Source organism: Cynocephalus volans, chromosome 12, assembly GCF_027409185.1.
Source record: "Cynocephalus volans isolate mCynVol1 chromosome 12, mCynVol1.pri, whole genome shotgun sequence".
Taxonomy (NCBI): domain Eukaryota; kingdom Metazoa; phylum Chordata; class Mammalia; order Dermoptera; family Cynocephalidae; genus Cynocephalus; species Cynocephalus volans.
Genome location: NC_084471.1, coordinates 66,985,606 through 67,123,978, shown reverse-complemented (window position 1 = coordinate 67,123,978; position 138,373 = coordinate 66,985,606). Strand labels below are relative to the sequence as shown.

General features: G+C 48.0%; 8 protein-coding genes and 1 non-coding gene across 24 annotated transcripts in view; 4 read left to right on the top strand and 5 right to left on the bottom strand.

Moving 5' to 3' along the window:
• Positions 1-2,817, top strand: part of TNS2 (tensin 2) — a 16,825-nt gene extending 14,008 nt beyond the window's left edge. For 6 of the 7 annotated variants that reach the window (XM_063115598.1, XM_063115601.1, XM_063115600.1 and 3 more), the window contains 8 exons: positions 24-149; positions 548-640; positions 774-851; positions 1,007-1,084; positions 1,533-1,701; positions 1,794-1,862; positions 1,986-2,015; positions 2,166-2,817. In XM_063115598.1, coding sequence (XP_062971668.1) covers positions 24-149; positions 548-640; positions 774-851; positions 1,007-1,084; positions 1,533-1,701; positions 1,794-1,862; positions 1,986-2,015; positions 2,166-2,304 — 782 coding nt within the window. In that variant the 3' untranslated portion in view covers positions 2,305-2,817. The remainder of the gene's footprint in view (positions 1-23; positions 150-547; positions 641-773; positions 852-1,006; positions 1,085-1,532; positions 1,702-1,793; positions 1,863-1,985; positions 2,016-2,165) is intronic. The other variant, XM_063115602.1, reaches the window with a different exon arrangement.
• Positions 2,818-3,013: 196 nt separating this feature from the next.
• SPRYD3 (SPRY domain containing 3) lies at positions 3,014-17,794 on the bottom strand. The gene is made up of 11 exons (XM_063075306.1): positions 17,706-17,794; positions 16,173-16,319; positions 15,058-15,133; positions 14,438-14,562; positions 13,980-14,115; positions 12,503-12,688; positions 6,279-6,428; positions 5,770-5,827; positions 5,020-5,139; positions 4,761-4,933; positions 3,014-4,412 (listed from the first exon to the last, which is right to left on the bottom strand). The coding sequence occupies exons 1-11, from the start codon at positions 17,726-17,728 to the stop codon at positions 4,278-4,280; spliced, it is 1,329 nt and encodes a 442-aa protein (XP_062931376.1). The 5' UTR covers positions 17,729-17,794; the 3' UTR covers positions 3,014-4,277.
• A 15,009-nt stretch (positions 17,795-32,803) lies between these two features.
• IGFBP6 (insulin like growth factor binding protein 6) lies at positions 32,804-37,045 on the top strand. Its single transcript, XM_063075966.1, has 4 exons — positions 32,804-33,349; positions 35,667-35,806; positions 35,984-36,103; positions 36,716-37,045. The coding sequence occupies exons 1-4, from the start codon at positions 33,022-33,024 to the stop codon at positions 36,836-36,838; spliced, it is 711 nt and encodes a 236-aa protein (XP_062932036.1). The 5' UTR covers positions 32,804-33,021; the 3' UTR covers positions 36,839-37,045.
• Positions 37,046-38,250: 1,205 nt separating this feature from the next.
• On the top strand, positions 38,251-48,771 carry SOAT2 (sterol O-acyltransferase 2). The gene is given in 19 exon segments (XM_063115676.1): positions 38,251-38,356; positions 38,811-38,866; positions 39,369-39,505; positions 40,262-40,321; positions 40,641-40,688; positions 40,690-40,746; positions 42,299-42,506; positions 42,509-42,576; positions 43,030-43,100; positions 44,600-44,684; positions 45,189-45,234; positions 45,448-45,502; positions 45,505-45,576; positions 46,526-46,620; positions 47,024-47,100; positions 47,102-47,120; positions 47,636-47,771; positions 48,270-48,415; positions 48,619-48,771. Coding segments are annotated over 19 exon segments (1,695 nt in total).
• An 18,431-nt stretch (positions 48,772-67,202) lies between these two features.
• Positions 67,203-89,024, bottom strand: CSAD (cysteine sulfinic acid decarboxylase). Of its 5 annotated transcripts, none has more exons than XM_063075036.1 (15): positions 88,957-89,024; positions 75,479-75,615; positions 75,046-75,172; positions 74,872-74,962; positions 74,407-74,513; positions 73,890-74,005; positions 73,303-73,382; positions 72,931-72,985; positions 70,461-70,577; positions 70,320-70,384; positions 69,944-70,025; positions 69,322-69,521; positions 69,099-69,150; positions 68,868-68,957; positions 67,203-67,844 (listed from the first exon to the last, which is right to left on the bottom strand). In XM_063075036.1, exons 2-15 carry the CDS (start codon positions 75,602-75,604, stop codon positions 67,671-67,673), a joined length of 1,482 nt encoding a protein of 493 aa, XP_062931106.1. In that variant the 5' UTR covers positions 75,605-75,615; positions 88,957-89,024; the 3' UTR covers positions 67,203-67,670. The 5 variants fall into 5 exon arrangements, with proteins under 5 accessions (XP_062931106.1, XP_062931104.1, XP_062931105.1 ...); XM_063075034.1 differs by lacking the exon at positions 88,957-89,024 and adding an exon at positions 87,593-88,191; XM_063075035.1 differs by lacking the exon at positions 88,957-89,024 and adding an exon at positions 88,034-88,191.
• Positions 72,119-72,332, bottom strand: LOC134361442 (small nucleolar RNA U3). Its single transcript, XR_010021448.1, has one exon. It is a non-coding gene; the product is annotated as a small nucleolar RNA U3 (small nucleolar RNA).
• ZNF740 (zinc finger protein 740) lies at positions 88,508-101,968 on the top strand. Of its 4 annotated transcripts, none has more exons than XM_063075043.1 (8): positions 88,508-88,580; positions 89,407-89,718; positions 92,063-92,212; positions 92,552-92,641; positions 93,085-93,208; positions 93,575-93,693; positions 98,790-98,888; positions 101,926-101,968. In XM_063075043.1, the coding sequence occupies exons 2-7, from the start codon at positions 89,710-89,712 to the stop codon at positions 98,847-98,849; spliced, it is 552 nt and encodes a 183-aa protein (XP_062931113.1). In that variant the 5' UTR covers positions 88,508-88,580; positions 89,407-89,709; the 3' UTR covers positions 98,850-98,888; positions 101,926-101,968. The 4 variants fall into 4 exon arrangements, with proteins under 4 accessions (XP_062931113.1, XP_062931112.1, XP_062931109.1 ...); XM_063075042.1 differs by lacking the exon at positions 101,926-101,968 and adding an exon at positions 100,591-100,666; XM_063075039.1 differs by lacking the exons at positions 98,790-98,888; positions 101,926-101,968 and adding an exon at positions 94,690-96,677.
• On the bottom strand, positions 99,121-107,396 carry ITGB7 (integrin subunit beta 7). 3 transcript variants are annotated; one of them, XM_063075030.1, is made up of 14 exons: positions 107,196-107,396; positions 105,245-105,446; positions 104,988-105,158; positions 104,024-104,265; positions 103,479-103,637; positions 103,055-103,150; positions 102,808-102,897; positions 101,647-101,793; positions 101,172-101,365; positions 100,604-100,827; positions 100,233-100,452; positions 99,878-100,086; positions 99,405-99,565; positions 99,121-99,201 (listed from the first exon to the last, which is right to left on the bottom strand). In XM_063075030.1, exons 1-14 carry the CDS (start codon positions 107,394-107,396, stop codon positions 99,121-99,123), a joined length of 2,397 nt encoding a protein of 798 aa, XP_062931100.1. The 3 variants fall into 3 exon arrangements, with proteins under 3 accessions (XP_062931100.1, XP_062931102.1, XP_062931103.1); XM_063075032.1 differs by lacking the exon at positions 103,055-103,150; XM_063075033.1 differs by lacking the exons at positions 100,233-100,452; positions 100,604-100,827.
• Positions 107,397-114,391: 6,995 nt separating this feature from the next.
• On the bottom strand, positions 114,392-134,980 carry RARG (retinoic acid receptor gamma). Its single transcript, XM_063074930.1, has 9 exons — positions 134,870-134,980; positions 130,417-130,742; positions 119,215-119,363; positions 118,838-118,979; positions 118,002-118,162; positions 117,631-117,807; positions 117,061-117,265; positions 116,442-116,600; positions 114,392-115,637 (listed from the first exon to the last, which is right to left on the bottom strand). Exons 2-9 carry the CDS (start codon positions 130,598-130,600, stop codon positions 115,438-115,440), a joined length of 1,377 nt encoding a protein of 458 aa, XP_062931000.1. The 5' UTR covers positions 130,601-130,742; positions 134,870-134,980; the 3' UTR covers positions 114,392-115,437.
• Positions 134,981-138,373: the final 3,393 nt, after the last annotated feature.

Below are 138,373 nucleotides of genomic sequence, written 5' to 3'. Positions count from 1 at the left end.
CTGCCCTACTCCCCACCCTGCAGCCATCGCCCTGCTGAAGGACAAGGACCCTGGGGCCTTCCTCATCAGGGACAGTCATTCATTCCAAGGAGCTTATGGGCTGGCCCTCAAGGTGGCTACGCCCCCACCCAGCGCCCAGCCCTGGAAAGGTACAGAATGCCCCGGGGCCAGCCCATGGCTCACTTGGGAGAGTGTGGTACTGATAACGCCAAGGCCACAGGTTCCGATCCTCATATAGGGATGGCCGGTTGGCTCACTGGGTGAGTGTGGTGCTGACAACACCAAGTCAAGGGTTAAGATCCCCTTACTGGTCATCTTTAAAAAAAAAAAAAAAAAAAAAGGTACAGAATGCCCAAACCTGAGAGAGGGGAGAGTGTACAGTGTGGGGGAGGTACTAGAGGCAAGAAAATGGGCAGGGCATACCGCTCCACTGTGTGAGAAGCAGGAAAAGACCTCTGCTGCTAAGCAAAGAACCCCATCAGGGAAGAAGCTGGAGAATCTGGAATCTGATAAAGCCTTATTCTCTCCTATCCTCCCCTTTTCTCAGGGGACCCCTTGGAACAGCTGGTCCGCCATTTCCTCATTGAGACTGGGCCCAAAGGGGTGAAGATCAAAGGCTGTCCCAGTGAGCCCTACTTTGGTGAGCAGCAGGAGCCTGGGGAAGGCCACATGTGGTTGGTTTGGGGAGAGGCCCAGGGATCTCAGGAGCATGGGAGGGAAAGCTGGGAGTATCTGTGGGCACCTCAGGACTTTCCTCACCTCTTCCCACACAGGCAGCCTGTCCGCCCTGGTCTCCCAACACTCCATCTCCCCCATCTCCCTGCCCTGCTGTCTGCGCATTCCCAGTAAAGGTGGGTGTCTGGCAATCTGCCCTTCCCACCCCTGCAGCCAAAGGCAAAATCCAGAGGCCCTGGCTTCCAGCCTTTCCTTGGGACGGCAGAGGGAGTTCAGCTCCTAGGGAATGCTTCTCTCTTCTGACCTTCCCGTTGGCCCTCATTTCCCTCAGATCCACTGGAAGAGACCCCAGAGACTCCAGTGCCCACCAACATGAGTACAGCGGCAGACCTCCTGCGTCAGGGAGCCGGTAGAGTCCTCTCCCTTTCCTCCCTCTCCCTGGGCATCAAGGAGGGGCACTGAAATACAGGGCATGGGGCATTGAAAAGGCCTTGAGGTGGGTGGGCCCTGGCAGGTACATTTAACCCATGAAGGCAGGGGAGCCCCATATTTGTAAGGGGTAAGGAAGGGGGTCTCAGTCTAGGTTCTCAAAGTCTTATGAACATGAGAATCGTTGGGGGGCAGGGGAGAACCTCGTTAGAATGCAGATTCTCAGGCCTCTATCTGGCATTTCTAACTCTAGATCTGGCGGAGTTGTGGAATCTACATTTCTAACAAGTCACCTGAGTGATTCTAATGTATTTTGACAGCACTAGCTGGGAAAAGTACAAGAGCAGGAGGGGTAGGGGACTAGGGGTTGATAGATCTGGAGCTAGCAGAGCCAGCACTCCCTCTGCAACCCACTTCCCACCCTGTAGCCTGCAGTGTGCTCTACCTGACCTCTCTGGAGACTGAGTCACTGACGGGCCCTCAAGCTGTGGCCCGGGCCAGCTCTGCAGCTCTGAGCTACAGCCCCCACCCGACACCTGCCATTGTCCATTTCAAGGTCTCAGCCCAGGGCATTACACTGACAGACAACCAAAGGAAGTAAGTCTGTGTGCCCAGCCCCTGTGGAACCCACACTCCAGGCTTCTGGGGGCCCCAATTTCTGAGTGTGACCTTCTCCCTCCCCCTTGCAGGCTCTTCTTTCGCCGCCATTATCCGGTGAACAGCATCACCTTCTCCAGCACTGATCCTCAGGACCGGAGGTGACCCTCCCTCCAAACCCTTTCCCCCCACAGCCCCGTGGTCCCACCAGGCCCTAGCCCCAGCTCCTCCTTCAGTAGCTGTTCCCTGAGGTGCACTCCTTCACAGTTCTTCTTCTTCTGCAGATGGACCAACCCAGATGGGACCACCTCCAAGTAAGCTTCCCCAACCAGTCCAATCTCTTCCCTCTGAGTATCAGGTCACCTCCATCCTCCCCTCCCCTAGCATTGAGTCAGCCCACCCAGGCCAATACATTCCCTTGTGGAAGGGAAGCTAAGGCCCCTCCCCTGGCTTTGTCCCCCTAGGATCTTTGGTTTCGTGGCCAAGAAGCCAGGAAGCCCCTGGGAGAACGTGTGTCACCTCTTTGCGGAGCTTGACCCAGATCAGCCTGCAGGCGCCATTGTCACTTTCATCACCAAAGTTCTACTGGGCCAGAGAAAATGAAGGAAGGCCACAAGCTCAGAGCCCACATCAACACTGCGCCCCTCCCAGCACCCACAGCCCTCACTTCCCCTGGCCTGGACCCAGGAGACCCAGGAGACCCAGGAGCCAGCACCCTTCCTTAGGAATGGGGAGTGAGCATCAGCCTGGGACACTGCTCTCCTTCCCTGCCCCCAGCCTGCTAAGCTAAGTGGACGGGCGTATGAGATGACCTTGCACGTGAGCAGATGGCAGAGATGGGCATGTGAGGGGTGAGGAGGCATCAGCAGTTGAGCTCTAAAGGAGATCGGGACAACCCCACCTGCAGGAGAACATCAGCCCTTGAGGGGAATCGGGCCCTGCCAGCTCCACCCAGCTACAGGCCCCAGCATGGCAAGGAGAGGGGAGAGGTGTGGGAGCAAGTCACTGCCTCCTCTACCTCCCTCTCTGAGCAGAGATCAGAGTGGGATCACATGAATAGGGGAAAAAAAGAGAGTCTATTTTTGTCTAATAATAAAGAATTTCTATAAACTTCAATCAGAGCTGGAATTATGCCTTATTCACAGGAAGGTCAAAGCCTCACATCTCCCAGGGGCATCCTAGGCCCCAGCCACAGCCAAGTCCATGGAAAATATAAAATCCACAACCCACTGGGCCACATCTCAGTGGGCTAGCTGCCCTTGGCTTCCCCTACCCTCCAGCCCAGGATACTGGAAAGAATTCCTGTTCTGGCTGGACTGATAAATACAGAAACTCCGTCTTTATTGGCTGTATAAACATCTCTGGTCTGTACATACATTTCATACATCATAGCGCAGAGCCTGAAAGAAGGGCCAAGGCGGGGGCCCCAGCAGCACAACAGCTCACCCACTTTCCCCACAGCCCTACCCACTCTGTGCAAACCAAAGCCAACAGCTCCTGCTCCCTCTTCCTGCCAGGAGAAGTCACTGTTATGAGGAGGGGTTCAGGGGTCAAGGGGGTAGAAGGAGATATGAGGGCTCAGTGGGGAGGATATAGGTAAATGTTACAATCAAACACTGAAGCAAAACAGGCAACTGGCACAAGCAGCAAGCTGGGGCACAGGGCAGGGTGCGGGCAGGTAAAGGGGAGTAAGGGGCCAAGCTGCCCCTCTGGGCTCACTCGGTTAAGGCCCTGGGGTCTTGCCCTTGCCACGGTAGAAGAGACATGCCCCAGAGCCTAAGCTCCATCCCAGAGAACTAGAGACAAGGGTGCCAGGCAGAAGGAGGAAGAGAGGAGCAGAGGCGCCAGTCTCCCACCATCTCATAGCCCCTCTCTCTTAAACATGTAACGGGCACCCATCTGTGTGTATGTACAGTGGGAAGAGGAGCAGCCAGAGACTCAGGTTCTCTGTGGGACTATGGTGCCTAAGCCAGTAAGGGTGAGAAAGCCAGCTCTCAGGGGAAAGAATGGAGACTCTAGAGGGGTCATCTTGGGGCAGCAGCCAGTGAAAGGAAAGAGATGATCCAAGATAGGCCCCCTAGTCCGACCAGGGGGATGACAGCAGCAATTGGTTCACACAATGAGGGCAAGTTACAAAAAAGAGAAGCATTCAAGGAGAAATACTACAGTAAGTAGGGGAAGGGGCTTTTTCTATTTTGCCCTCTGCAAAGCATTATGCCTTAGCAGCTGAGAGAGGGTTCTTGCTCCTCTCCACATACACTGGGCCAGTGAGGGAAAGGGGGATCCAGTAGCCCACTGACCAAAGCAGGTGCAACCAAACCACATATTAACACCGCTGTGGGCCTGTTCCTGTCCAACCAGGGACTCAGGTCCAGGGACTGGTAAAAGGGGCAGCACCAGGTCAAAAATGTGGGCACAGAAGAGCTTGACAGGAGCCTGAGCTTGTAGGAGGCATAGTGACTATGCACCCCCTAGGGCCTGTTGGGTAAGCAAATTCTCAGGGAAGTCAGAAACTGGATACCTGGTCCTGAAAAGGGTGAGGAGAGGAAGAAGGGGCAGGTCTGAAGGAGAAGCCCCTAGCCACTCAAAGGATGCAGATCTACTTTGACTTTCTCCCCACAGCTCAGCATTCCAATGGTAGGGAAGAAGCCTCCAGAAGGTACAACAGCATCCTTCTTCCCAATGATCTTGCCATTTCGGGTGAAGAAAACCTGAGGGTGGAGGTGGAGAGAAGAATGGAGCAGGCAGGCTCTGGCCTCTTCTAGGAGGATGCTGGAGTTACGCTAGCCTGAACCCCAATCACTCCCACTCCCGGCATGCACTTGGAGAAGACACCAAGGGTGACACAGGAAGCAACCACAAGAGGGCAACCTGAGGCTGGGAAACAGCTTTCCAACCCCAGTCTCCCCATCTCAGCAGCTCCTGTACTCCAACACCCCCAAGGGCGGTGCCAGGCCTTCCCCTCTTTCCAACATTGGCTCAGAGTTCTGTTCCCCAGTAACACTGGGCTCTTGCCGTGGCCCAAGAACCCTAGTCCAACCCTAAAGTCCCCCACTCACCACCACCTTCTTGCCCTCATGCTCCTGCTCTATCTCTTCCCCATCTTCTTCCTCTTCTTCTTCCTCCTCTTCCTCTTCCCCCTCCTGGTGCAGGTACATGACATTCCGGACGTTCCGGACGGCCCGGGCAGTCGGGGACAGGATCACTGTGTCAGAACTGTCATCACTGTCTCCTAGGAGACCAGGAAACCTGAGCTCCTGTGGTTCTCCCCCACCCCCTGCCCTGGGCAGCCTGGCTGGCCACCCCCACCCCACTCACCCTCACTGTCCAGAATGTAGTCCCGAGGGAACATGATTCCACAGCCCATAATGTCCCCTTTGTAACAGCGTGGCCCAAAGGGATCCCCCACACCACTGCCATGGAAGATCTTCCCATCATCTGTTGGAGGGAGGGGAGAGGACACACTTGAAGTAGGAGGGGCTGACACTACACCCCCCAGAGCAGCCCCTGCTCAAAGCTGAACACTTCTTTACCCCCTTGCTGGCTCAGAGGAAGGGAGGGGACAAGATGAAACATAGATGGAGAGACAGATATGGGAATGGGGCACCCTCAGCTTGAGGAGCTAAAGGGGAAACCCACTCAGGGTGCTGGCTGGGAGAGAGGAGAAGGGTCCCTAGGGGAGAAGTGAGCATTAAGAAGAGGGGAGGGCAGCATAGGACCAGGAACTCAAGGTCCTCTTCTAAAGAAAGCCCCAAAGGAAACCAAGCAGACCAAAAAAAGGAAATGAAGAATCTGCAGGATCTGCAGGAAGAACACAGAGGGAGCCAACTCAGAGGCCTGAAAGGTCCAGTTTGGGCCCAGATCTCCCACCCCTGTTCTGCACCCCTGGCTTTCGAGGCTAGGTGGAAAAGCATAGATGAGGAGTAAGCACAAGTGGCTTGGGAAGGGAAAATCAGATGTAGCAGGGAAAGGAGAGAGGCCATTTGTGAGGAGACCAGGAAAATGGATGTCCCTATGCCTTTACATTCCCCCACAATCCCACCTTCCCCAGGACAGCCCTCTATTCACCTGCATGATAAGCCACAGAGCCTCTGCTCCAGCCAGGGTGCCTGTTCTTGGGATAATCCTGCACCGAGAAGAAAAAAGAAAATCTATGGTACACACATAAAAATGTGAACAGAAGAGAGTGGCGCCTGAATCTTCAATCTTTTGGAACAGGCTACAACCCAGATAGCTGCCCACCTGCCCCACAGCCTCTCACATCCAGCAGGCACTGGGGTTGCAGGGGAACCAGGGAAGGTGAGAAAGGTGCTCAGCTCCAGAGCCAGAGGCCACCCCGCCCCCAGCCCCAGGCCTCAGTGTGTGTGGTACAGTCATGCACTCTCAGGTCCTTGGTCACACAGGGTCTGTACTCTTACACAGCAGACACATACATCCACGTTCTATTTCAGCTTAAGATTCTTGCTCCACAGCCTACCCACTCCCTGCCCCCAGTCCCCAAGAGCTTCCTGGCCCCATCCCAACAGCCCCCCAGCTGATCAGCTTCACAGGCAAAAACACCCACCACTCATGCTCACCTTCCGAGCCAGCCCCAAGGCAATGTAGCATTTCTCTCCAGGGTCCACAATCTCCACCTCGAAGTAGTGGCTGCGGGTGCTGAGTGGGTGCCGGGCCTGCGCCAGCCCCACATCCACAATGCTCTTGCCCTTCCCCAAGTACTCCAGCAGCTGTGGGGGAAGAGCCAGGTGGGAGTCAGGGGCATACAGGCACCCACCTGGAAACCTGGTTCCAAATCAGACCAGTTTCCTGAGTCTGACAAAAAACCCCTGACTGGAAGGGAAAGGATCCTAGAGGCACAATGTGGCCTCCAAGTTCTGGGCAGGTATGGAGGAACAGGGATGGGGCAGGGTAGTGAAGGGGACAGCATGAGCAAGAAGAGCCCCATGCTGAAAGCCTCCCCACCCTCCTGCTGATGCAAAGACCCTCCCCCTGCTTTCCAGGAGCCAGGGGAGAGCAGCACAGCCCCCAGAGGGCCCTCGGTTAGGTCATCACCTCCCTGAATAACCCTGCTGGGAAAGGTCTGCCCCAGGGGCCCTGAATACAAGGAAAAGGAGAAGTAAAGACTAAGCTGAAAGGAAACTTATGACTCTCTCAGGGGACCTAATGGCGACAGAAAGGTGCAGAAGTTAGGTGCCAACCCCAGATGTTTGAAAGAAGGGGACAAGTTTAGAAGCCAATTCTGTCTGAGATGGGACTGACATAACTTCTCAAGGTCTTTGTTTTACTTAGCTTTGAACAGAGCTGTTCATAGCTGGATCAGGGAGATGCTGAGGGGAGCACAGGAACCCAAAAGGACCAGCTCTACGCCTTCATTTAACATGAGGGAGAGGAGAGATCAAAATGAAGACAGAAGGCAGGCTTTCCTGTTCCCGGCCCCTCGTTGCTCTTTCAAGCTGGAGTAGGGGTGGGGAGGTAGGAGGACAGAGGAGATGACTGATGGCTTCTCAGGGCTCTTCAGTCCCACAACGGTCCTGCCTGGGCATGATGGGGCAGCAACCCCCAATCTGGGAGGATTTATTTATCAGCTGTCATGGTAACAGTGGGGCTATGACTCAACCCCATCCCCTGTTTCCACTACCCTCAGCATCACCTGGGATTCCTTAATGCCATTGACTAGCCCAACTCCCCCTCAACTTTCTTCTGCCTTTCCACCCCTGCAGCCCTGAAAAAAGCATGCTCCCTGGGGACCTCCTCCACTTATCCCTGGCAAGCCTTCAGATGCTGGCCTCTCACCCCCATAAAGCTTCCTGCCCGAACAGGAAAGGATTGATGCTCGCCTGCACCAGCATGGAAGCCTGTGTGAGTCTCCAGCAGAGGCTGGTCCTACATCCTTACCACTTCCTTCAGAGAGTAGGAATAGAGGGACCAAGTGCCCTTCTCAGCCCTGGATCCCCAGAGCCCTGCCACCTCAAGTCCACCCTGCCCACCTCTCCAAAGAGAACTGGGGGCGGATCAGGGGGAAAGCCCAAGGTGCACAAGAGACCACCTAAATCCACACCCAGGCCCACACTGAATTCGGTTCACCATCCTCTGTGTGTTCTCTGCTCAGCCTGGGTTCCTCCTCTGCATCTCTCCCGAGAAAGCAGGAAAAGGTGTGGCTAGATACACATTAACTAGTTTATACTCCACCCAGTCAGAGCAGCCCCCAGCCCACTCTCTCCACCCAGCACTGCAGAACTGGGTGGGGGACCCCACAGCTGCCCTTGACCCACTCTATCCAACGGGCCTCAGTGTAGGAAACACAGTGTTCTCTAGTTCCAGAGCCAAAATACAGCTGATCCAGATCCTGATCCTTGGGAAAAACCTGCCCAAGCATTCCCTCTGCCTCAGCCCTGAGGAAGGCAGCTGCTGCAGTTCTAAGATTAGGGTGGGGATGCTTCCTTAAGCTAAAAGGTCAGGAGGATGAACTGCACTAACATGGGACTCTCAAACCCACTTCCCTCCTGCCTCCCACAGAACATTCAGACAGACTGCTGACATTCAGGATGACTAGGCCCCTGCACAATGTGCCCTCTTCAAGAGAGGACCCACCAACCTCTCAGGTGGGAGCCATCCGAAATCATGTGATCTACTCTCCTGCTCCTGGGCAAAGTCCTCCAAGCCCACTAGAACCTTCTCAGAGCACTCAGAGGAGCAGAAGTTGAGGGAAAGTTTGGCCTCCCTGACAGACCCTTTCTTTAGTACATTCCTCCCCCTCCTTGGACTACAGTGGTTAGGAACCTAGAGGAGACAGGACGTTTAGCCCCTGGGGTCTGTATTGCTAAGATCTTGATGCTGATCCCACAATCTATGCCTCAGATGCCTCTCAGTTTGAAAGAGAACCTAACAGACCCAGATTCAAATCCTTGCTCCTGTTACTTAGTAGCCACTAACGTTGAGTGAGTTACATTCACCTCTTTACACCTCAGTTTCTTCAACAGTGAAATACGGATAACACTACTTGCATCTCCAAATGTGTGAGAAGACTGAATGAGTGTCAAGTGCTTTGCATAGAGCCTGACACTCAGCAGGTAATCAATACACATTTCCACCTCTCCTGAAATCAGGAAAAAGGGGTTGTACTACAACTGTCAATCACAAAGAAGGAATGCCCTTTCATCTCAGCCCTTGCCTCCAACTAGAATGGCCCCTTAGGCTAATCAGGATAGATGACCACTGTCCAGATTATGCTACCCCAAGTGTTTTCCTCCTGAAGCAATCCAATCCACAGGGATATTCCTCTACATCTTTAGTGGGGGTACAGGGAGCCATTTCCTTGGGGTTCTCAAGCCCCTCTGCTCCCTGCCAACATATACACACCACCAAAGCCCTGAAAGGCCAAACATGTGGACTCAATGCCCCAGAGCAGAAACTGCAGAGGCCTCCTGCACCCCACACCCTCCCTCGTACCAGTAGCGCCTTCCCAGTCTCTTCACCCCTGCTCATATCCACCCTCCTCCCCTTGCCAACAGAGACCCTAATCCCTCTTGACAGGAGCAAGGGAAGGCTCAGTGCCCTGAGGCCCCAGAAGCAGCTGCAACAGGAACCAAGAACATGCTCCCCACCAGCCAGCTCAGGCCCCAACATGGTCTCCTTCTGGGTTGGGTCTGGGGAGGACCCCTGGGAAGGTGGGGCCTCATTCACCACCCTTTGTGTACCAAAACTGTTGTCTGTTGCTATGGAGTTGTCAGAGGAGCTATGAATGGGGAACAAAGACAGAATGAGTCTAACCCCCCAGATGTACCCTCTGTCCCCCACCCTCTACACATGACCTCACCTTGCAAGGCCTGGGCCAGGTATGAGGTGAGGGGCAACACTCCCATCCCTGAGCAAATAGCAGCAATTCTTCAGCACCCTCAGAGCTCTGGGGAGGGGCTTTCTTTAGGAGGGGAAACTGAGGCCACAGGAAGCAGGGGAAGAATTCCACTCAAGAAAGAGCCACATCTGATACTCAGATCAAACAAGCACAACTAAATATTAATAATTACTGAAGATAGGGAGAGAACATATGGGTGTTCACTGTATTACTCTTTTCAACTTTTTCTGTATGTTTGGAATTTTTCAAAATGAAATGTTGGAGAAAGAAAGAAAAGAGCCAGGAATTGAATTTGCTCTTCTTTATAGGAAAAACCAGTCAGAAGAGAGAAGAAAGGATTACTGAGACCCCAAAACTGAGAGAAAGGGCCAGGAGTAAAATTCCAAGGCAGCCAAGTAAATACACCTAGAAGGGCTTTGGCTAAAGAAACTAGACAGGGGAATCCCAGGGAAGCGGGAATTTAAGTCTAGGAAGTCCGGATTCATCTCACGAGGAAGGGAGTGGGAAGAGGAGAGGAATGGGCACAGGAGAGCAGCTTGGGTAGAGGTAACAGCACATATTACAGTGGAAAAGGCAGTGGACAGGGGCCAAAGAATGAATAGCCTAGTTCTGCTAATTTGCTGCTTGACATTGAAATAAGTCTCTTCACTTTTCTCCTGGACTGTTTTTCAACAGCAAAACAAGAGGAAACTTAGGAATGTGTGGGCACATTTTGGACTGTCATAATGCCAAGGAGAGGGGGCTACTAGCATCTTGTGTTTGGGAGCCGAGAATGTTAAATGGCCTGCACATCAAAGAACTGTGTGGCTCACTTGGGAGAGTGCAGTGCTGATAACACCAAGGCTATGGGTTCAGATCCTATATAGGGATGGCCGGTTCACTCACTGGCTGAGCGTGGTGCTGACAACACCAAGCCAAGGGTTAAGATCCCTTTACTGGTCTTTTAAAAAAATTAAAATAAAAAAAATAAAAAAATAAAAATAAATAAATTAAAAAAAAAAAAAACTGGCCTAACTAAAATGCCAACAGTCTCCCCACCGAGAAAGCCTGCACTAGGTAACATCAAAGCATCTCCCACACCTGTATGGTTCTAAAGGACACTCTATTGAGAACATCACCCAGGACAGGAGAAACAAGCTTCAACAACAGCTGGGGTCTGGGGTCCCAGGAAAGGACTCCCAACAGGGGGGGACATAAAAAAACAGAAAGAGCAAAGAGGAAAAACAGCTATGCTACACATCTTCAGAAAGATGAAGCATGGACATGGCCCAAATGACCTCTCCCAGGCTCCTGTAGGCTGACACAGCTCTGATCACCCAGTCAGAAATACCGCGGTGGTAAGAAGGGATGGGAGGTGGGAAGCCAGGAGACAACGTGGCAATGGAAGGCCCAAGGGGATGGAAGAAACTAGGCAAGTCACCTTCAGTTGAAAGATGGAATAGTTGGCAAGACCAGAAGGTGGCACATGTCCCTCAAAAGACTCATGCCCAAGTCTGCTCTGAGCAGCAAGTGAGTAGTGCTCCCACCCTGCCAGCTGTCCCAAGGTGCGGTGAAAGTCTGAGAGAAGAGCCAAACTCACAGCTTACATCTAAGAGAGAAAAAATTCTCAAGTGAGTGGCCTGAGGGTGCTAGGGGGAGGGTGGGGAGGAGGGAAACTATTTATAAATGTCTACAAGATTCTGCATCAATTAGAAAGGATTGCCTGGGAGGAGCTGGGAGCAGAGTGAGGACAGGTCCAGGCAGGGAAAGGATGCCAGGAAAACACTCTTGAGGAGAGGTCAGGGATGAGAGCTGGAACATCGCCCTGGCTCAGTCCCAAGTTCCACTCTGTAGATGCTGTCAAAATGATGGTAAAACGGAAAAGAAAGAGGCGAGAGTGAAGGAGTGGGCATCTGAGGCCTGCTGGCTCGCAACACTGCGACCTTGGATCCCAGTTCCAGAAGGTGGTGCAGAGTGGCAGAGACAGCAGGAGGGCACACTTTCTGCCCTTTGCTCAGAGTTCCATTTACCTTGATCTCCACAAGGGGGGCCTTGCTCATAATCCACTCCCACCCCCCACTGCTTCTGTTTTGCTCTCAAAGGCTGAGTTGAAAACAGCCCGGGTTGGGGTGAGAAGGCTAGAGGGTGGAGAAAAAGGCCAGGCCAGGAGAAAGGGGCAGCAGAGGGACAATTCTAAGTAGGAGGCCTGAGCAGCCCAGTAGAAGTCAGGGCCAGACCCTTGACTCAGCATCCATTCCGTTCAGTCCCAACACAGCACAGGGCATGGAAGATAGACAGAAAGAATTTCCCTCTTGAGGTCCATGCAGTTCCCAAGAAAGCTTCAAATCCAGGGAGAGACTAAAGCAAGTATGAGGAGAAGATGTATAAAGCAAGCTCTGGAGGTTCAAGGATTCTCACTGAATCTTCATCTGTTTCCGTTCTTATCTTCTATAAGATGGAGGCGAAAACAGAAAAGATTGACCTTTAAGCTTACTCAAAAAAGATCTCAAAGACCCTTCCCCTACACGTGTGGCACTGTGACCACAACTGCCCCACAGAACTGTGGATGGAAAGCCTGGGCCAGCTGAGCTGGATCAAGCCAAAAGGGGGTTCCAGGAATTCTGCCTCCAAATCAGCCCCCAGACCCTCACAGGCAGGTGTGCAGGGCAGCAGAGGGCACCAGAGCTGAAGGAACCAAGGCAAAGGAGAACTTCTGCTCCTTCCAAGGGCCAAACAACTACCTGAGTTCTCAAATGAAGAGGAAAAGAAGACAAGAGAATCAGTGCTAAGGAGAACACAGATATGGACTCAAAGAATCATGTCAAGGACCCAGATTATCCTGCCAAAACCCCCATTTCCCAAAACTCCACAAAAGCCACTGTCCTCACTCACCATTCTAAGCAATCCACAAGCATTCTGCCCAGCGCTCTCCACCCCGCCCCCACCATGCCAATACCCCTTACTTACAGTCCCACAAACTCGGACATCATGCAGCCGACCCCATTCATCCTCATAGCTGTCCACCATCATGACGCTGTCGTCCTCATGCCCCAGCTCAGCGTTGAGGTGTAGTCGTACCTCCTCACCCAGTGAGTGCATGCCCACTGCTGGAAACAGCCCATCCGGGGACATGGGCATGATGGTGGAGCCCACCTGCAGCGGAGGAAAGGAGTGGCTGCTGCCCATCTCACTTTTCCATAGCTCATCTAATTCTCACCAGGGTACTTTTAAGATGATGCAAGCAATAAATATCACACACACTGACAGATAAGAACAGAGTGCTATGGATTGATTGAATTGTATCCCCCACAGTTCATATATTATAAGCCTAATTCCCACTGTAACTGTTGAGGGTGGGAAATCCTATTATGGTAATTGAAAGGTGGACCCTTGAGGAAATGATTAGATTGTAGGACCATGCCTAGTGAATAGATTAATAATGGTGGTCAGGGACGTGGTTCTGAGGGCTTTAAAAGGAGAGCACATAAGAGTCTCTCATTCTTTTCCGTCATTTTCTGCCATGTGAAACCCCCGCATTGCTGTAAAGCCACCACCAAAGACTCTCACCAGATGTATTTCCCAGACTTTGGACTTCCCAGCCTCTGAAACTTAAGCAATAAATTTCATTTTCTACAAAGTACCGAGTTCCAGGTATTTTGTTATAAGCAAGAGAAACGAACTAATACACAGAGGCACAGAAAAGGTTAACAATTTGCTAAGTACTACTGGCTGAGCAAGGTATCCACAGAACTAAAAGGCAAACACAAGTCTCTTGACTTGCTGCCAAATACTCTTGGTGTGTGTGTGTGTGTGTACGTGTGTGTGTGTGTTTGTGTGTGTACTGGAGCAGGAAAGTGCTGAGGCACAGATGCTAAGTAGGACCTCTCAGCCAAGGCCTGAGAGAGCAATTTTCCCAGGGTGGGAGATGGAGTTGGGCAGAAGGAAGAGAGCTGGGTGCCTCTCTCTTCTACTTGCTCTCGTCCCATCCCTTCACCACTACTAGTCTCTTTCTGAAGGGGAAAGAGGAAGAATAGAAACAAGGAAAATACAACACAAAAAGGACATAGCCCCAAAAGCGTTCAAGTCAAAAACCAAAGAGGACTTCCAGCTTATGACGAAGACCATAATCTTCCCTCTTTTTGAATGCTCGAAACCTTCCCCCAAATCACCTAATTCTGTTCCCCATAATTTCTGCTCATCCTCTGTTGCACCAATCTGCCCCTCTACACCTATCATCTGGGTAATGTCCCAGCTTCCCCTGGGCAGGGAAAGTGTCTTCTATATGCAGGAGACTTCAGAAGACTCTGAAGCTGAACTGAAGGATATGAGAATTGAGGACATGGGCCCCTGGGCAAGCTCCAGCCAGCAGATTCTTCCTAATCACTCCCACAAATCCTTAGGCAGCTTCAAGCCACTTAAATCCCACCTGGAATTTCCCACTTACCCGCTTCCCATTTTTGGTGAAGAAAATCTGAGCAGTCTGAACATCGAAGGACACAGGCTCAATGCCACAGCCAATCCGGTCCCCGGAGTTGCACTTTGACCCAAACTGGCGGCCTTTGGCTCGGCCATTGTATAGCCTGTGGACAGAGTAGCATGGACACTGGACCCAAGCCTAGCCTCCAAACTTCTCCCCAGCACTGACAGCTGCAGCTGCATCTTGCTTCTACTAGTCACTCTGTGATGGTACCCACCTACATCCTGGCATGAGCACCACCCTCCTCTCTATCTGAAAACCTCTATGAGTAGCAGTCAGGCCACCTCCCTGTCCTGACTAGCAAAGTCTATGAGAACATCCCAAGATAGGTGAAGAAATGGGAAAAACCACCCTGAGTTAGTCTTTTATATCTGAGATTCCCAAATCCATAGGAAAGGGATCAGGTTCCAAAGGAGGCAACTCACTTGCCATCATCAGCATGGTAGGCTACAGAGTCGGGCAACCAACCAGGCTGGTGATCCAAGCTGTAGTACTGAGGGACCAGCCCTACAGCAATGGTGCCCCGGACTCCACTGTCCACAATAGACACCTGGAAGAAAGAGAACAGGGCACAGTCAGCAGGGATGAAAACGGGATGAATTACTGGGAGTGGGCGAAAGGCGAGTTAGAGATCAAAGGAGGCTGAGGCTCTAAGAGTCAAAAGATATCGGAATCAGAGAAAAAGGACACTCAGAGGGAGAACTGGGGACACTGGGGGCTTACTTTACCATGATTACTTAGAAAATTATTTCCAAGCTTTGGAAAAAGATAGGAGATGGAATAGATGCTGCATTGGTTTAGGGGGTAGGAAAGGACATGGGTCAAAGTCTACTTGGTGAAGGGCAAGAGAGCAGAAGGGGCAGGGTGACAGGACCCCAGGGTACCTCTCTCTCAGATCAGGGGCTAATCAATCCTGCACCCTTTTCCCAGCCAACAGGACAGCCATAATGGAAAATTAAATGGACCAGGTCATGAATGTAGTAAAGGAGCTCCTTGGAGCTTAATGATCTCACCCCCTGCTCTACCCACCCACTGCCCCGATCACCTCAAAATAATTGCTGTCCTTGGTCAGGGGTCGAGAAGCCACGTAGCAGCCTACTTCACCAGAGTTTCCATGGTAACTGAAGAAGGAATGGGGGGTCCATTAGCAGCCTAGCCCAGGAATTGGGGGGAGGGCCTCAGCACTCCCAATCCCCACCCTGCAAGGGCCAGCACAGAGGAGAATCCATCAGGCCACACTTCAGGACATCTGCACAGACACCACAGCAAGATACTTAAGGTCACCCCACCCCTCCTGCTGCCTCCAGCCAGGGTCCAACCCACACTAGACCAATGCAAGCCTGGTTTCTTCATTTCCAGGGGGAAAAGAATGTAGAGTCTCCCTTAGTTGCTTATTAGGGGTCTCACAATCCTGTCTAACCTCAATCCCTCATGCTGCGGCTTCGGCCCTTTTCCTCTGTCCTCAGTGAAGCTGGAGAATGGCTGGTCTCTACTCAATGTACAAAAGCCCTTCATAGACTGGAAAACAGTTATTCAGTCCCCATTCCTCAGCTTTCTTGCCTCCAGGCTAAATAACACTACTTTCTTCCCCTTTCAGTGACAACTTTGTGAGAGAATTAGGCTTGGAAAGAATCAGGGATGGCACTCAAGCCAGAAAAGAGAGAGAAAACAAACATGCACAAACCAAAAGGTTGGAAAGATATGGGAAGTGATGGGCAAGAAGCACTACAGAACTGTCCTTCCTAAAACAGGAAATCCACTGCCTTTGAAATGGTCACTCTTTGCCAAACCTAATTCCTGAAACATAGGCAGAAGATCCAGACACCCCATAGGCCCTCTGGAGTCTTCTCAACAAACCACTTGGGGAACTCCTGAGATCCCAGCAGCCTCCTATATCTGATATAATCACTTCCAATGCCCAACCCGCACAGACCCATGCTGGACCCCTTTCTTGCTGGACCAGGACAGAGCCACCCAGTGACAGAAGCAGAAGGGAGTGCAAGATGAAGCAGTACACACTGCTCCACTCAGACAGGCCTCTGGGTCAAGAGCTTCTCCCTCCCAGTGTAGGTAGACAGTCCCCTTCCTCTTAAAAAGCCTCTTTTCATCTCTAAGATCAGGAACAGAAAGGAAAATGTGGAAGCACTTTCCTAAACTTACCTCAAAGTATCTCCATCTACAAGGATGTGTTTGAACCTCTCCTGATATCGGAAAGCCCGGACCTCCCGAATTTCCCGGATCCGTCGACGCCAATTCAGAAACCGGTAGTGCAGGTTGAGGTCATCCATCTTGTTCATGAGAACAAACCTGCCAAGGGGAGATGGGGATTGAGGAGGAAGCAGGACCTTGAGCAAAGCACCTCAGCCTGCTCCACCCAGAATGTGGAGGTCACTGGAGTTGAAGCCAGATGCCCAGATTAACCTCAACAATCCCCAGCTTCACCCTGTCATTCAACAAACATTTACTGAGCTCCTACTATGGGCACTGTTCTAGGTGCTAGGAATATGGCTGTGAACAAAATGGATGGGGTTCCTGGTTTCATAGGGATTCCATTGTAGTGCTGGCAGGGGGTATGACAGACAACAAATAGAAGTGACAATTTCATACAGTGGAGAAAAAAAGTGTGATGTGATGAAGGGGGTGGGGGAAGAGAGTAGACAGAAAAGGTCTCTCTGAGGAAGTGACATTTGAGTTGAAAAGAAGCCAAGCATGTGGCAAATCCAAGAAAGGGCATTCCAGGAAGAAGGGGCAGCTACAGCACTTTTTTCCAAAGCTTGAAAATAATTTTCTAAGTAATCATGGTAAAGTAGGCCCCCAGTGTCCCCAGTTCTCCCGCTGAGTGTCCTGTCTTTTTCTCTGATTCCGATATCTTTTATCTCTTAGAGCCTCAGCCCCCTTTGATCTCTAACTCCCCTTTCTCCCACTCCCAGCAATTCATCCCATTTTCATCCATCCCAGCAGTTCAGATAAAAGATGGCATCCATGAAGACGGTAGCAGTGAAGATGGAGAGGAGTGGGATGATCCAGATATTTAAACAACCAGCAGTGCCAACATATGAATGAATGAATAAATTTTTCCTGGGAGCCAAAAGTGAGAAAAAGGTGAAGTACTCTTCTCTTCCCAATCCCCAAATCCTGGGACAGGGGTTCCACCAAGGCCTGAGAGTGCCTTGCACACAGTAGGTGCTCAGTTAAGTCTTGGCTGGGATAAATTCAATCCCAATGAGAATATTAAGGCTCTCCTGCAGTAGCTAAACCCACCACGTGGCCCAGAGGAGCAGGCACCTGTGGGGCAGCCCTAGGACTCCCCTCTCAGGCACTCAGCCAGGGCTTGACCCCGGGTAGATGCTGGTGCCCCAGACCTAAAAGCATGTGGTTGCCCAGAACCCCACAACCTTAGCACTGGCAAGTGGCAGCCGCACTGGGCTCTGCTTCCACTCTGGGGCACAGCCTGGTCGCTCAGGCAAGACCCGGGGGCAAGGGAGCACTAGCCGGTCAGTGTGACTACGCCCATTCTCCTCAGGCCCCAGACCGAGCCGAGGGTGCGCCGAGGGAAGAAGCCCAATGACCAGAGCGCAAGGCCCCGCCCCTGGCCTCGGAGCCCCCGCCCAGGACCCCCGCCTCCAGCCTCGGGCTCCTCGAGCTCCGGGGAGACCCGAGGCCTCCGGGACCCCGCCCCCGATCCCCGCCTACCGGGGCCGCCGCGTCCTCCTCATCCATAGGCCTCTCAGCTCCGCACACGAGCTCTTCGGCCTTCGCCACCACACACATCCGGGACCCCGCCCTTCCTACGCTCCCCGAGGCTCGGCCCCTCACCCACCTCGGCCAATCTGAAGCGATCTACGACGACGGGCACCTGAGGCAGCCAATCGGAGGATGCAGGCAGGATGTGGGGCGCGGCCCGGTACACCGGGTACCTAGCGCTGGGTTGGATCTGGTAAACCCAGGCGCCCGGAGGGTGGAAGGAGGCGACGTGGCGGCTAGGACGCCGCGCTGAGTGCCCAGGGCGCCCGAGAGGCGGTCACGGGGCGGCTCTTGCTTGGCGCGGGGCGGGCGACGAAGGTCGGCGCGCTCGTACAAACTGCGAGTATTTCTTGAGCGCTTCTTCTGGGCCAGACGTGATGCTGAAAGCTTTACAGAAATGCCCTTTTAATCCACCCAACAACCTTATGAAATAAATATTATCACCTTTTTACAGACGAGGAGCCGGCGGCTGTCCTCCATAGCCCGGGCTCTTAACTGTTACCATATGCTTTATGCTTTCCCAAGCTCCATTTCATGTCACCGTTAGTTCATTCTGGGAAGGGCGTTCCATTCCAGGAGGAGAGAACTTCGACTGCAAAAAGCACAGTGGCATGCTGTTCAAGAACAGAGGGATTTGGTAAGACTAAAGGAAAGAACGTAAAGGGAGGAAGGACACTAACACTTATTGAACACCTGCTGAAGGATGTTTATTGCTCTTCTGGGGAGTTTGGAGGCCTGGATGAGGACTCCCCCTAGTTCCTCCCATCACCGAATCTCTCTGTTCCAGACAGATTTTCTCCTCCTCTGTAGCACCTCATTTATAATACTTATTACAGCCTTGCTTTTATTATTAAAATCATTTGTGTATCTGTCTCTGCTAGACTGTTATGTCCGTCAGACCTGGGGACCTATCCTATTCTTATAATAAATAGGTACTGTAAAGTGTTGAATGAAAGGGAAGCCATCATCTAGAATCCTATACACAGTGGCCATTTGGCATAATGGAAATGGGTGATGGAAATAAGTACAGACAGGAAATAGAGAAACCTAGATTAGAGCTCCAATTCTGTGTGACTAAAAGGTCAAGGTCTTGGTGTCCTCATTCATAAACAAGAATTATTGGTGCATGCGTTCTTCTAGCTCCCTTCCAGCCCTGGGATTACACAGTTCTGCATAGCTACCCTCCCCAACTCATCTCCATTTCCTTCAGATTCCTTCATTGCTTCTCTTCTACTCCTCTTCCTGAGTTATGAAAATACCTCAAGCCTCAGCTCAGCTCTTCCCAAAGACAGTCGGAGAGGGACTGGTCAGTGTGGCTCTCGGAGTCGTGATTATCCCACACCCTGTCTGTTTCCAGAAACTAGGTACATGGGTAGGATCTGAGATGGAGAGAGATGGCATAAGGTATTTCCAAAGTATTATTGATGGTTGGTGATTCTACTCAGGATTTTCTCATCTTCGAGTTCCAGGTATGAGGCTGGCCCTTTTGGTGGATGCTCCATCCATTGGCATTCTCAGGACGTACCTGGTAATTTGTTCTTGGCATCTACAGGTATTTGATTAAACAGCTTTACTGAGGCTTTATTATTCATTTACTCATTTATTCATTCATTCATTCATTCATTTTTGTTTTGTTTTGGTAGCTGGCCAGTATTCAAACCAGGGTGGGATCTGAACCCTTGACCATGGTGTTATCAACACCATGCTCTAACCAACTGAGCTAACTAGCCAGCCCAAGGCATAATTAACATACAAGAAACCATACATATTTAAGGAGTACACGTTGATAAATTATGAATACGCTCATGAAAATAGCACCACAATCAAGATAGTGACCTTATCATCCCTCCCAGAAGTTTCTTCATGCCCATTTGTAATACCTCACTCCAATCTTCCCATCTCCAGGAAACTTCTAATCTGCTTTTTGTCACTAGCCTAGTTTTTGCATTTTCTAGAATGTTATATAAGTGGAATCTTATAGTAAATGCTCTCTTTGGGTGTGTGTAGGGGTCTTGCTTCTTTTATTCAGCCTAATTATCTTGAGATTTATCCATGTTGTTGCTTGTATCAATAGTTATTCCTTTGTATTGCTGAATAGTATGCCATTGTTTGGATATATCACAATGTGTTTGTCCATTCACCTGCTGATGGACATTTGGTTGTTTCCAGTTTTTGGCTATTGTAAATAAAGTTACTGTGAATATTCATTCATGTACAAGTCTTTGTATGGACATATATTTTATTTTCTATTGGGCAAATATCCAGGAGTGAATATCTGGGTCACATGGTAAATGTATGGTGCTGTGGATTGTTTGAATTGTGCCCCTTAAAGTCCATATATTAGAAATTTAATTCCCACTGTGACTGTTGAGGGTAGGAAATTCTATTATGGTAATTGAAAGGTGGGGGGCCTTGAAGAGGTGATTAATTTGATGGTTTAATGGTGGTCAGGGGCGTGGTTCTGAGAGCTTTAAAAGGAGAAGCATGAAGAACTATCTCTTTCTGCTCCACCATTTTCTGCCATGGAAGACCCCCCTACACTGCTGTAAAGCCACCACCAAAGAAGACCCTCCCCAGATATATTCCCTAGACTTTGGACTTCCCAGCCTCTGAAACTGTAAGCAATAAATTTTGCTTTTTTATATATTACCCAGTTCCACGTGTTTTGTTATAAGCAACAGAAATGGACTAATACATATGGTTAACTTTTTGAGAAACTGCCAAACTTTTACAAAGTGGTTGTATCATTTTATTTATTTATTTATATATATATATATTTTTTTTTTTTTTTTTTTTTTAAGATGACTGGTAAGGGGATCTTAACCCTTGGCTTGGTGTTGTCAGCACCACACTCTCCGAAGTGAGTGAGCTAACTGGCCATCCCTATATAGGGATCCAAACCCGTGACCTTGGTGTTATCAGCACCACACTCTCCCAAATGAGCCACGGGCCAGCCCTAATTGTATCATTTTACATTCCTATCAGCAGTGTATGAGTGTTCCAGTTGTTCCACATCTTTGTCAACACTTGGTATGGTCATTCTTTTTCATTTTAGCTATTCTCATAGGTATGTACCACTGTGTGTAAGGGTTCCAATTTCTCCACATACTCACCATACTTGTTACTGTCTTTATCGTAGCCATCTAGTGGGTATGAAGCAGTATCTCTTTGTGGTTTTGATTTGTATATCCCTAATGACTAATGATGTTGAGCATTTTTTTCACAGGCTTATTTGTCATCCATGTATCTTCTTTGGTGAAGTGTCTGTTCAAATCATTTCCCATTTTAAAAAATTGAGTTGTTTCTTATTGCATTTTGAAAGTTCTTTTATATAATCTGGACTCAAATTCTTCATCAGTTATGTGATTTACAAGTATTTTCCTCCAGTCTGTGGCTTGTCTTCTAATGCTCTTAACAGTGTCACACAATGAGTAGAAGTTCTTAATTGTGAAGTTGTACAATTTATCAAGTTTTTATTTTATGGACCATGCTTTGGTGTTCTATTTAAGAAATCTTTACCTAACCTGAAGTCACCAATATGTTCTCCTATATTTTCTTCTAAAAGTTGTATGTTTTAGGTTTTCATTTAAGTCTATAATTCATTTTTTAAATGTTTTATTTTGAAACAATTTTGGACTTGCAAAAATAGTACACGGAATTCCATATGCCTTTCACCTGGTTTTCTCTTGTGTCAACATCTTATGTAACCGTAGTGCAATCATTGAAGCCAGGATATTAACATTGCTACAATACTGCTGGTGCAATAAGTAATCTACAGACCTTATTCATTCTTTTCTTTTCTTTTTTTTTAGCCAAAGCAACCAAGAAGCTACAGACCTTATTCAAATGTTGCCAGTTGTTCAACTAATGTCCTTATTCTTGTATAGGATCCAATCCAGGATCCCATATTACATTTATTTGTCATGTCTGTTTAGTCTCACCAACCAAAGACAGCTATTCAGTTTTTCTTGAAGCATATAAGCCAATTATTTCACATAATTTTCCTCAATTTCATTTTGTCTGATGTTTACTCATTGTTAAATTAAGGTTATGCATTAGTAATTTTTTTGAAATCTATGATTGATTTTTAGTTAATTTTTATATATGGTGTGAATGTGGATCAAAGCTCATTTTTTTGTATGTGGATATCCAATTATTCCAGCAGTATTTATTGAAAAGACTATCCTTTCTCTACTGAATTGCCTTTGCACCTTGTACTAGTTCATTTCTGTTGCTTATAACAAAATACTTGGAACTGGGTATTTTATAAAGAAAATGAAATTTATTGCTTACAGTTTCTGAGACTGGGAAGTCCAAAGTCCAAGGAACACATCTGGTGGTGGCAACAGTGACCAAGGGGGTCTCACATTGCAAGATGGTGGAAGCAGAGAGAGGCCAATCTCCTCATTCACTCTTCTTTTAAAACCTTCAGAACCAGGCCCCTGACCACCATTTTTAATCCACTCACTACAGTAGGGTCCTACAATCTAATCATCTCTTCAAGGCCTCACCTTTCAATTACCATAATAGGATTTCTCACCCTCAATAGTTACAGTGAGGATTAAGTTTGGGGGCAATATTCAACCTAAGGCACACCTTCATCAAAAATCAATGGAGGGGTTTGCTGGTTACAGCACAGTGTTATAACACCAGGGTCAAGGGTTCAGATCACTGGACCAGCCAACCACCCCCCCCAAAAAAAACCAATTGATCAATTTTTTTTTTAATTTAAAAAGAAAAGGGGGAAAAATCAATTAACCATATATGTGTGGATCTACTTCTGGACTGTATTCCATTCCAATGATCTGTTTTTCTATCTGTATGTTTTTATTACTGTAGCTTTATAGTTAAGCCTTGAAATCAGGTAGTGTAAGTCTTCCAACTTTATTCTTCTTTTTAAATGTTGGTTTGGGCTATTCCATGTTGTTTCCATTTCCATATAAGAAAATCAGCTTGCCAATTTCTACCAAAAAGCCCTCTGGAATTATAATTGGTATTACATTAACTATATTAATCAATTTGGGGAGAATTGACATTTTAACAATATGGAATCTTTGATCCATGAATATAGTATATCTCTGTTTAGCTAGGTCTTCCTGCAGCAATATTTTGTGGTTTTCAGTGTGCAGATCTTCTGTCAGGTTTATCCCTATTTCATATTTTTAATACAGTGTAAACGTTATTTTTAAATTTCAATTTTCAATTGTTCATTGCTAGTATATAGAAATACAATTGACTTCTGTATATTGATTTTATATATACTCGATTTTAATGTGTGAGATCTAATTGCTGTCTCCCTAAACTTACTTTAATTGTTTAATATTAAATTCTAAGCTCTCCAGCCAAAATTTTAGGAAGGAAAATAAATATTTACCATAACTGATACTTTGTTCACAGCCCAGTATACTTTCTTCAACAGCTGGACCAGAGACAGCTCTGGGAGGGCATAGCTGACCTGCCCAAAAGGGTAGGAACCCAATCCTCAAATACCCTTGATTGTCTTTGGAAAAAGCTTAGACTTAGGCTTGGGGTAGTCTCATAGCTCAAAAAAAGGAAGAAGAGAATGTCTATTCTTTTCACGTCTTGCCAGGGTCTTTTGTCTGTGACTTTATTAATTATTTTCTAACATTTTTCCTTTTTCAGCCTGTGCTGTTTATCATAATAATATTTTCTTGTGTTTATTCCCTACCCTACTCCCAACATAAAGCAACCCTTCCTTCTATTTGCCTTAAAGCAGCTTCTCTCTAGCTCTAGAAATTGCATATGGTTTGATATGGTTTGAGTATTTAGACAATTGAGCAAACAAGTCTATATTTAACTTATCCAAACTGTTAATATTTTTCTACATCATAAAGTTTTGTGTTGCAGTGAAAAAAGCATTGAACTTGGAATCTAGTGGATTCCACTGTCTAGCTTTGTGGACTTTGGCAAGATATTTAACCTCTCTGGATATGTCTTCTGATCTGCAGAGTAGACATGATAATGAAGCATTATGAGAATTATGCAAAAAATAAACAAGCATTCAGTGAACTTGTGTCGAATCTGAGTATCTCTGCCTCCTCTTCAGATTGGAGAGGCTTCATCTGATTGGTTAGCTCTCACAGGCCGGTATCACACCCTGCTGAAACATTGCCATTCTCTGGATTTTTTACAGTCTGGTGAGGCCTTCCAAAGCACAGTGTTCCAGCTGTGGACCCAACAGTTTTGAACCAGGGTAGGATCATTAATTCAACAAATACTGAGTACTTTAGTGTGTGCCCAAAACTGAGCTAGACCTTCATTCATTCATCACAAAAAGAAATCATTGAGTGCCCACCATGTACATCACATGAATTATTCCTAACACTCACAACAATCCTGTAAAGTAGGTATTGCTACTTTCTTTTTTTTTTTTTTTTTTTTTTTTTTTTTTTTTTTTTTTTTTTTTTCGCGGTGACCGGCGCTCAGCCAGGGAGTGCACTGATCATCCTTATATAGGATCTGAACCCACGGCGGCGGGAGCGTCGCCGCGCTGCTAGCGCAGCACGTTACCGAGTGCGCCACGGGCTCAGCCCGCTACTTTCATTTTATAGAGTGGAAAAGGAGGATGTGGTCCTTTTCCTAAAAGAGTTCAGAAGCCAATTAAAAGCAAACAAGACATAATATATGAAAAGCTGGTCAGTTGCTCAGCTGGTAGAGCATGGTGTTGATAACACCAGGTTCAAGGGTTCAGATACCCTACCATCCAGCCACTGGAAAAAAAGAAGAGAGAGAGAGAAGCTGCTAGAAATACAAGACAAACTTTAAGAGATGTTAAGAGAGGACACATGATGAACAGCCACATGATTGTTAAAGACGTGTTAATCCCTCTGCCTGGAAGCCCTCCCGTTAATTTCCTCCCTTGCAAACTCCTACTCTTCCAAGAATCAACCAAAGAATTACCTCCTCTGTGAAGACTTCTGAGATTCTTCCAGGCATATTTAAGTTCTCTTTCTTCTGTGTTCACCTGGCCCCTGGTCCCTCTTTATATAGTGTCATTGTTGATTTACCTGTTTTCCCCATAGACTGTGAGCTTCTTGGGATCAGGATAATAAGAATTAAAGAATACATGGTTAGAGAAGAAGAGGAAGGTTAAGGGTGTGAACATGAGTGAAAGTGTGGAGGTGTGAATTCAAAGAGCACATTTGGTCAAGAGGGGATGGTTCTTGTAAGTTGATAATAGGGGTTGTAGGACCAGTGGCTTTAAAACCAAGGATTTGGGGCTGGCCGGTTAGCTTAGTTGGTTGGAGCTTGGTGCTGTAACAGCAAGGTACAGGGTTTGATCCCTGAAAAATAAATAAATAAATAAAACCAAGGATTTGGACTTGACACTGGAGTTAATGGGGAGCCATTGAAGGTTTCTGAGCAGAGAAGTTATATGCTCTATTTTCATTTCAGAAAGAACAGTCTGGGTACAGAGGGGATAGTGTCTGAAAACTGTGCAGTCCATGGGAGTCTATCAGCACGGTCTAGGTGAAAGATAAGAACGGAAAGCATCAGGATGGCCTTAGAAATGAAAAAACGTTAAGGCCAGATGGGGGAGCCATCAGGAGGGACTGACCAATGGGAATAGATAATTTCATGAGGAAAGAAGAAAGTGAGGATGATTGAGAGACTGGGAGAATGATGATACTACTGAAAAAATCAGGAAAACTGAAGAATGGTTTGTTGGAGGAGATGATGAGAATGGTTTTAAATGTGTTGAGTTTGAAATAATATCAGGCAGAAAGTTCTATTAGAACCTTAGGGAATGTCTTTCTTCTGTTTATTCCCCACGTTCTTCCTTCTGATGCCTAATATTTTATTTTATTTTATTTTATTTTTGTGATGCCTAATATTCTTATAGCCCTGCTGGCCATGGCAACACATTAAGGCCCCAGAATTTAACTATTGATGCCCTGTGAAATGGTCCTTCTCCCAGTCGAAGTGATCATGTATTTGTTTTTGTTTTTTGCAGCTGGCCAGTACAGAGATCTGAACCTTTGACATTGGTGTTACAACACCAGGCTCTAACTAGCTAAGCTAACCAGCCAGCCCTAAGTGATCATGTTTAAAAGCCCTTGAAAGTGACATCCCAGGACCAGCCTGTGGTTCACTCAGGAGAGTGCGGTGCCGATAACACCAAGGCCACGGGTTCAGATCCCTATATAGAATGGCTGGTTAACTCACTTCGGAGAGCGTGGTGCTGACAACACCAAGTCAAGGGTTAAGATCCCCTTACCGGTCATCTTTAAAAAAAAAAGAAAGAAAGAAAATGACATCCCACAGCCCATGAAGAGTCCTTTTCTTTTTTTTTTTCTTCTTCTTCTTCTTCCCTTTTTTTTTTTTTTTTTTTGGTAGCTGGCTGGTACGGGCTTCTAGAGATGGATTTGCCCAGCAGATGCTTCTAAGCAAAGATCTCCAGAAACACTCCCAAAGATAATTAGGAGGCTGGTGAAGTAGAGAAGATGACAGTGAGAAAGGAGACAGGGTCATAGAGGGTTCAAGTCAGAACAGGGTTCAAATCCCTGCTCTGTCACTTATCTCTTTGAAGACTCAGTGCTCTCCTATGGGAAGGATAATGGGAACAGTCATAGCACCACTTATAAACTTACTGTGAAGATTAAATGTAAAGTGGTTAGCACAGTTCTTGGCATATAAGACGAATTTGATAATGTAAGCTATTATTATCATCATCCCCCTATTAGACTGTCATCTTGACAGTAGGGGCCATGTCTTATTTATTTCTAAATCCTCAGCTTAGGGCATGGGGCATACAAATTTTTTTTTTCTAGAAACTGAGGTCAAACCATTACCATGGGGGAGTTTATTTGTTTGTTTGGTTGGTTGGTTTTTGGTTTGGGGGCTTTTTTTGGTGACTGGCCAATACGGGAATCCAGTACTACGATTTTTTTTTTTTAAGTAAGCTCTTTATTTTAGAATAATTTTAGATTCACAGCAAGGTTGCAAAGATAATACATAGGGTCCCCAAATACCCCTCACCCAGTTTTTCCCATTACTAACCTTTTATATATCCATAGGACATTTGCCAAAACTAAGAAATCAACTTTGGTGCATTTCTATTAACTGAACTCCAGTGATGCCATGTTATCATGTACCTCTTGATAGGATGAGTTGAAAGCACTTCACTTCTATGGATTTCTTTCCAAAAATCCATAACACCGATCTAATCATGAGAAAAACATTACGCAAGTCCAGATTGGAAGACATTCTCCAGGATACCTGGCCAGTCATCCTCAAAACTGTCAAGGTTATTAAAAACAAAGAAAGACTGAGAAATGATCTCAGACTGGCGGAGACTGGGGAGAGATGACAACTAAAGCAGTGTGGTACCCTGGACTGGATCCCAGAAAAGAAAGAGGACATGGAAAAATGACCATATACAATTAAATCTTAGGAAGATGCAAGGAAGTATTCTACCCAGAGTCTCAGAGAGAGCATGGTCATACTGACACCTAGATATAGGACTTCTAGCCTCCAGAACTAAGAAATAATAAATTTCTGCTATTCTAAGCCACTCAGTTTATACTACTTTGTTACGGCAGCCCTAGCAAACTAATACAGTCAATATGCACTCGTGTATATTTATTGTACACCATGGGTTATAATCCAATACTATGGTTTTTTTAGTAGTATTCCCAATTTGTTTATTGAAACACAATTGATTGCACATATCTGTGAGGTACAACGTTGCATATCTATACCTATGTATAATATGTGATGCTCAAATTGGGATCAACATTACACAATGTAATCATTTTTTGTGGCCCTTTACCAATTTCTTGCTAACCCCCCCTCCTTGTCCCCCTTTCCCACCTCTGGTGGCCTCAGTTCTGTTCTCTCCTTTTGAAAGTTCAGTGAAATATTGTGATTGTTCTTTCTTTCTTTCTTTCTTTCTTTCTCTCTCTCTCTCTCTCTCTCTCTCTCTCTCTTTCTTTCTTTCATAACCAGTAAGGGGATCCTAACCCTTGACTTGGTGTTGTCAGCACCACACTCTCCCAAGCGACCTAACCGGCCATCCCTATATGGGGATCTGAACCCGTGGCCGTGGTTTATCAGCACCACACTCTCCCAAGTGAGCCACGGGCTGGCCCTTTTCTTTCTTTCTTTCTTTTTCTTTCTTTATTTCTTTTGTTTTCATTTATGAGTGAGGACATGCGGTATTTCTCTTTTTTGTGCCTGGCTTATTTCACTTAACATAATTTTCTCTGAGCTCATCCATGTTGCTGCTAATGGCAGAATTTCATTTTTTGTGGCAGAGTAGTATTCTGTTGTGTACATATACCACATTATCCTTACCCATTTATTTGTCTGTATTTAGGTTGGTTCCAACTCTTGGCTATTGTAAATAGAGCTGCAACAAATATGAGAATGCAGGTATCCCTTTGACATGATGATTTCCATTCCTTTTGGTATATACCCAGGAGTAGGATTGCTGGATTGTGTGATAGTTCTATCTGTAGCTGTTTGAGGAAACTCCATACCATTTTCCATAATGGCTGCACTAATTTTCAGTGCCACCAACAGTGTAGGAGGGTCCTTAAGTTGCTCAAATTGTTTCAGCTTTGGCCATTGGGAGCTCTTTCAGGTTGGTTCCTTTGTCCCTTTGATATACCCCCATCCTTTAGTTTTTTGAGTACTTTCTTACTTTCTAGTACTGCAAAATGCTCTAGCTTATCTTGCATTTTCCCTTCCCCAGCCCCAGAATCAGCCATTTCTCCAATGAATGAAAAAAGGTTCTTCTTTTTATTGGAAAATGGTATTTAGAAACCAAGATCTGGGTGCTAGGCATGCTCACTGCTTTGGAAGTGTCATTGCTTCTAGGCATGCTCAGCAAACAAAGTTAGGTAATATATGTGTGTATACTAAACCATATCTATACATGTATCTATAATTGTTTCTGTATCTACCCATCTGTGTATATATTAAACTAAATAGGAGTTCACACTGATGTCTCTGAGTCTAACCCCAGTACCACAGAGTTCCTTCTAGCCTTTCCCTTTTGCTCATCTGTAACTTCTCTCTAACAATGAGAAACTTGCCCCCCAACATCCACTCCTTATGTGCTCTACCCCAATATATATGTAAAACAGTTTCAAAACTATAACTCATACCCCAGTAAGAAACAAATTTACCAGAGTACAGTGTTTATACAGAATACATCATTCCTTTTATCTTTAGCCTTTAACAATTTCCAGCCAAAACACTGTTTTACAAAGTTACTTAGGTCAGCTTCCCCCATCCTCTTTCCTTGGTGTGTTTCTGTCATAAACATGTAGTATAGTTAGGTTAATTTGTCACAGTCTATGTTGTATATCCCAGATTACCCTAACATCCTGGCTGTGTTTTTTTAAGTGTTTATTAAGTGTGTGTTAGATGGATAGATATTACTGAGCTCCCCAGGAGCACAATTCTTCCCTAGGCATGTCCATATCTCCCAGTTACATCCACATAAATAGGTGCTCTATGAATCTATTGAATGATTGAACATACTTTTATTCACTTAATTACAAAAAAGCAAGTCCCAGATCCCTGGTTGCTGCTTTTTATTCACTAACGATTCCCAACTCCCAACTATCTGGCTGACTCCAGCCCAGTCTAGAAAAATCTTCTGTTCCCTTCCCAGCTCTTTCTTCTCTTACATCATTGGGACACTGGGAACCTTGGCAGAACTTATACACATATATGCTATCCTGCTCTCCCTGCCCCTTTACCTTCATATCTTTTACAAAAAGATGTGTTTTCCTGCTTGGGATGCCCTTCACCCTCCGCTCTCTTCAGCTCTACCCCTCTCTTCTCCCAAACGCTATTTTAAAGCCCTGTTCTCTGGGAAGCCCTCTTTGATTTATCATAGGTTTCCCTCTCTTATTGAGCCCTGACCATACTCTGGGCCTCTCAGACTCTTTGGCCTTTACTCTGAGAAGAAGAAAAGAGAGAGGAGGAGCTGAAGGGGGTGGGAGGGCCAAGAGACCGCCAGGGTAGGCTGGCTAGCGCAGAAGCCTGGCAGCAATGGTGGGTCTCCAGAGTGTTACAGTGCCCTTTCACCTCTCAACCTCTCCCCCAGGACTGCCTTTGCTCCAACAAGAAACACCAATATTTACTCGTGTCAATTCTAAACTGCTTACAGGGGTGGAAGCTAGGGGCCCAGAGATAAAGAAGGTATGGAGCCTCTGTTCTCAAAAGGTTCACAATCTAACTGGAAAAATAAGACTCAAGGAAAGAGAAACAAAAACATAAAATAGCAATATAATAATGTGGATGAATTCAGAAGAAGTCAAGACCTCAGCTGGCCAAGTAGGTGAGAAAGAGGTGCTAGAATTTGGCTTGTGATGAGGGGAGGGAGGGGAGGATATAGACCTTGTGAGCTGAATGCTTGGAGTCCACGGAGAGATACTACCTCTGAGCACCAATTCTGGCTCACCTCCACTTCCCCTCACCTCAGCTCAGGCCCCAAGATGGGAAACTACCAGGGGGTTCTGGAGAAGGTGATTCAACCAGCTGGCTGAATCTGAGTGTGTTTACAGGGCCATTGCCTGCAGGGCAGTGAATGCCAGATGGGATCACAGGGCCTATAGTTGGGAGAGGACATGGAGGACCCCCGAAAGGCCTTTGAGAAGGTCAGGATCGTGCTTCAGAGGACCAGTTTGGAGGGTGTGTAAGGACAGGTGGCAGAAAACAAGATTGGAGACCAGCTGAGTTCACAGTAGTTCCCATCAGGCCCATACCAGACTCAGGCCATGTCATGATGTGGTCATTAATCTTCCTCTCTGGGTCTTTCTGTCTGTGGATGGTGCTACCACTTTTCTCCTCAGACAAAGCTGAAAATGGTCCAGGCAGGCCTCTTCCTTTACCTCTTGTTCTCCAAAGGAAGTCAGCACCTGGGGTTGTCATGGATTTGGAGGGAAGGGCTGGGCGTGAGAGATGCAGAGCACAAAGGATCAGGAGAACAGAGTGTAATGTGCAAGACAAGGAGAAAGTCCTGGTAGAGTATATTTACGGAAAAGCCTAAGTAATACCCCAAGCTGTTTAGCCTTTTCTCAGCCCTGGCAGAAGCTTCTCAGCAAACTCCTCTCAGGCAGAGGCCAGACAGAATCCCAGGGTTTGCACCCTGGCACACACTCCAGCCTCAGTGACCTCCATGTGCTTCAGATCCCCAGCATCGGTGGTGAGACAGAAGGCATGTCAAGCAGAGTTCAAGAGTCTCAGTCTGCAAGGAGACTCATTAGACCCCCAGCACTGATGGGCATACAACTCTGGACCTCCACGATGCAGGGACAGAGGAGCAGGGAAGTGCAGTGCTGGGGCGGGGGGAGGGGGTACCGGATTGTGCAATCCAGCTTAGACTGCAGGGGGGAACCTTGTGGGGCAGATGGAGTAGCAAGCAGGGGGAGTCTGTAGGGGTGGTAGTGGTGATGAGGGAGGGGGACTGGGAAGGACTGAGGTGGGAGTGGTGGGTGTTAGAAGTTAGGAGAGTGTTGGGCTTTCTCAGCAAGATAACCTACAAAGGAGGAACACAAACACCTCTAAAAAGCCACACTGGGATCCTGCAAAGAGCATGGTCATCTCTTCCCCCTTCCCAACTTCTCATAGGCTTTTCCATCTTATTAGGGAGAAAGAGGCCAGAACCAGGTGCAGGGCAAAATAGTGATAAGGGTTTGGGGGACAGGAACCAATCTCCCCACCCTGGATCAGAGCTTGTGGCCAGAGATCGCAGAGCTGTGGTGGAGGAGAGCTGCCCCCACAAACCCCCTCTTCCCTGCCTGTCCAATCTGCATCAGTTCTCCTACCTCAGGGCCTGGGTAACAGTGCTGAGAGTGAGGTTCATTTTACTTAGTATTTACCTAAAAGTTCAAGAAGCCCTTCCTGATATTTTTGCTTTGGGGCCCAGAATTTAAACTTAGTCACTGCCCAGAGCCCTTGTTTTAGGAAAGAATGAGATGGCCGTTGTTGCATAACCCAGAGCGGGGTGGGTGTGTGTTGCGAAGGAAACAGTCCCTCTTCCTCCCTCTTGTGAGAGGCCGAGGCCAGGCTAGGAGTGCTGGGGATGGGCGGGGCACTGCCTGGGGAAGGGTGGGTTGGGAGCAGCTGAGGTAGACCAGCAGAGCCAAGGCAGGCAAATGGGCAGACAGAAACACCCAGATCAGTCCCGCTACAACCCCCTCCACCCCCTCAGGGAACAGCACAGCCTGATGAATTTAGAAACACCAATGGATGATTAGGGTGGAGGGGGACAGATTCTGGGAAAGGAGAGGAATGAAGGGCAGGCTGACCTGAAGGACAGGGGTGGGGTGGGGTGGAGTCTGTTCTCTGGCCACAGTCTCCAAGAGCATCCAGAATATGGGTTCCTCTAACTGTGTCGTTCCCCCCCCCCCCCTCCGGCCCCAGTTTCAGCTGGCCAATTCCACCCTTTCCTGGCCCCCCGGGTGTTCAGCCCACTCAGCCTTGAGCACTCAGCCCCTCTCCAATCCTTCCAGACTCCACATGTCCCCGCCCTAATGCCAAGGTTTCCCACAGTTCATTCAAGGTGTATTCCTCCCTACCCTTCCCCCCATTTCACTCCCTGCTCCCCACAACCCTTTCTATCGTCTTACCCCAGTTAGGCCACAGTCACATCTCAAGGATGCTTTCTCTTCCCCTTCCCCAGTTTCACCCTTCTCCTCTCTCTTGGTCTACTTCTCTCATCAGCAAGTTTCCCCCAAGACGCCCTTATCTTTTCTCTCTCCTCACGTTTGCCCACATCCCTCTGGTGACCCTCACATACCGTCCCTTCCCAATTCACTGTTAGCCCCCATCTTCTCAATCCCCAGCGGAGTCCCTGCATGCCCTTCCTCTTCCTACACGCAAACACTAACTGCATTTCAGGTTTGCTCCTTCATCCCACTCCCGACCTCCCCTTTGCCCACCCCTCCCCACTCTCAGTCTCTCCAGCCAGCTGTACAGCTCCCAAATTCCGGGCGAGATTCCCGGGAACAAAGCAAGAAAAATCAGAGCAATTTGGGAAGTAAATAGAAACTGGGAAAGGGGGAGACAGGGAAGAATGAGGAGGAGGACCCAGGTGGAGGGGGAGCCTTTCCAGTTCCACCCGGTTTAGGGAATGCCCCTGCCTTCTCCCCCACCTACCCCCCTTCACCTGGCTCTTAAAGGGCCCGGCCCCCGACCGGCGGCTACTTAAGGCGCAGGGGCGGCGGCGGGCAGCAGCTGCGCTACGACTGCTCTGGGAGGAGTGGACGGGGCAAAAATCCTGACCATGACCCCCCAAAGGCTGCTGCCGCCACTGCTGCTGCTAACTCTGCTGCTCGCTGCCCGCCCAGGAGGCGCCTTGGCGCGGTGCCCAGGCTGCGGGCAGGGGGTGCAGGCGGGTTGTCCAGGGGGCTGCGTGGAGGAGGATGGGGGGCCGCCGGCGGAGGGCTGTGCAGAAGCTGGGAGCTGTCTCAGGACAGAGGGGCAGCACTGCGGGGTCTACACCCCTAACTGCGCCCCAGGATTGCAGTGCCAACCACCCGAGGACGACGAGGCCCCTTTGCGGGCGCTGCTGTTGGGTCGGGGCCGCTGCCGCCGGGCCCGCGCGCCCTCGGGTGAGTCTGCGCCCCGCCCCTGCCCCGCCCACGTGAGACCCGCATCTCTCCAGGCAGGGACCTGCAGAGATGGGCCCGGGCAGCCCTGCAAGCCTCCGGGTCCTGGTCATTGACGCTTCCTCCCCCCGGACCTTGGGGAGCACATTTGGGAGGGGGGACGGGGCAAGTGCAGGGAGCAGCTAGGGGTGGGGTGTGGCTGGGGCCCTGGGGATAAAGCGGGGAGGTGCTTGAGCTCTCAGTCTTCTCTTTTGCTCCCTTTATTTTCTCTTCAGGGAAAAAGGTGAGGACGGGGTTGGGGGTGGGGTGGAGGATTTTAGGACCATCCCGTGTGCCCCAGTAGGCCCAGCTCCTTCAACCCTAGTCAACCCAAACTGGAGAAAGGATCCAAATGTTATTCCCAGCTTCCACATAGGGAAGGAGGGAAAGAATCCAAGACTCCCAAATTCTGCACACGCTGAGAAATGTCTTTCTCCCCTTTATACCAGTGTTCCAAGCACCTGAACATAGAGACTAGAACAGAAGATGCCCCAAAGCCAGAGTTTTACCAGACTGGACCAGGGACTGAGAGCAGGCCCTAAGGGGCCTGGGGGAGGGAGAAAGAGGTGGGAAAAGAGGGAAACTGCCAAATCAGGGTTATGATTTAAACCCTCCTTAGAACCCTCTACCCGCCCTACCCCACCCTACTCCTGGGAGGAGAATAGAAGACTTAGTCACTGGGTGGGTGGGACAAAAGTGAATCAGCACCCGAAAAATGGGGGACAACAGGGAGATGAGGGCAGGAAATGCAAATTGCCCCCACCCCAGAGGCATCTGAGCTCCTGGTTTCTTTCATGGAAAAGGATGGGAAATCAACTTGGAGTTTCTTTCAGTCCCAAATGCCTGAGTCTAGGCTTCTAAGGGTCCTCCTGGAAGGGGTGGGCTGAATGGGTCAGAGAAAGCAGTTTGGAGCATGATCATGGTTGGGTGCTAAATGGAGGGAATGAGGGACAAGGTCAGAGGAGGGTGAGATACACTGAGGAAGAAGGATTGCAGAGAAAATGGCTCTGGGGTTGCTAGTAGTGGGCAGATGGGAGCTTGTCTTTGGGCATAGGGAAGGAGAGATGATCCCTGGGACAAATTCTAAGCAGTGCATATTCCCCTCCCTGCTGTTTCCTAGCCCTGACCTATTTCCTCACCCCTTTCCAGTCCTGAGCTCTTCCCAGCTCCCCCCACCCCTCGCCCCCGGAAACTTTATCCAGAGCCAGGAGCAACTTGCAGTTGGAAAATCCTCATCCCCTGCACCTTTGCAACCTGCCCTTAGCCTGTCCCAGTTAAGGGTTGAATCCATATGCTCCTGGGAGCACTGGGGTTGAGCTGGGCTGAGCCACAGGGGACCAGGAGGGAGAGGTCCCCACTGCAGTGCTCCAAAAGTAACCACATCTCAGGCCTGGGAGGGGTGGGCTGAGTCACAGCAAGGTCACAGCAGGGACACACATTCCACTTGGGTCCCTGTTGACCTCCTCCTACATCCGTTTCTCTTCTACCCCATCTCCCTGGCTTGGTGCACCCCCTGCTGGCTTCTGGTGGAACAGCCAGGTCTTTTCTCCCAAAGCCCAAATCCTCACCCTAACCAATAGTGCTTTGTATTTGTTCTCGATTTTTGCTTTCCAAAATGCTTCTCCCATACTGGCTAGCCACCAAAAAAAAAAGCTTCTCCCTTATAAGCCTTAGAATTACTCTGGGGAGGGCCGGCCCGTGGCTCACTCGGGAGAGTGTGGTGCTGATAACACCAAGGCCCCGGGTCCGGATCCCATATAGGGATGGCCGGTTAGCTCAATGGCTGAGCGTAGTGCTTACAACACCAAGTCAAGGGTTAAGATCCCCTTACCAGTCATCTTTAAAAAAAAAAAAAAGAATTACTCTGGGGAATATTGTCAGGAAAATTAATATAACTATATTTCAGAGAAAGAAACCAAGGTATCGGTGGAGCTAGTTTCTTTTTTTCTTTTTTTTTTTTTTTTAAAAAGATGACCAGTAAGGGGATCTCAACCCTTGGCTTGGTGCTGTCAGCACCATGCTCAGCCAGTGAGCTAACTGGCCATCCCTATATAGGATCCGAACCCATGGCCTTGGTGTTATCAGCACCACACTCTCCCGAGTGAGCCACGGGCTGGCCCGGTGGAGCTAGTTTCTAACCCCCCTTACTTTTTCTCCTGATCCGTAAGTCCTTTCTTCTGCCAACTTCAGCAGGGTGGGCAAGGCTCTTCTCCACATGGCTCTGGTCTTTGGCGTCTGGGCTGATTTCTGACCTCTTCTCCCATTCTTCCTGTGGTTGTAGAGGAGAATCCTAAGGAGAGTAAGCCCCAAGCAGGGACCACCCGCCCACAGGACGCCAACCGCAGAGACCAACAGAGAAATCCAGGGACCTCTACCGCTCCCGCCCGGACCAACTCTGGGGGTGTCCAAGACACCGAGATGGTAAGTTTGGGGCAGGTAGGGAGCAGGAGGGGTGGGGAGCCCTGGAGACTTCCATCTGAGACTGCTCCCTTGGGCCTGGAGAAATCCCCAACGTCGGTCCTGGGCTGGTGGGGCCAGCGGGCTATGCAGTGGAGCTTGATTGGAGCAGTTCTGAGCTGCCCGCTCTCCCTCCCCCAGGGCCCATGTCGCAGACACTTGGACTCAGTGCTGCAGCAACTCCAGACTGAGATCTACCGTGGGGCTCACACTCTCTACGTGCCTAATTGTGACCATCGAGGCTTCTATCGGAAGCGGCAGGTGAGACTACTCTCCTCCCCTTGCTCCAGTGCAAGGTTTCAACCAGATAGTCCGGGGAGGCAGGTATAGAGGGAGGCCTTACGAAGTTGCACAAATCAGGGGGCTGGCTGGTTAGCTCAGCTGGTTAGACCACAGCCTTATAACACCAAAATCAAGGGTTCAGTTCCCTGTACCAGCCAGCCTCCAAAAAAAAAAAAAAAAATTGCATAAATTAGACTTCAGGACCCACACGGACATAAAGAATAACCATTAGAGTAGAGGACTTAGAGTACCTAAGGGATGGCCTAACTCAGTGGCCCTCAAACTTGAGGCATCAGGACACCTGATTCAGAGGTCTGGGGTGGGGCCTGAGAATTTGCATTTCTAACATGTTCCCTAGTGATGCTGGTGCTGTTGGTTTGGAAACCACGCTTTGAAAACTCTGTCTAGCCTAGAAGAATGGGCACAATTTAGTGGGTGAAGAGAGAGAACCAAGGGAAGGGAGCCCAGTGGGCCTCACTGTCCTGAGGGAACCTTCAGATACTTCTGCATACTCAGACTCAGGAGTCCCTTCCCATTTCTCCTGCTGGAAGCCTAGAGCCTCGCCCCTGATCTGTGTGCCTTTTTCCCCAGTGCCGCTCCTCCCAGGGGCAGCGCCGAGGTCCCTGCTGGTGTGTGGATCGAATGGGCCAGCCCCTGTTGGGCTCTCCAGATGGTGTTGGAAGCTCCCCCTGCCCCGCCGGGAGTAGTGGCTAAAGCTTTCGGGACCTGCAGGGCCACTGGCAGGAGCATGGAGCTATCATCTTGAGTTATATTTTGAGTGATGAGTAACTTGGGGCTCTGAACCCCATGATCCACCTTGAGGCCCTGCCCCATTGTCTCTCTCACCCCTGAGTCCTTATACATCTAGTTGGAAAGATTGCTGGTGTTGGCTTGGGGCGTTAATAAAACTGTGTCGGGGTGTCTGGCCTATGTCTCTGTGTCCACCTCTCACATTTCTGGAGCCCCTGGCCTCCTCTTTACCCCCATTGCAGCCCACACATAGCACTTCTTTCCTGTGGACTACCTTTAGTCCATCTCACTGCACTTGGAATGCAGAAGACCGCCATTGGCAGAGGCTTCAAGAGTTGGGGGAAGTGGCAGAAGGGGAGACACTGAGATCATGGCTTCAATCTGAGGTTGCGAACTTATTTCTAACACTGATCTTTGGACACAAGGGGAGGGGAAGGATTAATAGTTAATCCCCAGCAGGAACCCAACAAAGAGAAACTCTCACAGCACTTATCCTTCTGTTACTTCCCACTAAAAAAGGGAAGGAAATTATTATTTATTGAGCTTATTCCAGGGGCAAGGCTTTGGACCGTGTGATTTTACCTGGACTAGCTCATTTTGTGGTTACAATAATCTTATAAGGTAGGGATTTTTTACCCTTGTTTTTCAGTGGAGGAAACTGTGGCTTAAAAATGTTGGGTTATTTGCCTCAAATTATAGCCACTAAATGACAGAAGGAGATTCACATCTGGTTCTTCCACTTGTGACAGTACCTGGCATTCCTTGGGTGCTGAATAAGTGTCTGTTTAGCCTCCTTTCTGCCTACATGCTAACTCAAACAGGTAGTGTTCAGGGGCCCTGGCACCGAGCATTTCCCAGAGGGGCCACAGCACTATGAGTGTCACAGAAGCCAACCCCATCCAAATAATACTGCATGTACATATTCACACCCCTTACCTGAAGGTCTAAGGGAGCTGAAGGCACTGATACAGGAAGATGTTTCTGACTCCTCCCTGACCTTCAGCCTGCTGGGAGAGAGACTGGAAGGCGAGCCATGCTAGGTGATAAGCCTCAGAGAGGCAAAGTTCACCTCTCCATGATGTGCACAACCTCCATTCCGGAGGCAGGGATGGCACACTTGGAGCTGGGCATCCGAGCGGTGGTTGGGGTATTGGGCAGATGTGGCCATTCCTGGGAAACAGCAGAACAGAGCCCGTATCTGAGAAGTGCTGCCCTCCTGACAGCCTATTGCACTTCAGAGGCCCCCTCCTCCTGAAAGGACTTTAGTCTTTGGAGCTGTCAGCCGAGCTTAGTGAGACAGGAGCTCGGCAGGCAGGCTGTGAAGGAAAGGAGGGAACACAGGCAACAGCCGCTGCTGTCCACTCAAGACTGCCATCATGGAGCGAAGCGGGGCTCATTTGCAGAGGAGAGAAAGGCTGGGAGCGGAGCAGGAGTAGCCCTCTGGAGCAGGTGAGCCACCCTGTGGGAGTGCAGAAAGCTCAGGTGGGGCTGGAATAGAGAAGCATTATTGAGAGGAGGCTCCTACTGTCTAACTTCAATTCTTCCTGCTGTCCTGGGAGGCCAAGGAATGCAGAGCCTGGCCTCTGCCCCAAACCGCACAGCTGGGAGGTGGAGGAAAAAAGGGGTATTCCGAGCTGTGGCCATGCCTTATCTTTCTGACCCTTTAACCCCAGAAGGTGAATGGAGCAGCTTCCTGTTCCCTGGATAGCCTGTTTCCAGAAACGTCATCAAGCTCCCTGCTTGCCAATGCTCTCCTCATCCCCTGAAAAAATAGCTTCCCCTTCTAGTTGCCTCACCCATGATACTAGATATCGAGTTGTTGGGGAGTGGGAGGCTGCTGAGCATTCAGGAAGCATTTCCTGGCCAGAGGATGCCTGGGGGGGGCGGTAGTCTGCACCTAACTCCTAACTCCTCCCACTTTGATCCCTCCCCCTAGGAAACACTGAGATGCACAGAGCTCCAGACTTGGTGCAATAGACCCGACAAATGGAGGTGAGGGATGTCAGAGGTCAGGGGTCAAGATGGTCAGGTCCTGGGGTGGCAGGAGGCAGGGGTGAGGACTGGCGTGGTGATAAAGATTATTTTCTCTTGAGTTCGAAGATCAGGTTAGAATTAAGGGCTAAGATGGAGGGGTTTGAAACACAGGTCCTCAGGGAAGGGACCAAAAGTCAGCCAGTGAACGGGATCTTCCTGTTAGTGGAGCTAGAGGTGGCGGGTAAGACTGAGGATCAGAGGTGATGTGGCTGGAATGCAGACCCAGGGAGTGGAAGTGCTGCTCCTACTCTCATTCCTTGATCTTCACTGCTGTCCTGGGAAGCCAGAAGGAGATCAATTCTGGGGCAATCTGCGGACAGGAACCATGGCTTGTTTATCTTTCTATCCCTAGCTTAGCACTGTGCCTGGGATAGAGAGCAGCTCAGGAAATGTTTGGTGAATGGAAAGACGGCTAACTGAACAGAAGGACAGTGGGGACTGCCCTGGCTTTGTCCTGTAGGCTGTGAAGACACAAATGCTGGAGCAAGCACACGGACAGCTGCTGGATCTGCTGGATGGGGCCATGTGGAAGGCTGCACAATCCCATCTGCCACAAGGCGGATCTTTGCCCTCCACTCCCCCAGATTCCTTGAGCAAGTGAGTCTGAGGACCCAGGAAGCTGGGGAATGGCTACAGTGGGCCCCTCCATCGTAAAGATCATGAGTCATAAACATTATCTCATGTGCCCTTTCCCAGCCTTGGCGTGACCCTGATTTCAGCCTTCCCTTATCATCTTGTCTTCCTGACCCTGGCCTCCACCATTTGGGCCTTGCTCTGTTCTGGCCCCATCCTTTCTCCTGGTCCTGCCCTGTAACCCTGGTCCTGACCTTCCCCTACTACTGCCCTTGGCTCCCAAGTATTGGCCTTCTGCATGGCCTGCCCTCTGCCCTCTGCCTTCTTCTTTTGGGGCCTGTATTAGTCAGTTTCCTGTTGTTCATAACAGAGTACCTGAAACTGGGTAATTTACAAGAAAATGAGATTTATTTCTAACAGTTTTTGAGTGTGGGAAGTCCTAGGTCCAGAGGGCACATCTGGTGAGGGCCTTCTTCCTGGTGGGAACTCTCTATAGATTCCCATGGCAATGCAGACAATCATAAGGCAGAAATGGCAAGAGCATTTTCATGTGCTCTCCTTCTACAGCCACCAGTCCACACTCATGATAAACCACTAATTAATTAACCCATTAGTGGATTAACCCACTTATGAGGGCAGGGCCCTCATGATCCAGTCATCTCCTAGAGGCCCCCCCTTTCAACACTGCCACATTGGGGATCAATCTCCCACACGAGCTTTGGAGAGAACAAGCATTCAGACCATATCAGAGCTTGACCCTGAACCACTGTCTCAATTCAGGACCTGGGAGCCATCTCTGGGGAAACCGAAAGTATTCATTATCCGCAAATCCCTGCTTGAGTAAGTCATGGTTGAAGAAAGGGCATGGGAAGAAAAGAAAGGCCTTTGGCTAGGGATCCAGGACACCTCATTCCTCATTCGCAGGCTTTGGGTGGTTTGCAGGGGAACTAGGAGAGGGTTTCTAAAGTTCAGTTTCCCCTATTTGCCATGGGTGTGGTTGCAGAAGAAAGACACCAGGATGAGAAGTCCTGGCAACATCCCAGCCCTTAACTGGAAGTTCTGGGTCACTAGGTGCATACCTTCATGTGTCCAGTGCCTAATATAATCCACATGACTTGAAGACTCTCCCACACTGACCTTTGGACCCCTGTCCCTCCAGTGAGCTGATGGAGGTACAGCACTTCCGCACCATCTACCACATGTTCGTCATCAGTCTGTGTCTTCATTATCAGCACCCTGGCCATCGACTTCATTGATGAGGGCAAGTAGGCCCCCGCCCAACTGGGATAGGCACACTGATCAGATCAGACCCCCTGGGTTCCCAGTGTCCCACCTGCCGCTGGCCCCAAGGGCACAATTCCCCCTTTGATTATCAGACATACATTAACGTTGCTTCCAATAACCTTCCCACCTAAAACACACTCTTGGACTCCTTCCTTCCCCAGCCTTGGATGGCCCTTGGTCTGTCTTCCCAGGGCCAGCCACTTGGGGGACACCATGCCCTGAGGCAGATGTACGTGTATGCACACACATCCACACACACTCCTCTCCAAGTCAGTTATATTCATTTCGAGCAACCTCCACTGAGCACCTACTCAGTACCAGCCCTGGGAGCCAGAGAGGTAAGGGGAAGACCACATCCCTATGAGGCACTCCCAATCTTGTGGGGAAATAGACATGCACACAAGACAAGTGCCTTGGTGAGTCCTTCTTTCCCACAGAGCACCCACCCCCCCCACCCCACCCCACCACACCCCACCCCCATGATGAGCTTCAGAGGGCTGTGTACCCTTTGGGGGTCTGTATTTTCACGTCCCCCTGCCTCACCCAAAGGCAGGCTTAGGAAGCAGTAAAAGGAAGAGGAAGGACCAAGGATCTGCAGGTTCAGCAATAGCACTTCCTTTTGGTAAAATTTTTGTTAATTATACAAGTATTATAAGGATAAAATCTCAGCAAAAAGTTCAAATTCACTTTTTACTGTAAAGTGACAAGTCCTTCTTAACCATCTCCCTCAATCCTAGACTGCTCCTGGAGGTAACCATTTTTAACAGTTTTGAGTTTCCTTCCAGAGTCTTTTCCATGCATTCATATCCACATGTATGAAAGAGATGCATGTTGTGGGGATTTTACTGTACCTATTATTTTGCAATTGTTCTTACTCCCCAACAATCGATTTTAGGTATCTTTCCGTGTCAGTCCATTGATATTAATGACTGTAAAAACTACCAGGTTTTGTTCATTTAGTCCTTTATTAATAGACATTCAGGTTGTTTCCAATTTCTCGCCTTTACAAACCACACACTCTTAACCTATGCAAACAAAACACCAAACTACCTGCATTCTATTAGCCGAGGTTTACAACTACAGACTCTCCAAAAGCACAAAACTAATAAAAATCAAAATTAAACTCTAAATACCTCATATCCTTTTTTGCGGGGAGCGGGTGCGGTTCGGGGGATCTGAGCTCATGACCTTGGTATTATTACAAGGTTGTGCTCTAACCAGCCAGCCCTAAATGCCTCGTATCCTAACACTTGTGGTATAGAGTACTGAGCCCGTCTGCAACACCATACAATTCTCGGAGGGCTCTAAAGGTCTCTTAGAATCAAATCCACTCCATGATTGAGTCTTCTCGGCAACGTCCTGTGCTGGAAGACCTGGGCAGCAGAGGCGCCATCTGGAACATCCTCAGGGATGGGGAGCTCCCAAGCATATCAAGATACCGCAATTTACCTTCCAAGAGCTCTGACTGAAGAGGAAGGGGACAGGAATGGTCTATACTTCGGTCTACCTTGTCTCTCCCTCCCCCACTCCAAGGCTGGTGCTGGAGTTTGACCTACTGATCTTCAGCTTCGGACAGTTGCCCTTGGCGCTGGTGACGTGAGTCCCCAAGTTCCCTTCCACTCTGCTGGCGCCCTACCAGGCCCTGCGGCTGTGGGCGAGGCCCCGGGCCGGGGGCGCCTGGACGCTGGGGGCCGGCCTGGGCTGCGCACTGCTGGCCGCCCACGGCGCGGTGCTCTGCGCCCCCTCCGGGTCTACGTGGCCCTGGAGCATGAGCTCCCGCCGGCCCCCCGCTGAGTCCTAGTCTTTGAGCAGGCGAGGGGCGAACCCTGCTGCCTGCCCGACGGGCGGGGGCGGTAGGGACATCTCCGCAGAGGGCGGGCCCCGTGAGGGAGGGCTCTGGACACAGTATTTATTGATAGGGGCGGAGCTAGTTGCTGGGGGCGGAGTCCGTTACGAGGGATTTGAGGGAACCAGCAGGTGCGTAGGAAAAGTAAACCAAAGGGGCTGCTACGCAAACATAATCTGACTCCGCAGAGTCTCAGAGGGTTGGCAGGAGGAAGGCTCCGCCCTGGCCTCTCGCCCTTTACCCTTTATCCCAGCAGCCGTCTGTATTGGGCTATAAGGCAATTCGACAAAAAGAAAAGTGTGGATTACCAGACAGGTCTTACAATCTGCCTGCCTTTCTGCGGTAAAGGAGAGCACAGACAGATTAAGTGATTGTTCAAAGTCTCACGGCAACTTAACCTCCCTTCCACTCCACCACGGGTCAGGCTCCTGATGAAAAGCTTCTCCTTCCTGAGAGAGGCTGTGCCTGGGACCCTTCGTGCCAGAGGAGGTGCGCCTTCAACTGGTCCTGTTGTAAATTCAGTCCTCTTGGCTAGTTAAATGAAGCCAGCAGTTGCAGGATTCTCATAAAGGCCCTGCCTTCTAGAGTGGAAAAAACACACTGTTTCTGGCATCAGATGTGTGGCGATTTCACCCTACTCCAACAAGCAAGCAAGCAATTCTGCAGCACCAGCTGGGTGTCCTCCAATTTAATTCTTACAAAAGCTACCTGGAGATAGTGTCAGATCCCACAGGTTGAGGACTCAGTCCCCGAGACTGCCCCCCCTTCAGATGCCAATCACAAGCCCCAGGTTGTTTTACCTGTGCTTCTGACCAACCAGGTATAAATCTGGGTTCCCATGACCCCCTCCTTAGGTTCGATTAATTTGCTAGAGCAGCTCACAGAACTCGGGGAAACACTGACTTATGTCTGCCAGTTTATTACAAAGGATATTACAAAGGATACAGATGATGAGATACGTAGGGTGAGGTATGGGGATGGATGCAGAGCTTCCACGCCCTCCCTGGTCACACCACCCTCCAGGAACCTCCACGTGTTCAGCAGTCCAGAAGATCTCGAAACCCTGTCCTTTTGGGTTTTTATGGGAGCTTCATACGTAGGCATGATTGAAGCATGGACAACCGTGTAGAGATGTGACTGGACAAAAAGGGTATGACCTAATGCTAACAGACTGGGTGGGGAAACCCAACAAGGCCTGTGTGTTCAGATTCTTCTTGGCCTCTCTGTGCAGCATTCCTTCCTCCCAAGCATGAGGCAGGACCCTCTCAGGAACGGGAGTCTTATCACCTACAATTCTTTCCTTTTTTTGGCAGCTGGCCAGTATCGAGATCTGAACTCTTGACCTTGGTGTTATAACACCGAGTGAGCTAACTGGACAGCTCAGAGAATTTCTTTACGGCCAGCTCCAAAACAGAAAGGCAGGGGAAGATTAGAATCCCACATTGGGGAGCCAGAAACCATGGACAAATCCAATGTGTGTGTATATGTAAATATACACTTCCTAAGCCCATCTTGCCCACTGGGCATAGCTCTGGCCTCTGTGGGCCATCATCATTAAGCATTCTTAGGTCCCGCCTCTGAGAGATGGCACCTCTGTTACCCAGGACTTCTGGCACTTTCCATGGGTGATGACCCAGAGTCATTATATTAGGAACCTTATATTAGGAAGTCAGGTTAGAAGGGAAAGGAGAATATGTCCTGGAACTTATGAGTGCCAAATGAAGCTCTAGTCACAGTGGGTCCTGCACTGGAAAACTGGGTGCCTGGAATGAAAGCAGAAAAGAGGTGTTAAAGAGCAGGTTCAGCTCCTGTCCAATTTACCTCCCCAACCCTGCTTTTAGACCTTGTATCCAGCCCATCACCTGCTCCCTCTACCTCTGTCCTATCCATCTCTCCACTCACCAATCCAACCCCCTGCCCCAGAAGCCCACTCACCTCTGCTCTCTGCCTCTCCCCGTCACTGACCCACCCCTCTCATTGCTCCCCAGGTGAGTGGATCCTGGCCCCCAGTTTCTCCAGCTACCTCTACTTCTTCTTCTGCCCCACACTCATCTACAGGGAGACTTACCTTAGGTAAGACCCTGCCCCCCCTGCCCCAAATGCCCAGGGACCTTGCCCTTCTGCTCTCTTTTCCTTGAGGTCCTTGTCTCACCCCAGGTTCCGGCCACTTTCTCAGGAAGCATCCCATAATAAAGATGGAAAATAAGTGGCAAGTAAACTACCCCTTCTCCTTGCCCAGCCCATGATGACACTAGGGTGACCAACTGTCCTGGTTTTCGATTATGAGGCTGACGTGCTGCCTACTGTGCTAAGGAGGCAGGTCTGTCCTGGTTTTAGCACCAAACATCCTACATATCCCATGAAACTCCAGATTGTTGGTCACCTTGGTTGATACCCAAGCTAAAAACCCGCTTGCCGTCTCTGTTACGGAAAATCAAAAGTGTTCTAGACCCCTACCTCCCCAGATATTCTTCCCAGGTCTGAGCAATTGAGGGAGCTGCAGAGCGAGGGCCCCCAAACCTGAGCAGGGAGCAACATAAAAGGATGAGAATCATATTATCCCCACTGCTGCTGCAGGACACCCGACACCAGGTGGAATTATGTGGCCAAGAACTTTGCCCAGGTCAGCAGATGGGGTAGAAGTGTGGACCACCTGAGACTCATGTTGGCTTTGGGGGCATTCCTGGGAGTGAGGTGGAGGAAGCCTGGGGAGGAGGTTAGAGAGTGCTGCTAAGGGAAGAAAAGGCAGATGCTGGGCCAGAGCAATAATTCCAGAGTGAGGAGGCAGCTGCCAGTGCCCCTTCTCAAAGTTGTGTGTCTCCCACTTCCTCTCCAGGCCCTGGGCTGTGTGCTCTGCACCTGCTTCACCCTGGGTCACCTCTGTGTTCCTGTTTGGCCAAGATGAGCCGGGAGCCCTTTAACACTCGTGCCTTAGTGCTCTCTATCCTGCATGCCATGTTGCCAGGTAAGTTCACCAAGGTGGGGCTGAAGAAGGCTGCACCCTGGGGAAGGCTTATCAGGGAAGGCCTTGCTATTCACCTCCCATTGATTTCAACACCTTCACCCTCTGAATCTCCCCTCGCATCTGTCCCCTCCTATCAGTGCTTGTTGCTATGGTCTCATTTTAGATTGCCATCTGCTCCGCCTCTCCACATCAACCCCCTAACCTCTCTCTGTACCATCCAAATCTTTCCTTTCATCTGCCCCTGTCACTGCTGCCCAGGTGAACTTTCCTACTATAAATTAATCACTCCCTTCCCTACTTCGAAAACTCCAGGGATTCCCCATTGCTGGCACTGCCGGATAAGATTTGAACCCTTGCTCTGGCATTCAAGGCCCCTTCCCGTGCAGCCCTGGCCTATCTTCTTACCCACCACAAGCCTAGTTGTCTCCTGAAGGATATGTAATTCATGCCTCTGGACCTTTGCTCATGTTGGCCCCTCAGCTTGGAATGCCCTTTCCCCATTTTCCAGCTATGGAATCCAGATCCTTCTTGGAGGCTCCTGGCTGAGATGCCCCCTCCTCTGGGAAGCCTTCCTTTTTTAGCCATCAATTACCATGACCCACCTATGGCTCTGCATTCTCAAGCACGTTGATGGCCACTATGCTTAGCTCCCATTACATTTAACCTTGATATGTGGTTGTCTCTCTCTCTCTGTCTGTGGAACTCCCGATGGCTAGAGGCTTTGAGATTCATTTCTGTATCACCAACATCTGGCACAGAGTAGATGCCAAGTAAATGTTCATGAGCAAATGGATAAATAGTTGAATGCACAGATTTGTGAATTATAAATAAATGATTGCTAAGAGGTAGGGCTCTGGTTGCTGGGCAGGGGCTCCACAGAGCCCAGACCAGGGCTGCCTGGAGGGTTCAGGTGGGACAGCCTGACCCAGCCCTTTGTCAACCCCACCAGTCATCTTCATGCTGCTTCTCATCTTTGCCTTCCTCCACTGCTGGCTCAATGCCTTCGTGAAGATGCTGCACTTTGGAGAGAGGATATTCTACCTGGTGGGGCTTGGACCTGGGCCAGTTGGGAGCTGGAGGCAAGGAGGGTTAGAGAGGGATCTCAGGAAGATGGTGGCTATGTTGGGTGTCACCTCAGCTATGCTGTTGACCTCCCACAATGAGAAATGCGGTTGTAATGCCACCCCTCTACCTCCTGGCCATCTAGGGCTAAATGCTTTGCTGTGGATGGTACCACAGAATCTTATTCTGAGGGGGAAGTAGGAGAGGAAGAACCCCAGGTCCTGAAGAGGGAGCTGGGAGAGTGCCTACTGTCTCTATTCTGCCAGAAGCCAGCCCTTCTGGGAGAACATTGGGGCAGAGATGCGGGCAAAGGGAGCAGCAGGGAGAAGCTGGAGCCTGGGGTGCCCCCCTCCTCTCCCCGACACTGACCCCACTCTTTCCCCAGGACTGGTGGAACTCAAGATCCTTCTCCAACTACTACCGGACTTGGAACGCGGTGGTCCATGACTGGCTGTACAGCTATGTATCAGGATGCGCTGTGGGTACGGGCTCTACAGACCCTTTGGCTCCCACAGTTCACAGAGGCTCTTCAGGACATCCTCTCCCTCCCTCCCTCTGCGCTTCCCACCTTCTCCAGACCTAAGGGCCCTTTTGGTTTCATCTGTCCCCATTCTACCCAAACCAGTGGGTGGAGAGTCCTTACGATCTAACTTTCTTCCTTCTCTGTCCTTAATTCCACCCCTCTCCACAGGGAATTTCTCCCCTCCTTAGCCTCGTAAGTAACAGGTATATAGCAATTTTCAGTTACCAAGGGTTTTCACATCATTTAACCAGCACAGTAACCCTGAGAAGTATTATTATATCCCCATTTTAAAATTGCACATAAGGCCCAATGGGCTAATAAAATGCTCTTAAATAAGACCAGTGTCAGCCCTTCTGACCCCAGATCCCATATTCTTTCTGTTGCATCACACTCCCTCCTGGCTTCCTGAAGGAGGGGCTCTTCGTGTAGGAGCTCAGGGAGATTGACTTCCCACTCCGTACCTCGCCCTGCCAGCTCTTTGGTGGCCAGGCCTGAGGGGCAGCCATGCCGGCTGTGTTCCTGGTCTCTGCAGTGGCCTATGAGTACATCTTTTGCTTTGTCCTGGGCTCCTTCTACCCCATCATGCTGATGCTCTTCCTTGTCACTGGATGTAAGCCTGGTCTCTGTGCCACTGTAAGGGAGACATCCAGAGAGAGGAGGCTCGGGTCATGTTCTTGGAGATCCCAGACTGATGAGGGAGGCCACAAACCCAGGATCTAAGGGAGGATGCTAGACCTGAGAGGTGGGGTAGGGAGGGACTTCAGAGCAGAGAGGGAGGCAGCTTTGGGGTATCCTGGGGGATGTGGGAGAAGGTTTCTGGTTGAAGAAGAGCATTTGAGTAGGGCAATCACAGAGGGAGACAAGGGAGAAAACTGGGATGAGGTTGGGAGGTTCAGTAGGAGATCCAGGATACTGAAGTGTAAACCAAGGAATCCTGGTTTTACAAAAGCCAAATGAGACCTCCACAAGTTTCTGCAGCAAAGTTCAAGACCTCCCCAATGGGGCCTTCCTATTCCATCTCTTCCCAGTAACTTGGGATGGGAGGGCAGCCAGAGAGACAGGCACAGGTTTTCTGGAGCTAGGGTGCCAACATTTCCTTCTGCACCAGGGCTGCTGACCTTCATGATGCATGACTGGCACACAGGCCCAGCATGGAATGTGCTGATGTAGACCTTGCTCTTTCTGGGCCAGGGCATCCAGGTCAGCCTCTACTTCCAGAAGTGGTATGTGCAGAGGCACTGCCCCCTACCCCAGGTAAGAAATCACAGCCCTCACCCAGCTCCCCGTCCAGGAGGACACACCTCCCCTTCCCAACAGTCAGCCCCTATTATTCCCCAATTTGATAGCCATGGTTAAGGGCTGGGGTCTGGCTTTGGGGTGATGAGCTCCCATGTCTTGGATGCACAGGGTGGATAACCAGGAGTGAAATCATTCATATTTACCCTTCTCTGGTACAGACAACCTTCTGGGAGCTGGTGACACCTCAATCCTGGTCCTGCCATACCTTGAGGTCCAGACACCCTCACTGCCCAGATGACACCACCAAGTTCTTTGCTGCCTGCAAAGCCTGGGCCCAGGGCTCCTCTCTGCACTCCCAAACCTGGCTTTGAGTCAAGGGAGCCTGCATGCAAGACCTCACCAGGGAATTGCAGGCATTGAGGACTGCGGACCTGTGTGTAGCTGTGCACAGCTCAGTATGGCAATGACTCTTGAGCCCCATCCCTATGGATTGAGTGCAGGATACCCTCCCATCCCATGGCTGTGCAGACTTGGGAAGACTTGAAGGGCCTTACATGTTTGGTGAATGTGGGGAGACTTAGGAGAACTGGGGCCACCAAGGTTTGAAAAAGGTTTGGTTCTTGACTTTGGACTCCTCCCAATACAATAAACTCTTTGTCTTCCCTTATATTTGTTCATTTGTTTATTCATTCATTCAGCATTTGTTGAAGCCCCCCTTTGTGACAGGCACTATTGAGGAGGTGTGTCTGCAGAAGCAAGAGAATGGGAGGGGCTGAGAATCTTGGGTGACATCCTGCCTTACCTTCTCTGTGCTTCTCCCCGTCCCTAAAACCTGACCTTCACCCCTCCTCTACCTCCTCTCCTTCTCCAGCTCACACTTCCACACACTCTAATCCTCTGCTCCTGGCAACCCTCTAGCACATTTTGAGAGAGCACATAGCAGGCCTCCTTGCCTTTAGCAGACCCAGAAGAGGAACCTCCTGTGCAGACCTGAGGCAAATCTTAATTTAGTGAGCCTCAGTTTCCACAGCTATGAAGTAGATATTAAAATGAGGAGTGTCCTGACCATATAGGGACAGAAGGTCAAAATATTTGTATTCAGAACAGTTCCAGAAGCCAGACTGTGTTGTCTGTCCTCTCTACACAGATTCCCTGCCTAACATTGTTCTGGGGAGACATCTGGGTGAGGAAAGGCGAAGAACATTAGCCCCAGGGGGACTGAGGACCAAAAAAATCAGGGTCCCTAAGAGAGAGATGGGGCACTGTTTTGTTTTGTTTTGTTTTTTAACATTTCAATAGTATATATAAGACATCTTTTCATATCAATAAATATAGATCTATTTCATCTTTTGTGTGTGTGTGTGTGTGGCTGGCCGGTAAGGGGATCCTAACCCTTGGACTTGGTGTTACCAGCACCGTGCTCTTACCAACTGAGCTAAATGGCCAGCCCTATTTCACCATTTTTAATGACTGCATGATCATATGTCACATTTACATACTATAATTTATTTAATTACATGTATTTTAATCATTTCCAATTTTTTTTCTTATAAACAGTCCTATGATGAACATCCTCATGTGTATATACATCTTTGTGCACTTTTCCAAAGGGAATTTTCTAGAAGCAGAATTACTGGAACATTGGGTAAGCTTACTTCAAATGTACACACTGTCAAACTTCCCTCTACAAAGCTTATATGAATTTATAGTGTATGATGTTGCCCATTTCCCCACCCCTTTATTGACAATGGGTTTTGTCAACTTTTTAATTTTTGCCAATCTGATAAGCAGAAAATTATGTCAATTGTTTTTATTTTGTATTATGATCATTACTACGTGTACTGACCATTTTTATTTAATATTTTACTTATTTATTTTGTTTATTTTGACTGGATAACCAAGCTTTTTAAAAACTTATTTTCTTTTTTTTTGGTATAGACACACAGGAAACAATATTTTATTTTTTAATTAAGCTGTATATTTTGAGATAATTATAGATTCACATGTAGTTGTAAGTAATACACAGAGATCCCATGGACCCTTTACCTCGTTCCCCCAGTGGTAACATCTTGCAAAACTATACACAATTGTGTACAATATCACAGCCAGGATATTGACAATGCATTCAATACACAGAACATTTCCATCTTAACAGGATCCTTCATGTTGCCTTTTTATAGCCACCCCCACTTCCCTCCCACCCCACCTCGTCCTTAACCCCAGGTAACCACTAATCTGTTCTCCATTTCTATAATCTTGTCATTTCCCTAGCTTTATTTTTAAACAGAATCATATTGAAAAAAATGTAGCCATAAGTTCTTTTGTAAAAATTTTTATTAAATCATAATTCAATATGATTATACATATTTTTGGAGTTCAACGTTGACATATTTTGATCAAATCAATATTACTAGCGGGCCGGCCTGTGGCTCACTCGGGAGAGTGTGGTGCTGAAAACACCAAGGCCACGGGTTTGGATCCCATATAGGGATGGCCGGTTAGCTCACTGGGAGAGTTTGGTGCTGACAACACCATGTCAAGGGTTAAGATCCCCTTACTGGTCATCTTTAAAAAAAAAAAAATCAATATTACTAGCATATATATTGTTACAAATCATACTTATTCTTTATGCCCCTTGTCAAATCTCTCCCTATCCCCCCTCCATCCCCTCTCCCACCACTGATAACCCTAGATTTCTTCTCTCCCTCTGAAATAGTAATGGTTACTCTGTTGATATGTTGCCTAGATGATCTGTCCAATGCTGAGAGGTGTGTTCAGGTCCCCCAATATTATCATAGAGCAGATGCTTCTTCTGTCACTCTGGAATGGGCTTTGTGGAGAGCAACATCCTCTTCTTTATCTCTGTTGGTGACTCTCCTCGTATCGACGCACTCCTGTAGCTGGCAGACCATCTATGTGATGGTTGTGGCATCCAGCCGCTTTTGTGGCAGCTGTGGTTATTGTGGTGGTTGTGATGGGCCACCCACATGGAGATGATGCTTTTGGCATGCTCCTGAAGCGCTGGTGGTGTGCCTGGTTGGGGGGTGGGTGTCCAGTCCCCAGCTCGAAGCCTCAGGTACCTGGGCAGGCCGAAGCATGGGCAGTGTACCTGGGCCAGTACTAATTTTTTGTCCTTTGTGTACTTCTAAAATGCGGGGATGTCTTGTGGGGACCAGTACTCGAGCTGTGTGGTTTAGCTAAATTGCTGCTTTGCTGCTGATTCCCTAGGGAAGGCTTTTTGTGCAGTTCAGGTTTTAATGGTTGACCTTATAGGTACTTCCGGCTCTCCAGAGACCTGGTGCACCTGGGTTGTGTAGAAACTCTAATCTGGGCCTGAGTCTTTTCATCGAACTATACCCCATGTAATTCTATATTCCTGACCAGTTTCCTCTGAGTGTTTCTTCGCTGATATGGGTGCCAGTCAGCTGTCCTTGCTGTGCCCCAGTGTTCTTCCAGTGGGCCCATCTCCCCCACCACCCATGCTGCAAACTCTTCCCATGGGACTGGCCCTGCGCCTGTCCCTTGAGATGACTCACCGGCCTCTGAGTGGTTTCTTTTTTTCAGTTGTTGTGGCTCTTCACTCCTATGTGGGTCCACAGGAACCCTATTAGTGGTCTTGCTGCCCTGGGGGCCACCAAGGCCCTCTTCTTCCCTGCTGCCTCCAAGAGACTTCATCCAAAGGGCACAGCTGTGGCTTTTGCCAGATCCTGCTTTGTGCACACACCAGCTCCAGCCTTAAAACGGCTGCAGCACAAAATGGTCAGAGTGGTTCTTTCTTTCTCTCATCGTGGCTTCTCCCGCCTTCATGAACTCTGGACGTCTCTCCTTCTCTTCCCCTGAGCTCTAGAGGCCCCAGGTTGACCATTATTACTTTTTTATAGTTGTAAATTGGTTGACTTGTGGAAGAGAGTGACACTGGAGACTGTCTATCTGCCATCTTGACCAGAAGCCCATAAGTTCTTTATGTCATCAAATAAACAATGTGTTCAAATCTCCAGTCGTCTTATTTTTTTTTAGTTTGCTCATTTGAGTCAGGATCCAAATAAGCTCTGTACCTTGAAATTGGTTAAATTTCTTTTAATCTGTGGATTCCTACTCTATCTCTTATTTCAGTTTTTAAAAAATTTTTTTAACTTTTTTTAATGTACAATAAAATTTACAAATCTTGTTTGGTTCAATAAATTTTGTATGTATCCATTTAATCATCACCCAAAACATGATGTAGAACATTACCACACCCCCAGAAAATTCCCTCATGCCCCATTGTAGTCAACTGCCCAATCAGAGATAACCACTTCCTGATTTCTACCCTCATATATTAGCTTTACCTGTTCTACAACTTCATACATATAGAACTCTACAGTATGTACACCTTTATGAATGGCTTGTCTCATTCAATATAACATTTTGAAGATTAATTCATGTTTTGCATGAATCAATTGTTTGTACCTTCTTATTGCTCAGTATTATTACATTTATGAATATATCACCATTTGTTTATCCATTCACCTATTGATGGACATTTGAGTTGTTTCTAGTTTGCTGTTATTATGAATAAGGCTGCTGTGAAGACTCAGGTGGGCACTTCATTCTGAATTTTTTTTTTTTTTTTTTTTTTTTTTGGTGGCTGGCTGGTAGGGGATCCAAACCATTGACCTTGGAGGATATATTGCAAGACCCCCAGTGGATGCCTGAAACCACAGATAAACTAAATCCTACATATGCTATGTTTTTTTCCTATTCATGGATACCTGTGATAAAGTTTAATTTGTAAGTCAGGTACAGTAAGATTAACAGCACTAATAATAAAATAAAACAATTATAACATTTTGAGGGTACTTCAAAAAGTTCATGGAAAGATTTGTATTATCTTTTAATTCTATTTTTCCTTGAATTTTTTGAAGTACCCTCGTATACTATAATAAAATTCATGTGAATGTGGTCTCTCTCAAAATATCTTATTGTAGCGTATTCACCCTTCTTGTGATGATGTGAAATGATAAAATACCTACACAATGAGATGAAGTGACGTGAACGACATAAGCACTGTGACGTAGCATTAGGCTACTATTGACTTGCTGATGACACTTTAGGAGGATTATCCGCTTCGGGTGATCCTGGATCATCGAGTCATGATGATGTCATTGGTTGGATGTCAGGAGCAGACGATGTTGGCGACTAATGGATGGGCAGTGTAAATACACTAGACAAAAGAATGATTCACATCCTGGATGGGATGGAGCTGGACAGCATGAGATTTCATCACGCTACTCAGAATGGCATGCAATTTAAAACTTATGAATTGTTTATATCTGTAATTTTCCATTTAATATTTTTGGACTGTGGTTGACCTCGGGTAAATAAAATTGTGGAAAGCAAAACTGTGGATAAGTGGGCAACTACTGTAATCTGTTGTTGGGTGCAGTGGTCTATAAATATCATTTAGGTTGTTTGATAGAATTGTTCAATCTTCTATGTCCTTACCGATTTTCTGTCTACTTGTTCTATCAATTGTTGAGAGAAGGGTGAGGAAATAATTGTGGATTTCTCTTTTTCTTGGGGGCGGGTGCTTTTTTGGGAGGCTTTTTGGCCACAAGTCTTAATACATTTAAAAAGACTAAGATCACAGAAAATATGTTCTCTGACCACAATAACAGAAGGAAATTTAGAAAATTCACAAATGTGTGGAAATTAAACAACACTCTCCTAAATAAACAATGGGTAAAAAGAAAAATCGTAGGGAAAATGGAGAGTACTTTGAGATAAAGATCAAAGCACAACATATCAAAATTTAAAGGATACAGGGCTCTTGCAGTGCTTAGAGGAAATCTTATACATGTTAACATCTATATTAAAAATAAGAAATATCTCAATCTGTAATGTAAACTTCTACCTTAAGAAAATAGAAAAAGAAGTGCAAACTAAACCAAAAGCAAATATAAATAGGAAATAACAAGGATTACAACAGAAATATATGAAATAGGGAATTAAAAAACAATAGAGAACAACAAAACCAAAAGTTAATTCTTTAAAAAGGTCAACAAAATTTGCAAACCTTTATCTAGACTGACCAAGAAAAAGAGAGAAGACCAAAATTACTAAAATCAGAAATAAAGCAGGGGCATTATTACATTGTCATTATGGTTTTCTGTGGTAGTAAGATTTAGTTTCTTTCTTATTTGCACTTTTGTTCCACCAGTGGGTTTTGTTCTTTCTTGTGTGTTTTTGGTGGTGATTATCATTTTTTGGATTCCAGATGCAGGACTTCCTTGAGGATTTCTTGTAGGGCTGATTGTGTGGTTAACGAACTCCCCATGGCTTTTGTTTGTCTGGAAAATACACTATTTTTCACTCACTTCTGAAGGATAGTCTTACTGAGTATAGTATTCCTGGCTGGCAGTTTTTTTCCTTTTAGCATTTTGAATAAATCATCCCATTTTCTTCTGGCTTGTAGAGTTTCTTTTGAGAAGTCTGCTGTTAGTCTGGTAGGGGCTCCTTTATAGTTGACACTTTTCTCTTGCTTCTTTTAAGATTCTCTCCTTGTCTTTGAGCTTTGCCAGTTTGACTATAATGTGTCTTAGAGAGGATCTTTTTGGGTCGAATCTGTTTGGGGATCTCTGAGCCTGCTGGATCTGAAGGTCCGTGTCTCTACCTATACCTGGGAAGTTTTCTGCTATTATTTCATTGAATAGATTTTCCATATCTTTTCCTTTCTCCTCCCTTTCTGGAAAACCCATGATTCAAATGTGTGTGTGATTAAGGTTGCCTGCTCTTGTAGATTTTTTCATTTTTTTAAAAAAAAAGCTTTTTCTGGGCCGGCCTGTGGCTCACTCGGGAGAGTGTGGTGCTGATAACACCAAGGCCACGGGTTCGGATCCCATATAGGGATGGCCGGTTTGCTCACTGGCTGAGCGTGGTGCTGACAACACCGAGTCAAGGGTTAAGATCCCCTTACCGGTCATCTTTAAAAAAAAAAAAAAAAAAAAAGCTTTTTCTTTTTTTTTTTATCTGCCTGGGTTATTTCAAAAAGACTATCTTCAAGATCAGAAATTCTTTCTCCTGCTTGTTCTAGCCTGCTGCTTAAGCTATCTGTTGTGTTTTTTTATTTGATCGAGTGAAACAGTTCCATGAGTTCTGCTACATTCTTTTTTAAGGTATTAATCTCTTTGTAATTTCCTCCCTCACATCCTGGATTTTTTTTCCCATTTCATTATGTTGTCTGAGTCTTCTTGTATCTCAGTGAGTTTCCTTAAGATTGTTGCTGGGAATTCCTTTTCAGTCATTTCAAGGGTTTCCAGCTCTACAGGGTGTAGTATTTGAGACTTACTGTATTCTTTTGGTTGTGTCATATTTTCTTAGATTGTTCTATTTCTGGTATCTCTACATTGATGTCTGGTCATCTGATAGAGCAGTTGCTTCTGTTACTCTGGATTGGGCTTTGAGGAGAGAGACGTCCTCTTCCTTCTCCAGTCTCTGCTGGTGATTATCCTTGTGTCAATGCAGTTGAATGTCTGGAGGGCCACCTGTATGGTTGCTGTGGATACTGCTGTGGTATCAAGCTGATTTTGTGGCAGCCGTGGCTTTGGCAGTGGCTGCAGTGGTCCACCTGCACAGAAGTCGTGTTTTCGGCATGCTCCTTGCCTGCTTCTGGGCAGAGGGAGCTGCGCTCAGCTTCTGCCTAGGACCCTGGGTGTGCTCTCTTGCCTGCTTCCAGGTGGAAGGGGCTGCCCGCAACTAGGACTCCAGGCATTCTCTCTTCAATTGTGGATTTCTCTATTTAGTTTTGGTTCCATATATTTTTGAGGCTCTGTTCTTAGATACATAAATATTTAGGATTATTATTTCTTCTTGATGAATTGACCTCTTTATCATTTGAGACAACTGGCTTTATGCTTTATAAGATACTTCACTTTGAAATCTACTTCATTTGATATTAATATAGCTATTCCACCTTTCTTTTGATTAATGTTAACATACTATATCTTTTTCCATTATTTTATTTCTAAACTATTTGTATCTTTATATTTAAAATGGGTTTCTTGTAAGGAGAATATGGTTGAATCTCATTTTTTTAAAAATCTCATCTGATATCTGCCTTTTGAGATGTTTAGACCATTTATATTTATATGATTATTGATATGGTTTAAATCTACCATCTTTCCAATGTTTTCCTTTTGTCCTATATGTTCTTTTTTTCCCTCTTTTTCATGCCTTCTTCTAAATTAATTATAAGTCCACGAGTGGAATGAATAGTACATTAGATTTCATTTCTCATATCTTTATACATTCCATGTTTTTACTGTTTTGATCAAGTTGCTATTCATTCCACTCCCCCTACTCCATTTATTTATTTATTTGTTTGTTTGTTTGTTTGTTTGTTTGTTTATAGGCAGCTGGCCAGACCTTGGTGTTACAAGGCAGTGCTCTAACCACCTGAGCTAACTGGCCAGCCTCTAGTATGATGTTAAATAGAAGTAATGAGTGTGCACATCCTTGCCTTCTTCCTGATCGTAGTTATATATATATGTATATGTATATACACACACACACACACACACAAACACACACATATAGTTACATATATATTTGTGTTAGTCCATCTCTGCTGCTTATAACAAAATACCTGAACCTGGGTAATTTATAAAGAAATAAAACTTATTCCTTACAGTTTCAGAGGCTGGAAAGTCCAAAATCCAGGGAACACATTTGGTGAGGGAATTGCTGGTGGGCAGTGACTCTTCACAACAATGCAGGGTGTCACATGGCAAGTGGCTTGAGCAAGAGAGAGCTAACCTGCTCACTCACTCTCCTTATAAAGACATCACAACGACTTAAAGTATACAAGTTAACAGTTTTAGTATGTTCACAGATTTGCGCAACCATCACCACAGTTATTTTAGTATGTTTACATCACTGCCCCCCCAAATCGCACATCTATTAGTACTCACTCCCCATGTCCCCCAAAGCCCTAGGCTTGGGCAACCACTAATCTCTTTTCTCTTTATATATTTGCCTATTCTGGATATTTCATATAAATGGAATCATACCATATGTGGTCTTCTGAAATGGGCTTCTCCTTCATAATGTTTTTAAGATTCAACCATGCTGTAGCATATACAATACTTCATTCCTTTTATTGCCAAATTATATTCCATCGTATGGATATAGCACATTGTTTATCCATTCATTAGTGATAGGTTTTGGTTGTTTTGGGTTGTTTCCACTTTTTGGCAATTACGAAAAATGCTGCTGAACATTTGTGTACAAGTTTATGTTTGAACATATGTTTTTCATTTCTCTTTGTTATATAACTGAAAGTGAGATTACTGGGTCACATGATAATTCCTTATTTAATCTTTTGAGGAACTGCCAGACTGTTTTCTAAAGTGTCTTCAACCATTTACAGTCTCACCAGAAGTATACGATGGTTCCCATTTCCCCACATTCTCACTAACACTTGTTATTCTCTTTTTGATTATGGCCATCTTGGTGGGTGTGAAGTGGTGTCTCATTGTGGTCTTGGTTTCTATTTTCCTGATGACTAACGATGGTGAGCATCTTGTCATGCGCTTATTGCCAATTGTATATTTTCTTTAGAAAAATGTATATTCAGTTCCTTTGTCCATTATTAAGTTGGACTATTTGTCTTTATGTTATTGAGCTGTAAGAGTTCTTCATATATTTTAAACATAAATTCCTTATCAGATATATGATTTGCAAGTATCTTCTTCCATTCTATAGATTTTCACTTTCTTAATGGTGTCCTTTGAAGCACAAAAGTTTTTCATTTTGATGAAATCCAATTTATCTGTTTTTTCTTTGGTTGCTTGTGCTTTTGGTGTCATGTGTAATTTAACCCAAGCTCACAAAGATTTACTCCTATATTTTTTTCTAAGCGTTTCATAGTTTTAGCTCTTACATTTAGATCTATGATCCATTATGCATTAATTTGGGGGTATAATGTGAAAAAGGCATTCAAGTTCATTCTTTTGCATGTGGATATCCAGTTGTCCCAGCACCGTTTGTTAAAAAACGCTATTCTTTCTCCAATGAATTGTATTGGTGTCCTTGTTGAAAACCAATTGACTGAATGTGAGGATTTATTTCTGGATCCTCATTTCTATTCCAATAATTTATATGTCTACCCTGTAGACCACATTGTCTTGATTACTGTAGCTGTGTAGTAAGTTTTGAAATCAGAATGTGTGAGTCCTCCAACTTTATTCTTTTTCAAGATGGTTTTGGCTATTTTAGTTCTCTTGAATTTCCATATAAATTTAGGATCCAGCTTGTCCGTTTCTGTAAAGAAACCACCTGGGATTTTGATAGGGATTGTTCTTAGTCTGTAGATCTATGAACATGGAATGTCTTCCAATCACGTAGGTCTTTCATTTCTTTCTACAATGTTTAAATTAATGAAATATACAATAGAAAAACACTAGAGAAAAGTCAACAAAATAAATAGTTGTTCTTTGAAGAGATCAACAAAGCTAGACCAAGAAAAAACCGGAGAAGACTCAAATTACTAAATTCAGGAATGAAAGGGGAAATATTATTCATGACCTTACAACAATAAAAAAGATTTTAAGGGAATACCACAAATGACCATGCCAACAAATTAGATACATTGAATGAAATAGACAAATTCCTAGAAAAACACAAACTACTGAAACTGACTCAAGAAGAAATAGAAAAAAAAAAATATATATATATATATATATAATTTGAAAAAAGAGAGAGACTAGATTAGTAATTACTTGGGAAATGCCAAGGGTTTAGAGGTTACCTCCCTGAAGCCAGGGACAAAGGCCGGGCCTTTCCTTGGGCAAGGCCAAATTCTTCACACCTTCTATTTTTAGTCATCTGAATGTTTTCTTATCACAAATGGATATTGGATTATATCAAATGTCTTTTCTGCATCTATTGAGATGATAATATGGTTTTATTTTTTAGTCTGTTAATATGTTGAATTGCATTGATTAATTTTCTTAAATTAATCCAACCTTGAATTCCTAGGGTAAACCCCACTTAATCATGATGTATAATATTTTTCTATATTGTGACATTTAATTTGCTACACTTGTTTTTAGAATTTTCGCATCTATGTTACGATGAATATTAGTCCGAAGTTTTCTTTTCTTGTAAAGTTTTTACCTGTTTTCATATCATATTCATATTTGGTACCATATTCTGGGCAATAAAACAAGTCTCAATACATTTAAAAGTCTCAATACATTTACAGGTATGTTTTCCAACCAAAATGGTTTAAATTAGAAATCAGTAACAGAAAGATATCTGGACAACTCCCAAATATATGTAATCAGAAGAACACACTTCTAAATAACCCATGAATCAAAGAAATTACAAGGGAAACAGAAAGTATTTTGAAACAAATGAAAATAAAGACACAACATAACAAAAATTACGGGATGAAGCTGAAGTAGTATTTAGACAAATTTATAGCACTGAACACCCATATTAGAAAAGAGAAATCTAAAACCAACATCCTCAGCTTTCACCCTAAGAAGCTAGAAAAGGAAAAGCGAATTATATCCAAAGTAAGCAGAAGAAAGAAAATATTAAAGATCCAAGCAGAAATCAATTAAGTAGGAAACAATAAAGAAACTAATTGAAACCAAAGCTGATTCTTTGAGAAGATCAATTGCAATTTTATTAGGGTTCTCCAGAGAAACAGAACCAATTGTATATATGTAGATATATAAGAGGAGATTTATTATGGGAATTGGCTCACACAATTACAGAGGCTGTGAATACCCACGATATGCCATCTGCAAGCTGGAGAATCAGGAAAACCTGTGGTGTAATTCGGTCAGAGTCTACGGCACGCGTGAAAATCAGGGCAGCCAAATCAGGTGTAACTCTCAGCCTGAGACCAAAGGCCTGAGAACTGGTGCAGAAGGGAGGAGCAACAGCGTAAGACCCAGAGTCCAAAGGCCAGAGAACCAGGAGCTCTACCATCTGAGAGCAGGAGTAGATGGATATCTCAGCTTAAGAAGAGAGAAAATTCACCCTTCCTCTGCCTTTTTGTTTTACTCGGCCCTCGATGACTGGATAATGCCCACGCACACTGGTGAGGATGATCTTTACTCAGTCTACTGATTGAAATGCTAATCTATTCCAGAAACGCCCTCATGGACACAGCCAGAAATAATGTTTTACCAGCTATCTAGGCATCCCTTAGCCCAGGCAAGTTGACACATAAAATTAACCATTACAGCAATAAAACTCTAACTAAAATAAACTGGAAAAAAAGAGAGAAGATACAAATCATTAATGTCAAGAATGAAAAAGGTGACAATATTTTTTTTTTTTTTTTTTTTTTTAAAAAGATGACCGGTAAGGGGATCTCAACCCTTGGCTTGGTGTTGTCAGCACCATGCTCAGCCAGTGAGCAAACCGGCCATCCCTATATAGGATCCGAACCCGTGGCCTTGGTGTTATCAGCACCGCACTCTACCGAGTGAGCCACGGGCCGGCCCTGAAAAAGGTGACAATATTACAGATTCTATAAATACTAAAAGGATAATAAGGAAACAAGTTTATGTCAGTAAATTCCACAACTTGAATGAAATAAACAAATTTCCTATAAGACAAAAACTACCAAAGTTTACTCAAGAAGAAGTAGTCTTGAATAGCACTTACCTATTAAAAAAAAAATTGAACGTGTAGTTAAAAATCTTCCCCCCAAAGAAAATCTCAGTGTCAATACCTAGTATATACAATCCTCAAGTCCATCTACATTGGCATAAGGGAATAGAACCAATACCACCTCCAATTGACATTAAAAACTCTTAAACCCCTGATCTAACTTTAAAATGTATATTGTTATAAGAAAAAGCTAAAAATAGTGTGCAACAAATTAAGAAAATGTGCAAGCTAATTATGTTGGCACCAGAGAATTTGCTAAAAATGAACTCCAGGAATATTTTCAAAACTAGGCCATTAGACAGACTGGATCTTTCTAACATATGGAAACTGGATCTTAAGAGCTGACAAGATATCAGCCTAGAAAAGAAAGCACAGAATTTTTGTATTTATTGGGATAAAGTTAAATAAATGGTGGCTTGTACAAACAAATGGCTTTCCCCTTCAGAATAAAATACATCTTCTGCTTAAGAGACAGACACTTCTGTGACCTTGTCAAGAACATGAGCTTTGCGCAGCCTCAGCTACCTTATTTGTAAAATACAGGTTAAAAAATCTGTATAAAGGCTGAAGTTATACCAGATAAGTACTTGTGCTGGCCTTTTAACTTCAAGACCTATAATTCTATGAAAACTTGTAATGCTAACACTAAATCAGGTTTTATAATAACATTGCTTTCTTTATACAAAACCCAGCCTCCAAGCTTCTCCACTTGACAACAAACTCTCTAAAGAAAGGTGTGGGTCAATCAAGCACCCCAACTCTGTGCCTCATCCTCCACCTAACCCCCCTAAGTTATCATCCATTCTCTTTGGTGCCCCTCTGCTAGTCCCAGAGAAACCTCACTCCCCCTGCCCCCTTTATTTGGCAGTTTGCCAGTACAGGTGTCCAAACTCTTGACCTTGGTGTTATAACACCATGCTGTAACGATGTGAGCTAACCAGCCAGCTCCACTACCCTCCACTTCCCCCTTTTAAAGCTCTGGCCCAACTAAGATGGGTTGGGAGATCCAAAAGGATGTTAGCTTAAATGTCAAAAGTACTAAACACACCCAGTAGCAATGAGCACACCTGGTGTCTAGATTGTGGTTTTTAAATACTATTCTCCACTAAAAGGAATCAGGACTACTTGAAGACATGGTTGATTCCAAGACTGGGACAGAGAAGGGACAAGATAAGCCTGGTATACTTTTATTGTGTCAGGAATTAAGGTAGTGCTAAAAGATGAAAATAAGAAAAGTGAAAGTAATGTCACAGGGACATAGAAACCAGATTAAAGGGGCTACCTCTGGCCAAAACTGGGACAATTAGAGCATTAAAATAAGTAAGGCATGGGGGGGAGGGAGAAGGGAGGGAGGTTTTGGTGATGGGGAGCATTAATCAGCTACAATGTATATCGACAAAATAAAATTTAAAAAAAAAAAAAAAAAATCTATTACTGCAAACTGGCACTTAAAAAAAAAAAAAAAATAAGTAAGGCAAGAAATGTATTATAACCTATTAAATAAAACAAGGGCCCATACTGAAAATAAATAAATGAGTGAATAAGAAGGGAGGGTTCTTTTTCAAAAGTCTAATGCCAAATGATAAACATGGAGGGAATGCTGGAGTTAGAAAGTCTCCATTTTGGGCCAGCCATGGCTCACTTGGGAGAGTGTGGTGCTGACAACACCAAGTCAAGGGTTAAGATCCCCTTACCGGTCATCTTTTAAAAAAATAAAAAAGAAAATAAATAAAAAGAAAATCACCATTTTGCAACCATAATGATAAAAATTGGCTTGGGCAAGAATCATGAGTGGATACTACGTCTAGGTGGAGAAAGTATGAAGAGGAGTAGGATTATTTGTACAATCTCAAAATGTCTCCTCACAGATTGTTTATTAGTTGTAAGGGGGGGGATAGTAACTATATATTATTGAGAAACCAGATAACACTGTGACCAATTTTGGCCTTGATCAAAATTAACATCACCAATATGGAGCAAATGGACATTGCAGGCCTTGGAATATGCTTCCCCTGAAAAAAACACAACATGACTATGTCATATTCCAGAATGCACAATCTGAGTCCAGTCATAAGGAAACATGAGGAAAACACAAACTGACAAACATTCTGTAAAATAACTGGCCTGCACATGTTAATGTCATCAATGACAAAGAAAGGCTAAGGAACTATTTTACATTTAAAGAAGTTAAAGAGACATGACAACAAAATGCAATATATGATCCTGGACTGGGTCTTGTACTAGAGGGGAAAAATGCCACAAAGGGCATTATTGGGACAATTGATAATTCTGAAATATGGGCTTTATAGTGTCAAAATTAAATTTCTTGAATTTGATAATTGTACCATGGTTATTTAAGAGAATATTCCTGTTCTTGGGAAATATGCATTAGAGTATTAATAGATAAAGGGATATAATATATGCAACTGATTTTCAAATGGCTCAAGAAAAAAAATGAATATAGCACATATATAGAGAGAATGATAAAGGAAATTTGTTAAAATGTGAAAAATTGATAAGTCTAAGCAGAGTATATAGAAGGTCTCTGTATTCTTGCAACTTTTCTATGAGTTTGAAATTATTTCAAAATAAAAGGATTTCTAAAAGGTACATAAATGGAAGAGAATAGCCAAAGGAAGATGTAAGGTGTAAAAGAACAGTTCCAAGCATCCAAATTCTGACTTTACTGTAGCTTGTTCCCTGTCATCTGCTTTCCTAAAAAGGTTCTGACAGGGCAGGCTTGTGGCTTACTTGGGAGAGCATGGTGCTGACAACACCAAGTCAAGGGTTAAGATCCTGCTACCGGTCATCCTTTAAAAATAAAAATAAAAAGGTTCTGCCCCTCCACCTCAGAACTGCCACGTGGTCATGGTGCCCCACCAGCTTCTTAGCTTCCACCTCCCTGTGAAGGGCACCATCTTCCTTTCCCAGCCATGTGGACACTGGCCTCTGGGATAGTCTGACTCCTTTGTTCTTAAAACCAAAAAAACCCATTCCACCATGGTGACCCACCCAGGTGTTCCCAATCTCTTTTTTCTCCTCTTTGATGGAACCTTGAAGAGGTGACTGGATTGTAGGACTGTGCAGTAGTGGATGTATTAAAAATGATGGTCAGGGGTGTGGTTTTGAGGGGTTTAAAAGAAGAGGAGAATCTGTCTTTCTCTCTGCTCTCTCTGCTTCCACCATCTTGCAATGTGAGACCCCTGGGTCACTGTTGCCATCACCAGATGGACTTTGGACTTCCCAGCCTCAGAAGCAGCAAGCAATAAATTTCTTTTTTCTTTATAAATCACCCAGTTCCAGATATTTTGTTATAAGCAACAGAAATGGACTAATACAGAAAATTGGTACCAGAGAAGTAGGGTGTTGCTTATAACAAATACTTGAAAATGTGGAAGCAGCTTTAGAACTGGGTGTTAGGCAAAGGTTGGAGGAGTTTGGAGGACTCAGAAGAAGACAGATGAGGGAAAGTTTGGAATGTCTTAGAGACTGGTTACATGGTGGCGGTGACAAGCAGAATGCTGATCAAAATATGGACTGTAAAGACCATTCTAAGGAGGTCTCAGAAATAAGAAGGAGTTTATTGGAAACTGGGGCAAAGATCTCCCTTGCTGTGAACTGGCAAGGAGTTTGGCTGCATTCTATCCATGCCCTAGGAGTTTGTGGAAGTAGGAACTTAAGAGTTGTGAACCTGAGTATTTGGCGGAAGAAATTTATAAGTAGCAAAGCATTAAGGAAGCTGCATGGCTACTTGCAACAGCCTATGCTGAGTTATGGCAGAAAAGGCATGATGTAAAGCCAGAATGTATAATTAAAAGGAAAGCAGAGTGTAAAGATTTGAAAATTTGCAGCCTGGCCATGTGGTAGAGAAGCAGAGAGCATTTTCAGAAGAAAAATCCAATGGTGCTAAGAAGATTAATACAAAGGAAAGGGATCATCGGAAAAGGCCCTGAAGGCATTGCAGAAGCCTCTGGGGCCAACCCTTCTATTTCAGGCCCAAAGGCCTAGGGAAACACAATGGTCTTGGGGAATATGCCTGAGGGGCCCTCTATGGTGTTAATGCCCAGGACCTCCTCAGGAAGTTGCTTCTAGCACCAGCACACCAGCTGCTTTGGCTGCTCCAGTTGTAGCTAAATTGGCTCCAGGTGTGGCTGGCCCCACAGCTTTGAAAGATACAAGCCAGAAGCCTGACTTTATAAATCACCCAGTTCCGGGTATTTTGTTATAAGCAACAGAATTGAATTAATACAACAGGCCAAGGGCAAAATGGGTGACTAAACCTGTGAATGGCTTCATCCTTCCCACAAGCAGTAGTAGATCCACAGCATAAAACAGCCCTCACACCCACATGTATGAATTATATATACCACAGGCTAGATCTGTGGTTAAGAGCTGGAGTAAGATGGTCTGAGTGTGGTTTCTGAGTCCACCGCTTAAAAGTTGTATGACTGAGAGCAAGTCAACTAGTACTTGGAGCTCATTAACCATTCACTCAACAATAGTACCCACCTAGTAAGTACCAGACACCATTTTAGGAGTTAACTATACAAAATCTCTGTTCTCTGAGCTTATATTCTAGTTGGGTGAGACACAAAATTAAAAAATAAAATATAGAGTATGCCAAATGCCTATACATGCTACAGAGAAAAACAGGGCACATAAAGGGATAGAAAGTGCAGGAATAGGAGGCACAAATGAAATTTTAAATAGTCAAGGAACACTTCACTGAGGAGGTAACCTCTGAACAAAACTCTAAAGGCAGAGAGGGAGCCAACCGCGCAGATGGGTGAACATTGGGGCAAAGGAGGGCAGCAGGTACAAAGGCCCTGGAGCAGGGACCTGCCTCGGTTGAGAGATGACTGAGATGAAATCTTAAGCTCTTTGACAGCAGGTAAAGGAATTACACATGGCAGTAGTTCAGTAAATGTTGATGGGAGAGAGGAAGCCAGAATAGAAAGAGAGATATTAATTGAATCCAGAGATTTTGAGGTTGAATTTTGTAAAGGGAGGAAAAGAAGCATCAGTTTTAAAATGTTGAAAAAGACACAGGATTAACTGATTTTATGTCCTATTCTTTTGGCCTTCTCTCAAAACATATTTCTCAAATGGAGAAGATTCAAAGAATTTGAAAATCTTGTTTTTGTTTTTGCTTTCTGGCTTTGCTTTGAGTTGAAAATAAGATTTTTTTTTTTTCTTTTTTTCTATAGTGGAGACATTTGGCAGATATACAGAATCCTTCACAATTATGGTTTGGAGTTTACATTAACATTCTCAAAACAATTTTATTACTTGAAACAAATTAAAATACCATTTATAACAATAACAAGTTTATAGTTGAATTACCAGTCATTTATGAGTAGAAAGGACTTTTTTCCCCCAAGTGGTCAAGAGAATTGGGTCAGAGATTTGGATGTTCTTTTGCTATGTTTTGCACAGTCTGTATTTGCCTCTTCAAATGACTTTCGATGACTTTTACATGACTACATTATTGTTTTCATAAATGATATTTTTAGGAATTGGAAATAACAAAAAGTTCTAGTAGTCTTGCCACTTGTACACTTAATACGTGTAGCTAAATGCCTCTTTCCCAAAAAGTAAGGGCTGGCTGGTAAGCTCAGTTGGTTAGAGAGTGGTGTTAAAACACCATGGTCAAGGGCTCAGAAACAAACAAACAAACAAGTGACTGAGAAGAATACCAGCCAGGATTTTTAATGATAAATGGATGTTTTTCGCTAGCTTTCTGTTGTTTAATTAGAGAAGGAAGTGTGTGTGTGTGTGTGTGTGTGTGTGTGTGTGTGTGTGTGTGTGTGTGTGTGTGTGTGTGTGTGTGTGTGTGTGTGTGTGTGTGTTTTCAACAGTGACAAGTGGACAAGGCTCTGGTCTCAAGATACAATCTGTGCCCATTTTGTTTTTAATGTCACCAAAGTATAATTAATTTTAGAGTGACTCCACTTTTAGTCTTTTCTCTCCCACTAAAGATTTTTGGGTAAAAATGATTCTTATATTTAGCCTCTCTTATACCTGCCTTTTTTTTTTTAAATAAAATTCTCCATTATTCGATTGAAAGGTAATAAACTTCAAAATATGCCAAAACAATATAGTTGAATGTTTAACTTTATTTTTTTCCTATTGCAAAAGTAATGCATATTCATTACAATAATAACAGGTTGAGAGAACAAAAGGTATAAAAGAGTAGATTTCAAAACTGCCTATTGTCCTGTCCCAGGGAAAACTATTAACATTTTGGCATATTTCACGTCATCAGTCTTTTCCTATGTATTTTATAATATAGCTCAGATATTACTATATATAAAGTCTTATATCCAGCTTTTCAACATAACATTATATTAAAGTCATTTTTTCTATCAATAAAAATTTTCTTTGTAAACATAATTTTAATGGCAGAATAATATTCCATCACACTACAGTCTACTTAAATATTCTCCTAATATCAAACATTAAGTTAGAAGAGTTAGTGGGTCAAAGCATATCAACATCATTAAGACCACTTTGTGTCCTAAAAAGGTTATTCTTGAGAGCACAGGGAGGAGCACAGAGACGGTGAGGGGCCTTGTCAAGGCCGCTATGAGAAGGAGAAGGCTCACAGGTCCTGGCCTAGCCGCTCCAGCTCATTGAGAAGGAAGTCAATATCCACACAGGTCAGCGCTGGATTGGCCACCACCATACGGAAGAAGTTGGCCCAGGGCCCATGGGGCTGGTAGCTAATCATCATGGAGCCCTCCTTCACCATGCGCTCCTTGAGCATGGGAGCCACCTGTGGGAGTGGTGGAGAGAGGTTCCAGCCTGGGGTCAGATGAGGGAGCAGTTGGCTTCCTGGCCTGCCTGGCTACCACAGACACTTTTCCTTCCCATCCAGCCACCTTCCTGAGGTAGCACCCATTGGTCAGGCTCTGACCTTGGCCCCAGTTTACCTTTTCCACTACTTCCAACCTGCTTGGCCTTCTCTACCTTCTGCTTTATTCCCCATTCCTCCTGTCTCCAAGAAAGCTGTCACATGGGCCATTTTTTGCCGGTTACTGACCTTTCTTTGATTCCAACACTGCTTTAATCTAACTTCAAGCCTTAGCCATCCTTAACACTTTCTTAACCCCATCTTAATTCCTGTAATATTTTTGATGTGTTCCTGTGACCTGGCATGTAATTTACAAAATTGCCATGAACACATTGGTTTTAAATAGCTCAAGCTGCCCAACCAGAGCCCATCCTCCTTTCCCAGTAAAGGCACTTTTGGTCTCACCCCCAGCCCAGCAGTCAGAGTCTGGTTTTCTAAAATAACAACTGCATAAGGGCATGAACATTCTTGTCCTTTCAGATCATCTAGAGCACCTAGCACCAATCTATCCTTAGGGACCAGGACATGACATCTTTGCTCGTTTCTAGGTGGCATGTCTGGCCTGGCTTCACTGGGTTGTTCTGTTCCCAGCATCAGTGATAAAGCTCTCCTGTGATCCTTCTGCCTCACATCTCTGCCCTGGGCCTGAGTGCCCAGCACAGCTCCCAGCAAAGAGGTCTGTGTACTGCATACTGGTGACTTCTCTGACTTCCCCTGCAACATCCCTGTCTTCTTACTTCTCAGAAACCTTGCTCCTCCATCCCCACCCCCACAAACAGAGGACAGGGTGTTGTTGTCTTCCACTTGCTGTCCCCAACTCAGGAGCAAGCCCAACAAAGGGACCTACCATGCCACTCACAGCCTGCAGGGGGTAGGAGGGTGGAACATGCCAGCTGCATCAGTTCTCTAACCTAACATAACCAGAGCCCAGGGGACATAGCCTACCTTAGACAGCCTTTTGCTGTAATCTGGACTCTCCTGCTTCCCCCGCAGGCTGGGGGGCACAAACCAGAAACACACGTTGACAAACTCAGGCTGAGACGAATGAGGAAGGGGAAGGAGTGAGCTGAGGAAGGAAGAACATTTTCCCCTCACTGCTCTTCTCCCCACCCCCAATCAGGGCACTGGTGCTGGATAGTCCAGGGCAGGGGGACACAAAAGAGCATTGGGCCATACCTCCATGACCAACTCAAACCCCTCCCGCTTCTTCATTTCCTCCACCAGGTACCTGTGAACAGAGAGTGAAAAATCATAGATGGAGGAAGAAAGGCAGAGACTCAGAAACAGAAAAGGCCCACAGAATGAGCCATAAAGACCTTAGAGAAAGGGAACCCTGAGAGCAGGAAAGAGTGAGGGGGAGGGACCCCTGGAGAGAGAAACTGGGGTTCTCCATGCCTACCGGGCAAGGGCAAAGGCCCGGTTGACACGGCGCTCCAGCCCTTGCCCGCCCTGTGCCTTCCACATGAGCCACAGCTTCAGACAGTCCACATGACGGCCACATTGTACCACCTTGTCTCCCATGTCCAGAGCCACGTCGTAGAACTTGTCCTGCTGGAAAAGGTAGCTGGCCTGGGATCCATGGCAGCGCTTGAGCAGGTTCTGTGAGGGGTAAGGAGACTGTCAGACCCTACCCTCTCTACTGAGGCTTTTTATGGGCTGTGCTAGGGGTTCTTAGCCTAGTCCACCCTTCTCTAGCCCTTGAGCTGGGCATTACTGCTGGGCTGGCTGCCAGCTGGCTCAAGCCCCTTTCTCTGGGTTTTCTCCTAACACCCAGAGTTCTTCCCAGATTCTGCCCAGGATCTCTGACTGCAACTTCAAGCTGTAAACTTTTTCCTTTACATGAAGACAGGCCGCTGGGGGAGTGAGGGAACCCAACACAGAGGGATAGGGTGGTCGCAGATATTCAGCTTCAGATGGATGGTAAAGAGGACACAGTAAGGCCTGGATACCCTCTCAGGTGGAACAGAGAAGAAGACAGAGTTCTAGAGAGACAGATGGGGCTGGGGCAGGGGCAGACCCACCGACGTGTCCCGGAGAAGAAGAGCAGAGCACTGCAGGCCCACTGTGAGAAGCTTGTGGGGATTCCAGGCCACGGAGTCAGCCCTGGTGGGGCACAGCAAAGCCAGGTCAGTGGCTCCTCCTCAAGCTGCCCAACCAGAGCCCATCCTCCTCTTCCAGACCCCCAGAACAGGGGCTCTAGTTCCATGGCCCCCTGCCCCCGACAGCAGTCAGGAAGATTTCCCAGGTCTGACCTCCCAGCCCCAATCAATTATCTCTCTAGTTCCCCCTTCCACCAACCTCCTTCCCCAAGCCCCGTCCTATGTTCCCTAGCCCGTGATTATTCTCTACATCAAAGATCTGAAGTGCAGGATTCGAGAAGAAGGGGGCCTTATGCACCTCTGGATCCCATCCAGGAGATGCCTGTGTGTCTGTGACAGCAGGACACTCCCACCCCAGGCAGCCTGTGGAACAGGAGAAACAACGTGGGCCTTGGCCTTGGTTCAGCCCACTCCACCCTCAGGCCCAAGTCCCACTCACATCCACGTGTAGCCACAGCCTATGACGCTGGCACACATCAGCAATTGCCTCCAGGGGGTCAAAGGCCCCCAGCACGGTGGTGCCAGAGGTGGCACTGACCAGGAATGGCACAGCACCCTGTTGCAAAAATGTAGAGCAAGAAGCTGCAGCAGAGTCATCTCAAAAGTGACCCAGAGCCTTCTACTGGGGCTCATCTCTAAGCTCTTTGCATGACTGACCTGGCCCATTTCAACCTTATGATAATGGGTTACTGTCCTCTTTAATTTGCAGACAGGGTCACTGAGATTCAGAGATTCAGAGATCCAAGCAGAAGCTTCAGAGATGGAATTTGAACCTAGGTCTGTCTATTTCCAAATCTCATACTCTTACAAAAAATTTGGATGTCTTATTGTGAGATCAAAGGCTATTGAAAAAAATTTCAATAGTACAAGTGGCTATAATCAAAAAGAGATAATAACAAGTGTTGGTGAGTATATGAGAAATTGAGATCCTAATACATTGCTGGTGGGATTGTAAACTGGTGCAGCCACTTTGGGAAGCAGTTCAGCAGTGCTTCAGAAGGTTAAATACAGTTATTATATGATCCAGGAATTCCACTCCTAGGCATACAACCAAGAGAAATGAAAAGCATGCTCACACAAGAACGTGTACATATATGTTCACAGCAGCATTATTTATAATAGCCAAAAAGTAAAAACAACCCAAATGTCCATCAATCGATGAATGGATAAATAAAATGTGATATATCCATATAATGGAATATTATTTGGCCATACAAAGGAATGAAGTACTGGTACATGCTATGACATGAATGAATCTTGAAGATATTATGCTAAGTAAAAAGAAGCTCATCACAAAAGCCCATGTATAGTATAATTTCAGAATCCAAAACAGACAAATCCACAGAGACACTAAGTATATTATCAGCTTCCTAGAACTGGGAGGTTTGGGGGAATTACAGAGTGATGGCTAACCAGCATGGGATTTCTTTCTGCGGTGGTGAAAATGTTCCAATATTGACTGTACTGATGGTTACATAACAGTAAATATGCTAAAAACACTGAATTGTACACTTTAAGTGGGTGAATTGTATACCTCAATAAAGCAATTACCAAAAAAAGTTTATACAATAGTGAAATTCCACTCTTCTAATTGCTGCCATACTACTACTCAAAGGTAACATCCATATATTAATAAATATATACTGTTCTAAGTAACAAAAATAGGCTCATAGTGTCCACTCTATACTGCAAATTGAAATATATATTCAAAGTCTCTAAGTGGAGGTATTTTCACATTGGTGTGTGTGTGTGTGTGTGTATATATATATATATTCCTACCTTATTCTTCTAAATGGCTACTTAGAACTCTAATATAATAGATAATAATATATATTATTAACATATTAACATATAATTAATATATAATAATAAGAATAATAACCATAATGGCAGCTAATATTTATACAGTGCATCTACATGCCAGGTGCTGTTCTAAGTGCTTTACATATCCTATTTCATTTAATCCTTACAACAGCCATATGTAGTTAAGTTCTATATTATGCCCATTTTGCAAAGAAAGAAACAGACAGGTATACCATAATTTATTTTACCTACTGATGGACATTTAAATTTTTTCTTTTTTTTTTTTTTAACAAAACCCAGACAGTGTCTTCTCCCTTTTACCCTCCCAAGGGAGAAGTAAGAACGATCATCAACAGCAAATGGTAGTTGCTGCAGAACACCACCAAGAGCCCATTGCACACTCAGGAGAGAACACTGCACCTCCTCCTCGTGGTTTTCTGTGCTCTACACATTCAGAGAAACTTCTCTAGTAACAAACTATAGAAATGGTCCCTGAATTTACAGTCTTTAAATTTTTCTTTTAATTTTACACTTTGACCCAGGAAACATTTTCATGCACAGAATTCTATGCACTTGTGGTGATTTATAGTATAAACTGCTAGCAGTGGAACTCTGAACCAGTAGACAGATATATTTTAAAAGTGCATAGATAGTGCCAAAATGCCCTCCAAGATGGCCACAGCAGCTGACACAGAGCCTCAGAGTGAAGGAGGGCGCTAGTGCCCCACACTTCCCGCTGCTCATGGCCTGCACCCTTTATCACTGCCTGCACGTCTTCCTCAGCTTCTCCCTGCACACACCCTCCTCACCCACAGAAACCTTCCACGCTACACTTCAGGCCTCCAAGACCCTCCCTGTGGTGCTGCCTGGAATTCCCTCAGTGACTCAGTCCTGCCTCTCAGAACCTGGCCCTACCTACACGTCTCAGCAGAGTGCAGCACTGTGTCCTCACCCCTCAGGTTCCCCATGCCCTCAGGGAAGGCAGGCATCAAGATCAAGGAGAGGGATGAAGGGTGCTTAAGCAGGGACAGCCCCAACAACCATCCAAGAAGGGAACAGGGTCTCACTCCTCCTCCCCAGCACCCCAGTGCCCCTCACTCACTCACCTCAGCCTTGGCCAGACTAATCTGCCTCTCTAGATCCTCAGGGATCATTTTCCCTCTGAAAAAGAAAATTCAGTGGGTAGAGAAGTAATAGGTTCTCTAGGCCAGGAGATGTTACCCTGTTGAAATCAGGGTAAGGCAGGGTTAGCAATGCAGAAGCCACATACTGTTTTTCCCTAAAAGAGACAAAATAGATCTTGGGGCATGGGGCAGGAGACTTTGGCAAGCACTGGTAGACAGAAGGGGCAATTCTGCAGGAACAACAAGGGGAGAAAAGTCTGCCAGGGGCATGGGCCTGAGGCCAGAGCTTTCTGGCATCAGGAAGGTACACTGTGCCAAGCTGGGTCAGGGCCATGCAAGCAGAAGGGCCGTCACCTCTCATCAGCCTTGACCACTCGGACACTATCAGTGCCAAGTCCCAGAAAAGCAGCTCCCTTCTTGATGGAGTAATGACACTGTGGAGGAAGGCAGAGGGCAGGTTACCACAACTTGGGCTAGGGGCCTGAAGGAAAGGATGAGGAGGAGAGAGACTGGTAAAAGTCAAGTAGGAGCTATAGTAGATGAGACCCTGTGGCCCAGAACTTCTCAAATGTTAATGTGCATATGAATCACCTAGGTGTCTGGCTAAAATGCAGATTCAGAAGGCCTGGGGTGGGGCCTGAGATTCAGCATTTCTAACACACTCCCAGGAGATACCAATGCTGGGGGCCACAGACACTCTGAGTAGAGAGTATGGACTGTGTCCACGGCACTCGTTGCCCCTCCCCTGCCCCCAAAGTGAATGCAAAGTGAACAGGAGTGTTTACTCAGCCTCCTTGATTGAACAAGGAAGCACATCTTCCTTGGGGCAGGCTGGCCTCAGAGGACCTGGATGGGACAAGGGGAGGACCTGGAGGGTCTCTGACTCAGCTGCAAGAGAATCAGGAGCCCAGGGTGGGAGGGGGCCTCCGCCTCTTCTCTACCTCCTTAGATGTGAAGAGAGCCAGGGGCGGCAGTGCCCGGAGGCCCCTCTCCTTGCAATCTGGGTAGCGCTGATAGCGGGCCAGGTTCACAGCATACATGTTGGAGATGGAACCACCTGCCACGGGGAAGGGGTGGTGGCAAGATGGAAGGGCAGTGAGTCAAGACTGCAGCTTGTCTCCCCTGACCTTTCCATCCAGAAGAACTGATCAAAGAAGCAGGCATGATTGTCTCACAGGCCATGAATTCCCAGGGCTCTTGGAATAGCACAATAGCTCAGAGCGGCCCCAGAATCAGCCGATCCTCCTGATTACCCACCTCCACGCCCTGGGCTGCCCCCAAGCGACAGTCCCTACCCAGAGAGAGCAGGTACTAGAGCACTGATCCCAGAGCAGGAGGATAAAGAGGACTGTGCAACCTCCTCCAGGCCAAACTGGAGAGTCACCCCTCCCTGCCAGCCACTTAAAGCAAGAGAATGGTGGGGGAAAGGCCAAAGAAAGGTGCCCCCTTGTCACATACCAGGGCAGAAGACCCCATCCCCAGAGCTCCAGCCCACCAGGACCCGGAGTTTCTTCAGCACCTCCTCTTCCATGAGTGTAAACACAGGGGCGATTTCATATGTGTACCTGCCAGAGAGGGCACAATGAGAAAAGGAAGGAGACAGGAGGGACTACCAAGTCAGGCCCTTCAACTGCAGAGGAGGCAGAGAGGGAGACAGTGTGACCGAGCAAGGAAGGATCTAAAGAGAGAAACAAGTTGGTGACAAAATCAGGGAAGCAAGAATGAGAAAAAACTAGGGTCAGGAGGCAGGAGAAAGCTTGGAGAATGGAGGCCCTAAGGATACCAGGGAAACACTCTGCCAAGAGATTCCCAGAAAACGGCAGAGAGGGGACAAAAACCATGCTCCTCCCCTGTCCCCATCCCCACTCCCCAGCAGATCTAAATCCTTTTCATGGTGGTGGGAAGGGCCTTGGGATGGCTCACTGGCTGGTGTTGAGGCTCTCCGTGATGATGCGCCCAGCCAGAGCATGGGGGTCCAACCCAGAGAAGAGCTGGTTGAAGAACCGAGGGTGACCTGGAGAAAAGGGCAGCGGGGAGGGCTCATTGTGGAGCTGGGTGAAAACTCCAGAGACTCCTCCCACCAGAACCCAGGCTCACCAGTCTTGACGCTGTAGTGAATCACAGCCCGACACCGCTCCAGGATCTGCTCTTGCGACTCCCCCTGGCTCCGCAGCTCCAAGTCTAGCAGCTGCTTCAGCTCCTCCGGCTCCTTCCACTGGCAGACCTAGGCGGTGAAGCCGGGGATGCTGGGGGCCTTAGACATCCGTGGACTGGCTGCTCAAACCCCATCTCAATAGACACAATACATCATCAGCTTATACATAAAACAACAATTTGGGGTTATTTTCAAAGCAACAGATGAACAAGAGTAAATAAACATAGTAAAACCCAGTATGCAAATCCCTGAGGCACATGGGGGGCAGTGATAAATTCTGGGGAGAAGCTTTGTCAAAGGGGGAAAGTTCTGAGGCAGGTTTGGAAAGAGAAAGGGATGGCTGATAGGCAGGAGAAGGAGGAATAAAGGACCCACCTTCTCAGAGGCACTGCTCCCTTTCCGAATGGCCTCATCCACAACAATCTCAAACACGTTCCGGAGCAAGGCTTCCACAGCCACGGGGTCTCCATCAAGGGAGAGGAGTGGGTTTGAGTCACCCATCAGGATAAAATCTGTGAGCAGAGCAGGAGTCACTGCTTACACAGCCTGTGTAGTCCCCTGGGACCTAACCAGCAAGAGCACCCAACCACAATGGGCCTGAGGCCCAGGACCTGCACTTCGGACCCAGCCTTCAGTGCACAGGCAAGGACAGGTGACGGCATCCAGGGAGAACGCCAGTGGAAACAGGTGGGAGGGGAAAAGGCAGTTAGTGCAGGTAGAATATAGTGGCCATTGCCCACCTAAGGCAAAGATGAGAAGCCTACCTTTCTGCTCAGGTCTCTGCTCAGGGGAGCGGGAGGCAAGGTACACAATTAGCTTTTCAGAACAGTAGGACCAAGACAGCAGAGGAAGTGAGGTCAAAGCAGCAGTCAGATGGCCATGACATAACTCTCACGACCATTGCCCTAAAGAGAACTTTGACAGATTTGGAATAGGGACAGCAGGTTGAAATAAGTTCCCTGAATATAATCATTAGCTGAAGTGACCTCAGGGTTGAGAGGAGCAGAGAGCCAGCACAAAAGAGGGGATTCCCATTGTGATTCCAAGGGCCTAGAGTGGGGACATGGGAGATGTCTGGAGGGGAAACAAAAGTGAGGGGGGACAGGAAACTGCCTCGGGTAACCCTGCAGACTAAGTGCAGAGGGAGCCTAAGAGACTAGCAAAGGTAAACTGGTTTAGGAAGGCCTCAGAGGCAGAGAGTTTTTCTTTTTAAAACCAAGAAGGACATTAACCCACAAGATAGAATAAGCAAAGAAACATGAAGAGAGTTAGGAATAGCACCCTAGCCTCTGGCTGAAAAGATGCTGGTAGGACCAAGCAGAGTTTGTTTAAAACATTCACAAGTTTTTTCTGACTTCATGGGATCTCTAGGCCATAAATTCCTCTAACCGTTAACTCCCTCATATCTTTCTTTCCTTCCCTTTTACAACCTAGAGTGCATAGTCCGTTTGGGTTTTTTTGTTTGTTTGTTTTTTGGGGGGTTTTTATAGTCCATCATTTTAACCACTCTCTTTCCAATATACTCAACACCCCTGCCCAACTGTCCTTCCACCAAATCCACCTGGCAAAACCCCAATCCAACTGACCTGACCTTCTCTCACCAAATCCACCAGGCTGGTTTCTGCTGATGAAAACTACATAACCATTCAAACTGGTATCACTATCAATTCATGGTCTCTGTCCTCATTCCAATTAAACACAGCAGATTAAACACATGTTTACTGATACTCCTCCCTGAAACCCCACTAAAATTACATAAGTGGAATTTTAAATCTGAAGGAATAAGATGAATGAGAAAAGACACAAGAGGGGCTGGCCAGTTAGCTCAGTTGATGAGCGTAGTGCTGATAACACCAAGGTCCAGGGTTCAATCCCTGTACTGGCCAGCCACCAAAAAAACAAAAAACAAAAGAGAGAGAGAGAGACAAGAAGTGAGACATGTCAATACTTGTAGAAGATAGAAGAAAGCAGATGAGAAGGGGTAACTGGTTTAGCAAATGACAGGATGCCAAAACCAGTGAGTCTGCAGAGGACCAATGTGAAACAGGCTGGTTCTCAGGGCAGAAGCCCAGAAAGGCTCAGGAATGGAAGCACAATCTATCTTGGAAGGCAGGAGGGGGAAGGCACAGCTAAAAACATGGACATTGAATGAAAATCTGAATAAGGAACAGTTAGACCCTCATTTTCCTTCTCCTGACCTTTCAGCCAGGGAACTCCCCCTTTGTCCCCCTACTTCCAAAGCAGCAGCAGGTTTGTTCTCTGGAGAAACTAGAACAGAGAGACACTGCCTAGCAACATTACTATTTTTCAGCCAACAACTCTATCTCCAATTCTCTGTAGCAACCATTTCAAAAATTTTCCACACCTCTCAAACAACTGACCCATTTACTTTCTCCCTCCCTCTGTCTCTCATTTTAAATTTCTTAAAGAAAAGAGAAGCCATCAAAACTTACTTAACTTTTTTGCTACCTGCACTCTGGATCTCTTCATTCATTCATTGAGCACCTAGTATCTGCCACACACTTTGGTGGCCACTAGAGGTACAATGATAAGAAAAAGACCACAACCCTCACCTCATGAAGTTCACTATCTAAAGCACAGGTCACAGACTGGAAGATGGTGAGCCAAACCCTACCCACGGACCTGGTTTTGTTTGGCTTGCACACTACATTTAAAAACTTTTTAAAAAAGTTCTACACTGAAAGATACTTCACATAAAAATACAGACTTCCAGCTTCCTGTGGAAAAAAAAAAAAATTAAAAGACCTAGCAACACTGGACCTGAATTAATAAACATGAACAGCCAGTTGTAGTTGGAGCTGCCCCTTTATTATTACAGTTTCACATTTCATTATGTTTTCTTTTCAATTTTTTAGTTAAGCAATATGTTCACATAGTTCGAAAATCTAAACATATAAAAATATTAATATGGTGAAAAATCTAATCCCCACCCCATTCCATATGCCCCATTCCCAACCCTACCTCCAAAGGTAACCATTTTTTTCTTGGGTATCCTTTCAGAGTTTTTAATGCAAATACTAATAAATGTGAACGTGCATGCTTATTTTCTCCCTTTTCACACAAGAAATACTACATAATCACTTTTCTGCACCTTGATTTTTTTCAGTTAACGATATATGGGTGCTCTTATCATTACATATAGAACTTCCTCATTCTTTTTTTTAATATAACAGCTTTACTAAGATATAGTTTACATACCACAAAACAAATCCCTTTAAAGTGTACAATTCAGTGGTCTTCCATATAATCACAAAGTTGTGCAACCATCATCATCATCTAACTCCAGAACATTTTCATCACCCCAAAAGAAACTCATTAGCAATCACTCTCCGTTTCCACCTCCCCCAAGCCCCTGGAAACCACTAATCTACTTTCTGTCTCTATAGATTTGCCTAGTCTGGACATATCATATAAAAGGAATCACTATATATGGTCTCTTGTGTCTTGTTTCTTTCACTTAGCATAATGTTTTCAAGGTTCATCCATGTTGTAGAATATATCAGCACTTCACTCCTTTTTACAGCTGAATAATACTCACTACATAGATAAACCACATTTTATTTCTCCATTCATTAGCTGATGAACATTTGCATTGTGTCTACTTTTTGGCTATTGCCGCTATGAAGCTTTGTGTACAAGTTTTTGTGTGGTCATATGCTTTCAATTCTCTTGGGTACATGGTAGCAGAATTGCTGGGTCATATGGTAACTGTATGTTTAACCTTTTGAGGAACTGCTAACCTGTCTTCCAAATTGGCTACACAATTTTACATCCCCACCAGCAACATATGAATTTTCCAATTTCTCCACATCCTTGTCAACACTTGCTGTTGTCTGTCTTTTTTATCATAGCCATCTGTATTTTTCATTTTGATAGGGATTGCCAACATCCACAAAGGTTGCACCAATGGACGCAAGTGCCCTTTGTTCTCAGACTTAGCAACACAGTATGTTGTCAAACCTTTGAAATTGAGGAGTAAAAAAATGATATTTCTGTATACAGTTTTAGTTTAGTTTGAATGCCTGTATTAATCAGTTTTGCTATCATAACAAATGACTTTAAAACCCCACTGGCCGGGCCGGCCCATGGCTCACTCGGGAGAATGTGGTGCTGATAACACCAAGGCCACAGGTTTGGATCCCATGTAGGGATGGCCGGTTAGCTAACTGGGTGAGCATGGTGCTGACAACACCAAGTCAAGGTTTAAGATCCTCTTACCGGTCATCTTTTTTTAAAAAAAAAAAAAAAAGAACCCACTGGCTTACAACAGAGGTTTATTTCTCTTTTATGGTTTACACTGGTGGTGGGAGTGTTGACTAGAGCTCTGATATATGTGCCTTTATTCCAAGACCCAAGCTGAGGGAGCAGCCCCTATCTAGGACTTGGCAGAGGGAAAAGAACAAGAGGCAGAGAACCACACAGTGACTCTTAAAATTTCTGCTCAAGATATGCAGATGAAAGGGCCAGCCCGTGGTTCCCTTGGGAGAGTGTGGTGCTGATAACACCAAGGCCACGGTTCGGATTCCATATAGTGATGGCCAGTTCGCTCACTGGCTGAGCGTGGTGCTGACAACACCAAGCCAAGGGTTGAGATCCCCTTACTGGTCATCTTTGAAAAAAAAAAAAAAAAAAAGATATGCAGATGAGAAAGAGAAAGAAACTATATCTTACCACCTCAAAAAAACAATAAAAGGGAAAGAAAGGAATAAAAGATATGTAAAACAACCAAACTAAAATCAATCAAATGCCAGGAGTAAGACAATACCTTTCAATAACAACCCTAAATGTAAATGGATTGAATTCCCCACTCAAAAAAAAGATACAGACTGGCTGACTGGATTAAAAAGCTAGACACAACTACATGCTGCCTACAAGATTCCACCTCTCCTGGAAAGACTCACACAGACTAATAGAGAAGGAATGAAAAAAGATATACCATGTAAATGGAAACTAAAAACGAGTAGGAGTAACTATTCTTATATTGGATAAAACATACTTTAAACCAAAAACCATAAAGAGAGACAAAGAAGGCCATTATATAATGATAAAAGTATCTATCCAGCAAGAAGACATAATAATCACAAATATATACATATCCAACACTGGAGCATCCAGATATATAAAGCAAACACTACTAGACATAAAGAAAGAAATACATACCAATACAATAATAGTGGGGGACCTCACACCTCTCTCTCAACATTGGACAGATCATCTAGGCAACAAATCAACAGAGAAACACAGTATTTAAACTACACTTTAGACCAAGTGGATTTGGCAGACATCTAAAGAACATTTCATCCAACAAGTACAGAATATACTTTCTTCTCTTCAGCACATGGAACATTCTTCAGGATAGACCACATGTTAGACAAAAATACAACAACAACAACAAAATAACAGGCCAATATCCTTAATGAACATAGATGCAAAAATCCTCAACAAAACATTAGCTAAAAGAATACAACAGCTCATCAAAAAGATTATACATCATGATCAAGTGGGATTCATCCCAGAGACGCAAGCATGATTCAATGTATGCAAGTCAATAAATGTGATACACCACATCAAAAAAATCAAGGATAAAAACTATATGATTATCTCAATAGACACAAAAAGAGCATTTGACAAAATTTAACATCCCTTCATGATAAAGACTCTCATCAAATCAGGTAGAGAAGGAAAATACCTCAACACAATAAAAGCCATATATGACAAACCCACTGACAAGATCATCCTGAATGAAGAAAAGCTGAACGCTTTTCCTTTAAGAATAGGAACAAGACAAGGATACCCACTCTTACCATTCCTATTTAACATAGTACTAGCCAGAGAAATCAGGCAAGAGAAAGAAATAAAGGGCATCCAAATTGGAAAAGATGAAGTCAAATTGTCCCTTTTTGCAGATGACATGAAACAATCAACAGAGTGAAAAGACAACCTATAGAATGGGTGAAAATATTTGCAAACTATGTATCTGACAAGGGATTAATATACAGAATACACAAGGAACTCAAACAACTTAACAGTGAAAAAAACAAATAACCCGATTAAAAACTGGGCAAAGGACCTGAATAGACATTTCTCAGAGGAGACAAAAATGGCCAACAGACACATGAAAAAATGCTCAACATTACTAAGTATCAGGGAAATGCAAATCAAAACCACGCTGAGCTATTATCTCACCCCAGTTACACTGACTATTATAAAAAAGACAATAAAAAATGCTGGTGAGGATGCGGAAAAAGGGGAACCCTCCTACACTGCTGGTGGGACTGTAAATTAGTGCAGCCATTACGGAAAACAGTACGTAGGTTTCTCAAACAACTATAGAGAGAACTCATACAATCCAGCAATCCCACTGCTGGTACATACCCAAAGGAACAGAAATCATCATGTTGAAGTGACACCTGCACTCCCATGTTTATTGCAGCTCTATTTCAACAGCCAAGAGTTGTAACCAACTTAAATGTCCATCGACAGATGAATGAATAAGGAAAATGTGTTATATGTACACAATGGAACACTACTCAGCCATACAAAAGAATGAGATTCTGCCATTTGAAGCACATGGATGAACTTGGAGTTAATTATGTTAAGTGAAATAAGCCAGGCACAGAAAGAGAAATACTGCATTAGTGGGAGCTAAAAAAAAATAGACAAATAAATAGAAAACAAAGAAAGATACAACAATCACAATCAGAACTGTTGTTACTAGAAGTGGGAGAGGAGAAAGGGGAAGTGGGAGGGGGTTAGCAAGAAATTGGTTAATGAACACAAAGAATGATTACGTTCCGTAATTATGAATATACTAATTACCCTGATTTGAGCATCACATGTTACACACAAGTACTGATATTCAACTCTGTTCCCCACAAATACGTTATAATCAATTATATTTCAATTTTAAAAAAAAATTCTTCTCAGACCTGGCATATGTCACATCTGCCCATATCCCATTGACTAAAGTCAGTCACACTGCCAAGTTCTAGGGCTGTGGGGTGAGGATGTATATTCCACCCACAAGAGGGAGCACATGGCAAAGGGTGAAGATGTAAAATCCCTTTACAGGATCATTGCGCACAGGCATTCTGTTTCACCTCAGTCTGCACCAGCCCACACCTCACTCGTTTACATTATCCACCTGGCCTAGTAGATATCTGAGTTTTCACCATTGGTCTAAAGGTTTCTTCTCCTTCTCCCCCAGGGATACTCTATTACCTCTCGTTCCTTCAACTCTCCATCCTACTACCTTTTTCTCACAGCATTTTACATTGTTCAAATCTCTTACATGTCCCCTTCCAGCCACCTCCTCTTCACAACCAACCTTCTTGAAAGATTTATCTTTACTCTGTCTTTACTTCCTCTCCTGTCACATTTCCCTCCGCCCTCCACCATGTGGCTTCCATCTTCAAGGTCACCAAGAATTTCCCTGCCTCAAAATCCAGTGGACACACCTCATCTTTATCCTACTTGACCCCTCTGGAGACATCTGACTTAAACTTGCCATTGTATCTTGAAACTTTTTCTTTCACTGACTTCCATATTACTATCCCTTGGCATACTCCCTTTTTTCTGGCCATTCCTAGTTTCCTTTGCATTCTTCCTCTGGTCCTCCTTTAAATGCTAGAGTGCCTCACAGTTCTGTCCCAAGGCTCTTTCATCTGTACTCTGCACCTGTCCCTGGGCAATCTCATCCACTCCCAGGGATATAATGCTGGTGACGCCTCCATCTTAGACCTCTCCCTTGAGCCCCAGATCCCTGAAGCCATCTGCCTAACTTGGAAGTCCCACAGGCACATCACACCTAAAAGGTCCAAAACAGCTCATTATCAGCCTCTCAAACCTATTCTTTTTGGATTCACTGGTTCAATGAATAGCACAATCTTCTACTGGTTGCTCAAACGAGAGATTCTAACTGATCTTTGACTGATTTTTTTCCTTTTTATTTAATCTTCAAAGGCTATTATCATCTTTCTCTCTCTCCCTCTCTCTGTCTCCCTCTCTCCCTTCCTCCCTCCCCCCCCTCCCCCTTCACTTTTTTCCTCTGGGCTATGTTTTTACACACACACACACACACACACACACAATATTTTTATATCATATTTTTCCCTTAAAAAGAATCTTAAGAAAAATGGTAACTTGACAGTGGAGAAACCTGGTGGAGAAACCCAAGTGATCAAAGGTAAATACACCAGTAACAAGACAGACTAACATTATGGACCTCCTGATGTAAGGCACTGAGAAACACTCAACATCATTTATGTAATATTTCTGCCAGAAATGCATACCCTAAATCTAATCATGAGGCAACAAATATATCTAAATTGAGGGTCATTCTACAAAACAACTAGCTTGTACTCTTCAAAGATGTCACTATCATGAAAATCAAAGAAAGGCTGAAGAACTGTCCCAGACTGTAGGAGACTAAAGGCTTTACGACCAAAAGGAATGTGTGATCTTAGATTGGCTCCTGGATAAGGAAGGAAAAAAATGTGCTATAAAGAACATTATTGGAACAACTGGTGGAATCTGATATGGATAGTATCCTAACTATTAGTATTCTATCAATGTTAAATTTCCCCAATTTGATCATTGTGTGTAGTTATGTAAGAGAATGTTCTTATTCTTAGAAAACATGCTGTTAAGGCCGGCTCGTGGCTCACTTGGGAGAGTGTGGTGCTGATAACACCAAGCCCACGGGTTCGGATCCCTATATAGGGATGGCCGGTTGGCTCACTTGGGAGAGCGTAGTGCTGACAACACCAAGTCAAGGGTTCAGATCCCCTTACTTGTTATCTTTTCATTAAAAAAAAGAAAGAAAGAAAACATACTGAAACATTTAGTGGTAAAGAAGCATGATGTCTGCAGCTTTCTGACAGTTCAGAAAAAGACAGTATTAGGTATATACATCTACAGGCATTTTTTAAAAATAAGCTTATTGAGATATGATTTACACACCATAAAGTTCACCCATTTAAAGTAATTCAGTGATTTTCAGTATACTCACAAAGTTGTGCATCAGTCACCACCATTTAATTCCAGAACATTTTCATAACCCCAAAAAGAAACCCCATACCTATTAGCAGTCATTCTCTATGCATTTTTTAAAAATTAGAAATTCGACTCCCTTTGTAACAGGGTTTGAGAGGCTAAGTCAACACTGTAGTGTTTTGACTCCAAAAAAAAAAGACTGAAAAAGAAGGAAAAGGATTTCAAATTATTAACTGCAGTTATTTCTGGGTGTTGGAATTACCAGTGATTTTAATTTTCTTATTTACATACTTCTATATTTTTATAATTTTATACAATAATCTCATATTACTTATGCAAATAAAGGTTAAACAACAAAAAAAGATTTAGGAGGAATTAAGGGGCCACGAGAATTCCAAAATATATAAATTGCCAAGCTCACGGAATGTCCCTTGTACATCATGTGGTTTCCCAACTCTTCAAACCACTATTATCGAAGGTCTAACAGATGGCAAAGGAGCCACACACTGCTCATTTCTACTATGCAACTCCCACTGGCTCTAACACAGAGGAACAGGATCAGCTTGTTCAGCAAACATTCACTGAGTGTCTACTTCTGCACGCCTGGCTGGCCCTACCCCAGGTACCAACTAACAGGCCAGCAAGGAGACTGTAAAATAAAGTCTTGATCACCACAACAGAGAGTACAGCATTCACCAAGGAAAGGCAGGACTGGTTAACTCTGCTCAACTGGCCCCACGGCAGCCTTCCAGGAGAAAACACTCAGGCTCTTCTTCTATGATAGAGAGCTGGTACAGGAAAAGACTAATCAGGAATCATTATGGGCCGAGCCGTGGCGCACTTGGTAGAGTGCTGCGCTGGCAGCGCAGCGACGCTCCCGCCGCGGGTTCGGATCCTATATAGGACTGACCGGTGCACTCACTGGCTGAGTGCCGGTCACGAAAAAACGACAAAAAAAAAAAAAAAAAAGGAATCATTATAACACTATTTGAATAAGTGTGGGGGTAGGCCTAAGGAAAGGAGTTAGGGAAGGCCACACAGGAGGAGACCTGCCTGGGGACAAAGAGATCTGGGCTTCAGCCAGGCTTCTTGCTAGAAAGCTAAAACACTGACCTTTGTGCTATCTACCTATCAATAAACTCTATTAACTCCACACCCAATTAATAGAGGCACCAACTCTACTTATACAGAATTTTCTCCGTTTCTAGATTGTACATTCCTGGACAGAGAGAATTAAGTCATCCTTCATTAAGTAAAGCACCAAATACAAAACAGGCACCCCCCAAAATGTTTCTTCTCCACTCCCCTCCCCCAAGGTCTGGCACAAAGGCATTCAGTAAACATTTGTTGAATCAATCAACTATTTACAGGTACTGAAAAATAATGCTGCATTCCACTTACTTTGACTTGCATCAACCAAGAATTTACATTAACGATAACTTAGATTCGCAAAGGGTTTTTTTTTTTTTTTTGCAAAGGGCTTTTCAAAGCCTCCTCTTCTATTATCTCATTTGATCCTCACAGTAGTAACAGAAATTAGCCTGAATAAGTATTTATTTATTCATTCTCCTTTTCAAGATGAGGATTCTTGGGCCAGAAAAGTTGAACTAATTGGTCCAAGATTACAAAGGTAATATTAGAGCAAGCCAAGATCAATGATTTTCTGACTTCTGGGCAAGTACATCTCCCTGTTAAGTCTAGCATTTCTCACTACTTCTCACTATGCACAAAAATAAACTGCAGCTAAGGTAAAGACATAAACTCAAGATATACAACTATAAGAATACCAGAATGTAGTACTGGAAAATATTTTAATAATCTTGAAGTAGCATGTCACAAAAACCCAAAAGCCACAGGCAGATTTGACAGTGTCAAACTTTCTAAATTCTGAAAAAACAAAGACATCATTAAAGTGGTTAAAATTAAGTCATGGCTTTACTTTTTCCACTCGATGTTTTTCACTCTCCGTGCAATTATTCTTTTCCAGGTAAATTTTTTTTTTTTTTCCCCTGGTTGGCTGGTGCAGGGACCTAAACCCTTGGCCTTAGGTGTTTAATACCACACTCTAATCAACTGAGCTAACCAGCCAGCTGGTGCTTCCCCTGTAAATTTGAAAATCAGGTTAAGTTCCATGCAAAGTCTTGTTTTAATCAGAATTTAACTTAATCTATTGCAAAAATTGATGTCTCTACAATCTTCTTTCTGTTCATAGACAAGGTGAAACTCTCCATTTAATCAAGCCCTTTTTGTCTTTCACTAAAATAGTATGGTTTTCTTAATATATGATTTGCAGCTTCCTGTTAAATTTTCTTCTAGAAATGTAAGAATATTTTTATCATGAGGCTGGCTGGTTAGCTCAGTTGGTTAGAGCGATGTTGTAACACCAAGGTCAAGGGTTCAGATCCCCATACCAGCCAGCCAGGAGGGGAAAAATTTATTGTGAATGAGACTATTTTTTCTATGACATTTTGCTAAGTTCACTAGTTTTAATATATTGTCAATCGTTTCTCTTTGTAAATGAATATATAATATAAAAATAATAACACTTTGGGGTGGCCAAAAACTCTAGAAGAATATTAGATTTAATGGTAAATATTCCTGACTTTTTGATAGGAATGTTTCAAATATTTTCCATAAAGCATGACTTTTTGCTCTCAAAAAAGATTTGAAAGATAAATGAAAAACAAAGAGAAAATATATGAAATGCAAATGACGAAGAACCAACAGTTAATTTCCATAACGCAGAGAGAATTTCTACCAATCAATAAAAACAGGCAATTGATCTAATTTTTTTAATGGGCAAAGGATACAAACAGGCAGTTCACAAAAACAAAGTGGTCAAAAAGCAATAAGAGATGCTTAACTTCACTATTAATGACATGCAAATTAAAACAAAATACTAATTTTCGCCTATGAAATCGGCAACTGTATAAAAAATTCATAGCATCCATTATCGCTAAGGTTGTAGGAATTGGGGACATTCACACACAGTTCCAATTGAGCATGTGAATGAGCATGTAAGATGTTACAAACTAGAAATTCAGTTTCACAGAATCCATTAAAATTTAAAATGCACATATCCTATCTACAAATACATCTATAAATACCAAAGGATAACTATATTAGGATGTTCGTTATGGTATTGTTAATTAAGCAAAAACAAACAAACAAAAAAACTGGAATTAAACTAAATGTTCATCAAGATGGAACTGGACAAATTAAAGTACAAACACAAATTGGAATACTATGCACCAATTTTTACAATATGAACGGACTTAGATGTCTAAAATACACTGTGCTCAATAAATAAGGAAAAATTTTGTGCGAACACATAAAAGTCTGGAAATATATATACCAAACTGGTACAAATGGCTACATTCAGGAGCATGGGACAGTAGAGGGGGCGACTAAACGTTTTTTGCCTTTTATACTTTTGTATTGCGTGAATTTGTAAAAATAAGTATGAGCACTCACTTGGGAGAGCGTGGTGCAAATAACACCAAGGTCAAGGGTTCGAATCCCCTTACCGGCCAGCCGCCGAAGATAAACAAATGAGCTAATTTTTCTAAAAATTAAAAACTTATTTCTGGTGACGTTTCTCTCTCTCTTTCTCCATTTTATCTCAATTTTAGGATGATCCTAAGAGCACAAGGAACTTGCTTTCACTGGCCCAAAACGTTGAGAGGCAGGGGTTTCGACTTCTGCAGGGTCGTGAGCAGTAGGGCCTCCAGCTACTCAGGGAACGCCGCTGACAGAACACTCATTTTCAGGCTGTGGTTCAGTGTACAAGGCAGAAGAGTGCCAAGAAAATTAACTCCTCTCCCACGTTGCCCCAAAATCTGCACATCTGGGCCCGCCGAAAAGCTCAGGGAAAGACAACCTCGGCCGAGTTACGTGAAAAGTACGGGTACGAACTATTCTGGCTCTACTTGGGGCTCCAGGCTCAGAAGCGATGAGGAAAACGTCCATGAGGAAGGGAGAGTGATGGTGTTTTTCTAAGTAGTCTTAACCAGCTCACTCAGCAAACCCTCTCGACCACCACCCAGCGCAGAATTACTTCAGGGACCCAATCCTTGCCATCAGTCAAGATGGCGGCAGCGGCGCGCCCACGTCACGGAACACGCGCCGTACCTCGGCGCTCCCTCCTCTGGTCCTTCTGTGCGCCGGCACCGCCCTCTCCGCAGCTACACCCCTCCCCGCGTCCCCAGCGTCACCCCCTCCCGGGCTGCCCCCGCCTCTCCAGGCTCCCGAGCCCGGAAGTGGATATTGCTGCTCGGCGACGAAGACGAGGGGGAGGGGGAAGTGCTTCCGGGGAAGCGGGCCCCGGGTTGGTGTTTGTAAACTTGCCTCGGTCCCGGCGGGGGCAGCGGGGGGAGCGGCGGCCGCAGGGTTGGCACGGTGCGCTGGGGCCTGGAGGAGGCGCCGCGCGGCGGGGGAGACAGAGGGAGGCTGCCCCTGGCAGGTAAGAGCACGCCCCAGGGAGCGCAGCGTTGTCGGGCAGACGGCAGCGCTTCTGCAGCTCGCAGGCCGTGGGGCGCCGCGCGAGAAGGGGGAGGGGAAGGGAGGAGGGGCGCGCGGCGAAGGGAGGGGGTTCTCCGGGGGAAGGGAAGGGCCGCGCGCACACACCGCGCCCCGCCCGCGCGTCCCGCCGCGTCCCCGTCCCGGGAGAGGGGGGCTTGCTTGGAGGGGACGCGGGCGCGAGCACGCACCTCGCGCGCTGCTGGGCGGTCTCCGGCCCTCTCCTCCCGGTTCGTGCCGCGGGGGCAGCGGCTGGCTGGCTGGCCGGAGGGGACTTCCTTCGGCTGCCTACCCTCTACCTCTGCAGCGAGTTTCCGTACCTTCCGTCGGACTCGGAGAACGCGCACGTGTGGGCACTGCCAGTTTGGTTTCTGCCCGTCACCCTAGCGCCCGGCGACGGCCCCCAAGCTGTCTTCCACCCCAGTTCTGGCCGCCTCTGTAGAATGCGAGCTTTGCGGGCCGGCCCACTCAGCACAAAAGCCCGGAAGGGCCTCCGCCTCCTTCTTCCATTTCTAAAATGACAAATCCAAGCAGTTGCTGGGTTGGCAGAGTTCGTACATAGGAGGCCCCAGTTACTTTTGCTGCTGTTGGCTGCCCCTCCTTGCTGAGGATACCAGTTTACCCTACTGACCTAGAAAAAGAACGCTTCTTGACTCATGTCCTCTTTGTGAGCTTCCCAGAGAGCGCCCAGCAAAAAAGTTCAGCACATCACACGTTCTATGGTCTGAAGATGTTGCACTTAAAGGCTCTGTCTCCCTTTCTGGTTTCAGGTTTCTGAAACAGATCGTGAGCTTCATCCAGAGAATTCAACTGGAAAACCAAGACTGGCAGATTCTTTTTCTGCAGACAGTAGGCAGAAGCCAAGCAGAGGCCAGGGATTCTTGGAATCTTATCTTCCCTTTGGAGGACACTAAGTTCTATTTGAAGACAAAGTTCAATATGGCAGCAGGACTGAAGGGACACGAAGGAGTCATTACGATGACTTGGTGACAGTTCTTCAAACGACAGTGTCATAGGGAAAGGTGGATCAAGGAACTCCTGAACTTTTGGGTTGCATTAAGTGAGAAATCAGCATGGCTCAGGTAAAATGCTCTAGAGTCCTCCTCCTTCAAGATCACTGGGAAGCCTGTTTGCAGTTTCATTCTTGAATGCTGCCTTAGTCAACATATTGACCAACCCCAGTGAGCCAAGCTCTGTATTAAGCACCAGGGGGAGATCTAGAGGAAGGAAAGGAGACAGGCCACAGCTCCTGCCTTCAGGGAGCTTCCAATCAAATGAAGGAGGTAGGCTATGCTGCATCACAGGCACTGATGGGACATTTGCAAAGCAACATGTACTTAGTTTACATTTTGTACATTAAGTGCTGAGGGGCATAAGGGAGTGAATAGTCTGGTGAATGCTTCATTTGTTTTTTTCCAGCAGGCATTTACTGAGTCTCTGTTACATGTAAGGCATTGTGTGCTAAGAATACAAAGATGAATAAGATTGTCCTTGTCCCCAGCAAGCTTCCAGGCTCGTGGGTGGGGGGTGAGAAAAGACAGTCTGTTATTTATTTTTATATTCACAATGCCTTGTATAGTGGCTGGCTAGTAGTAGAGGCTCTGAATCCGTTGATTGAAGGAATGTGCAATAACAGAGGTATGTACACTGCAGAGAAAAGAATGATACTTCTACCTGGATGGAAGAAGAAGATGAAGCTTGAAGGATGCATAGGATTTTGCTAAATAAACACGCAGAAAAGGGCATTCATACAAGGGGAACTTCGTGGATGGGGCTTAGAGGCATGGGAATGTGATGAGTTTTGGTGTACTGCAGTAGTCTGTAGTTATGGAGCAAAGGATTTAAGTGAAGATAGTTAGGGAGATAGGATAGATAGTGATGAGTGAGGGAGTTGATTCTTGGAGAAGCAAGCAAAGCATATCCCAGGGGCCTTTTATGCCTTGCTAGGGATTATACTTTATTCTGTAGGGAATGAGAATGTTAAACAGCAGAGTAACATGGTGTATTTAGAAGGTAATTGTCATTGTGGAGGTGGAGTATGGATTGGACAGACAGGATGACCAGATAGTCTATTATAGTCATCTGGATAGGAAAGATACGTGCACCATCCCCAGAGCTGCTCCCAGCTTTCTTCTAGGGAACCTCCCCTACTAGTCTCACCAGGATGGCAGCCTGATTATAGTATAATTGGCTTCTTTCCAACTGCTTCTGCGTGCACAACTTCCTCCTTTCCATGCAGAGTAGGAGCCCTTCAGTTTTCCTTCCTTTGTCTGTTTGCAACTCACTTTTCAGTGTCGTGTTCACTCTTGTTCTGAAAAGGCTGCCTTTCACTAAGCACTAACTTTGTGCTGGACACTGCTAAGCATTTTACATTTTAGTGTAATTCTCATCAACCCTGTGAGAATAGGCACTATGACAGACATTTTGCACTTAAGGAAACTGAGGTTTTAAAAGGTGGAGTAACTTGCCCACAATTACACTGTGCAAACAACAAAGCTAAGATTTTTAACTCCAGACCTTTCACTCCAAAGTCTCTGAAGGTGGAAGAAGGGGTTCCAGGATCTACTGATCATCCAAAGGAATTTCTTTATAAATTTGGGACCGACTGTTTCTCAAAAGTTTTCCTTCAGAATGATAAGTATATTCTCTAGTGCCAACTAAACAAAGTCAGTTTGAAGAATGTAGCAGTGAAAAGAGGAAATTTGCTGAAACATCCTTTGTTTAAGGAATCTTTTAACTGTATGTGGAGCAGGGAATGTGTAAAACGTGGACATATATGCACACATATAAATGGCCTAAAGGATCAAGAAAAATTATGTATTCAACTCCAGAATCCTTCCAAGTGGTTTAATTTTTATATCTGCTGTAAGGGACAATACTTAGGTTATTTTTCCCTTTAGATTTTAAGTTTCCCCAATTTTACTGATAAACATATTTGTTTATCAGCAAAACAAATTGATAGACTATTATTAGCGTTATCGAGGTCTGCCAATCGTAAGTGGGTGCTAAAGCTGAGGGCTATTGAGAGAGGAACGTCCCTAAGAATTTCCCACAATCAGTGGGTCAGCAGGACAAACCCTTGTGCCCATTCACCATAAAGGCCTAAAAATACCTACAGAGTAACTTGTAGCCACACACAAACACGGCACCTAGCACACTGCTAATGACAAAAGTGTCAATAATACTTGATTATTCACTTGAACTACATTTAACTGCTGAGGGACAACAAAATAAGTAACTAGTTTCTGGTGAGATGAGTTATGGAGGACTCTTGAAGGAAGCAAGGTTTTATAGTGAGGAGGGACATTCCTTGGAGAGAAGAAGGTTGTTTGTAGCTTGTATAAAAGATAGTTCCATAGAGGATGGCAGACTGTTTTTGCCCTGTCCCTGCCAGGTGACCTGACACCTCATCTCCTTTCAACTTAGGCAAGTCTCCTGGCTTGTGAAGGCCTAGCAGGTGTGAGTTTGGTTCCCACTGCAGCCAGCAAGAAGATGATGCTGAGCCAGATTGCCAGCAAGCAGGCTGAGAATGGCGAGCGGGCGGGTAGCCCTGATGTGCTGAGGTGCTCGAGTCAGGTACAGCTTGAGTCCATTGTGGCACCTGGGGGTTGGGTGGCCCAAGCTCTGCCAGAAGACACAAAACTTTGATTCCTCCATGCTTCCATTTAGGGAAATGGGGAAAGGGGCCCCAGCTGGGGAATAAATGAATATGGGTATTTTAGAGAGCTAAGGAAGGTCTTTTCTGTACCTACAACCCCTTAAGACCAGGGTACATGGAGAGGAAACAGATGAGTACTTTCTCTAAACCTTTGGGAGAGGTGGTTTAGTCTCGTGTATTTATCTGAAAGCAGCATTTGGTCTTGCGTCTTTTGTTCTGAGATGGACTGTGAGTTTAGATTTGATTTGTCTTCAAAGGGCCACCGAAAAGACAGTGATAAGTCCCGGAGCCGCAAAGATGATGACAGCTTGGCTGAGGCCTCTCATTCAAAAAAGACTGTTAAAAAGGCAGGTAATGGGGTAATCCCCCAAACTGGTACAGTTTGGTAAGGGAGTAATCTTCCTCTTTCTTCCCACTATCACTTAACTTGGAGCTTTCCCTAGATGCTTTGGTTCCTCATAACCAGTGAGTGTGTCCCCCTGATTTCATCCAGAGACCACTTTGATAGTTGATCTCCACCCTCTCTGGGACATCTGTGGTATAGGTCAGGGAGCATGAGATAACGTGGCAGGGTGGCAGGCAGACTCCAGCTCAGGTCATACTCAGAGTGTTGGGTTTGACAAGGCAGACAACTTACCCACTTCACCTCCTTCTCCAGAGGGTCTCTTAACTCTAAAGAGTATGGGAGATGACAGCACCTTTAGACAGCATCAGAGAAGTTTTTTGTTCAGCAGCTGGAAGTTTACCCTGAATAGAATGGCCTAATGACATGCCTGATTGTTGTTCCCAGGTGGTGGTAGTAGAACAAAATGGTTCTTTTCAAGTAAAGATTCCCAAAAATTTTATTTGTGAACACTGCTATGGAGCCTTTAGGAGCAGTTACCACCTCAAGAGGCACATCCTTATTCACACCGGTAAGTCTCTTTCTTGTATTCAGAGGGGATGAATAGTCTGTAGCTTGTATTCTGTGTGTCTGTAGCTGTACTTGGGTTTATCTTAAAGGGGAAATATTGGAAATGGAGGAAGACATGAATGAGGTAGAGAGATTGCATGGCTGTGTGTCTAGTGTCACTGAGACCAGCAGTTCAGGGGACTCCTCCACATTTATGATAGCTTAGGTGTCTATACTTTACTAAGAGTCAAAGTTTCTAGGAAAAATAACTGAAAAGATTAAAAAATATATGCTTTTCAAATTAAAAAACAAAGAAAGAAGATAACTGTGATATACATCCCTACCGTAATCACCTCCTGATATTCACTACTCTCTCCACCTGGGCCAGGTGAGAAGCCATTTGAGTGTGATATATGTGATATGCGCTTCATCCAGAAGTACCACCTGGAACGCCACAAGCGTGTGCACAGTGGTGAAAAGCCTTACCAGTGTGAACGGTGTCATCAGGTAAGGCTCACATGTCATCCATCCCCACTAAAGCCCCGCACACAAACATTTCCTTCCACAAGAACCAGGGCCAGCCCCCACTGCTTCCTGACGAAGAGGTCACAGAGCATTCCTTGCCATGATAGGGCTAACAACACTTCAGGATGAAATGCATCTCTGGCCATATGCATCCGATGATGGGGAGGAACTGTTAGAATGTTGTAAGAATAATGGCATTTCTTGATCACTTACTCTGTGCCAGGTACTATGAGAGCATACTTCATATAGGTTATTTTCTTTAACACTCACATTAACACCATAAGATAACTGTGTTGTCCTCATTTCACATATGAGGAAATTGAGATTCAGAGGAGTTAAGTTTCCCAAGAACATAGCAGATAAAGGACAGACCTGAGATTCATTACAACTTCAAAGCCCGAGCACTTTGGAGGAAGAGATATCATCTTTGCCCTGGGGGTCAGTATCTGATCTGATGAGAATGTAAGAGCCAGGACCAAAACAAGACAAGAACAAGAGATGAGAAGTGATAATAACCAATACTTCCTGGATGCTTTGCTAGGTCTCAAGCTTTGCTGCACACTCTTACATTGAGTCTTCAAAACACTAAAATGAAAGCTCCATGAGGGCAGAGACTTTGTCCCTCTGGTTCTCCACTCTATCCTCAGCCCCAAGAATTGTACCTGCCTTGAGATAGATACTCAATAAATATTTGATGAATAAAGCAGCTACGCTGTGAGTAGGTACTTATAGCCTCCTTTTACAGATGAGTATACAGATTCAGGGCTGTTGGATAACTTGTGCTGCTAAGGTAGAGCCAGGATCCAGACCCAGGTACTCTGGCTCCAGAGCTTGCATTCTTAAGTACTGGGTGCTCATGCCACGTGTGCACATGCTAAGGGGACATAGGATGTGACATGTGCCTCCTGTGGGGAAGGAACTAACCAACAGATAGCTGAGTTTCTCCTCTCAGGCACTTAACCCTCCCTTTCTTCTCAGTGTTTTTCTCGGACAGATCGATTACTCAGACACAAACGGATGTGCCAAGGGTGCCAGTCCAAGACTTCCGACGGGCAGTTTTCTCTATAGGCGCAAGGGGCCCTGGGTGGTGGGAGTGATCAGAAGAATCTACCGAAGAGCGCACCCCCTCTGGTCTGATGGTCCCACCACCGCCCCGTCTGAACCTGTCCCCCTCCTGGAGGAGTGGACCCAGGAGACCAGAAGAGTGCATCAGGGGACAGTGGCCCCAGAGCCTTAGCTCTGTAAATAATCTGAGACAATGAGTATCTCGGGCAAGTTCCTACAGCATTCCTGGGTAGGGAAGCTAGTCCCTGGACCCATGGCTGAGGTCATAGGTGGGGACTCAAGGTACAGGACCAAGACTGAAGTGTGGCTCCCACAACCTTGGACTCCAACTGGCAGCTGAAATGGAAAAGATTGGGGAAGGGGATTTGTTTGTTTTTTCTGTTCTTGTTTTTGTTTATCCAAAAGCAATTTCAGCAGGTAAACTGGATATAGGTAATCTGGAGGCATAGAGTCCTGGTCCAAAGCAAGGACTATGACTGGTCCAGCCCTCCCCTAAAATTTAGAGTTTTTAGTTGCAATAGATACTCAGTGTTCCACAGCCCTGCACCTCACCTCCTATTTGAGGGAAAGTAGGATCAGGGATGGCAGTTGAACTTACTTTCGTCTCCTTATACACTAGGGACAAAAGGAAAAATAGTGGGAGGAACAGACAAGGGCTGGATCCAAGAAGAGTGGACAATACCTCTTTCTTCCTCAGTGGAAGAGCAAGAGTTGTACCCACGGGTGTAGTAATGGCCCATGCCACAGTGTACCTGATGGGGTCAGCTCAAGTGCCTTTTGAGGAAACTTGAGATTGGCCCATAAAGCCCTTTCCTTCTCTCTTTGGGCAGTTGGTCTTGGAGATAGTTTGTGGCTACCTCACTGTCATTGACTCCTTAAAGCCAGACAGAGGTGTTGAGCAGGGAGTCATGGATGTCAGAGGTGGGGTTCTCTCTCCTTGTGGCCTCTTAGGAACAACCCAAGACTAATCCAAAATTGGCTAACACCTATTCAGGAAGCAAAGGAATTTGGAGTCCCCTGACATGAGAGTTGAGCAGTAGGAACTGTTCTTCCTGCCCAAGTCCTATCACTGTATTCAGGTAGAGGAGATAGGGGTCTGGCCTTTGGTCCCAAAGAACAAGATCTTGGCTTCCTGCTTGATGGCCATCCCTACCCATCAAAGAATGGAGGGAGGAGGGATGCTGCAGAGAAGGGACTGAAGAAGAAACCTAATGTAGGTTTTATTCTTAACCATATTCTTTACTCCTCTCTGCTCCAACAGCACCACTCTGTCTACCCCCAAAAAAGTGATCAGAGGAGGTGTGTGTGTGTGTGTGTGTGTGTGTGTATAAGTGTGTATGTAAGTGTAATATGTGAGTGCCCATGTGAAACAGCATATTATTGAGCCAAACCCTTCTCTGGCCCTCAACTTAGTGGGGATGAGCGTAAAACAACCTCCTCCTTCCCAAACCTAAAGGGTGCTTGAGTCCCAGCAGGAGCTGAGGAACTCAATTTTGGGACTAGGAGGACTTTGTTTTGGCAGAGTTTTTTTTTTTTTTTTAGACTGATTCAACATGCTAGTGGTTAGGGTGTTTCTAACCCAAGCCAGGACTTGTGAAATGAATTCCTAAGGTGAAATAAAAACCTTCTTTCTTCAGCTAAAGAAAGGATCCTTATGGGAGGTTGTGGGGTTTGATTAACCCCCACTGTGGCCTGCCCTGACCTGTGGCGGGTGGGGAAGCTGGCTTAGGCTTAATCATGGAGACTTGGTGAACATGGGTACCAAGCTGTTAGTGGGGATCTGAGATGGCAACCTCCAGGAAGTGTGATTTCATTTCTCAGAAAATGTAGGGAATAGGCGGCAGTGGCAGCAGACTCCTAGCAGTAACCTGTTCCAGAGGGGAAAAGGGGGAGTATGGGTCCTCCATACCTCTGAGGTATGAGTATTTCAGGGAAAAAGAAAGGAGACATGGCACCCTTTCCATTTTCCCTGACAGCATTTGAGATCCTTTGCAGGAGACGCTGAGGAATGTCTACCACCAGGTACTCTTCTAGCTTTATGCTGACACTCCCACTTGGTGTGGTCCAGAACCTCAACCTCAGTCCTTGGATTGCCTTGTGGTCCCTGCAAGCAGGGGCATCTTTCTGCATGTGAGCCAGACCCTTCCTGTTAGAGGGCTCTGCTGAGGCTGGAATTTTTTCATCATTCACCTCTGGGAAGGAGGATACATTTAGAAAAATTTCCTCCCAAAAGTGCTTTTGAAAATGGGAGGTATCTCCCTGCTTCTTGCAGCTAATCTGTTTGAGATGGGGGTATGTGTGGAGAGAATTACATGAGTGACCTATGTGCCTATGCGCACAAGTGTATGTACTAGGTTAGCATGTGCCCTGGCCCCTCCCAGACCTCTTCTTCCTGCCTGCCTGGGCGAGGATGGGGAAGGGGGGAACACTTCTATATGTATGAATGGCCATACCAGAACCACCCCTGCCAAGGACTGGTTGTGGGGGAAACTCAGGAGCACATGATTAGTTCAGTTCTGGGGCAATGGATGTGTGAGGAGAGAGGAGCAAAAGGGTGAAAGGAGTGACTTAGCACCCAGAGCTCCCAGGAGCCCCACTTACACCCCAGGGAAACCACAGACTAAGACCGCTCCAAAGGCTTCTGGGCCCACTGCTCCACCCCTCCTTTGCTGGGGTGGGGCCTAGCACTGGAAAGATGCCTCAGGTGTGTTTGAAGTAGGAGAAATGTAGATAGGGCAGGCTCTCAGACACCGGGATGTGGAATTGGGGGACCTGAGAAAGAGTGGTGCCAGTTCCTTGGTGGGCTGCTGCACCAGGCCCTACCAGCCCTGCCCTTCCCAGCACCTCAATTCTTTTCCGTCCACCCCCAGCAGCCTCTTGTCATCACTTAGCTACTGATTGTGCCCCATGGCTTGACATTGGAGGGTTAAATGAGTGGAGTCCCACTACAGTATTTAACCCTGTCTCCAGATGCTCTTTGCCTTTACTCTGGCCCTGGGGCTTTTATCTTCAACAATCCCCTTCCTATCCCTCCTCTCCACCCTCTTTTTTTTTTTTTTTTTTTTTTTTAATATACTTATTTTGCTATTGGGGAGGGGAATATCAAATGAACAAGATCACTTTTAAATGGTAGTTTTTATAAGATGTTATAAACTTGTATCTTTTTACCATTAAAGTGCAGTGTATGTTCCTTCGTGATATATTTAGGATATTTAAATAAAAAGAATATGGGGCTTTTCTACATACTATCTCTTTGGGAAGAATATCCTTTGGGGAAGCTTTTTCACTGGAGGCCAGAGTGGTTTTAGTGGTTTTCCATTTTTCCCCTTAATATGACCACCCCACAACTTACAGCACCCTATAAACCACCATTTTAAAACTCCCTGTATTAGTCCGTTTTGTGTTGCTATAATAGAAATACCTGAGACTGGGTAATTTATAAAGAACAGAGGTTTATTTGGCTTACGATTCTGGGACAGCTGCATCTGGCACGGGCCTCAGGCTGCTTCTACTCATGGCAGAAAGTGGCAGGCAGCCAGTGGGTATGAGCAGATCACATGGCAAGAGGAAGAGAGAGAGAGCATGCGCACGCGCCAGGGTCTTTGTAAACAACCAGCTCTCTCGCAAGAACTAACAGCGAGAACTCTCTCATTAATCCCCCAGGGAGAGCATTAATCCATTCATAAGGGATCCGCCCCCATGGCTCAATCAGTTTCCAGCACTGCCACATTCAGGATCAAACTTTTACGTGCGTTTTGGTGGGGACAACACATCCAAACTCTATCACTTCCCTTCTCCACAGAGGAGCAACAACTAGAAGTAAAAGCAGGACATCAGTTCTGAATGAGAGAAAAGGCATGCCCAGCAGGACAAAAGGGGGTTAGGTTCCAGCAGATGCAGTGTTTCTCAAAGTGTAGCCTCCTGCGTGAGTGGCACCTGAGAAGTCACCAACCTGCTCCAGACCTGCTTCCCAGACAGCACATCAGGAGTCTCTTGCCTCTCCCTGCCCTCAGGTGGCCAGAGGAGGAATGGACATGAGCTTTCCTGAGGCCCAGGCCAACAGCCTGCTTTAGCCTTGGTGGGGTGAAGCAAAGTGACAGCTGTGGTCTGAGGTAAGACTCTTTATTGTATATTTGTAAGACTCCTTGTGAGGTAAGGAAGCAAGGTGGCAGCAGTAGGAAGCAGCCCTCTTGGGTGTCACTCTGAAAATGAAGTAGGGTGGTGACCACTCCTCAGCAGTGGATTAATCCCCTGCCAGTCTGCTGCCTAATAGACAACCCACCCCCACCCAGTTCCCACTGCCCTCAGAAAGAAGAGCTTTGGGATAAGTGTCCCTCCCCTGCTTCAGAGAGGAGGACCTTCTGCCTCTTGAAAGTGGGGATTGATGGTTGTGGTGATGGCGCTTTTGTAGAGAGGGTTGCTGTCCTGGGGGAAGAGGTTGCAAATTATAAGGAAAAATTCCAGGATTCCTCCTCCCCTTTATTTAGTCCTAAGAGGTCAGCTTAGAACTGAGCATGATCCTAGGAGCTGATTGGGGGTGGGGGAGGGGCACAAGGTTGGAGGAGACCCAACCAGGGACAGCAAACAAGGAAAACCCAGCCCAGTGAAGTAGGAGAGTGTCTCTTCACCTGCTTCCAGTTGAGTTGCTGCTGCTCCTTCTCAAAGCGACTGTATTCCCGCCGGTCGTATATTTCCACTGAGAGCCGATAAGCCAGGACCAACCCCAGTCCCACTGCCACGATGCCCCCTATGCAGCCCAGCACAATGGCCTGGGTGTGGTCTGCTCCCTCTATGAGGGAGGAACAGAACACCCTCTTCAGGAGACTGGGGCATAGGGACAGAGCAACAGTTGCCTGCAGTGTGTCCAGCCCCATCCAGCTTCCCCAACCCTATCACTGAAAGCAAAGGGAATCCAGCAGGGTCTAAAGTTATCCTCAGTGCCTAGGGCCTTAGTCTTGTCCACTTGGTCCATCACTTCTGCTTCAACCCCCAGCCTGGTTTCCCATTACCTTCACCTCCCCATCCCCAGAATTTTGGTGCCCTGCCCATCAAACTTCCAGGGCTCCCATTGGGCATGTCAGTGGCCTCCCTGCCCACTTACTTTCTGGGGGTCTCACTCTCAGCATGACCCTGCCTCCAACCTCATTCTCCACCAGGAAGAAGAACAGCTGGTTGTCCAGAGTCCTCTCTTTGCACCAGCCATCATCCAAGATAGGGGCCAAAGCCAAGGTCACATTGGCATGGGCACAAGCCGTGCTGCAATTGGTGGCCAGGGGACCAGTCCCAAAGGCCCCACACTCTGCACAGTCCCTGTCCAGTGGATGCCAATATGTTACCAGCTGGGCAGTTGTCACCCATTGGCCTTCACCCATACCACATGCAGGAAGGAAGCAAGCAGACAGGAGTGGCTCAGCAAGCCCCACTGTACCCTTGCTCCCCAAGACCTGAGGTCTCACCTGTGTCTCTCACATGGTGTCTTGCAGCCTGGGCACTGGTCACACAGAGCACCATAGTAGCCATCCAAGCACTGGCAGTGGTTGCATTTGCAGTGTCCATGCCCACTGCAAAGCCCTCCCTCAGGACTGACACAGCTGTCCGTGTCCCCACTGCACTCGCATGCTCTGCCCGTGCGGTTGGCGTGACAGTGACACACTCCACATTGGCAGCGGCCAAAGCCTAGAGCAGAGCCATGCACAAGGTGATAACCATACTCCACACACACACACAGTTGGCTGTTACAGTCCCCTGTGTTCAGTCCCTCTCGAGTGTGCAAGACACATCCCTCTAACCTCTTTGACTCCACCCTTCTCTCAGAGGCTCCAGGTACCTCCACAAAGGATGCCCTTGTGTCGCTCGCAGCTGGCATCATCGCATTCGCACAGGCGCCCGGAGCTCTGGCCACTGCAGCTGCAGCGTCCACACTGGCACCGTCCCTTCCCACTGCACAGGGGCCCTGTCGCATTGGGGGCCCGGCACCCAGATTCCAGATCCAGAGAGGACAGCTCAGCCTGAGAGCACTCACAGAGCCTACCCAGGCGGCCAGGGGCACAGCTGGGAGGGGAAGGCGGAGGAGAGAGAAGTGGATCAGAAAGTTTGACCATCCCAGACCAGTCCCTCCTGGACCTTCTAAGCCCAAGTTCTTGAAGGAGCTGGAGGGAGACAAATGGCTGAAGGGATGCCAGAGTACACTGGAGCACCAGGGGCAGAAAAGCAAAAGGACTTCTGGTCAAGGGGAGGGCCTGGGCATATCTGGGAGGTTTCAGGGGATAAAATTGAGGCTGGAGTCTTGGGGTCTCTAGAAGACTCCAGTGGAAAGGTGGAAAGCAGAGGAAAAGGAATACAGGATTGGTTATTTGTGGGGAGCCAGATGGGTGAAGGGAAGAAGAGGCCCTCACCTGCATATACCACATTGTAGGTTTCCCTGGCCATCACTGCAGTGGGGAGCCTGGGGCTGGGTGTCACTGCAGTTACAATCACACAGTGTGTGCAGCTCTACAATCAGCTCCTCTGAGAAGCCAAGGGCCCGGAGCCGCAGGAGATGGGGCTCAAGGAGACAATCGGTAGCTTGGAGAGTAACCAAGAAATTCACCTGGGGACAGGGTGGGCAGGAATCAAAACTAGAGTATACACACACACCCCAAAAACCTGTGATTATCCAGAACTTACCCCTCAGTAAATTAAAGGATAACACCCATCCCCTAGAAACACACTGGTGGAAGTCCCTCATAAAACCCCTCAGAAAGGACGGATGGAAGACTACCCCATGCTTTTGCATTGTTCTCTGCACCTGCCTCATCTTTTCCTGCCTGCTTCAATTTCCCACTCACAACCCCCACTTCCTTCCTTTTGCCTATCCTAGCTGGCTCTCACCGTCTGGTTGACTCGGACATGGTTGCACTGTCCTCGGTCCCCAGCCTCACCCTCTCTCTTCTTAGGACCCCCACACTGGGATTCGTAAGAGATACGGACCCCATGAGGGAGTTTAGAGTGTTCGAGGGTCACGGTGGATGACAGGCTCTGTGAAAAGAGAGGGAGTGAGTAACCTCGTGAATGCAGGACCCCAACCCCACCTTATGCCCTCTCCAGTTCTCAGTCCCACCAGAACCCTGCCTTTTGCTGCCTCTGACTCCTTCCATTCTGCCCAGTCAGGAGGCATTTCTGGAGGAAGGACCTGTGAAAACCTTGAGTGGAGTGCACAGGATCCAGAGACCTCTAATACAGCATTTCAATACAGCTGCCAGCGAGGGCTGCTGCGGAGCCAGGCGCTGAAGATGTGCAGTGACCATGTTTGTCAAGCCCCAAATCAGGACACATAAGCTGTGTGTATGCAAGGCCTAAAGGGCAGATTCATTGCACTGAGTTTGTCTTAGGAAATTTGATACTGTCTCAAATTTTCTTGCCATGGGTTTGGGACATGGTTCCTGTCATCAAGAAGCCTACTACAGTCTAGTTGCAGAGATAAGACCTAAACCCAAGAAACACTTTGTGGTTCCTTATACCTGAAAAATTTTATGGTTCTTGTGAAGAATATCTCTAAATTGTTTATAAACTTAGTTGGATCTCACATTCTCTGTGTAGAGACTGACTGGGTATAAATACCAGCCTTTCCATTTGTTATTTGTGTGAACTTGGGCAAGTCACTTAGCCTCCTTGTGTCTGTTTCCTTATCTGTAAAAGAGGAATGATGATAGTTACGAAGCAGAGATTTTGGTGGGGCTAAATGAAGTAGGAAACAGTACGTGCACCTAGGATGGTACTTGGCATGAAATAAAAGCTCAATGAATATAACTTTCCTTCCTTGCCCAGAGCAGGGCTCTGTGCTCTGCACATACCAGACACTTCAGATTTATGAATGTGAGACTGAGTGAGTGAACTGTTGACGATAGCCACGTGCAAACTGTAGATAGGAGCTGTGGAATGTTAGACCAAACAGGATCATTCTCTCTTAGTTCTGCCACCCCACCAAGGGCCCCTTTCCACCTTTCCCCAGTGCCCACCCTCACCATTCTCCGCCCAACCCTGGCCCCTCACATTATAAGCATCCATGATGAGCTGTACCACATTGCTGGAGTCCTCACTCAGCTCCCCCACTGCAGACTTAGGAATCAGCTTACTCAGCTCCTGAGTTATGAGGAGTTGAGGGAAATGGTGGGTCACAGCTCTAGGAAAATGGGCCCCTGGAGGTCTGGAAAAAGGGTATATGGGGGGCAGAGAATGGTCCTTTGGGGAAATTAAGAAAGGCTGGGGTGGGGGGGTCTGGCATTCAGACAGTTCTCACCTGGTAGACAGGCAGTGTGGCACTGGTGACAGCAAAGATGGGCTGGATGTTTGCTGCAGAGAGGGCCTGGGCTACCTGACCCACGGAGGGATAGTCCTGGGGCAGGGAGGGGGACAAGGTGAGCACCACAGGTCTCCCCACCCATGCAAGGTGCCCTCAGCCCAGAGAATCCAGGAACCAGAATTCCACAGCTGGAGGAACCCTGGAGGCTTGGCAAAGAGTAGGAGAGAGGGAGGGAGTGGGGTGACACAGGTTTCCTGTCTGAGCAGCTGGGGGAACATGGAGAAGAGGAACTGTCAGGGAAGATGGCAGGGTGTCTACAGGGTGGTCACCAGTGAGGAGTGTGAGGCTGGGGGGTGGGGGTCCTGGAAGGAGAGGAGGTGTGGTTCAGATGGGGACAGGCGGAGTGAGGGTGGGGACTCACAAAATCTGGGCTGCGACTGTAGAGGCCATTGCTGTCCAAGTGGCAGTGCCCATCACTGGGCATGAAAATGCCGCCCAACTTCCCATCCCCAGCTGTGTGGAATGTGTCATCTGAAGTGAACACCAGCAGCCGGGACACATTTCTCCAGCCAATCTGCTCCTGGCGTGTGGGGGTGAGGGGTATGCTGTGCACCTGGGCACAACCCTTGAGCCACCCAGCCAGCTCTAAGAGCTAAGGATTTGGCCAGCCTTGCTCTGTAGGTTTGTCCATCCCCCTGCCTCCAGCTCCCTGCTTCTCCCTGCTCATCCCTGCTCTCCCCAGCCCCGAAAACAGGGCTGCTGCTAATGGAGACCTTCTTGTGAATTGAAAAACATGCCTCTTCCTCAAGATATGTCACTCCATTCTACCAGATAATTGTTAAATATGCAAACTACAATGACTACAGTATGAATGGTAGCCCCTAGAACTGTGCATTACACAACCATAATGGGCATCCCTGGCCCCGAACAGTCCTTCAGGCTCAGATACCCGCCCCACTTCCTCACCTGGCAGAGTACAGCCTGCAGAATGGCGTCAAAGCCACCTTCAGGAGAGTCCAGGTTGCCAGACACACTCTGGCGCCCCACCTCCCGCTCGAAGGCCTGAGCATCCCCCGTTAGGGACAGCACATGGTGAAAGCTGAAGGGTGGCTGGCAACGCTCCAGCCGGCTGGGGCAGGGGTGGCGCAGCTTGGAGGGCACTGTGCTCACAAAGGGCAGCACTGTTTTGTCCACAAAGGAGCCAAAACCTGGGAAAGGGGAGGCATGAAGGCTGTGCCAGAAGTCGCAGCAGCGGCAGGATGGAGGGGTCACTGCTGAGGACCCAAAAGGGAGGAGTCCATGGGAAGCGGGGGATGAAGAGGATGGTCATAAAGGAGGTGATGGGAGAGGGTGCTCCTAGAGGGCAGGGATCCAGTACCTGACAAAGACAATGGGGTGAGACCACCAGCTCGGGGAAATGAGGGGTGGAGGAGATTAAGAAGAAGACAACACAGGGGCAGACAGAGGCTCTTCAAAGCTGAGGAAGAAGGCCAGGGTGTAGGATGTAATAGTAATATGAGGCGAAGAGGGGCTCTCGAACAGAGGAGAGAGGAGCCCAGAATGTGGGGCCAGGGGCAGTGACATCTAGGCCTTGTTCAAGAGACACTGGGCTGAGACAGTGACATCGGACTAGTTTCCAGGTTGGTAGGTCCAGGGCAGCTGTCTGCACGAAGTTTCTTCAGACTCAGACTCAGGGCCTCAGTCCTCCTGTGAAATTAGGGTTCCTCCTAGACAGTCTCAAGTCCCCTCCAGCTCTGACCTAGAAGGTGGGTGGCTTTGGGGAGAGCTGTCAGGAACCTATGGCCTGGCCCGGCCTGTTAAAAACTGGGAGAGGGCAGGTAAGGCCCCTGTGAGCGCAGGACGTAAGGCTGCGGTGGAAGTTAGAGGCAGAGGCCAGGGCTGACAGGGTGGGAGGCAGCGCTCCGCTCACCAATGCGCACAGAATGGGTGACCTCCTGCAGCCGGACCAGCAGGGCGTGCCCGAGCTGGCGCACGCTTTCCAGGTCGTCCTTCATGGAGTAGCTCAGGTCCATAAGGTAGTACAGGTCCACCGGGTATCCCTCGGCACGGAGAAAGCGGACCCGGAGCTGCTGGGGCTCCCCTGGGGCGAGGGGGCGGGCGCGGGTCAGCGGAGCGCAATCGAACCCCAGCCCAGACCTCTGCCCCGGCCCCGCGCCTCTAACTCACCAGGCCGCAGCGTGACCCGGACCCGCTGCGGCGCCAGCTGTGTGGCCCCCTCGCCGCGGGCTCCCTGGCTGAGCGGCTCGTCCTGCAGCACCTCCTGCCGGCCGCGGGGCTCTTCCAGCTCCTCCCGCGGGCAGCCCCGAGCCAGCAGCTCCTCGCGCCGGGCACAGCGCCGGGCCTCCGCCTCCCCAGAGGCGGTGAAGTTCTGAGCGGCAAGGGGACGCGCTTCAGGACCCCAGTCTCGCACGGGCCCCTCAGCCGATCTCCCAGAGCCACCCTGCAAAGCCAGCCACTTCTAATACCCACCGCCGGCCCCTCCAGTAAACTCCTCGAGCCCCTCTGATTCCCTCCTCTCCCCTTACCTCCACAACTACCCATGAACTTATCAGTTCTTTCTTCCTGTCACAGCCCCACTTCCTATAGCAGTCCCTCCTCCCCTACCCTTTTCTGGACTCCCCCTTTCCCCAGCCACCTACCCTTGCCCACTCCCTAGAGCCACAGACTTCCTGTTGAGATCTCTGGGACCTCGCTGCCACCAAAAAAGTGGGGAGCCTGGCCTCTTATCCCAACCTCCCCTGCATGTTCAGGCCAAAATGGGAAGGGGGTTCAAGCTTAGACCCCCTCAGTTCCTGGGAAGGAGAAGGACAGGGACAGAAGAGGGGACACCCTCCCCTCAAAGTGTCTGGTACCACTGGGACTGGCTGGGAAGCCTCAGGGGAAGGAAATGGTTAGAGCTGCTTCTCACCTAACCCAAGTGCCAGCCTCTGGTCTGGGGATTGGCGGAGGCAGACACAGACTTGATTCAAGAGCCCCTTCTCCCCAGCCCCAGCCTGGCTCCTCTGCCTATCTGCCTCTCTGCCTCCAGCATACTGGAGTGTACCCTTCCTGTCCTCCCAGATTCACTGTGTGATTTCTCCTGGGCCCTCTCAGCATCTGTAACTCTCCCTCCCCCTGACTGTGCCCTCATCTCTTATCTCTAATCTAACTCTCCATCCCCTTGTGAGATTGATGGCTCTGTCCACCCCCACCCTATCCCTCCCCCGCCGCCAGCTCAGACACCCCTCTACCCCTCCATGAGCCCCATCTCTTTAAGTCATAAACAAAGAATAGCTTTTTTTGACCAGCCAGGGAAACACCGACTTCCCAGCATCTTTCTTCACCATTGGGTAGCTCAGGCCTTCAACCCCTTCCCTTCTACCAGCCCAGTCATAGGCTGCTACACACCCAGGAACATAATACCCCTCACCTCCAAAGACAGACTCAGAAGTCCATTCACATACTTTGTACTATGGACTGAACTCTGTCCCCAAAAAACTCCCAAAATGTTGAAGCCCTGACCCTCAACATGATGATGTTTGGTGATAGAGGTCTTTGGGAGGTAATTAGGTTTAGATGAGGTCATAAGGGTGGGGCTTTCATGATGGAATTAGTGCCTTTATAAGAAGAAACATCAGAGAGCTTGTTTCCTCTCTCTCTCTCTCTCCACCATGTAAGGACATAGAAGCCCTCACCACAGAATCAAATCATCTAGCACTTTGATTTTGGGTTTTCCAGCCTCCAAATTATGAGAAATAAATTCCTGTTGCTCAAGCCATACAGTCTATGGTATTTTGTTATTGCAGCCCAAACTGGCTAATTCAATTTCTCACATGTGTACATGCAAAATAGTTCCCTCTACCTATATATAAGCATGAATTCCCACAAGCACATACTTCCTCCACATTCATGGTCACAAGTCCTCTCTATAAATACACAGATACCAACATAATCATATGTGCACAGTGTATGTACACACACACAAACTCACACAATCACACAAAGGAGTCCTATGTTCATGGAGTCATACACGAGACTGGAATGTACCCAGAAAATCACGTGCCCATACAATCACACACATATATCCAGGCTGCACATACAAATTCACATGGCTGAAAGGCCACAGATCCATCTTTACCAGTTGCTTGCACCATGCACAGCTGGGATGTGAGAGAATGCACTTCTGGCAGGATGGTGCTGGTTGGCAGGACCCTGGAAAGAACAGGTCAGAATCCCCCCATTCTGTGGCCTCTCCTGGGGATGGGATCTTGACATCCAATTCACTCTCACTTCTGCTCAAGGCCAGCAGGAAAACAAGGACCACTGACAAAGCCGCCATAGCCTGTACCAGGATATAAAGGGGGACACATGGGTCCTCAGGGAGGACCCCCAAGCTTTCAGTCCTCTACACTTAGATTATGGTCATCACTCTCAAAATTATACTCCACCTCTTTATCTCCCCTCTTAGTTTCACTTCCTCCTATGGATTCAGCAGTTTGTTCAAAATGGAGAAAAGGGGCAGGTACCAGGCTGGGGTAGGGGCCTAGGAGAAGACCTCCTGTGTGTAGACTTCACATGGCCAGAGTAGGCAAAATGGCCTAACAAAGGATCTGGGGCTGGGCCTAGAAGCAACAAGGTCTGTGCTCAGGTCTATTTACCAAGATTCCAAGCTGTAGTAGAGGTAGAACCAAACAGGAAACCGACTGGATTCTGGTCCTGCCTCAGTCACTCACTGGCTGTGTGGCAAGTCAGACTTTCTCTCTAGGCCTAGTTTCCACATCTGTAAAGTGAGGGAGCTAAATAAGTAATCTGACAGCCCTTGCAAGTTTCACAGTCTTGGATTTTAAATAAGAGAAGAGGGTCAGTGAGTGGGAATGACAGGAAAGAAGGCTGGAGAAGATGAGGGAGTTTGTGAAAGAGTCAGGGAAGAGTAGTTCTAGGTTGACACAATAGCAAGAAGAATGAAGATTAGACCACAGGAAGAACTTTATAAAGGTCTGGGATAAGGAAGGAAGGCCAAGATTGGTAAAAATTTTCTCTTTCCTATGCTTTGCACAAAGGGAATCTAGATTGGCGAAAGAGCCCAGAGGCAGGATAATTCCTGAAATGACCTCTAGGAAGCAGGCAAATTCCTGAATTTAAAAAACTTATTAATTAAAAAATTGAATAGGCAATCCATTGCCGTACTTCAAAAGTCAAAAAGTTAAATCCCAATGGCCTTCTTTTGCAGAAATGGAAAAGCTGATCCTAAAATTCATATGGTATTACATGGGACTCCAAATAGTCAAAACAATCTTGAAAAAGAAGAACAAAGTTGGAGGATTCACACTTCCCAAGTTCAAAACTGACTGCACAGCTACATTAATCAAGACAGTGTGGTACTGACATAATGATGCACATATAGATCAATGGAATAGAATTGAGAGTCCAGAAATAAACTTATCCATTTATGGCCAATTTATTTTCAACAAGGCTACCAAACTATTATTCAATGGGAAAAGAATAGTCTTCAACAAATGATGCTAGGATGATTGAATATCCACCTGCAAAAAAATGAAGGTGGACCCCTGTCTCACACCATATACAAAAATGAACTGAAAATGGATCAATGACCTAAATATAACTGCTAAAATTATAAACTCTTTGGAAGAAAATATCAATATAGTCCAAGTTCATGATCTTAAACTTGGCAATGGATTCTTAGCCTAACACCAAAAGCACAAGCAACGAAATAAAAAAATTAATTGTGCTTCATCAAAGTTTTAAACTTTTGGGCATCAAAGGTCTCTATCAAGAGAGTGAAAAGACAACTCACAAAATAGGAGAAAATATTTGCAAATCATATATCTGATGAGTATCTGTAATATATAAGGAACTCTTAAAATTCAACAACAAAAAGACAAACAACCCAATTAAAAAATGAACAAAGGACTTAAATAGACATTTCTTCAAAGAAGATATACAAATGGCCAATCAGCACATAAAATGATGCTCATCATCATTAATCATCAGGGAAATGCAAAACAAAACCACAATAACATACCATTTCACACCCACTAGCATGATTATAATTTAAAAAATGAAAAATAACAAGTGTCAATGAGGATGTAGAGAAATTGGGATCCTTATGCATTACTGGTGGGAATGTAATTTGGTACAACCACTGTGGAAAATAGTTGGTTCCTCAATAAATTAAACATAGAATTAGCCTTTGACCTGGCAATTCCATTCCTAGGTATATATCCAAAAGAATTGAAAACAGGTGTTCAAACAAAAACTTGTATATATCAATGTTTATAGCAGCGTTATTCATAATAGCTAAAGGGTGGAAACAACCCAAATGTCCATCGACTGATGAATGGATAAGCAAAAAGTGGCATATCCATACAACAGAATATTGTTCAGCCATAAAAAGCAATGAAGTACTAGTACATGCTACAGCATAGATGAGCCTTGAAAACATTATGCTAAGTGAAACTAAACCAGTCATGAAAGATCTCATATAGTATGATTCCATTTATATGAAATATCCAAACTAGGAAAATCTATAGAGACAGAAAGTAGATTAGCGGTTACCAGGGTTTGGGGGAATGGGGAATGGAGAGTAATTACTTAACAGGCAGTTTCTTTTTGGGTGATGAAAAAGTTCTGGAATTAGTGATGATGATTGCACAACCTTGTGAATGTACTTAATGCCACTGAATTGTGCACTTAAAAATTGTTAAAATGTGTGGTGCTGTTAACACCAAGATCCACAGTTTGATCCCTGTACTGGCCAGCCACCAAAAAAATTGGTTAAAATTATTAAATTTTATGTGTATTTTACCATGAAAAATCAAAAAGTTAAATAACAGTGAGAAATTTTCCATCCCATACACCCCAGTTTCACAACTACCCTTAATAAATATTCTCTATCTTTTTTTTTTTTTTTTTTTTTTTGGCAGCTGGCCAGTATAGGGATCAAGCCCTGAACCTTGATGTTATCAGCATCACGTTCTAACCAACTGAGCTAACCAGCCAGCCCAATAAATATTGTTTACTATTATCTTTGTTTCTTATAATCTTTCTAGAGGTTGTTTTATGCATATAGAAATTAATATAAATATCTATGCTTTATGTGTGAATTCTACAGTGGTAGAATACACACAACTTTATACCTTATTTTTTTTCTTTTAACAACTTTTGGAGATCTTTCTACCCAAGAAAATAAAAAGCTTCCTTATTCATTTTTACAGCCATATAGATTTCCATCACATGGACACATCATATCATAGTCAGTCCCTTAAAAATGGGCATTTAAATCATTTCTAACTGTTCAGTATTACAAATAATGCTGCAATGAAATTTCATGTATTTATCTGTACCAGCCAGCCACCAAAAAAAATTTATCATTTCACACGTGTACAAGTGCATCTGTTGGATAAATCCCTGGAAGAGAATGTGCACACCAGTAGATGGGTATCATTCATAATATCGGTGAATATCACCAAAATAAGTTCCTTAGGGATTCTACCAGTTCACAATCCCATCAGCAGTATATGAGAAAGACCAACTAACTCCTTGTCATGAAGCATCTGTATTCTCCTCAGCCTGGGCCCAGACTCAAGTCCAGATGTTCTGCACAGGGTGTGAGGAAGGGGTGGGGTATTGTCATTGAACAGCCCTGCCCTGCTCCCACCACCTGTGACCTCAGGCACAGTATATAACAGGGACTCCACCCCTTGGTTAGAGGCCTGACCAGAGCTCAGACTCAGTGTAACCTCAGTCCTGCTTGCTCTGCATGCCTGTGGTCAGGCAAGCTGGAGACGCTGCAGCACAAAGCTCAGTTTTGACTCATCTTTCACAGGTGGGGCCGCCACCGCCACACTGGTTCCCCAGGATGGGGCAAACCTACTCATCTCCCCTAAAGGGGGCTCTGGGACTCACTGGACAGCCCTCTCCACCCCTTCTCCCAAATCTTCCCCCTCTTCCATCCTTGGGGACACATGCCCTGTCACCTACTTCTCTGTATGTCTGTTTCTCTGTCTCGGTCTCTCTGTCTGGCTCTTCTTCCTATTCAAAAATTTGATTACATCCCTTTACTGCTTTTGTCTTCATTTCACAGTTCTTTGTTTTACTTCCTTTTTCCCTCTGATCCTAAACACAGAATGGCAGAATCTTCTACTTCAGCCCACAGTGAACTAGAGGCAGAGTAGGGATTGAGAAAGGTCAGGCCTCTTGGCCTATTTGACGCTTTCCTCCTCTCCAACCCAGGCACCATCACCATCAAAAGTTGTGGCTTCCCAACTAGCCCCAATGGGCTCTACCTAACCCAATTTCTCTTTCCTTGGAGGTCTTCAGTTTTCCCTTTTCTCCCTGGGATCAAATGGTTGTCCCATTTTCCTGGACTCAATTCTGACTCCTTTATACACACTATTGCATCTGTCAGCAGCTGAGAAACAGAGCCTCTTCCCAACCCATCCAGACCTCCCAGGTCAAGAAGGACCCTCCGCTGCCCACTCAGAGTCACAGGGTGGGAACAGAACTGACATGCTGAGCCACAGTCTCCCAGGAGTGTGGAGATGCATCCAAAGTGTCAATTAGGAAGAAGTCAGAGCTGAGGACAAAGCATTAGGCATCAGGGATGGCAGAGGGGTGTGTGTGGTGGCGGGCGGCAGTGATGTTGGGAGGATTCTACCTTGGGATAACCCTTGGCACATGGCAGGCACTCATATGATAGCACTCATACATCTTCACCTCCTTTCCCTCCCTCCAGTCCCACTCTTGGGAAACTCGCACCCAAGAAAGATTGGGGGGGGTGAAACTGGGGGAAGGAACAGGAAGAGGGGATCTCAGGAACGATGCAGAAAAGAGTTCAGAGGCTTTCTCAAGTCCAGACAGGACCCTGGGTATCCAAGTCAGAGCCTTCTTTTCAGAAGGTTGGGAGCAGGTGGACTGTAAGGAGAGGAGGCAGGAGGGCTAGTGCCCTGGTACTCACAGGTGCATGCAGAGCAGCCCTTCCTCTGGCGGCAGCAGCAGCCTTTGTGCACTGATCTGGGAGGCTGCAGAGGAGGAAGTGACACACCCTGGGGTGGGGGAGACTTGGGGATGGTGGGGGTGACTGATCTAGGTTAAAAGAGTGTCTGATACAGGGATCTGGAAGAAGAAAGCTCATTTATTGAGCACCTGTCACTTGCTGGACATGTTACAATTAATCCTCACAACAACCTCATCAGATAGGTGTTAGTATCCACCCCTCATCTCCCCCAACAATTTTACAGATGTAGAGATTGAGTCTTAGAGGCAAGAAGTAAAGGATTTTGCCCAAGGTCACACAGCTAGTAAGTCCAAATCCAATAAGTTTCAATCCAGGTCTGCCTGCCAGCAAAACTGATCATCTCTCCCCTTCCTTACATAGGAAGGAACATGATAGGATGGAACATGGAGGCAGTAAGTACTATAGAAAGGGCAAAATTAGAGACTATTGCTCATTTTGAAAACCCAGTGCCCACTGCATCATAGTGTGCTTAACTATATGTGCTCTGGAGCCAAGCTACCAGAGTTCAAATCCTGGCTCTACCATTTACTAGTAGTAAGGACTGTAGCTGAGTTACTTAGCCCTTCCTGGGACTGTTTTCTCATCTGTCAAGTGAGCCTCAAAGGATTGTCCCAGGAATTAAATGAGATTATTTATTTTAAAAGATGATCGGTAAGGGGATCTCAACCCTTGGCTTGGTGTTGTCAGCACCACGCTCAGCCAGTGAGCGAACCAGCCATCCCTATATAGGATCCGAACCCGTGGTCTTGATGTTATCAGCACCACACTCTCCTGAGTGAGCCACGGGCTGGCCCTTGAGATAATTTATATTAACTGCTTACAGGCATGCTTGGCACATACTAAGGGCTTGATAAGAGGATCAGTAGGGATGAGAAGTAATGCAGGTGAGAAGTGAAGAGCCTTTGAGAAATTCAAGGTCCAGACAGCTGGAAACTTGGAAAGAGAGGCACAGGGCCAAGCTCAGAGAATGCATTTGGGGGCCAGAAGCCAAGACAGTAGCGGAGCCTGGGAAAGGGGTAAAGGAGGTGAGCTAGGGGAAACAGAGAACATCAGCTGGAGCAGAGGCAAGGATGAAACCAGTAAGGAGAATGGGGTGTGAGAAATATTAATGGGATTTGCCCCAGCCCACACTTGACCACTGGGAGCTTTGAGAGGGAACTAAAAATGAGGTATATGTTTGCGGGTCTGTCTCCCCTACCAGAAGGGGCACTCCTGAGGGCAGGGACTGGCTGTACCAAGTACCCTGCTGTAACCACAGGACCTAGGCAAGTGCCATCTCGTAGTAGGTGCTCAATAAATGTCAGATGGATTGTAACTGTAGATTGTAAGTGTAGCTACTGCAAGGAGGCAACTGAGGAGGGGCTCCTTCCCTGGGTGGGCTTGGGCTATGGGACAGATGGGACCTTCTATCCTTCCCCCACAACCAGGGGTTACCATGGCAATTACCCCTCCTCCCTCACAGGCCCTGTGGTTTCCTCTAGTGCTTCTTTCACTTTCTTCTTCTGCTTTTCCCCCACTCTTCTTTCCTCCTCCACTCCCACATCCTCAACTTCTTTCTCATATGCATAGGTCACCGGTAAGAAAGCCGGGGACAAGGTAGGCAAGGCACTGTCCCAGGGAAGGAGGGGGCCATCACAGAAGGCAAGGGGAGACAGAGTACAGGGGCACAGTGGTAGAGGCGTGTTGCAAAGGGGCGTTGCAGAGGTAAGGCATGTAGGGCCAGGAGAGATATTAGGAAAGAAGGTAACAGTGGAGTCATGCGGTGAGAGGAGGTCACAAGGTGAGGAGTGGGATCAGGAGGGGTAGAGGGAGGGAGTCATATGTGATAGTGGGGTCACAGGGCAGAAACACTGTAGCTTAGTTGTAGCTGTGGTTCTTCACTTCTGGGGCCAGGGACTCCCATGAGAGCCAAATGAAACTTCCACAGACCTCCTCCCCTGAGAAGGGCAGATATGCAGCTAATTGGTGGTGGGGACCACCTTAAAGACCTCTGAATCCCATTCATGTCTTTCTAGAGGTCCACAGGATCCAACATAAGAACCCCCACCTGGTGCCTGGGGGAGGTCTAGGCAATCGGAGTGGACCCCAGTAAGCCTTCCCACCCAGCCCCCACCCCCATCCTAGGCACGTTTCATCCTATTGTTCCCCTAAGAAACCTACCAAGTCCAGTAGATTAGGAGCTCACCCCCCTCACTTAGCTCCCTCTCCAGCTGGTCGTTTCTCCTCCCACCTCCCAGAGGGAGCCACATCCCATGAGTTTCCATCACTTTATTTTGCAAAAATAGAAAACTCAGCAATATGCGATACAGCGGGGTGGAGGGGAGATGTAAACAGAGGGGAGGGAAGAGCACCCTGACCCCCCAGAGAAAAGGGGGAGCCACTGGGAGTCTTATTTGGCAGCTAAATACAAACTGGGGATTGGAGGAAGGGGGGGATCACAGGGACCCTGGGCTCCCCCTCCCAAGACCCCTGGAGGAAAGGTCAATTCCAGGGTGTAAACAAAAGCTAATAAATAAATAGAGGCTTCCTCTGGGTCAGGGTGGGATCAGCTAAGCAGCATCCCCCCTCCCTGGGCCAAGCTGCTCTGGGGGTCAAGGATGGAAGGCACTGGGGGAGAGGGATCCCCTGGCCCCTCTGTAGTGTAGGAGGGTCCCTGCCCCGATGGCTGAGATGGGCGAGGCAGGGGGAGCCCAAGGCACATGACAGGGCTGGGGAAGGGGCTTGTAACGGAGGGCAGAGTAAACTGCCCAAACAAAGAGGTTCAGAATGGACCTGCATCTGTCCTTTTCACCCTCTAGCCCCACTCCAGAAATGCAGGGCCCAGCCTGCCCCCAATCTGACCTGGCATGAGGATGGGGCACAGAGGGTAGCATGCACCTGACAGGTGCATCACCCAGCATGAGGCACCAAGGGCAGGGGCAAGGGGGTGGGCTCAGCCCTCCCCTTCCACCCCCCTTTTGGTCTCTATAGTGTTCCTGTTTGCTCCCAAAGGCCTAAGCACCTGGCAGGGGAAGGGGCTGTAGAATGGCAGGGTCTTTCTCCTGCCCTGGGGAGTCTAGGACCCTTGTATCTGAGGGGCAGTGCTAAGATTTTAGAGTCCAAACCCAGGCTCACCCCTCTGCCCTCTTCCCAGTGGGAGCAGGGCAGGCCCCCAGGACTGGAGAGGGAGCTGGTTAGAGCGGAAAGGGGATGAACACAAAGGCACCCCTGGAAACTTTGGCAAAACAAGGAGCTCAATGGAAGGGGTGGGAAGAGGGCAGAGAAGGTCCTCCCCCAGTCACTGATGGTGTCTGGGAGATGGTCGGTCTGCTGCCTGGAGCCCCAACCCCCACAGAGGGAAAGGTCAGGGGCCCTGGTCAGGCTGGGGACTTTGGCCCCCTTTGCCCTGGCCCCTGGGAACCTCATCCTCGCTAGAGGCCTTGGGGTGGGAACCAGGCTGCGAGGAGTCGTCCTCAAACATTTCGGGGTTCTCCAGCATCTCTCGGATCAGGGGAGGCATTGGGCCTGGAATCTCCATCTTCAGGGTAATGGCCCTTTCTGCTCCTACAATGGAGAGGCAAAGAGGCTCAGGAGGGCAAAGGCTCAGGACCCTTGAGACCACCTCCCTAACCTTTCTGGACTGCCCTCTGACTCCCCTTTACCTCCTCTGCCACCCCTCTGTCCCCAGCTCACCCTCTCTCCACTCCAGGGTTCCTAGGTGCTGCACCTGTTTGGAACCTCTACCTGGTCTTCTCTGCCAGGCCTGCTGCCCATTCCTCCCATTCTTTCAGGCTGTCTTCTCAAAGATCACACCACCACCACGTACAACTTCAGCTCCACTCCCCAGGCACCCCACCCTCTAATGTCCAGAGCTTGCCAGTTGTTCCTAGGTCTGTTCTTAACATTTATAACAGTAGATAATATTTATCAAACACTATGTTTCAGGTATCCTTCTAAATCAGCACCGCCCGATAGAATTTTTGGCGATGTTGGAAATATCTGCTCTGTCCAATATAGTAGTCACTAGCCACATGTGGCTATCGAGCACTTGAAATACGGCTACTGCAACTACGGAACCGAATTTTTAATTCAGCACGGTTCTAAACACATTATATTAACTCATTTAGTCCTAACAATAGCCTTATGAAGTCGGTGTAAATATAGCCCAATTTACAAATGGGAAAAAGAAGTACAAAAAGTAAAGGAATTTGCCAAAAGACTTCCAACTAGTATGTGGCAGAGCTAGGATCCCAATGTAGGTCACCTGGTTCTCAATCCTTCTGTTCTTGTCCCTGCCTATCCACCTGTCCCACCTGGGAGACCAGCAGCTCTGGGAAGTCAGAGCAGGGAAGCTCACTCATGACTAACCCTTGGTGCTGATGCCCCGGAGGTCGGTGATTTTCATAAGCATCCTTGGGAACATGTAAGGCTGGCTGGGTCGCCGGCGCCGGGCATAGAGCCTCAGGGCTTCCAGCAGTGGCTCCTGCAGCTTTTCCACTTTTTCAGGTTCCTCCAGGTCCATGCGATCTATGGGGACAAGCACAGTGGAGTGAGATAGGAAGGAAGAAACGAGGACATCATGACGGGTGGCTGATCCCCAACTAACCCTCCCCTGTGGGCCTCCAGACCCCAAACTTTGTCCCAACAGCCCCTTCCCTTTTGTCCCTGATCCCCAACAGTCTATCTCCCCTGCTCTAAGCCCTGTACCTTAAAGCAAGGGGCTTTCTCTGGTAAATCATTCCTGCCAAGTCCCTATCTCAACACCAGTATCTAAGGTCTCCTCAGCTCCCCCTGGATCTGCCCCTCTTTTTTGTCCCATATTCTGGGCTGCTGGGAAGCCTGTGCAGGATCTGAGAAGTCTGTGGATGGGCCCAGATGCAACTATCCCTGGGGAAGAGACCCACCAAGGTCTCCCACCTGGTCAGAGATCAGGTATGAAGTATAGTGGGAAAGGAGCCTGAGCAGACGCCAGGGGGCGCCCCCGCACCTCCACAGATGAGGCAGATGGCGCTGAGCAGCCCTGTCTCAGTGTCATCCATCTCCAGTGGCAGGAGCTGCTCAGCAAAGGCAAAGACTAGGTCTGTGAGGGGCCCAAAGCCAGCATTGTGCATCTGGGTCCGGTTCAGGGTCAACCCGTCGGAGAAGGTCATGGTATCCTGCTCTGGGGTGTACCTTGTGCAGATCCGCAGCATCTGGAGGTGAAGGTAGTAAAAGGGTTAGAGCAGTCTCTGGAGAGGGGTTCATATGGGGGTAGGGGAAAGAAGGAATGAGTGGAAAGTGAGGAGGTTAGGTCCCAAGTGAGTGCAACGTGAAGCAGGCATGGGGAGGAAGGCAGAGAGGTGAGGTTTGGGAAGGGGAGGTCAGGGAAGTCAGGAGGAGGCAGGGCATCCATAAGTCTAGGATCAGGTCATAGAGGCAAGGGCTAAGACAAATAGAGCTTGGGTAGAGATCTGGGGAGTCCCAGATGGCTGGCAGGGGTCAGGATAAGCAAATCTTTATATGGACCAAAGAACTGCTGAGGGTCGGGCTGTGGCAGGACCCTCAGGGCCTAACTTACCAGGATATCCAGGCAGGCAGCCTTGAGCAGAGTGATCTGGTCAGCAATGCTGAGCCCTGTAAAGCCAGGTAAGCGCTTGGCAAACTCCACAATCTTGATGATGCACTTGGTGGCCAGCTCACTGAACTTGTCCCACAGCCCCAGATCCAGCTGTACCCGGTGGTCTGCACTGGAGTTCTGCAAGAAGGAGGAGGGGGGATTAGAATGCAAGCTAAGGCCTGCGCCTGTGCTGTCTTCTCTCTGCCAGTACCCCAAGCATTCTGATGACCTCCTTGTCCTCAGCACCAGACCACAGCCTCCAACATAACCCTCACCCATTCCATCAAAGTGAATAGTCCCCTGCCCTCACTGGGGCTCTGCCCATTCCTCACCGTGGTATATTTGCCCAGCTGACAGAGCGAGGGGAAGGTCTCCTGATGGGCTTTGCTGACCTTGGTAATGAGCTCTTCTAACTGGGGGCTCAATTCATAGCTGTCAGATGATCCTTCTTCTTTCACCTCTTTCTTCTTCTTGTTTCGGTCATTCCGCACAGCTTGGGGGTAGAGGCGTAAGGAGAGGGTCAAGACCCTCAGAGCCTCCCTTTGGATGTCCTCTGTCACCCTAATTTAAGGTGCTCAGTCCTTATCATGAATATCTATTCCCCGGCACCCTGATTAGCGCCTCAGTTTCCCTATCTCCTACATTAGCTCCTATTTCCAGGCTGGCTCTCCCCAGCCCCACCCAGGGCCTACAGCCCCTGCTCCCTCCCCAGGCCATTCAGCTCCATCCTGCCCTTCCTGTCACCCTGCAGGAGCTGGGGGGGTGGGGGGGCAGGATATGCAGGCAGCAGGATATCCACTTATAGCCTTGGCAGCACAATGGGGGGGATGAAGAGGAGGGGCCACCCCAGATTCATCTCAGGCTTAGTCCTGGGAGCAGGGAAGGGGAGGGGACTGGCAAGCCCACCCCTCCACTTCCCCATGAAACAGGGAGAATGTGAGACCCTAATCCCCATTCATTCATTCAGTGGAAAGGTTAAGCTCCTAGAGGGGAGAATGGGAAAGGCTATGGAATGGAGCTAATCAAATAGAACTGGCCTGGGAGGAGGCAGCACCCCAGGGCAGGCTAGGTCTCTGAGATCAGGGAAGTGGGGTGCCCAGAAGGAAAAGGGTAGCAACCATAGGGTAGGACAGGAGTGCTCCTGCCCAGGCCAGAGATATGAGCCTACCTTCCTTGGACATGCCCACTTCAAAGCACTTCTGTAGCCGGCAGTACTGGCAGCGATTCCTGGTTACCTTGTTGATGATACAGTTTTTGTCACGGTGACATGTGTACACCATGTTCTTCTGGATGCTGCGGCGGAAGAAGCCCTGGAGTTGGAGTGAAGTGGGAGGATGTCACTGAAGCAGGATGCTGGCAGTACCAGTCTCTCATAGGCCTTGCAGGTTACCCCAGGCCTAACCTGATCTATTAACCACCTATGTGCAAAGCAACCCCCTCCCACCCCATACATGCCCACTCACATACAGCATCTGTGTTCCTGGTCTCTGATCTTACTCAGGTAACTCTAGGTCCCCAGTCTGCCCACCCCCACCACATACACACCTTGCAGCCTTCACAAGAGCTGACCCCATAGTGGTAGCCAGAGGACTTGTCATTGCACACAAAGCACGGCTTGTAGACCCGAGGAGGCGGAGGGGGCGAGGGCGAGCTGGGCACCATCTCCTCTGAGCTAGTGCTTTGCGTCTCCACCGCTAGGGGAAAGCAGTGATGTGAGGGTTGGGGAGAAGGACCCCAAAGACCTCCAGGCCTCCTCACTACAGACACCCCATGCCCACTTCTTCCTCCAGCCTAGTGGTGACAGCCATCACTACCACAGTGTACTAGTCCCTACAACCATGTACAGCCCCACAGTAAACACTCCCAGAAACCCCAAAAACAGCAATTATTACTGCAGCTTGCTGTGATTCTAGCTGACCCCCACAGACTGCCTAACTCTTCCACAAAAATAATGCCAGCCCTAGCCCTATGTGACACTGTTCAATTCTCTAAATTCCAGACCAAGGACATCCTGGACCATTCTCTGGGTCTCAGTTTCTCCAACTATGAAGCGGTGTGTGGAATGGTTGCAGCTCTGCAGCTCTGAACTTTCTAGTCACTCCCTGTCACTTTGGTAGATCCTTGTCAGGTAGTCTACCTCCCACCTTCCTCCTCCTCCTGGTAAGGCAATAGATCTGGAGTGGGTAGGCAATTATAGGCCACCTCTAGCTAACACATGGCTGAATGACCTGCTAGGATGCTTAGTAGGTAGAACAGAACTTTGTTTTCTCTCAAGTAGTATCGAGTAGATAATCATCAAGCTTTTCCCTCTCATACCACCCCCCAAATAACCACCAAAGTCCTTTTCCCCCCAAACCACTGAGACAATGGAGCAAATGGGGCACAGGTATCATGACAGTAAATTACAGGATATGCAACAGCCTTATTTCACACCTAAAGAAACTGAGGCCAAGAGCAGGCAAGTAACCAGACCTCAGTGTCACACTGCCAGCTGATGGAGGAGTCAAGGCTCTCAGTCCTCTGACTAGATCTAAGTGGCCGTGAGTCAGAGAATTTGGGAAAGGGGAGACTGAGGTATTTGGTCAGATTCTCAGATCTAGAAGCCATTGGGGGTATAGCAAACCAGAAAAGTCAGGTGACAGTGGGTAAACAAGGCTAATGGGGGAGGGGACCTATCTTTGGACCCTCTCTGAGCCTATGTCTTCAGTCCTAAACTCCTTCCAAAAATAAACTGGGAAAAAATAAAATAAAAAAATAAACTGGGGCTGGTTGGTTAGCTCAGTTGGCTAGAACACAGTATTAAAACACTAAGGTCAAGGGTTCGGATCCCCATACCGGCCAGCCCCCAAATAAAAAAAAAAGAAAAGAAAAATACTCAAGTGCAGCTCAAAAGGGGTTTCTGCCTCACGGAGTATGGAGAAGACATCCTCTGTTTAGGAGGCTGCTGGGTAAATCGTGTGTGAATTTGTGTGTGTGTGTGTTTGATCTTCAGAGGCTAGGAAAATCTGTAAATTGTTCAACCTGTAGTCCCTGTTGCCCAAATCTGGAGGGCCCAAGTTAATGTAAGAAATCCCTAAGACCCTCCCTAAGGAGTGTCCCACACACCCACCTCATGAACACCTTCCTTCTAACCCTCTGCAGCCCACCAGGTCAGAAGTCCACCCAAATGCAGCCAGAAGGGCAGAAGGAATGCCCAGGATGCCAGGGTTCCAGGCTAGCTCCACCCACCCCACAGGAGGGAAGCCCTCCCCACCCCCCAACACACACACACTCAATTTGCATAAGAATCCTGCTGCATTGAGATTCCACAATGAAAAGGGAGAGAGAGGAGAGGAGAAAAGAAGGGTGCCAGGAGTCTATTCAAGACTCAGGGTGGAGGACTCCAGGAGGGGCTTGTGCTGAGAGATGTGGAGAGGTCTGGAATGCCTTTCAGGACCTCTCCTGGCTCCACGGTGATCTTCGAGGGCATGTGTTGTGCCCACAGCCCTGTGCGTGGGGTGGTACTCACTCGGTGCTGACTGACGCCCTCCCTGCCCGCAGAGCGCTGCCTCATTTCCTCTCTTGCGCAAGGGCCTGGGTGCGGTCAGACTGGCATTGGGCAGTGCCAGCCAATTATAAGACTGGGGGGCCACAGGGAGTTAGGCCGGGGAGCAGTTTTTCCTATCTAAGTGGTCACCCATTCTTGACACTCCTCTGGCACACCCCTGCCCCCTGAACCCTAGAGTGCAACCCAGTGGTTCTGAGGTCAATCTGCTGGTGGGAGGCTCCAGAAAGTTAACTTGGTCTACTTGGATCTGATCCCCTCCTCAGCCCTGAGCTGCGACCCCACCATCAGGATGCTGCTCCTGGGATAGGCAGAGGCCCCTGCTGGGGAGGAGGGGGGTGGGCTCTGGGTTTTTCTCCTTTTAAAGCCCAAATTGCTGAAATTGAGGAAATTCCTGGCCAGGCTGAGCGGAGCTTCAAACAAACTCTTTATAACCGGCTGTAAACGCTCCCAGCTGCGAGGCCCAGAGCTGAGCAGCCTGGACTCGCAATCTCACACACACCTCCTTGGAGACCCACACACTCTCACAGGTCAACAACACACAGGGCACAAAAGCAGGCATATTAATAACGGGCTCCTATAACCCCAACCAGATTCTGGCACAGAGGAACATATGGACACAGATGGGCATAAAGGCATACTCACTCCAGCCACACTGTGGAGGTGGGAGTACAAGTCACAAAGCTGACACACAACACCCAGCACTTGGCTACACATTTACAAGCGGACAGCTCTACCACCAGACAAACACCCCAGCCTGCCAACGCAGCACAGGGACACCAAAGCCTCCAAACATGCACAAACACACCATCCTGCCCTCCTCTCTAAATGACTTTCCTTCTGAAATTGTGTGGCGGAAGGCCTGAAGCTAGATTTGTGTGCCCACCATACCCTAGAGTCCAAAATTACTGGTCCAAATTGAAATGCACGAACATACTACTAGTAAAGTCCAAGGGGCTTCACTGGGCCTGAAAAAGGACAGGGTCTGTGCTCAGCCCCCCAAATCCCTGTAAGATTCTCTCCACCTCGGCACACCCCCTCCCAACTTATCCAATTCCCATCCTATTGGGCAATGAGAGGAAGGTTAAGAATTCACGGGGATGTGGTGCAAAGCAATAGTTCCATGCTTTCTCCGCCCTTTAAATGGTACGCTTTTAATTCTTGCACCACCCCACCCTCCTGTTTGCCGCCTCCCTCTTACAGTCTCCCAGTTGTTAAATCTGAGCAGCTCTGCTTTAGAACCAAAAGGGGGGAAAAAAATCCGAACTTGTAAACAGCGCTGTCGAGTGCCAAGGAGCGAGGCACGTTGGCGGCGGCTCGGTGACCCGGCGTGCGCACTCCCCCTGCGCCCTCCGCCCCACTCGCTGCCCGCCCCTTCCGAACGTACCCTCAAGCCCTGGTGCCCGGCCGCATCGCGCTGCGAGCGCAGTCCCAGCCCCGGGGAAATTTGGGGGTGCTCCAGGCTCCCCTCCCGGACACTCCCCACACCCCACCCCCGCCAGGCACTGCGGCCCAAGCTTCAAAGCCGCTTCTCATCTGGACTTCATTTTTACTGCCTCTCAGTCCCTAGCTTTTTATTACCGCTTTGGAAAGGGGTTCCAGGGCCCCAGGCCTGGCATCTCCCATTTCACAGAAGAGGAAGATGGATATCTGGGGACCCCTGCTCAGTCGTACGCCCCCTGCCGCTGTCACCTGCAGGCCACCCCCCGACACACACACACACAGAGACTGCTTTAAACTTTTCACTTTGTGTGTTAGAGCCCTAGGAATAAGTCATCTCTGCATACAACCGTGTTCACGTTTCCAAACATTTCTTTTTTAAATTGGGCGGGGGAGGGGGGAATAGACGCCAGAGACCAGCCTTCTCCTTCTTGTGTGCACAAACCCTTCCACCCGGCACGGAGAACACAGGATGCACTTTCGAACGTAGCACTTTCCAAAACCGCCCCCGCAGCCACGCAGGGGCACACGCCCGCCCGGCCTCTGCCACAAACATCCCCATACAGGCCATGTGGACTTGCCAATGCTGTCGGGGGGGCGATAGCGTGTAGAAAAAACCCTACTCCCACACTCACACACCTAGACAAGATGCTGCACACTCCAGGGGCTCTCACGCTCTGCAAATAATTATTTTTACACTCCCAACTTCCCACATGGACTTTACAAACACCACCCATGATCCTGGGTGCCATATCCCCCCGGGGCCAGACACCTGAGGGCACAAACTATCAACACACCTCGGTCTCTCTCTCCCCAGGAACTCTGGAGTGGCATCAACCACAGGTCCTAGCTAAAACACCCACCATAAAAACCACATACTCCAAACACTACTGCACACACGCAAAGGAGACGCTGAGGCCCCACGTTTAAAGGGCCAGTACCTCACATAGAAAAGGCCAGAACCTCCGCTTGCACCCTATTTCCACCCTTTACACACAGAAAGAGTAAGCCCCAGCCTCTCCTGCAGCCCCCCACCCCACCCCCGGGCTCGGGTACCTACATTGCAGACTGGCGGGTTGCGGCCAGGCGAAAGACTCAAGTCCAGCGAAACAGGAGCTGCCGGTGGCTCTGCGCAGCAAGCCGGCCCCAGGCCCGGCCGCCCCGTACAGCCGTCGCGGACCCGGGACAAACGTTTCCATGCAGTCGTACATCGCGACCCGGCTTGGAGGGAAGCTGGGTGCTACGAACACCAAGGACCCACAGCCAATTCCCCCTCCTCCCCCGGCGGCGCCCAGCTCCTGCAGGGGGGGAGGGGGAGGGCTAGCATAGGGCGCTGGGCTGCATGGGGGGTAAGGGGTAGGCGGGGAAGAGGGGGATCCCCAGCAGGGGAAAACGACTGGGCGGGGCTCGAAGCCGGGGATGCAGCTTCAGCCTCGGTCCTGCTCACTCTGGACGCCTCGGTAGCTAGCACTGGGGAGACCTTTTGTAAAAGCGAATCCCGGAGGGGTAGGGGGTGGGGCTTGGAGAGCGAAGGGGGCCGGGCACCAAGATGAGCAGAGCTGGGAGTGGAGCGCACACACATACACATACTCTCTCCTCGGCGCGCGCGCGCGCTTAGACACACATGCGTGCATGCATTTATCTTAGCAGGCACCAAGTATTTGCAAATGTGCAACAGTGCACATACATGTCTGCACGCACATAAAATCATAGGTGCATGCACCTTTGTGCAAATACACCTGGCTCGGGAGAATGCTTGCGAGTATTCTCTCGCCACAGCCCGGAGGCTTTGCACGCATTTGCACTTAGGCGCGTGCCCAGGTCAGGGTGGGGGGGAGGAGTGGAGGAACCAAGCACATGCATTTCCTGTCATAGAGTTTTCTCCCTCCCCCGAAACCTCCCATTTTCACCCGTCAATACAGGGATGTTAAGGACGACTGAGGAGAGGGGGACGTGGAGGTCCCCTAAGGGCGGCAGCTCTCCAGAGCCCGGGGACCTGCACTACCTCCACCCCTCTCATTCCCAGGCCTGGCTCCTCCCTCTCCCTCCGCGCGCGCGCTTCAGGGCCGAACAGAACAGTACATTCCTGCGGCTCGGCGCGCGCTGCCTCCTCCTTCCTTCCCGTTTTCCCCACCCCCGGTCCTAGGGCCGGAGCGCGTTCCCGCCGTGAACTCTCCGGGAACCCCCCTCGGGGCGGGTGGCCGAGCGCGCTCACCTCCTCCTGACCCGGCCCCGCCCCGCCCCGCCCAGGCCGTCGCCAGCGCCGCCGCGGAGTCCCCCGCCCCTTCCAGAGCCGACGAGAGTCTACCCCTCCTAGCCGGAGCTGTCCTCCCTCCGCCGCGTCCCGGGCCGCCTCCCTCCAAGTCCCTGAAGCCCCATCCCGCGACTGACACTCCCTGAGCGCCTTGACTTCCTCTCTCAATGCCCCTTCCTCGAACATAACTTCACTTTTAGAGCACAAAACTACCCCCCAAACTGTCCCTACAGTGCCAACTGCGCCTCAGACGAAACTGCCCTCTTGAGTGTCAACTCCCCTCCCCCAGAGTTTCTACCGTGCCAAGTGCCCCTCTCGGTAGTAACTGCGCTTCTGGTCATTAACTGTTCTCAGGTCATTAAATACCCCCACCATAGGCAATAACTGCCCCTCCTGCCCTTCGGTGCCAGAGTGCCCCTCAGATCTCCAAGGGCCGCCTCACTGTTCCCTTGGTTGCCCCTTCCGGCACTAAGCGCCCTCGCCCGGTGGAGGGGGGGCTGTGGGGGGTTGGCCACGTCAGAAGTTTGCCCTTGCTGGGCCGGGCCGAATCCGGGACCCTGGCCCCGGGACAGCGCCAGCGGCGGCGACTCCCGGAAACCGCCCCCTCCCCCGCGCCTCGCCCGCCGGCCGCCCAGCCGCCCGGCGGGCCGGCCCAGCCGGCTCTGTCAGCGCCGCTCACACGGGGAGCGCCGGGGGAGCGGGAGCGGCGCCCGGCCCGGCCCCTTCCCCCGCCTGGCGGCTGTGGCTGGGCCAGGGCGGGGCGCACTTTTCTAAGAATCTGTTGTACCGAGTTGGGGGCGCACTGGGGTGCTGCAGGAGTGGGGCTCCTGCTGAAAGAATAAAGAGAAGGAAGGGGTGTCAGAGTAGCTGAGGGAATGCGGGCGCGGGGGAGGAGCCCGGGTGACTGCGGGGCGGGAGGGGGATGAAAAGTAGGGCCTGACTTGCGGATGGGGGGTGCCTCGGGGTGGCAGGGCTGACTGGGGGGCCTGAAGCAGGGACGAAGAGGGAAAGGAGTGCTTTTTCAATCCAGTGTGAGTTCCTCCCTCGTGCCCCAACCCCAAATATCCCATTTCTGAATCCAGCCACTCGCTCACAATAAAAGAAAAGAAAAAAGGGGAGATAGGTTTCTGAATCATAATCTGACCAGTGGCAAAACAAACAAACAAAAAATCAGTTAAGTGCAAGATCAGGAGTACCCCAAATATAAGGGGGAAAGAGCCCTGATTAGTCAACTTCAGGCTGTCAGTCCTCCCCCTTCCCTCTCCAAAATCTGAAAGGTCCCAATTAAGTCAGGCCTGCCTAGTTGGTAATTAGAACCAGAAGTGGCCAGGCCACAGGGAGGGGGGTTGGGAGGAGGGCACAGGAGGAGTTGGGGGAGGGCTCCAGGAAGCCATGAGTCCTCAATAGTCCCCCTTTCTCTTCACCAGATGCACCCCACTCCTCATCACCCCAACTGTGTGTGCTTCACAGAAATTGCAGGGAGAGAGGGCCTTAGGACCAGGCATTAGGATATCAGCCCCAACCTACCCATCAACCCCAACCCCCCCATTCTAGACAAATTTAGTACAGCCTTGGGGAGAAAGTAAGAGGATGGGGGGATCTAGTGCCCCTTCTTTTCCCCAAAGTCCCCCCCAGCCCTTATTGCAGCAATTAGACCCATTAGCCTTCTAGCATTTCATGGGAACCAGATGTTCTCCACCAGCCTGGTGGGAGTATGAGGGGGGGCCGCTGCCTGACTCACCCCCTTCCCTATGATCCCCACCACCAGGCCGCACCCCCCTCCCAGCTAGAGCCCCACAAAGGCATGGCCCCAGAGGCAAAGAGGAGTGTACCCCTCCCCCACTAACAAGGCCATTAGCACTCATTTTCTTGTGTGGTCACCCCTCAGAGACCCTACCACCCTGGCAAGGATGAGTTTGGCCAAGACTGCTAGCATGGGGAGGCGGTGGAGCAGAGAGAGCTAACTCCTTATGCACCCCTCCTTTCCCCCCACTCTTGCCACCTTCTGTATGGGTCTTGAGGATAACTGGTTCTGAATTCCTCAAGCTAAATTCTCCTTTTCTTCCAAAACCCTCCCTCAAAAAACTGAAGAAGGGCATTTTAAAGTAAAGCAGGCCCTGCCAGAAAGGGTAAGTCCTAACTTAGGAGTCCCACCTGAAGGGCAATGGGAGAGGTCTCTGGAGAAGGGGGCAGCAGGAGAGCCTGGAAACAGGGAGGTGTGAATGGGGGTCGGGGCCCAAAGTAGGGATGTGAAGAGCGCTGGGCAGCATGGGGGCTGGGACCAAGTAGGGGGCCAGGAGAGGGGGGTGCAGCCTGGGCCCCAGCGGCGGCGGCTTGCCCAGCTCCCCCCGCCAGAGAGGTTTCCTGTTGCAATCAAAGCCCCGTTTGTGTCAGCCTGGAGCTGGAGCTGGAGCCTGAGCCGGAGGAGGAGAGACCAGGGAGGGGGGGAAGGAGCAGTGGCAGTCGACTGGGGTTTTTCCTGGAGGAGGCCTCACTGCCGCCTGCTTGCCACCCTTAAACCCGCCTGCTTGTTCTCCTTGTTTCTCCCAGTGTCTGGGTTCTCTCTGTGTCTGAGCCTTTTGGCCTGTGTAGCTGTCCTTCATCTCATTTAGGTCTATGAGTCTTTCTTTTTCAGTCTTTTTAAAATAAGATTTTTTCTCCCTGTGCCAGCCTGCCCTCAGTTTCTCCATGTCACTTGATGTGGTGCAGTCTGGGCTCCTTGCCCCAGGGACACTGGCCTCATGGCCAGGTCAGTATTACCAGGTTCAGAGGACAAACTGGGCCAGATTCTCAGAACCATAGTTACCTCCTCAAGATGGGGAGGAGGGCAAGGCTTCCCTTCCCTCCCATCATACTCTGTTCCCTGTAGTCTTGATTAAGCAAATATACAACAGAACAATGTTCACAGAGATACACAGGGATACAGACGCCAGGGATTTCATGCACATGCATGAACACAGACTTGCACATACACATGCGCACACACACACCTCCCTCTGCTTTCCACATGCACAGGCCTGTGCTTGCCTCAGCAGCACATGCTTCCCTCAACACTCCCCTCCTCCACCACGCGGTTCTGAGATGCCTGCCTCACCCATACAAACCCCTCTGGAGAGCCCCAAGAAGTGGAACAAGACTTCTCTTCTCAACAAGGATGTCCCCAAGGTGCCAGGCCCCAGCAATAAGATTCAAGAATCAACCCCAAGTAGAAATTCCATTTTCTGTGTCAGAGATGATGGTCCAAAGAATAGAGATTGATTGATGACAGAAACAGACTCAAGGTAAGTATGGCTTTGGCATCAAATTTAGGCCTCTAATCCCTCTCCATTAGATGGTCCCAGCCAAAAAGGGACAGAAGGTCAGAGAAATGAGGGACAACACTCTCTCACCCTTTAACTACTTTCCCACTCTGGGAGGTTTCCCAGACTAATGGATCCCTTCCTCTCCCCTCTGCCTCCCTCTCAGCCAACACTAGGTGCTGCATGCCCCACCCCCATGCAAACTGTCTGGACCCAAGCCTTCCCCTCCTCCCCACCCCACCTGCCACCTCTCCCTGCCCAGGCCTGTCCCCCTCTGGTAGCCGCACCCTCCCCAGCTACCTGCCCTGGTTCTAGCTCCTCTCTTGGATTTCTCCTTTCAGCCCCCCGTCCTTCAGGGCAGCCTTTGGGGATGGAGCCCAGCTTGACCCCTTCCCCTGCCTTGACCTCACTTTGAACCTTGACCTTGATTTCAATGTGTCCAGGGCACAGGAGCACAAGGAGAACTTCACTGGAGACTGGTTACTGACTCTCAGCATTCTCCCTACTACCTTTCTCTTTCTCCTCTCCCTCTTTACTCCATCTCCCTTAGTTGCCTCTCAGAACCTCGGAAAATCAAGTCCCAAGAGACTGAGTTGTATGGTTCTCTGCAAGAAGCACATTCATGGGGGGAGGGTGGTTCCTTCCCACTTCTCCAGGCCCCTAGGACAGATTCATGGGGTGAAAATTAGGTGGAGGAAGCCCAGCTGAAGTTTCCAAAAAGGGGGCTTTGTGTTCTCTTGTTCACCTGCATGCCACTTAAATAACCTCTGTTGGACTACAGACATGCCACCGGCAGACCTCACCAAACACCAGACACACCGTCAGCAGCCCTATTAAATACCTCCTCACTCCTCACACTGACTCTTTGTTGCACACACTGGAATTTTGTATGAGGGTACTTTCCATGAACTTTTTGAAATACCCTCATATACAAGCAGAGTCTCCAGAAGATGCTATGCACACACATCTGCATATGGTCTGGACACACACACGCACGCATACACACACCTTCTCCAGATGAGCACACTCTCCAGTGAAGATGCCAGCCCAGTCTAGTCACCCCTTTCACATACACACATCCCTCTGAGTGCCCCCTCCTGGAGGCAGGGTCCCTTCTCTTCCCCCTCTGCTCTCTGAGCTTATGGAGTATTGAGGATGTGTCTTTATTTTTTTGTCTTCTCCTCTCCATCTGTCTCTGTCTCTGAAATTGTTTTTGTTTGGTTTTTTTTCTCTCTCTCTCTCCTTCAGTCACCTTCCCTTTTCTCCAGTTGAGGCCTTCTCTTCACCAGCTTACACGCTGACCCTTTACCCCACAGGGTCCAGCACCACAGCCCTCCAGTTCATGGGCATCACCCATTTCCCATCTCATACCCGCCCCCCCCCCCAATAATGGTCTGGCCAGAAGAAACAACAAGTGGGAGGAGAGGGGTCCCAGAGGGAGGAGGGGAGGCCCAAGCCTTGCCTGCTGTCAGCACTCAAAGGCTTAACCCAAAGAGGGCAGGCCTTAGGGACAAGTAGGGATCTGCACAGCATGTGGGCACTATGCCAGACCTGGAGGGAGGGGAGGAGCCAGAACCCACATGGCTGGAGGAGAGAATGCTTCTGGAACACCCCCTCCACCTCTCCAGATTACTTATGGTACAAGAGCAACCTTCTTTGTGGCTGTTTCCATCCTCCCCAAGTACCAAGCAGGAGAGTCTTCCTGACACATTTTTGGGCACCTGGCACTAAATTTCTTTCCTTTTTTTTTTTTCAGCCTCCCCCTAATTTAGAACAATTTCACCTCTTGATCATAGAGCCAGCTGACTGGTCTCCTAGACTCCTCTACTTCCCAGCCTGATTCCCCCCACCTCACAACTGAATGCAGGCAGCTGCACCAGACCCACCTTTGGCTGCCCACACAAATGTGTTCCCCTCTGCTAGTTAACTGACTCAGGAGGCAGTTTTAGACCCCCTCAATTTTAGGCTGCTACTTTCCCATCCTATTTGAGCAGGAAAAGTCTCATTTGCAAACATTCTCATTTAGTCCACATCCAAGCCGCCTCGTCCCCCACCACTACCACCCTCCATTACTCACCACTACTCCATTAGAACAAACTCCCATCCCCTGCCTGCCTTCCTAACTGGGGTGCCAATTTTCTATATCATCCACCCTCCAAATACCCTCCTGTTTCCATTTGCCCTCATCCCCCAAGATCCCTCAGACTCACACAGAGAGGCCATCTCCTTGGGGAGGTCAGGCTGGCCCAGGCCCCGGAAGCTAGGGCTCAACATCTCAAAAGGTGGAGACCCCCTGAGTGCCCCTGGGAAGGCAAAGGGGAAGCCCGCCCCTGGGTAGCCAGATCCAGGCCCCAGGGCACCAGCTGCAAAGAGTCGCTCCTTATTGGTGGCCATGGCAGCTGCAGTGTGGGAGTCCCCTGGAGTCTGCAGAGGGTGGGAGAGGTCTTCAGCCACAGCACCCGCCCATGCCCACTGCCCCGGCCTGGGAGGCTCCGTGCCCACCCTGCCTGGTCTGCCCACTGGGTCTCCAAGAGTCCTGGGGAGAAACAGAGAAAAAGGAGAAATGAGAGAATGATCACTCTAAGGTTCCAAGCCCCATGACCCTCTCTCAGATGGAGTCTTCTCCATCTGTGCTGCTGGGGTTTATACTGCCCTGGCTTAGGGCCCTTGTAGTGTGGTAGAGAGGGCAGGGTAGAGGAGTACACAGGCTCTGAGAAACTCTCCAGATTGGCTCCAGAGAAGAGTAAACTGAGGTCCCAAGGTGAATGATGGTCTGAGGACTTCTGGTGGAGAGGACTCCTAGACTGAGAAGATATCGTGAAGCACCACAACTGGGCTAGACATCTGATTTAACCCGCACATCAATCCTGTGAGGTAGCAACTACAATTCCCATTTCAAAGATGAGGAAACTGAGGTTATGTGACTGTCTTAAGGTTATATGGCTATAAGAGATGGAGCCAAGATTCAAACTCTCTACCACCCTGGAGAAAGCAAACATGTCTAGTGTAACTTTGGGGCCCTACACCTCTCTGGAGAGCAGTACATGCAATGGTTAGGAGTACAGACTCTGGAGCCAGACTACTTGAATTGATGTTTCTGCCACTTGCCACTTGTGGAACTTCGGGTGGGCTACTTAATCTTTCTGTGCCTCAGTTTCTTCATATGTCCTTTGGGAGTAATAATAGGACCCATCTCATAAGGTTGTTGTGAGGATTAAATAATTTAACATATGTAAGGTGTTTAGGATAAGGTAGGGCAAATACTAAATGCTAAGTAAATGTCTTATTATTTCTCTCTGTACCTTCTCTTCCTCCACACCTCTCTTAATGAGCATTCCCTTCTCTATCTCCCTCAATCCTCCCCCCTTCCAGTTTCCCCTCCCAATTCTTTCTCTGTCTCCAATTATCTCTCGCTCCCTAACCTCTCTTGCACCCTCTCCTTCAAATCCACAGATGTTGATGGAAACCCCACTGTGTGCCAAGTATGATGCCAGGAGCTCCTCTCCTTGTCCTCAGCTTACTTCTCTTCTCCATTTCCTTTTCTTTCTCATCTCTGGCCTTCCTGCTTCTGGGAAGCTCTTTCTGTATCCTCTTTTCCCTAAAATGTAGCCTTCCCCCTGCCCAGAGGAGGGGTGGGGGAGGAAGGAGAGACAGGAAATAAGAATCCTAGGGCTAGGCAGGTAGGTCCTCTGGTGATGCTCTCTGACAAGGGGAAGGTTGGCCTTCCCAAGGAGCCCCAGAACCACCTACCTCTCTGGGAAGTTAGTGGACTCAGGAGGGATAGTCACCCCAGCCTGGGTGCCTCCTCTAGCCAGAACCATAAGGAACTGATATGGAGAAAGGCATTGATGGACCAAGAGAGAGTGAAACACATAGAGACCACAGGGTGGGCCAGCTCAGAGGTAGGTATTTCTGCATATCTTTCCATGAGTAATTGCTTCTAGGATCAATATCTCTCTGTACTTTTACCTCTGCTTTTTTTTTTTTTTTTTTTTTTCCTTCCTATCTCTCATTTACCTTGGACTTCAAGCCCCTCAGGGTAAATTGTCATGCAAGGTACAGGAACTCAGACCCCAACACCACCACCCTTCACTCAGTACCCATGCATGAAGCAGTCCCTGCCCCTCACCAGGCACCACCCATACCCCCAGTACCCTCAGACTCTTTAGCCCAGTGTTTTCCCAGGCCCTAAAAAGTCTGAGCTCCGAGCTCCAAGAGTCCCTCTCCTTTTCCTTCCCCTATTCCCTGAAGTCCTCATCCCTGTTTAAGCTCAGGTGGAACCAGGAGTCCGGGGGGGCCCCTGAGGCCCCTGGGCCATAGCTCAACAGGCTGGGCCACATTCCAAGTGGATTAACCCCTCCAATGCTAAGGGTGAGAAGCTACTAGAGGTCTCCACCCCCCACCCCATCTTCCCCAGACTTGGCTTAGACTGGGAACAGGCTCTCTGCTTTATCCATCATTGTCTTTGCTTTTCACCTACACATGGGAAATAGAAACCTGAAGGTAGGGCAGGAGGACTTCAGAGAGGAATGCTCAGACACCTTGTCCTCACCAAGGAATGAGGCTATAAATGAAGAAAAGACAACCCAACTCTCCCTGGCCTTCCTTCTATTTTGCCTCAGAGTTGAATGAAGAAAAGAAGCGGGCAGAGATTCCTCTCATTTCTGAGCCTTGGTTTCTCTGCCTTGGTTGGGAAAGGAAAAACAGGGTCTTAAATCTAGGGTAGAGGAAAGGACCAAGGAATTGAAGACAGTGCAGAATAAAAAGAAATCCTAAACTAGGGCCCTATATGCCTTGATTCTTTGGGGAACCTGTGTAAGGCAGAGAACATTTCTCTCCTTCCAAGATGCCACCTCAGATGGCAGATCAGGGGAGTGGGAACGACTGAGTAGGGGAAAGGGGCTCTTACAAAGCTGCTTCTCTTAGAGCTGAGGTGGAGTTGAGGGGAGGGCATGGATGAAGGGGCTGCCGGATGGAGTGGGGGGCGTCTCCCTACCGCCCAGCCTGCTCTAGAGCCTGGAACAAAGCTGCTCTTGTCGGCTGCTCTCCACCCGCTGCCCCCCTCCCCTCTGTATAAACACGACCACCTTTTTCCATGACCCCATCTCCAGCCCCGGCAGGGAACCCAGGCATCCTCTGCTCTAGCCTGGGCCCCCAGCCTGCTCCCCAGGAGGCAGCAGTGGGCCAGGCTTCCCTGGCCTTGTGCCACCTTTGGGGCTGTCCAGACCCTTGAGTCTCTACCTCTCATCTCCAGGTACCCTCCCTCCACCCCACTGGCCCCAGGGAGGGGCAGTGCCCAGGAGGCAAGCAGGCAATGCCAGTGGAATGTGTGTGGGCATCGGAGGGCACAGGCAGGGTGGAGCAGAGGGGGGAACTGGAGGTGCCAGTTAGGTGGCTTTCTGAGCCAGGGGTGGGGGCGTGTCAGGGTGGGGGGCGTGCCCTGCGCTGCCTCCCAGGCGCTAAGCCATGGGGTGTTTGTGTGTGTGTGTGTGTGCTTGCGTGTGTGTGTGTGTGTGCTTGCGTGTGTGTGTGTGTGTGTGTGTCTGTGTGTGTGTCTGTGTGTCTGTTTGAGATACCCAAGCTCCGGGCACCCCGCACACGCTCCCCCCTCTCCTGTCTTCTCTCTGCTTGCCCCAAGGATATAGGACACTGGCTGTGGTCCTTAACCCCAAATCAGCATCTGAGGAGTGATGTTAAGGGCAGAAGCCTCAGAGTTGAAGAGTGGGACTCCAGCTGCTCAGGACATGAGCCCTAAAGGGGATAGTCATCTCAGCTTCTTGCCCTGTAGACCCCTCCTCAGGCTCCCCTGCTCCTCCCCCCCACCACCAACCATGCATATTCTTACCCTTTGGCCACCTGCAGAGATTCCCTCCTACATACTGGGTCAGGTTGAAGGGACTGGACTGTAACTGCTAAACACAGAGAGGCAGTGTCAATGGAACTCCAGGACTAGGACTCCTGGGTCCCTGTCCTAGTCTTCCTGTTCTTCCTTTATTCCACTTGGGCTCTCCTCAAAAATACTCCAGAGGAGCCCCTCACCTTGGCCTGAGGGAGCCAAGACTCACGCCTGTGGCTGGGGATATGGCAGAGGGAATCCTGAACTGGCAGTTCAAGGAAACTTCACAGACCCCTATGCCATCCACTTGTCACTCCAAACTCCTGGACCCAGAAAGCCAGGATCACTTGCCTCTGGACTCTTTCCTTGCCTTTCTGATGTCCATGCTGTGCCATCCATTGGGGAAGGAAGAACTTGGACCAGCTTGGACCATAAAATCCACCCCTCAGAGACCCCAGAGAGTGTTCCTCCCTCTCCGCTGGAGGGAACCCCGCGGTCTTCCCTCACATTCCAAGCACAAGAGTAGGACAGATGCCCCCTGGCTGAAGACTCTTCCCAAATGCTCTCCCCCACTGCTCACCAAAATGAAGGGCAGATAACCCAGCCCGTCCCCAGCCTGTCTAAAATCTCCGCATTCCCTTTCCACACCAGGGCTAATCCCAAGTTCGGGCAGGAAGCCCCCCTCAAGCCCTGCGGGCAGGCTGACCAGCCCCGGGAGGGAATGAACCGGCGTCGCTCCTCAGCGCCCCTCCCTCAGCCCACCTCACCGAGGACCCAGGCGTCCGCGGGCGGGCGGGCGGGCGAGCCTGCTTCCCCGCCTGACTCACCTGGAGGGGGAGGGAGGGGGAAGAGAGGCCGCGGAGCCCCAAGTCCCAGCGTCGGGCGGTGTCGGGGATGGAGCGTCGCAGTGTCAGGGGCTCGCGGTAACGGGGGGCTAGGGGGGGGCAGGGCTCTAGGCTGGGACTGTCCCGGGGCCTCTTGGAGCCCGCCCGCCCACGTGACCGCCCCAAAATATCCGACACATTTTCTCCCAAACCGCACACTGACTCTGCAGGCGGGGACACGGAAAATATTTTCTTTCTTTTTCTCCCTCCCCACCCCCCCACCTCCCTCCCTGCCCGGCTCCCTCCTCCCCCTCCCGCCCTCGCTCCTCCCTCCCCTGCCGCCTGCCCCTGCCCGGCTCCCTCCTTGGTGCCCTGGGGCTGGGGGGCGGGGGATGGGTGGGACGGGGGCATGGGCGGGGCGGCCTGGGACGCCTGGGTCTCTGCCCCTCCCATTTGCTGGGCTTCCATGACTCCATCCCCAGGGAGGCCGGGCAAGGCTGGCAGAGGAGGTCAGCGTCCTGGCCCCGTGATGCCAACCCTTTCTCTCTGGCACTTTTCCCTTCCTGCCATTTGGGGGGACTAGCTGAGTTGTCAAGGTCCAAGCTGTGGTTCTACAAGGTCCAGTCCCTGGTATCTCCCCAGGATAGGCAATGGGGGCTGTGTCCACATCTTCCCAGAAGTAAAGTGATGGGACAGGGGTCTGCCAGAGCAGATGCTACTGTCCTTACCCTTTGCTTGGCCTTCACCTGCAGCTCAAAGTAGTCTTTCCCTTCCCCTTGCCTACCCCAGACAGTCCTTTGGACCCAGGAGCAAATTGGTTTAGTAGAAGTTATGGGGGTGCTTAGGCCTGGGCTCATAGCCCTCCTCCCTCTCACCCTGCCTGGAGTAAGCTCCAGGAGTTACGGAGCCTGGGTCCCTGACTGCCAATGTTGTCCCCACCTTTAGGCTTGGATTTGGGAGGGGAGAAGCTGAGGAAGAGGGCAGGAGGAACTGTTTCTGGGAGTGGGAGGAGCCCTGGCTGGGTGTGAGAAAGAAAGCCCAGGCAGGGGGTGTGTGTCTGCCTTAGCCAGCGCCTGCCTGCCTGCCTGCCTGCCTGCCTGGTAGATGCACCATGCCACGAATGTTGTTGACTCTGGGTCTCTGTGTGCGTGTGTGTGTGTGTGTGTGTGTGTGTGTGTGTGTTTGCACTTGCATGAACACTCAGAGACAGTGTTGTGTCTGATGGGGACATTCTCTGACTTCAGCATGACCAACACAGACTCTCAACCCAGAAGTTTCACTGTCCATTGTACTGAGGACAGAGGGCAAGAAAAGAAGGGGTCTGAAGTCCAAGCTCTGTGCATGGACCCCAAACACTCCCAGAGGAACTGGGATTGGAAGTGAGAAAGAGGAGAAAGGGAGCATTATAGGGGCTGGGCTAGGCTGGTAAGCTGTAGAGACTACCCAAAGGCGCTTCCCCAGCAATGCTCCCAGGGTGTCCAGCACCTGGGACATGGTCTCCTGGGTCACATCACATTTTCCGTACTGGAATGACTTTGTTCTGTCCTTGCTGCCACCCTGGGGACTAGGTGTCCTCCCTCCTGAGAAGGGCTCCTTTTGATAGCCAGAGTCAGGTGAAGGAGGGGGGCAAGGAAGAGCCATGCTGTGGCTATCTCAGGAGAAGGGGAGACGTCAGTGGGGTTGCGAACAAGCCCTCCCTTTCATGCCAGGGGTGGGAAGAGCTGAGAATAGGTACTCCAGGGTCCCGTCCCCAGGTGGCCTGGCTGCTGCTGTTGACTTTGCTTGGTTACCCTGGGAGCACCTCTCGGCAGGGTGGGAGGGGCGGGTGTCAGGGAGTTGCACCCAGGCATCCAGGCTGGGGTGGGATGGTGGCCCCGCCTGTGTGGCAGGGATCCTGCAAGGAGGCTGCAAAGTTAACCCCTCCTGCCCTGCCCTGGTGGTGGCTGGCAAAAGGAGGGCGGACCCAGCTGCGGTTTGGGAATGTGGCCCTGATTCTCCCCTCCCCCTCTAGCACATCTGTACTTGGTTTACAGTCAATGAGTCTCCTGTCCTCATGAACCAGGCGAGGGCACCACTCCCTCCCTGGCCAGGCAGTCTGACACAGAACGAGGCACCACCCCACGACGCTCTCCCTGCTGAGTATCACCTCTCTCAACTCTTCACTTCTCCTGTAGAAGGGCTCAAGGACTGGTCTCAGACACAAAGAGCTGGAACTCTGAGACTGTGCAGCTGGGGTAGCAGATGGAGACAGGGAAGCTAAAACGGGGGACAAAACACTTGGGGTAGCCTCCAAAAAGAGTCTAGAATTCCATCTGTTTCTGCCCTCTCCTTTGTCTTGGTTTGTAAGTCTGTCTGCCTCTGTCTTTGTCTCTGGTGGGTGTTTGTCCATCCATCCGTCTTGGTAACTGTAGCTCCTCCCTTCTGGCAGCCTCCTTGTCCCCAGCCAACAACAGCAGCTAGGCGGTGATGCCCATGAAGACCCGCCCTATGCCAGCCCCTCCCCTTGGGATTGCCATCTCCTCCACCCCCACCCCCCCACCTCCCGCTCCCTCTACCGCCCCTTCCCAGAACCCAGCGACTGGGGTCTGTCTGTTAACTGCAGCAGTTTGTAAGTCAAAGCAAATAGCCACAGCAGGATGGGGAGCAGGGAAGAGGGGCATTGAGAGGGGTTCAAAGTCTTCTCCCCACCCTCCACTCCCATCTTGGAATAGAGACAGTTTTTTGTCCAGGAATTCCAGGAGTAGGCTTGGGAAGAGGGCTTCCCACTCTGGAAACTGACAGAGGGGGCTCCCTTCGTTTCCCTTTCCCTTGGGTCATCCCTATTTCTAGGCTTTGCTCTGTTTGTGGCTGCTACACACTGTCACCCTGGTGACTTGGAAAAATTATAACTTGGGGGCCCTAGGACCAGGCTTCCTTTGCTCCCCTCATCACAGAACAAAGAGCAAAAGGAGGGATTATGAGGAGAGGAAAATTATGCAGACATCTGTCCCACCTGCCCTGACTTTACTATATTGCCCCACCCCTAATTTTACACTTGCCCCTTCCCTCCAGCATCAAGACAGTGAATAGGTCATTTTACCATGCCCAGTCTGGTGCTATGGGGGATGTCCTATGCCATACTCTGAGGTAGCTGGCAGATGTCTGTGGGGGGTGAGGAGAGCTATGTTACAACCCCCAAGGACATCATTAAGTCACAGACGTGCTGTTGGGGCTTGGAGACCAGGGCATCGGGGAGAGTGTGATGAAAACATGTTTTGTGCAACACGTGTCCTTTCTTTTCCCTTCCTCCTCTCTCCTCCCACCTCCTCCCCCTAGGCCTGCCCTGTGCCAAGGCTGGTGCCAACCCTGCCCCTGGTGCTTGCTCAATTCCATCCCTTGTACCAGGCCTACTCTGCTGTTTGCCAGCTTGTTGGCTGTCCTGGTGAATGAGTTTATGTGTGGAAGGTCCTTACCAGCCTCAGTGCTGCTCAGATCCCCGCATAGAATAAGGCCTTGGTTTTGAAACAC

What these genes read in the sequence shown, in the direction of transcription:
- SPRYD3 (XM_063075306.1), bottom strand. Translation starts at nt 17,728, where the DNA reads ATGAGGAGGACGCGGCGGCCCCG. An exon ending in AGGACAGCAATTATTTTGAG is followed by an intron (nt 14,563 to 15,057) that starts GTGATCGGGGCA and finishes TCTTTCTTCCAG; the next exon opens with GTGTCTATTGTGGACAGTGG. An exon ending in CCTTGGGGCTGGCTCGGAAG is followed by an intron (nt 5,828 to 6,278) that starts GTGAGCATGAGT and finishes TTCTCGGTGCAG; the next exon opens with GATTATCCCAAGAACAGGCA.
- IGFBP6 (XM_063075966.1), top strand. Translation starts at nt 33,022, where the DNA reads ATGACCCCCCAAAGGCTGCTGCCGCCACTGCTGCTGCTAACTCTGCTG. An exon ending in GTGTCCAAGACACCGAGATG is followed by an intron (nt 35,807 to 35,983) that starts GTAAGTTTGGGG and finishes TCCCTCCCCCAG; the next exon opens with GGCCCATGTCGCAGACACTT. An exon ending in GCTTCTATCGGAAGCGGCAG is followed by an intron (nt 36,104 to 36,715) that starts GTGAGACTACTC and finishes CTTTTTCCCCAG; the next exon opens with TGCCGCTCCTCCCAGGGGCA.
- CSAD (XM_063075036.1), bottom strand. Translation starts at nt 75,604, where the DNA reads ATGGGTGACTCAAACCCACTCCTCTCCCTTGATGGAGACCCCGTGGCT. An exon ending in GGCTGTGGCTACACGTGGAT is followed by an intron (nt 70,385 to 70,460) that starts GTGAGTGGGACT and finishes CCTGTTCCACAG; the next exon opens with GCTGCCTGGGGTGGGAGTGT. An exon ending in CGGGCCTTTGCCCTTGCCCG is followed by an intron (nt 69,151 to 69,321) that starts GTAGGCATGGAG and finishes CTCTGTTCACAG; the next exon opens with GTACCTGGTGGAGGAAATGA.
- ZNF740 (XM_063075039.1), top strand. An exon ending in TGCTGAGGTGCTCGAGTCAG is followed by an intron (nt 92,213 to 92,551) that starts GTACAGCTTGAG and finishes TTGTCTTCAAAG; the next exon opens with GGCCACCGAAAAGACAGTGA. An exon ending in GCACATCCTTATTCACACCG is followed by an intron (nt 93,209 to 93,574) that starts GTAAGTCTCTTT and finishes CACCTGGGCCAG; the next exon opens with GTGAGAAGCCATTTGAGTGT.
- ITGB7 (XM_063075030.1), bottom strand. Translation starts at nt 107,396, where the DNA reads ATGGCGGCTTTGTCAGTGGTCCTTGTTTTCCTGCTGGCCTTGAGCAGA. An exon ending in GTGCATGGTGCAAGCAACTG is followed by an intron (nt 105,447 to 107,195) that starts GTAAAGATGGAT and finishes CTTGCCGCTCAG; the next exon opens with AACTTCACCGCCTCTGGGGA. An exon ending in CTACAATGTGGTATATGCAG is followed by an intron (nt 100,828 to 101,171) that starts GTGAGGGCCTCT and finishes TTCCCCTCCCAG; the next exon opens with CTGTGCCCCTGGCCGCCTGG.
- RARG (XM_063074930.1), bottom strand. Translation starts at nt 130,600, where the DNA reads ATGGCCACCAATAAGGAGCGACTCTTTGCAGCTGGTGCCCTGGGGCCT. An exon ending in AGCTGGGCAAATATACCACG is followed by an intron (nt 117,808 to 118,001) that starts GTGAGGAATGGG and finishes TCCTTCTTGCAG; the next exon opens with AACTCCAGTGCAGACCACCG. An exon ending in CTGCCTGCCTGGATATCCTG is followed by an intron (nt 117,266 to 117,630) that starts GTAAGTTAGGCC and finishes CTTCACCTCCAG; the next exon opens with ATGCTGCGGATCTGCACAAG.